This window comes from Pinus tabuliformis, chromosome 1_2 (assembly GCF_031772625.1).
Source record: "Pinus tabuliformis cultivar Carrire ecotype Pingquan chromosome 1_2, CPIR1, whole genome shotgun sequence".
NCBI lineage: Eukaryota > Viridiplantae > Streptophyta > Pinopsida > Pinales > Pinaceae > Pinus > Pinus tabuliformis.
The window spans coordinates 759,906,085-760,050,263 of record NC_142298.1 but is presented as its reverse complement, the minus strand read 5'-3'; the positions used below and the strand labels follow the sequence as shown (position 1 = coordinate 760,050,263).

Below are 144,179 nucleotides of genomic sequence, written 5' to 3'. Positions count from 1 at the left end.
GTCAAATCTACCAACAAAGTCTTGGAGTCCATCCTCACCAAGACAATTTAGCTTTACCATGGCGACTGGGTTGACAAATTACTCGAAGAATTATGGGCTTATCGGGTAACTTGGAGGAATGTGACGAGACATACTCCTTTTGAGTCATTATATTGGAAGCAGGTGCTACTCCCCATTGAGTTTCAGGTAAAAACATTCCAGACAGCTACTCAATTAGGAATGGATCTAAATGAGGGCCAAAAGAAAAGGATACTTTAGTTGAACGAGCTTGATGAGATCAGACAAGATGCATTCCAACGGACCATGTTAGCACAGGATCAGAGAGCTCAGTGGCATGATAAGTACATTAAGAAAAATGTCTTTCAACTAGGAATTGGGCATTGTTATATGATAGTAAATTTAAACATTTCAAAGGGAAATTTTCAACCAGATTGTTGGGACCCTACGAAGTGGATGAAGTTTTGATAATGGTTCATCCAGGATAAAAACCATCGATGATGATCAAACCTCATTCATGGCAAATGGACAAAGATTGAAAATCTACCACCATGCGCTCTCTCGCCAAGAATTTTTGCAGAATGTGATGCAAGATCCAGAAATGGAGTTGGTTGAAAAGGGGGACCCAACTCTTGGTGGTTCTTCAAACTTATTTTCTTCACAAATCACATAGAATAAAGAATTATGTCAAGGGTAAGTTTATTCCTTTATCTGGACTTGACAGATTATTTACGGAAAAGGATAATTTGGAGTTTTCTATAAATGTTTCAAACTCCCTAAAATTGAATGTTTTGAACAATGTATGAGCCTGAGTTAGGGATTGATGAGTACAAAATTATTCTTTTCCGAGCTCAACAAAATAAGTACATAAAAGAAAACTCCTTGGAGTCTACTTTGGGATTTCCAAACTCTCTAAAAATGAATATCCCAAGTAGTGGCCAACTCAAGCTCAATAAATTTATGAGGTAGCAATAGCTAAGTATCTGTTGAGTACAAAATTATTTTTTTCCGAGCTCAACAGAATAAGTAAGGAAAATAAACCCCCTTACAGTCTTCTTCTGTGAATTTTAGACTCTCTAAAAATGAAATGCCCCATGAAGTGATCATTCTAGGCCTAGTCAAAATCCGTGGAATGATAGCACCAAATTATTCTATGGCAACCAGAAGTCAAATTTCAATCAAAGTTTCTACAACCAATCTACATGAAATTTCAAAGAAGGTTTTTGTTCATTTTTCAGTTCAGACACATTTTTCACAATTTCCATGTTCAATGGAAAAGCTCAGGGATTCCGTAATTAATTCAATACCGTTTTGAGACTGAATTAGGTACTGAATGATTTCTCACAAATTTATATAACAAGTTCATAAGATGTATATGGCAATCAATTTTAGCCTAGCAACACCAAAATTAATGAAGATGGTAATTCACAAGTACTCTGAATTATTCATAATTATATGAATCAATTTATCATCTTGGATTTTGCAAATGAAGAGCATAATCAACCAAAGATTGAGTTGACATTGTCATCATTTTTCCCGAGATCTTGATTATTAATGTGTAGTCAAATCAAGGTATGAGTAAATTTACATTTGCTTAGACTAATTTTAAGTATATGAATGATAAGCCTAGTGATAATTTATCTCCGCTAATTGTAATGATTTGCATACCCTTCCATATTCGTACCATCTTATCCCCACTACCCTTTCCCTTCATTTCTACTCATGTGGTACAAATTTCAAGTACTGATTCATCATTGCAACAACCAATCCACACCATAATTCAAATTTCACAATTGTCATTTCAAAATAAATTTAAATTTGTGTGAGCCCGACATGAAAATCGTCTATCTCATTGATAAGTTTCAGTTGGAAGACGACCCGTGAGCCTTCAAATTCTCTGTTAACCTCCAATATTGCTTCACCTTCGACATGGGGGTCGACTGCCACGAACCCACATTCATTCAATTCTCCAAAATCCCTGAATATGCTAAGTGTAAGGCATTGTTCGAAGAAAAAGGTTGGATGGGTTTTCTTCAGAAGTTTTAGGGTTACAACGATAGAGTGGCCATGGCCTTTGCACAAAGTTTTAATGGGAAATTTGCAAGGATTCGGGGTCTAAAACTCAAAGTGACCAAGAATTATATAAGTAGGGCAATCAAGTTTCCACTAACTGGTGAGAATTTTTACAAAGGAGGGTTGCTTGAGCCAAATGATTATGCTAATTTCCTTAAGCCGACATACAAGTCCATTAACTGGTCAAAAGGGGTTCTAAGTACCTACATGGAGGAGGAATGGCACCCACTCATCACTGCATTACAAATATTTGTTACCTGTGAAGGGAGGTATGTCGTTGTCTTCCTTTATCACATTAGATTTCTCTTACACTTTTCAGATGGATGAGAAGTCAAATTTCCATTTTTATTGCATAAGAGTTTGTATAAGGTTGCTAGGGGGGTTTAGTCCGCTATCAAAAACCTTGAGACCAGTGTGTTCCATCACAGCCTTATTAAGATATTTGTTTTCCATGAGTTAAGTAGAAAAAGGAATTCATGGGAAGATTTTTTGGTGGAAATTTTTCTAGGGGAGGAAACCCAAATTAAAGGCTGACAGAGACTCATTAGCCTCCATACGAAGAAACTGAGTCATGAAATTGAGGCTCCACTTGAATCCAGTTCTAAACAAGGCCAGAGCCCTGCAATAAACCATGTGTCTACAAAGGAGGGGATTCGTTTGGCGAAACCCCAGAAGAAGTCGTTAAAACCTAGTAAATCTACAAAGAAATTGACCCTAGCATCTGAAGGAAAGAAATGTAAAAGAGGAAATGAGCATAGGAATGAACCTGTTCGCAATAAAGTAACAACCAAAGAAGAAAAGCCAAGCAAGTGGAAAAAGCGTTAGGTGGAGGTTGTGGAACCTACTGCCTAACCAATAGAACAACAGTCTAAGGGAGCTGATGTCACCCCTAAGAAGAGGAAGAGGAAACCCTTCAAGGAAGAATAGGACATGACATGAGTGGCCGTTACACCAATACATAAGGAGAAAGCATCTAAGAATACGACCTCATCACAAGGTTGACGACACACAAGAAATATGTCAAAACAAAAACTATCCACTTTTGGTACTCAAGATCGAGAGCCTGTTACTATTATGTCTTCCATAGAAAACGAGATGAAAAGACCTTCTCGGGAAGATGAGGAAGTAGGGGATTTTTTGCCTAAGGAAGATGAGCTTATAGACAATTTTCAAGATCTTTTGAGTAGTTCATCACCACAAGATCCATCAGAGAATAGTCTTGACAAGAAGAAGAAAGCATCCAAGCCTAAGAAGAGTCAAACACTTATTGGGTCAACTCATAGAGGAAGTAGTTCTCGACAATAGACAACATCGACTGAAAACACCTCAGTTTGTGGCGATGGGGACTTACATCTATTGGTGGCTAAGTTACAGGAAAAGAATGCAAAGCTGAAGGATAAGGTTCACAAGTATAAGATACTGTTTTGCTATGTGCGGACGGTTAATGAAAATATCAGAACACGAATCTATCCATAGTCTCCAAGAATGGTGCACTCATCCTGAGAAACAAGCACCTTGTTGGTTGGAAGCTAAAACAATAGATGCCTGCCAAGAAGGTTAGTGTTTAGGAGTGAGCCCTATGATTGAGAAGGCAATTAATGAAATAAAACCATGGTTTGGAAGTCTTAGTACGCGGGACATGAATTTGAAGTACGGGATGACCTAATTTTTTATGACTGGTTGAAGTTTAAGAGGGACAATTGCATGAGGGCATGCATTCCCTTTGGCATGGGGGGATGTTGGGCCCTACTTTTGTACCCATTTTTCACATCTTATTCCACTATTTTTACTGTCATTTACCCTACTTTACCCTTTTTGTACCCTAAAACCACTCCACACTAGCTAAATCGCACTACTTTACAATGGAGGTAAGATTTGTTACTAAGTGTTATTTTTTGTATGTCTTTAATTGGTTTAGGTAGATGTTAAATGAACTTATAACTCTTGAATTAATTTGACTAATATTTAAAAGGACTCGCAAACATCTAAAGTATGTGGACAGGTCAATACACAGTCCAGCACATAGTCCAATACACAGTCCAACACACAGTTCAACACCACAGCAAGCAGTTATTTTTTGAACCACTATCATGTACTTAGTTTTGCACCTCATTTAGTACTCTACTTAGCATCAGGCTACTATTCAACCTTTGGCATCCTAGAATAGTCCTTCATTCTTGAACATGGAATTAGTTTTGTCTTTTCAAGAATAATGACATGGTCGAGAAAAGTTCGGTTGCAATCATCCTAGAGATCTCAAATATTATATATTTTTACTTTACTTAGTTAATCAGTTGTAACTATTTTTCATCAGCCTGAACTCTTTAAAAGTCCCAATATTTTGTATGTAAATTTACACACACACAAACATATATTTGCATAAGGAGGTATACACTTAGGCTGAGCTTGTGATTATGGCACAACCTTTTTGATTCTATTATGTTAAGATCAAACTCCTGAACTGATGTATTGTTGAAGTTTTAATATAATTATTGTCTCAAATTTTACTCTCATTTAATTGTTTATGTTTTCTTGATTCACAAAGTATTGAATTAGCTTAGGCTTTCTCTAGGTAGTGGAAAGGGCCCACCACGAACCTAGAATCGAGTCTTGTAACAATTGTAGCGTATAACAAAGTGTGTTTTGATTCAGTAAATAGAATTGCATTTCATTTTTAAATTGATTTATTAATGGTTTTCAGAATTCCAGTACTTTATTGCATACTTAAGATTCCTCTTTGATTTCATGACTCTGGTAACAAATGTATCACCGCTAAAGTCTTTGCAAGTTGTGGAGCGTTGTTATAAACATATCATGTACATGTTTAACTTCGTGATCACACTTTTACATTCGTGAATGGTAGGAAAAGGGAAGTTTCAAATCAAAATACAATTCTGAAAGAAGCAAATGTTTGTGTTTTGAATTAAACCTCTTGTTTTGAACAGAAAGTGTTTGCATTGTTTATGAGTATACATATGTATACCAGTGAAATGGGGCTCCTGTAACTTGTGATTTGTTTGGCATACCTAACATTGATTAGAGACAAAGTATTGTTGGTTAACATAGGCTGTCTGTTAATACTTTAAGGAATTGTATGACATTTGCAACATAGTTATTTCGATTTCCTATGTAAAATTTATTTGAATCATAGTGTAATCAACATTTAAATAGATAGTTGGTTATTTGCTTCATTACGTAGAAGGTTCCAATTAGAATTATTTCTATTCATTACTACAATATATTGAAGTTGTCTATAGTGATTTAAATTAGTTTTGAATTAGAAGAGTATCAGTTCTGCCTTTTGAATGTTGAGTTGTTTGAATCAAGTAGCACATAGGGATTGGGTTGAGTTATCATTGAGTTTCCTTTGATTCATAGTACCTTGACGATTAGCTTGTGCAATGATTTTGAATCAGGTTACTGTTAGTTTGGTTTTTAAAACATCAATATTGATGTCTATCTGTTTTATTTTTGAATGAGTTCTTGAATTAAATGAGTCATAGTTAAAATATAATAGTGATTTGAGTGTTGAATGAGATAGGTTAGATTACAGTAATATAAGTTTCTTCACTTCAACTTTTGTGGATGAGATCATTAGATATATGAGTTGAGCATTTCGTACTTAATTTCATACTAGAATTGTTTAGGACTTGAATCAAACCGCAATGCAACTCAAAGTTTACTAATTCTAGATGAAAATTTAATTTAGGGAACCCAATGACATATAAAATCCCTAAAAAAATGGATTAGACATTAGCAATTTCTAAAATTGAACATTACAACTATAATTTACATTGTAATTGACACATGTTTACCATGGTATGCAAAGGTAGCATGTGCAGAGTTTTTTTTGTTCCTTGCTTCACACATGTTCTCTTCACGTACACTTTCTGGTGACCTCTAGCACACGATTGTTGTGACAATCTCCACACAAATTTTGTATGTATACCAAAACAGATTTGTGGGGAAATGGCTATGTGGAGTAAGGGACATATACTTTACCCCGCGATGCCCCATATGTCTGTGTACATTTCCCCATGTGACATATTTGGTGCCAATATTTAAACTTTGGTCTTTATACAAATTAAGTGTGGAGAAGCAAAAAATTTCACAACTAGAAAAGCTCCACATAAAATATACTAGGCCACTTAGCTCCACAGAATAAATAAAGCGTTACAAAAAGCAAAATCAAATATTTAAAATCAAATTCCTCCTCCACACATTTCTTTTTTCAAACTACAAATCGCCAACTTTTATGTTATTTGATACACATATTTGTGCTTATATTATTTTAATACTGAAATGGTTATACTTGACATTGTAATTTCCACAATGCGGATATGCAAGAATGCAGATGAAGTAGAATAAAGGCTTCGTCTGCACTCTGCATATATCATTTAGATATTTTACATTTTTCCAAAATTTAATAATACAATTCATCAAAAAATTTATTTCTTTAATTGAATAAATTGATCTAAGATTGCCAAATAAACATGTTTTTAAAACTATTTATCAATTTGTTTGTGCATTTCAACAATGGTTTCAATTGACCAAAAGGTAATGCTTTTTTCGCTCAAACTGAGTCACTCTGCAGAAGGAAAGCTCCACACAATGAAACATTCACTATGACCAAATCAAATTTAACTTTATGACCAAATCAAATTTATTTAATAATAAATTTTATCAAATTCTAAAAACAATAAGGACTTATGATACAATAAATTATTTTTTTGAGGTTGAAAGGAGGATCTCATAATACATTAAATTACGTATTTTATTTTTCAAAGTGTTCTAAAAACTCCATATTTCATTTTGCAATATTCAATGCTAAATTACTCTTTGTAATTAATTTTCGGAGAAAGGAGAAATACTGTGATGGAAGTGCAACAAAAGGGGTGTGCAGACAAATTAGGTGCGAGGTTATTTGTTAAGGAGCATGGACTATATCGAATCATGCTTTTTTCCTCCTTAGTGTGCATAGATATAAGCTACTTTTGTGAATGGCTATTTCATTATTGAGTGCTTTGACACTGTTATAACTGATATTTCTACGGGTCCCTAAGAAGCTTTCATTTTGAACTTTTTTCCATTTTAAACATTTAATCATGGTGTTGTGCAATATGATAAAAAAAAAAAAAAAATTAATGCAGCGAAGCAATTGCTAAAGATCAATAAAGTGTGAATCATAAGATATTAAAGACTAAAAATGAATTCAAGCACACAAAGATAAACGATTGTCTCATCGAATTTTAAAAAGGTATAATTTAGAAGCATTTGTAAATGAAATTAAGTGCCATTTCATGTGAAAAAAAGAGGATTACAGCGTTGATAACAACTTAACAAAAAGTCGCTTCACTTCCAAAAAAGCAAAATAAACATAGATCCAGAAAACTTTCAAGATTAGTACATACCCAAAATCTATTAACTATGAAGGGTAGTTAGGGAACATGATTTTCTATTCCTAGACCCATTGACGATAGAAGTTGAAACTCACAGTGTACATGTATCTCCATATGAGCCAATCTACCTTCAAAGAGATTTAGTTTTTTCCAGTAAACGCTCCTAACCCCTCTACAAATTTTCTAATATGTCCTATATCTTCCCCTATTTGCATTAGATATCATTTATGAATGATATAATAGTATTGCGATCATCATGTATTCTTAGGATCTATTCTAAAATCATTTTGCGATATGCAATCTCATTACCAATGTTTGCTTGATCAAATACAAAGTCGTTAAAATCAAATATGTTGGCAAGTATTGGATTTATAACCTCTCCTTGACTAATGTTCTCCAAGTGATGTCAACTTGATTCTACTTGTTCACAAACTCCCCGCTTCACTTTTCCTAGTTTGCGTGGCATCTTTTATTTTACTAGAAACAAAAAAGACTTGAATACAATAATTCTATGAACATGTAAATTAACATTAGAGAAATTTTGAGGTCTAAAATGGGTCTCCTAAGTAATATTATAAAATAATAGTGGAAATAATAAAATAAAATTAGATTGCATCATCAAATTTTAGAGGGAAAAAAGAAAAAACTACTTTTTCAACTCATATTTTCAACTTATCTTCCTATAGTTTTACTCAAATTTCTAGCAACAACACTTATTGGATGTAGAATTTAATTCTTCATCTAAGGAGTACTCATGCTACCTACTTTTTATGGACCATGTTACAAGAAAGATGAGAAATATATGAGAAAACGTTATTGCAGTCACATTTTTCATGTATTTCTCATTTTTTTTGTAGCACGATCCATCGAAAGTATGCAACATGGGCGCTCATTGGATGAGGAACTAAATTCCACATCCAATGAGTGCTCTCACTTGAAATTTGAGTAAAACCATAGGGATATAAGTTGAAAATAAGAGTTGAAAAGGTCATTTTTTTTATTTTTTATTTTTTATTTTTATTTTTATTTTTTAATCTTTTAACATTTTTACTCCAAAAATGGTGAATCATTCCCCATGGTTGACATCATCATCTTGAATATTATTGGTTCTTATAAAGTTTATTTTGGTTGTAATTTTTTTCTTGAGGTCCATTTTAGACCTCAAAATTTCTCTAATATGAAAGCATTTACATTAAACATAATAGCATGCTAATTAATAATAACAACAACCCACTTAGACTTGCATTGCAATGAACCAAGACCTAGTCCCAAAAGAAACTATTTAAATGAATAGTCACATATTGCAAAAGAAAAGTTACAAAATACCTATTAATAATAAAACAAAACATTGAAACTGAAGCATAGAAGCGTTCCACCATAGTTCGTTATTGAATTCGAAAATAAAAGAATAACATATAATCAGATTTTCCGAATAAGTACCATTTAATTTCCATGTATGACATTTATTTAAATGTTCCTCTTTAATTCGTTGGTTATACCCTACATTAATGTAGATCACCACTGATTTGGTCGTTGCTCTACTTTGGGTGTAAAATCTTATTTTCTCAATCTTTTCGCAGATCAAAAAAATATTTCCCTAATTTTAAAATATTTTTGTAATTTAACTTGCATATTTATCTATTTCCCTTTCTGGTTAACATAAGCGTTTATTCGGTAAATCAACATAGTATAATGATTATTGTTTTTTAACAAATCAACCAATTTTATAAAATAGTATTTTTGGCATTTATTCAACGAACACATGCATATTAAACATTGTTCCACAACTAGTTTTCATTATGATAGAGTGAAATGATATGTTGAAAGCAATATGTGTAGCAAAACCTTTGTTCATTCTTTTTAACACTTTTGTATACATTACTATTTGTGCATACCAAATTTTTGGAGCACGTATTAATGACTATTAAAAACTTAATTAAGAATAATAATGAAATAGTTATGCCTCACATTACAATTTGCGGAGTGTGGAGATACGAGATTAATTGATTAAAGCATTGCAATATTTGCGTTCTAATGTTAATAGAAAAATTAATAAGTGGTAACTAGAATACATGCAATGAGAATGTTGTCCATAATTCATGCAATTGGACAAATAATAATAGATGCTTTATTATATTCAATATGATTTTGCCTAGGTATGGTTACATTGTTTCGTAAAGCACATTTCATATGTAAATAACCTAACTAGAGCTATCCGATACAATTTATTCTTACTCTAAACAACGTAAAAACATGACGATTCTATAGCACAAATGAATAAGAATCAAGAAACATAAACCATTAGAAAAATTCAATAAACTTGAATTTGCATAAGCTCTAAATATATAATGATTTTACCATTACTCTACCACAAATTATTATGATCTCAATAGTACCTGCCATTATCTATGAAAATATATTTGTTAATCATAGAATTAAGTCTTAATTAGGTTTTTACAATGTCTTGAATATGTATTGATTATTCATTTTATATCATATAATCACCAAAATGTTGTCGAAAACAAGGAAATGGGCAAAAAAACTATTTTTATAATATTGATAAATGCATTTTTTTTGATATGTTTACGACCAATAATCACTATACATGTGCGGAGTGTGAAGATGTGGAGGAAGATTCCATTGTGCAAAATAAATATGCAAATAGAAGTGTACGAAGGACATCCACACATCATTTCAATTTGTTGAGGCACACTGGCTGTAGAAACCTGTGCATATTCTTGAATTGTTTACAAACAATAAATGCTATTAAGCACTCGAACGATGTGTTGATTATGTGTCAAATCACCAGATAAATGTCGAAAAGGGTATTTTATAATATCGATAGATACAATTTTATTGAATCTATGTTTGTAGTGAGTAATCATTACATGATGCATCATAGTAAATGTTATTAAGCACTTAAGCGATAACGTAATTGTGTATTGATTTTATGAATATATGTTAATAGTACTATTAAGCATTAATTAATTCTTCAATGCTAAGTGTGAACTCGTTTGTGGTGTAATCAACATCCGTTACTCCAAGTTCATGCATGTTCACAAACATTTCCGTCTCGACACAATTTTCAATTTTTCTAGTACTAAATGCTTTCAACAATTTGTACATTACCTAGTATCATTAGAATGATTATGTAATATAATATGTTATAAACACTAATGTTTACTAGTATTCCTTGGTTTCTCACTATTTCTTTGATTGATAAAGAGACACAACCTTAATAACACACTGCATGTAAGTACACTATCTAGTGTTTAGTGCATTTGATAATGTGAAGAACCTTATAGAAATGTGAAGTGAGAATATTAGAGTTCTCTACCTCAACAATCATTTCTTTGAGAGATGCGCTACTGTGTTTTGAACAAAGATGCGGTTTCGTTGGCTTCAACTGTTTAAGAACTTGTATTTTGCAAAAGGAAGGTGTGTGGGAAAACTGAGTGGAGGGAAATTACATGCTAAAGTACAAAACATTACTTCAGAACAATTCAAAATATGAAGATACATATCAAGCTTTCATTATGGAGGATGATGGCTTGCATTGTGCGAGATTGATGTGCTATGTAAGATCTAAAGTACCATGTCTATAAGGAAACCTTCACACTTCGCATGGGTCTCGAAACAAAAAAGTACAACCAAAATAAACTTTATAAGAATCAATATGATTCAAGATGATGATGTCAACCATGGGGGATGATTCACCATTTTTTGAGTAAAAAAGTAAAAAGATTAAAAAAAAAAAACTACTTTTTCAACTCATATTTTCAACCTGTCTTCCTACGGTTGTACTCAAATTTCAAACAGAAGCACTCTTTTGGATGCTGAATTTAATTCCTCATCCAAGCAGTACCCATGTTGTATTCTTTTGATGGACCTTGCTACATGAAAAATGAGAAATACATGAAAAACATGATTGCAATTATTATTATTTTTTTCTCTCTATAATTTGATGATGTAATCTAATCTTATTTTATTATTTCCATATTATTTTATGATACTCCTTAGGAGGCTCATTTCAGACCTCATAATTTCTCTAATGATTAGAGCACACTTGTATCTGTTATTGCACACACTTGTTCGGTTGCACACATCACAAATTTAGAAACAAATTTCATCTAATGTTGGAAAATAAGTGTTCAATTCATAATGCTCAAAGAAATCTAAGTTTTATGAAGCTTTCATGAATATAAATGAAAATTATCATGGAGAACCTAATGGAATTTTAACAAGTAACATATCAATAGATGCATTTTTCAACTATTTTGTTATCTAGAAAATGGATGTACTTCAAACTGCAGAAGAAAGGATGTGCGAAATATCAAGTCAAAAACTAGTATTGTGCTGCAGGAAAGTGTGCAAGAGAACTATGTGGAGGGATAATGCATGTGGATGTACGAAACATAGCAATAAAACAATTCAGAATGCAGAGATATGGATTAAGCTTTCATTATGGAGGAAGATGGATTTCATTGCGTGGGATTGAGGTGCTATGTAACAACTAGAGTACCACATCTATAAGGAAAAATCTGCACTTCGCACAATGAAAACTTGTTTCACTACCGTTTTACCTTCCTCTTTGTGTGGCAAAAAGGTGTGTAGGAGAAATGTGCAGATAAAGAATGCGTGCAGAGCATGCTTTCATTGTGGAAGAAGATGACTTTCATTGTACGAGATTGATGTGCTATGTAAGAGCTAGAGTACCATGTCTATAAGGAAACCTCCACACTTTGTACAATGAAATCTTCTTTCACTAAGGTATGTGGAAGAACTATGAAGAGATAGAATACATGTGGAACTACGAAACATCAAGGAACACTTTTATTTTTTATTGCGCACACTTGTTATGCTGAAAAAATCATGAATTAAAAAACAAATTTCATCTAATGTTGCACTATAGAAATTTCTCTACAGATCCAGCTCTGATACCATGTAGAAATCTGATTGTAGGTTAACCCGATAATACAATATAAATCAAAGAAGAATACTATTACCTACTTCTACTATCAATTTGCGGAAGCTTAAAGATCGAGCTAAAAAATATAACCAGAAGAAGAAGAATCAATGCACAATACACATAAAAATACTTTGGGGAAAGCCTCAACTAAAAACCCCACTATCTGTATTATCATACAAGGTGGAAATACATAGGAATTATACAAAGCCTTATCTCTCATAGCTAGCCAGCTCTCAGTACAATCATCACAGATTCTCACAGTAAATCTTGGCTTCTCTCAAGCCTTCTCCTCTGCCCTCCAAGCTCCTATTTCCTTGCGTTGTTGCTTTAGGATGATCTCCTTCAACCAAGTGGAAAAAATTAATTTACCAAGTGGATGATCTCTTGACATCACACACTGTCAGAACTGCGCAATCCTCAAGGAATGATTCATTCTGCATGCATGTGTTTTCTTTATAAGAAAACACATCCAACTGATAGTACATTGTCCTTGTCTTTAATCTCAACTGGGTCTTTCTCAGAATAGACATGCATGAGTTTCTGATGAGGGAATCTTCAGTTAATTGGAGTACACTAGTTGAGTGCATGCGTGCATCAATTGATCAGGTGCTCATGTCCTAAGTGTCGTAAAATGCTCAAAATTTAAAGTGCTCAGAACTGGTTCAAAGTTGAATGAATGAAAAGTGCTCGTCTTCCCGATTCTGGTGCCGCAAACGGTTCGAAAAACGGTCGCTGTATGAGGAAGTTATGGCAAAAAGAAGAATTTGTCAATAACACTGGAAATTTTAATTTTTGAAAATAAAAATAAAAAAGGAATATTCCGTAGAATATTCCTTGGAATATTCCAAGGAATAGTCCCTTCGGCAACCAATCACAGGCTGCCACATGGCAGGCCCGGAGGCTGCCACGTGGCCCCTGGATGACGTCAGCAAATGTATTTGTTTCATATTAAAATTTGTTTGAATGGATGGAGGATCAAACCCACGACCTCCTCATTACAAGCGCTATGGCTTACCGTTGGGCCAAACGGTGGAACTTGAATTATGTTTGGAACAATGTTGATTTAAATTTTAAATGGCTTGATGGGCGGGAAATGAAGGGGGCCAGCCCCTAAGCGGCCAGCCCCCATACCATATGATCACATGCCGAAAACCGTGGTCTAGATCCTAATCCCCGGCGCGGAATCCAATGCTAACAGCCAACCTGATTTTTGGTCACATGCACATTTATTGAACTGCAGTTAAGTTGGCGGAATTTTGGCAGGAGCGCCAAATTTGGCGGACCTGCCATAATTGGTGGAGCTAACTGGACATTAACTAAAGTTAGCTGGAGTTCTTTTAGGCTAAACTGGAGGGGATCATTAAATGGCCATAACTTTGGCTAGGAAAGGCGGTTTTGGACGAATTTTTTTTTGATTTTCGGTATTTTCGACCTTCTAAAGCCATTGGTGCAGGTATTACAGCCATCCGAGGTCATTTGCAGGGGTTTTTGGAGCCGTGAAAGTTCTAGGAGCCACTAGGGCCCAGTTTTGTGAAGAATGTATAGGGTTGCATGTATCCATTGGAGGTGATCCAATAGTCAATCCTGAAGGATTCAAGTGTTCTGAATCCATTTTTACCATCTATTTCACCTGTAGATGCTTCTATTCAGCTGTATTTTCAATTTTAGCATTTAATGAAAACAAGGACAAGCCCATTTGGGAGCTTTGGATCCAGCAGACGTAGCCCAGGAGGGGTGAACTGATTTATCAACTTCTTTTGCATCTGTGGTTGAGTTATTTTTCAGAACAAATTCGTTTTAGTGTGTTAAACAGTAAAAGGAAATAAATCTGCTATGCTTAAATGGGTCATGAACAGCTGAAAATTTTATTTGTTTTCTTTCTACAAGACATGGAAATCTTTTAAACATGCATAATTCTGAATTGAATACCTTGCAAACAAATTTCAAGTAGTTTCAAATTCAGATCAAGTTGGTATCAAAGCTCAGGGTTTTGTGCAAAGATCTTCTAACTGTCTTGCAAGTATTGATGCTTACCAGGTTGAAACTTAAAAGAGGGGAAGGACAGTTGACTAGAGAACAAGAGAATCCTCAGTTAAGGAAGGCCAGAGAGCCATCACCTCCACCTTCAATTTCACCCTCAAGAGTCTCAGCAGAAGCTTCCGGGATGTCTGAACATGAAGGAGAAATTCCTACAGAGACAGATCCAAGAGAAGAAGAAAGAGTCTTCAGAAAGGCTTTCTTGGACCTCACTGAAATGGTGAGGATATTGTACCAAGAAAGAAATGAGAAATTGGCTGGAGAAGGGTCCAAACATCCACATGAAGGAGAGGGATCTTCAGGAGGTAAGAAGGATGATGATCATTCCAAGAAAGGACATGGAGGAAATGGTGATCCACCACCCCCATCTTCACCTTCTTCCTCTTCATCCCCGTCTTCTTCTGTTCATAAGCATAGATCCTCTGGAAAAAGTCCTTTTTTGAAGCTTGATGTAAAATTCGAATTACCTCTGTTTAATGGTGAAGTGAATGCAGAAAAGCTTGACAACTGGATTAGGCAGTTGGAAGTTTACTTGAGGATCCAAAATATGCATGATGATGCCACAAAGATTCAGTTGGCTTCTTTGAGAATGGATGGAGCAGCTTTGGTCTGGTGGGAGGCCAAGACTAAAGAGGAGATCAAGAAATTTGGTAAGGTTACCTTAACATGGCCTGAATTTCTGTTAGCCATTAAAAAACAGTTTTATCCTCTTGCTCACATTCAGAAAGCCATTATGAATTGGCAAAATTTCAGACAACTTAAGGGTCAGAGTGTCCAAGACTACACCCAATAATTCAGGAGAAGAGCTCTCTTGTTAGGGGTAGATTTACAGACCCAAGAAACTTTGCTGAAATACATCGGTGGCTTGCATAGCTACCTTAGACACACCATCTTGATGTTTAACCCTACTAGCCTGGATGAGGTTTGTGTCCAAGCTACCCATTTAGAGGCAAGGGGAAAAAACACATTTGAAGAGGGTAGAAACAAGCCCCCCAAGGGGAAAAACAAAGAGAAAACCTCCAAGGGAAAGAACAAAAAGAATGCATCTGTCAAACAGGAGAGTGAGAAAGTGATCTGTAAACACTGTTCTAAACCAGGCCATGAGGAGAAAAACTGTTGGAAATTACATCCTGAAAAAAGACCTCAATCTAACAAATCCAAAGGGAAACAGAAAACTGCTGCTACTACATCTACACCACAAGATTTAGGGGAAGATTCAGGTGATGAAACCAAAATTGCAGCCATGGGTTTGAAAAACTTGAAGGGAAAAGAAATTGAAACTCAAGCCAGCACTAGTACCTCAAACTGCCATGTACAAGCTCCTAATGAGGAAGAAATAATTGAACTGTTTCATGTGAGGGTGATTTCAAAACATACTAAAATTGACACACTTTTTGATAGTGGGTCACAAGCAAACCTTATATCAGAGGACTTGGTCAAGCAGCTTAAACTTGAGACCGTTCCACATCCGAAGCCATATCCACTTGGATGGATTTGCAAGGATGCAAATTTACAAGTTTCAAGAAAGTGCACATTGCGCTTTGCAATTACTGCACATTTTATTGACACAGTTGAACTTGATGTGGTACCTTTTGATATAGCAGGAATTGTTTTGGGAAGTCCTTACTTGTTTGACAGGAAAGCTATCTTTCATCGCCATGAAAACAAATATCATCTTTTCAAAGATGGCAAGGAGTTCATTGTTAGAGCTCATCGCAAGAAGACAAATATAGCGATGGTGAATGCAGGACAGGTAAAAAGGCTGGTCAATTCAAGTAAGAATTTTGTTCTTCTTTTGATTAAGCCCAAGGTTGATGTGAATCATGAGTCATTTGACAATTGTGATCCAAAACTTAAATCAGATCTGTATGATGTAGTTGATGCATATCATGAGATGTTTCAGGAGCCAACAGGTTTGCCTCCTAAGAGGGAGATTCAGCATGAAATCCATTTGCATCCAGATTGTCCTCTTCCAAACATAGGCATGTATCGCATGTCTATTATGGAGAATGCTGAAATAAAGAAGCAAATCAAGGACTTGTTGGACAAGGGTTTCATAAGGCCAAGTACTTCGCCATGTGGGTCACCGATTGTATTAATTCCAAAGAAAGATGGCACTTGGCGTATGTGTGTTGATTTCAGGGCCTTGAACAAGATAACGGTAAAGAATTGTTACCCACTCCCAAGGATAGATGATTTGCTAGATCAGCTGAAAGATGCTTGATATTTCACTAAGCTAGACTTGCGCAGTGGATATCATCAAGTAAGAATTGAAGAAAGTGACATTTGGAAGACAGCCTTTAAAACCAAACAAGGACTCTTTGAGTGGCTTGTGATGTCGTTTGGTTTGTGCAATGCACCAGCAACTTTCATGCGGGTAATGGATGATGTCTTGCGTCCTTTTCTTGATGATTTCGTTATTGTCTACTTAGATGACATCTTAATTTTCAGCAAGTCTAGAGAAGATCATGTCATGCATGTTAGGAAAGTACTTGATGTTTTGAAGAAGAATTAGTTATTTCTTAAAATGTCAAAGTGTGAATTTGGAAAGACTTCTTTGGTTTATTTGGGACACATAGTAGGAGGAGGTACTTTGAGAATTGATCCTGCTAAGATTGAGGCTATTGTGAAGTGGCCTACTCCCAAATCCATAACAGAGGTAAGAAGTTTTTTGGGTGCAACTCAATATTGGAGGAAGTTTATCTCTAACTTCTCTTCTATAGCAGCTCCTATGCATGCAGTGACAAGTGTGAAGCATGCTTTCCAATGGGGAGGCAAGCAGCAAAAAGCTTTCGAATCTTTGAAAGAGAAGATTAGTTCAGCTCCAGTCCTTGCATTATCGGATTTGAGACAGCCATTTGAGATACAAACTGATGCTAGTGATTATGCTATGGGTGCAGTTCTTCTACAGCATGGTGAGCCTATTGCTTTTCATTCAGAAACTTTTAATGGTGCTGTTGTAAATTATCCTACATATGATAAGGAGTTGTATGCGTTGGTACAAAGCGTCAAAAAGTGGAAACACTATTTGATGGGCAAAGAAACTGTTATACATACCGACCATCAACCCTTACAGTACTTGCAATCACAAAGCAAGTTACAACAGTCACGACACTTCAAATGGATGGGCTTCTTGCAACAGTTCCATTTGGTAATAAGGTACAAGAAAGGTAATTTGAATAAGGTTGCTGATATGCTTTCAAGGCCTATTATTGGTGCTGTTACTTTACTTAGGAATGATTCCATTGTACATGATAGTTACATAGAACAATATGCATCTGATGATGACTTTAAAGATGTGTATGCTAACTTGAGTAAAGGGAATCATGTAGAGGAAAATGACTATCACATGCATAACAATTTGCTGTTTCATTTGGGAAAGTTGTGTATACCACAGGGGGAGAGGATAAATGTCATAAGAGAAGCTCATTCTTCTCTTATTGCTGGCCATTTTGGTGTGAGCAAAACAGTTGCACATCTGTAGAGGTATTGCTATTGGCCTCACATGGTAGATTCTGTTTCAAGGTTCATAAGAGGTTGTTTTTTATGTGCTACAAGCAAGCCTAGCAATAGGAAGCTTGGTTTGTATACTCCTTTTCCGGTACCTTCTAGACCATGGGAGAGCATCTCTATGGATTTTGTAGGAGGTTTGCCAAAATCTCGAAAGCAACATGATTATTTATATGTAGTAGTTGATCGTTTCAACAAAATGTGTATACTTATGCCTTGTAAGAAAACTATAACTGCTGAACAAACTGCTGAATTATTTTTTCATCATGTATGGATTCACTTTGGTTTGCCTACTTCCATTATTAGTGACAGGGATTCCAGATTTGTGGGGAATTTTTGGTCCAACCTATGGGAGATGATGGACAAAAAATTGAAGAAAAGTACTGCTTTCCATCCGCAAACAGATGGACAAACCGAAGTTGTGAACAGAACCATTGTGCACCTCTTGCGAGGTTATTGCAGCAAGCATCCCAAGCTTTGGGATGAACATTTGCACTACATACAACATGCTTACAAACGTGCCAAGCACTCTTCCACAAACACCTCACCGTTTGAAGCTTGTTTTGGTTACTTGCCAAAATCACCTCTTGATTTTATTCTTGAGAAAGATGTTGCCAATGAGGGACATAGTGATATTGACAAAGCTCGTTCATTCATTGAAAGAATTCAGCAAATACATCAGCAAATTCAAGAACAGCTTGAGAAGAGTCAAGGCAAGTACAAGGAAAGACACGACAAGCATAGAGTCGATCACAAGTTTCAAGAAGGAGATGAGGTATGGCTGTACATTAGTAAGGAAAGGATGCAAGGAGAAGGTAAAAAGCTGAAGCCTATTTGTTATGGTCCATTCAAAATCCCCAAGAAGGTTGGAAATAATGCTTTTCAATTAGATTTGCCTTCCTACATGCAAATGTATTTTGTTGTCAATGTGGAGAACTTACGTTTGTATGAACCTCCTTTGATTGCTGATCATGAAAGTGTTGTTCAACTGCCATCTATAGAAGATTTCTCGCCAGAATTCTTAGATGAGCTGAAAGAAGATACAATCCTTGACAGAAGGACACGCACTTCAAGAAGGGGCAGTGTAGATTATGTTCGGGTTGGTTTCAAAGGCAACAAACTGAACAAAGCAAAGTGGATGGAGGTGGACAGAGTGAGGGAGCTGTACCCTCACCTCTTTAACAGGTAGTTGAAGGCTTTTGGGGTCCAAAAGCTTCCCAATGGGGAGGCGTGATCAGGTGCTCATGTCCTAAGTGTCGTAAAATGCTCAAAATTTAAAGTTCTTAGAACTGGTTCAAAATTGAACGACTGGAAAGTGCTCATCTTCCCGATTCCGGTGCCGCAAATGGTTCGAAAAACAGTCGCCGTATGAGGAAGTTATGGCAAAAAGAAGAATTTGTCAATAACGTTGAAAATTTTAATTTTTGAAAAAAAATTAAAAAAGGAATATTCCACAAAATATTCCTTGGAATATTCCCTTTTTGGCAACCAATCACAGGCTGCCACATGGCAGGCCCGGAGGCCGCCACGTGGCCCCTGGATGACGTCAGCAAATGTATTTGTTTCATATTAAAATTTGTTTGAATGGATGGAGGATCAAACCCACGACCTCCTCATTACAAGCGCTATGGCTTACCGTTGGGCCAAACGGTGGAACTTGAATTATGTTTGGAACAATGTTAATTTAAATTTTAAATGGCTTGATGGGCGGGAAATGAAGGGGGCCAGCCCCTAAGCGGCCAGCCCCCATACCATATGATCACATGCCGAAAACCGTGGTCTAGATCCTAATCCCCGGCGCGGAATCCAATGCTAACAGCCAACCTGATTTTCAGTCACATGCACATTTATTGAACTGCAGTTAAGTTGGCAGAATTTTGGTAGGAGCGCCAAATTTGGCGGACCCGCCATAATTGGCGGAGCTAACTGGACATTAACTAAAGTTAGCTGGAGTTCTTTTAGGCTAAACTGGAGGGGATCATTAAATGGCCATAACTTTGGCTAGGAAAGGCGGTTTTGGACGATTTTTTTTGATTTTGGGTATTTTCGACCTTCTGAAGCCATTGGTGCAGGTCTTACAGCCATCTGAGGTCATTTGCAGGGGGTTTTGGAGCCATGAAAGTTCTAGGAGCCACCAGGGCCCAGTTTTGTGAAGACTGTATAGGGTTGCAGGTATCCATTAGAGGTGATCCAATAGTCAATCCTCAAGGATTCAAGTGTTTTGAATCCATTTTTACCATCTATTTCACCTGTAGATGCTTCTATTTAGCTGTATTTTCAATTTGAACATTTAATGAAAACAAGGACAAGCCCATTTGGGAGCTTTGGACCCAACAGACGTAGCCCAGGAGGGGTGAACTGCTTTATCAACTTCTTTTGCATCTGTGGTTGAGTTATTTTTCAGAACAAATTCGTTTTAGTGTGTTAAACAGTAAAAGAAAATAAATCTTCTATGCTTAAATGGGTCATGAACAGCTGAAAATTTCATTTGTTTTCTTTCTGCAAGACATGGAAATCTTTTAAACATGCATAATTCTGAATTGAATACCTTGCAAACAAATTTCAAGTAGTTTCAAATTCAGATCATCAACTAACTGTTAACTCTCTATTAGTTCCTCAAACAGTTTGGAATTAATTTAACTGGACTTAACTCAGTAAATTGAGTTAACTAATTACAACTCAAATATAACTCAATCATATCTCCTTAATTTAAGGGATAACTCTTGCATGACTTTAGAAAGACTTCTAACTTGAATTTCTCCAAGTAATTAAGTCAACATAACTTAATTAATTATTTTCAAGTAGCTGTTAAGACTAAATTCGATTTTAATTCACAATTTAATTCAAGGACAAAATAAATTGGAATATTCTTGTTGCCACATTTCAACATGCACAATAAGTGTTCAATTCACAAATGCAATGCAAATTAGTGTGGGGAACCTAACGAAGTTTTAACAAGTAACGTGTTTGTAGTTTCATTCCTCAACTATTTTGTTGTTCGGAAAATGGATGTATGGGAATTGCGAAGGAAAGGGTGTGCAAAATATCGGGTCAAAAACTAGTAAAAAACAAATTTCATCTAATGTTGGGAAGTAAGTGTTCAATTCACAAATGCAATGCAAATAAGTGTGGAGAACTGAATGAAATATATAACAAGTAACGTCTTCATCAATTATTTTGTTGTCTGAAAAATGGATGTACAGGAACTGCAGAATAAAGCGATGTGTGGAATATGGAGTCAAAAACTAGTATTGTGCGGAATGAAGGCATGTAAGAGAACTATGTGGAGGGGGAGTGCATGTGGAAGTATGAAACATAGTAGTAGAACAATTCGAAATGCAGAGATACGAATCATTCTTTCATTATGGAGGAAGATGGCTTTCATTCAGCAGGATTGAGGTGCTATGTAAGAGCTAAAGTACAATGTCTATAAGGAAATCTCCACATACCACAATGAAATATTCCTCCACTATTGCTTTACCACTTATGTGCAGGAGTATTGTGCAGATAGAGAATGCATGCAAAGCATTCTCAAATAAGGAAACCTATGCACATCACACTAGTGTGTTTTGATCTTATTTCATTTTAAACTTTTTTACCATCTTAAACATTTTCAAGTTTTTTTCTACGAGAGAACAAGTGCATGGAGTCATGAATGTGTGCAAACATAAGGGAGTGTGGAGAAGGAGAAGAGGATATAACATAAATTCAAAGCATGCTTTGCAATGTTTCATATCTCTCGATAACATAGACTAATTTTTGTGATATGTGGATGAAGGAGAAAGGGTGTGCGAGAGAAAGGGTGTGCGATGGAATCTGTTAAAGAGCAAGAACTATAATCAATTAAGATTTCTTCTTTGCACTTTGAAAACGACAAATTTAATTAATACAAGGAGCAGGGAACATAAACTTTAATTCACAAATGTTTTATTTGATATAGAGATGATTCGATGATATTTGTACCTGATATTTGTATTTGATATGTGTACATTAGTTATTCCTCAATACCGCATGTGTATACACTATTATAGTTTCGCAAATACATTAGTTACTAAAATAGGTTATTGATTAATTAATTAATGATCTATGTTTTTTTTGAGATGAGGTACTTTAATAATGTTGATTAGCATCATTTTAATACTCTATTTGGAGTGCAGAGGAAATTCATTGTGCAGAGTGCATAGGTCCTCCATACTCAACACAATGAACTTCCTCCGAAAACACTATATTCTGCATTTTTCACAACTATATCATGAGATCCATTGATCTCCATGCTCAGGGTGGAATGTATGGTATCAATCTAAGTTTCTTGCAGAGGACTTGTGTAGAGTGTTGGGGATTAACGAATCAAGTTGTGTGGAGGCAGAAGAAGTTGTGCATAAGAGAGTTTTGTTGTGTGGAGTGCGTATGTGCAAAGGAAGCATATGCTGAGGAAGGTGTTGGATGATAAAAGGTGTCTTTTAAAACTCTTAATTACCCCACATTAATCATCAACCCGGGCAAGTCTTTTTATTCCAAGAGCGTACACAATATGTGCATGCTATAAATCCAGAGAGTAATGTTTCTTAAAATGAAGTATAAACCTTTGATACAAGAGTAAACAGATGAATTTATAAATCTCAAATTGCAATTATTAAAGGAAATATGACATCTAAGACTCAATCCTGTGCTGAAATCGTAATCAAATCTCACACAAGCAATTCAATTAACAATAACATCAGCCGAGAGCATAGTAGCAATAACCAATCTCTTCTTAGCTAATTCAATCTAATTCATACTCAATCTCTACGAAGCAATCCAAATGGAAATGATGTCAATCTAAGAGTTCAATAGCGATAACCAAACTCTTGCAGCTGATTAAATCAATATGATTCACTAATTAAATAATTGAATCTGGAATAAGCGTAATCGAATCAAATGACAGTGCTGTAAAACATGTAAAGGAAATGTACTACCTAAATACAGGAAAGCTGTAAATAGCGAATAAGATAAACTCACAGAAAATGGGAAACTTAACAAACCAATCAAACTTACGAGAATCGGAAATATATAACACAAGGAAGCAGTTTAATCCACAAGAGGCCGGGCCCTTAGCCATCAACGAACACTGTTGAGCTACTTTAGAGAATGCGATGAAAAACAACGTAAATTATATATTAATCATTGAACTTAAGTAGCATTACAATACGGTCACGTTCTCCAATAGCACGAGTCTGTAAATTAAAATTACAATTTGAAATAACAAAGATCCATCCCCTTTATTCCTACAATATTTTGCTTTTATAGTCGGAAAGAGGTAAAGGATAAATGTGATCCCTCAGGATCTCCCGATCTTGAGGGATTCGCAACTAAATGCTATCTTCAGACGCTCTTCATATTTAACATTGATCCTCCTTATTCGTCCTCCGATCTGTCTGCAACCGAAGCACTCCTATTTTTCCTTTGTTGGTTTATGCTGTTTTGTTGCTAGGGAACAACAACTGTTCCTTTCGTCGTTCTTCTGCATAAAGACGAGTAAAAGTTAGTTATGATAGCTAAATCTTAACTGTGAGTAGTTCATTCGTTTCTTATCATAATCCATCAATATGTTAACATATTAAGATATGAAAGAGATAAGAAAAGAGGAAAAAGGTGATGAAATTAAGAGTAAATACATACCCATTTCATAACTCAATAGAAGGAATAATGACAAATTGCATAGACGATTATAAACAATAGAACATTCTCAAATAATGACAAAATGAGGACCCCACACTACCTTAATTGATTAATTAGGGATAAGGGTAAGGGCTATGTTTTGTTGAAATTATTCCTCTTGTATTAGGCATGGGATTGAAACTATATTATATGATGGGTGTTTTGGTTATTTGTTGGAATTTTACCAACTATCCAACTATATTATGTCTCGTTTCAACAAATGTTGTTAACTATGTTAAGTGGTTGGCGTATGTTGGACCAATGGAAATTGTGGCACATAAACCTGTTATGATATTGATACAACTGAGAGTCCATGCAAGATATGGCACATAGGAAATTTGGTTTGTGTGACGATTAATGTTGTTAGTATAACTTGCGCATAGTTCTACCATCGGGCCCAATCCATTCTCGTTAACCAATATTACAACCTTTGACTTAGGGCCAGATATGGTATAACCACTCAACCAACACCATATTGTGGTTGGCACCCTCTAATAACAAGCCAGTGTGAGCAGTAGAAGGATAACATGAGAAATAGCTAAGAAGTAAGAAAAGAAAAATGAAGAAGTTTTATAAGATGAATAAGTTATCGCTAATTCTACTAAATGACCAAGGACAAGGTATTCCTTAGCCAACGTCTCTATTTAGTAGGTGGATCAAAGTAAAAAAGAACTTGTAAACAAAATAAAAGAGATGGAAGATGAAGATGGCCATTATGATACAATTTATAAGAAACTTTATGAAACTATTTGTGAATAGCATGATACAACCTATGAATAGCATGATAAAACCTATGAAGAGAACGAGACAACCTATAAGGAACATGATGAGCATAAGGAGCAACCACCTTCTACACATGAAACCAAGGTGCAACAAGAAAACCTTGAAGAAGAGGTAAACATAATCTCAAAAGAAACTAAGGGAAAGTCTCCTATGAATGTGAATCCTCCCTTTAATAGTCCAATACAAAGGAAAAGTAGGAAAAAAAAAGGTTAAATGAGAAAGTGGAAGAAGTGGATGCCATAGAAAGATATATGAAAGATAAAAATGAACTACTCAAAAATCAAAGTAGAATAATCATTAAATGGAGTAAGAAATTGAAACAAGAGAAAAAGAAATCTCAAAAGGAAAATATCTAACCTCCAAGAAAGAAAATAGGTTGTTCCACTAGAAGAAGACTTTGAAATCCAAGAATCAAAGTTTCAAGGTGAGATTACTCATGCAGCAGGAACAAGATCAGAGACTAACTCAGTAAAATGTTGACATTCTTTCAAGAGCAGCACAAAAACTAGGGGATTTTTTAGAGTCTCAATTGCATGACATGCAACATCTCTACCTTGGGCGAGATGTTGGGCGTAGTTTTTTATGCCCATTTTCCCTTAATCTAAACCTTAATCCAACCCAATAAACCTACTTTATACTCCATTTTGTGTACTTTATCATCATTTTGGCCTAAAAATGCATCAAAAAGGTATTTAAATCATTCTCTCTTAAATTGTGAATTTTTGACAAAATTTATGCACTAGAAAATAAATCTAACTAGAAAATGATTAGAAAATGGAATTTCCTATAAATGCTCATTAATTGGGATATGTGCATGACAACTAGGAAAATTATAGAAAATGGGGTTTTTTCCTTAAGAACCATGGATGGATGAATATATACCTATTAGTTCTTTAGGACTTGAATCACACATGTCTAGTCAATGTTGGGTCAACACAACCTATTTTAGGCAAAATACCTTGTTTTAGATTAAAAACCAAAATTGTTTTGATTTTTGAGGGATTTCACTTGATTTTGTAGCACTCCCAAGGTGGAGCTCAACCCAACTAGCTATCTAAACTAGTATTGTAGTTGATGGTTAGATCTTTCATGGAATTTTCAATTCCAAAACTTTATGTATAAATATCCAAGCATGTAAATACTTTTGTAGTTTTGTAATTTCCAAATTTCAGTCTTTGAGAGTTTTGGATTTAGTTTTAGATCTCCAGAGTTGTGTTGTAGCTTTGGACATATTTATTTCATCAATACATGAATCTTATTAAGTTTTCTTAACTGGTAATCTCAAAAGTGTGCAAGCTAAGATGTGGAGGGCCTCTCAAAAGTGTGCAAGCTAAGATATGGAGGACCCCACAGTCTCAATGTATGCTCTTGTTTCCGCTTCATGTCAATAAGTATATGTGTTGGTACATATTTTCATATGTTTTCCTTTTATTTTTGTCCATACTTATGCAAGCAAACTATTACTTTCATGAGGTTTGAATGATCTTGTTTATGTTTTCAATTTCATGGATTTAAATTATCTTATTCATAATTTCAAATTTCATGCTTTTAGTTGTTCATACTTGTTATATTATGTTGTTTATTTTATCAACCTTATGATTTTAGTTTTAGCATTGTTCTTGAACATATTAAGTCTTTTTAACATAGAGTAGTTAATTCTCTTGAAGACAAGCTTATTGATGAGATATGTAAAAGACTAGGAGTGTCTATCATGAGAAAAGCCCTATTTGCATGCATAGTTTATTAACCCATTTTGCATCAAAGCATTATATCTTAATTTCATAGATTAGTAAATGTCTTGAGAAAAAAGCTTATTTATGGGTTATGTAAAATATTAGGAGTCCCCATCCATGATAAAAGGCCTTAATGCATGCAAGTCCACCAAAGTTATCTATTTGACTTTCATAGATTAGTAAATGCCTTGAGAAACAAACTTATTGATGGGTTATGTAAAATATTAAAATTTCTCATCCATGAAAAAAGGCCCTAATGCATGCAAGTCCACTAAACTAGACTTACTCAAGCATTCTTTCATTATAGATCTTGCTTTCATAGATTAGTAAATATGTTGAGAGACAAGCTTGTTAATAGGTTATGTAAAATATTGGGAGTGTCCATCCATTTGGAAAAGGCCCTAATGCATGCAAGTTCGCCAAACTAGACTTACCCAAACATTCTTTCCATTTTTTAATGTGTCCTTTAATTTCAAAAAAATGTTCTTTTATTTTCAAGAAGTGTGATTAGTTTCTTTTAGTTGATTGAGTTATTAGATTAGTTTTGTTTCATGCTTTCTTGATTTTGCCAATTTAGAGTTTTAGATTTTAAATTGCTGACTACTTAACCTAAGAAACTTAGCTCTAATGTTTAGGACAACTAATCATTTTCAATTTCTTAATGTGACAAGTCTAAAGTCTAATTCTCTACATATATTCACACACTTCTAAATTTACAAACACCCATAATGATTAAATTATCATGTCCTAAGTTATGGCCATAAATTAGCTTGACAACTCTAAAAGAAACACCATAGATCATTAGAGGGGATTTTAATATGATCACTTCTCTCATTGAGAAAAGAGGGATCATAAGGCATCTGGAAGATGTAGAGTTGATATTAATAGACATCTAGCGTAAATCACATTTGAATGCATTTGTCGACGCGTTTTGAACCAACGAGTGTGGTTCATTGTCAGGACAAGTTGAAGATTCAGATCTAGGCTGCATGTTAAATAGATAGAGCAGAACATCTAACAGCTAAATTTGACGAGGCAATGACTATATTGAATTGGTCAGCTAGGATGGCTAACGGCTATATTTGACTAGGAAACGGTTAACCAGACTTGACCAAGGGATATGGACAGGAGAATATCATGTTTAAATTTTTTAAACGCCTATTAGAATTTTTAAATCTAGATTAATTAATGGGAAATAATTATATATTGAATTGACCTGTATTTAAGTAAAATAAATAAATAACTAATTATAAATAAATTGGTTATTTATTTATTTTACTTAAATACAGGTCAATTCAATATATAATTATTTCCCATTAATTAATTTAGATTTAAAAATGATAATAGGCATTAAAAATTTTAAACATTATATTTGTTGAGTCACAAAATGGGAATGTAGTTACTATTAATCTCATCATCCTTTGCCTTTATTCTTATCTTTTCTATATATTAATGTGTTAATATATTGAGGAATTATGGTAAGAAATGAAGGAATTTTCCGCAGTTACAATTTAGCTAACTATTACCCTTCTTTATGTAGGAAAACAACAAAAGGGACAATTGTTTTTCCCTAACGAAGGAACAATGAAAATCAAAAAGCGAAGGAAGGAATGCGGCGGTTGCGGATAAGGCTAAAGACGAATCAAGAGGATCATTGCAAGAAAGGAAAGGATGTCTGAAGTTGGAAATCGGTTGCGAATCCCTCAGGATCGAGAGATCCTGAGGGATCGCATTTACCATTTATCTTTTACCATTTCTGATTATAAAAGGAGATGATTATAAGAAGAAAAAAAGAAAAGATCTCTGTTGTTATTGGAATTGTAATTTTAATTACAGACTCTCGCTGTTGAGAGAACACGGTTATATTGTAATGCTACTTACATTCGATGATTAATACATAAGTGAAGTTGTTTGTTCCCTCACGTTATCTGAAGTAACTTAGCAATGTTCGCTAGCGGCTAAGGGCCTGGCCTCTGGTGGATTTAACAGCTTTCTTTGTGTCATACATTTCCAATTCTCGCAAGTGTGATGGTTTGATAGTTTTCTTGCTTTCTGTGATTTTATCTCCTTCGCTGTTTATTGTTTTCTTTTGTTGACAGAATATATCTACGTTATATGACTTACAACATTGTCATTTGATTTAGTTCACCTTCATTTCAAATTGAGTTACTTAGAAATATTAAACTTGATTTAATCAACTGTAAAGAGTTTAACTATCGTTGTTGGACTCTCAGATTGATATCATTGATTATGTAGATTTTCTTTCGGATCCATCACATTCAATTTCTTTTTTGATCGATGTTTCAAACCAGCCACGGTGGTTCATTGATGTTTGGATTATTTACTAGAGATTGAGTTTGATTTAGATTAAATCAGTTAAGAAGAGATGAGTTATTGCTACTGTACTCTTAGCTGATGCCACTGCTAGTTGAATTGTTTGAGTAAGGATTGATTACAATTTCAGTTGAAGATCGAGTCTAGAAGTTTAGATTTTATATTCCCTTTAATGATTGCAATTGGAGTTTATTAGATGCATTCGTTTACTCTTGTATTTAAATATCTATACTGCAATTTAGGAAACATTACTCTCTGAATTAATAGCAGCCACATACTGTGTACACTCTTGAAATAAGAGGACTTTCCCGGGTTGATAATTAATGTGGGATAATTAGAAGTTTTAAAAGGCACCTTTTATCAGCCAACAATATTTTCTTGTCCATATCCCTTGGTCAAGTTTGGTTAGTCATTTCCTAGTCAAATATAGCCGTTAGCCATTCTAGCTGACCAATTCAATATAGTCGTTGCCTCATCAAATTTAACTGTTGGATCTTCTACTTTGCCTATTTAACATGCAATCTGGATCTGAATCTTCAACTTATCTTGACAATGAACCACACTTGTTGGTTCGAAACACGTCGACAAATGCATTCGAATGTGATTTACGCTGAAGAATCTTCTCAAAAAACTTGATATGGATCACAGAAGCTTAAACTCAACAATTAATAGACATTGTTACCAACAATGATTGCAATACTTGGAATAACAAAAGAGGAGGCACAAATGAGAGAACAATAAAATTAGATCTCTTCCTTGTCTTGAAATATCTTAAAGTGTGGGATCATTTATGAGAACACAAATTATTTGGAGAGTAGGATTTGATCACTTGTTATGGAACAACATAGGCCCTCCCAAACCCAAACCCTTCAAATTTGAAAATTTCTAGTCGGATCATCCTAATTTTAAAGAAAATATAGAGTAGTAGTGGAGGGAGAGATGTGAGCCAACAAAAGGAACTTTAATGTGTCCATTTCATGAAGGACTGAAGAATTTTAATATCAAACTCAACTCATGGAAAAAATAAGCTTTTGGGGATATCTTTCATGCCCCCCCAAAAAAATAGAAAAAATAAATGGAGGCTCAACTCTCAATCATTAGGAAAGGAAGGAAGAAAGAATGAATTTAGAAAGAGTAAACAATTAAGGAGTAGATATAGCTTAGAGGGAAGTAAGAAGAGATACCTTGGAAGAAAAAATGGAGAATTATATGGCTCAAATAAAATGATAGATTCTGTAGGTTATTTCCTAACTCCATGATCAATACAAGGAACACAAACATAATATCCTCTTGGGAATCTACTCAATGGAACCAATTGGAGACTTATGGGGAGACAGAGGAAGAACTAAATTATACTACCACAATATACTATTGAAATATGTCATAAAAATATAGGAAGCTATGGAGTTAGTTATGAAGCGTATACCCAAGTTAGTAACTCCAAATCAAACTATTAGTTTTATAGCAGAAATTACTAGAGACGATGTAGAGATAATAATTGTGGAGACAACTTCAAGAAATATCCAGGTTGGATGGGTTCACAACAAATTTATTTTAGAATTGTTGGTTAGTGGTGGCCACAATATTGTGGAAGGTAATGGAGAATGCTAGAGAAACACAAGGTATTATTCAAGCCCTTAACTCAATCTTCCTCGCACTTATTCTAAAGGAAGAAATATTCCTCTCTTCAAACAAATTCAATCCCATTTCGCTATGCAATGTGATCTATAAAATCATATCTAGGAACATTGATAATAGAACGAAGCCCACCATGAGCCACATTACCTCAAATGAACAAGGTGGATACACTAAGGGGCATTAGATTCTAGATGGAACCATTGTAGCACATGAGACCATGCATTCTTTGAAAATGACAAAAAAAGTCAGGTATGTTAATTCTAGATGGAACCATTGCAACACATGAGACCATGCATTCCTTGAAAATGACAAAAAAGCATGTTATGCTAATTAAGTTTGATATTTCTAAAGCTTTTTATTACCTTAACTAGGACTTTATTGTTCAAATGATTCCTATGTTTGGACTCTATCAATCCTAGATCAAATGGGTCAAGCACTTGGTCTCATTAAAGTTCTTAGTTACCTTACTCTATAAAATCGTTTCTAGTATCATTGGTAACAAATTGAATCTCTCTATGAATCACATTACTTCAAATGAACAAGGTGGATACACTGAGGGTGATTAGATTCTAGATGAGATCATTGTAGCGCATGAGACCATGCATTCCTTAAAAATGGAAAAAAGATCGATATGCTAATTAAGCTTGACATGTATACAGATTTTGATCATCTTAACTAGGGTTCTATTGTTCAATTGCTTCCTATGTTGGGATTCTATCAATACCTATATCTAATGGGTCAAACTTTTAGCCTCATTAACCTTCTTTGTTGCCTTAATAGACATATTTCACTTCGACCATTTTAAACCCTTTTTAGGCATCAAACATGGAGATCCATTAACTTCCATCTTATTTATCATGATTGTGAAATTCTTCGGTCGAAGTCTATGTCAAACAATTTTCAATGGAAATCTAATAAGCCTGCACATTCATAATCAGATGGACCGTTCTCACATCTATAATTTGTGGATGACACTATTATGATGGGCCACCCCTCTAACTCAAAAGATAATTTCCTATTTGAAGTCCAACATTGATACCTTTCTTCTCTCCTTGATCATAGTTATAAATCATGGTAAATCTCTCATATTTTTCTTCAACACCCCTCTAATTACTTAATGTAAAATTATTATAATCCTTGGCTTCCAAAAAGGATCACTTCCTTCAATATACCTAGGAGCTTCCCTCATTCTAAATTCTTCAATAAACATCTCTTGGGAATATCTTCTCTCTGGGTTCCAAACATGACCTCAGGCTTAGCTCTCTGGCCTTTTCATCCCTCAATGTTCCAAGCAAGGTTACCCTACATAATTTTTTTATGCAAGCCATGTTGTTATACTCCTAGTGTCACTACTAGTTACACTTATCAGGATTCTCAAATCCATCCAAAGTCTTCAATGCATTTTCTTGTGGGGAGGACCAAACAAATATAGGAAATGGGTCCTTGTTGCATGGAACATAGTTTGCATGTGAAAAAATGCAAGAGACTTGGAAGTCATGGATCTCCAAACACTTAGAAATGTTATAGTAGGAAAACTATGGTGGTGTTGGCTGAATAGTAAGGAAGAATTATGGAGTTAAATTTGGAGACAAAAATATGCAATAAAAGCAGAAGAAAAATACCTCATTTAGACGAATGGTCTAAGATCAAGCTCACTAATATGGAACGATATGTATAAGAATAGAAAAATTGTCCAATTCATTGTTTATGGGGAGTTCGAAATGGGAATTTCGTACTCTTCTAGGATGATTGTGTTGGAAAATCTAACTAGGTTCGGTCTTCATTAATGTATTTGAGTCATCATGTAATGTACTTGTCAAAAGAATAAATAATATAATTATTATTATTACTTATTAAAGCATGGGTTTCATGCTTGGGTCATTATGTTTTATGTCAAAGTCCTAATTGAGGACTTGTAGGATTTATTTTGATTCAATAGAGTCATTGAACATTTAAAGAGACCCTTCTTGGGATTTTGAATAATGTAAAAAGGTCAAGTATTGAGTCAAAAATGAATTATGTTACCTCCACACCAAGTCAGCCTTAAGCTGATCAAGTCAACCTCAAGGAGGGCTATTCAACCTCACCTAAAGGCAATAAATGAAGCAGTTTGAATTCCATTTTGTGCACATCAACTCAAGCAAGTTAATATCCCTTTAAAGCTGGGAAAAAGTATGAAGTAGAGGAAGAAGGAAAAAGTAGTGCGAGTTTGGTCTGGGAGAAGGAAGGAAGGAAAATTGAAGTTTTGGAACATCTCTCTCTCTCTATCTCGTGCCCTAGCTTAGAAGATCATAGTTCTCTTGTTGATGTCGCTACTAGTTGTTGCATGTTGTTGCTACTAGATCAAGTATAGGTTGAAGTTGCTATTGTTGAGTGTTGTTGACTCAGGAAGTTGTATTGGGCCAAGAACGAAGTTCCGAAGTAAAGCTCGAAGTATTTCAGTGAATATTTAAGTCTCCAAAGCAATGTCAAAGTTGTTGGGTCCAAAAAAGTGTTGCAGCTACTACTGCTATTGCCAGATCAAGTAGGATCATTTGCAAAGGAAGAAGAAGGTTAACTTGGTGTGGAGGAAAGTTTGTTTCAAGGTCTAGAGTCTTGGAATATCTCAGGAAAAACCATTGAAGGAAGAATTATTGACTAAGTTTTCCCCTAGAGAGGGGTTTTTCCCTAGCTATGTGCCTATATCTGGTGTCCGTTGATTTATGTGCTATTGCTTTAGTAATTGCTTGATGAACTAAAAGAAATAAGATATAAAGAAACCTAATAAGAAATAAAGAAAATCACAAGTAATTATCAAGTATAAGAAAATATTTTTTCCTTTCTGATTTTCTAACATGGTATTAGAGCTTCGGTGAAGAAATAAGTAAAAGGCAATCTCAAGCACTTGATTAAGGAATCATCCAAAATGATTATTTCAGGGAAGAAGTCTACTATATTCAAGGAAAATGTCTAACACAATCAAGGAAGAGAACAAACTTGAAGGAGCCTCAATCTATAGGTCTAGGAAGAAAAGGATTGACCTTGTTCTTTTCATCTATAGGTCTTGGAAGAAAAGGATTGAACTTATTCTTGAAAAGAACAAGGTACTATACTTGGTAAAAGGAAAAGTAAAGAAGCCTACAAAAGACTCTAGTGATGCTGATAAAGTAAAGTTCAGAGAATTGGAATTAGTGGCCATGAATCTAATGGTAGAAGGAATAAAGGACAACCTTGTCCCATTCATAGCCAACATTAACCATGCTTAAGAAATGTATGAGGCTTTGTCAAAGTTGTTCACTATTAAGAACATTGGTCAAGTAGCAAGCCTGAAGAATGAACTAAGGACCACAAATATGACTAAAGAAGACACAATGGCCTCCTTCTTTGTGAAGATAGAAAGAATCAGAGATGATCTTTTGGCCATTAATGAAATTGTTCCAGAAAAAGAACTTGTGATCATTGCTATATTAGGATTGCCACCTACTTGGGGTGCATTTGTTGCAGGACTTAACAATTGGAAGGAAGCTCCCACATTTGAAGAACTATGGACTACTTGCAGTAAAAAAAAATTAAGGATCTCATTAGTTGCCAATCTTGAAGGAGTTTCAAATGCCTACACTACTCATCATAAAGGAATCTTCAATAAATCAAAAGGACCAAAGAAGAAGGAGACATGTCCAAATTAGAATGCTATCAATGTCATAAGAAGGGTAACTATAGGAGTGATTGTCTTGACAATCCAAGAAATAAGAAGAGAGAAAGAGATTAAGCCAATGTTGTTGAAGAATAAGAGCTGAAGAAAGCCAAACCCAAAGAATCTGATATAAGGGACTTACACTACTAAGTCCTTTGCTTCTAGTGTTAGATATTCTATTTTTTATTTTTGATGTTTAGAATTTATAGGTTTTAACATGTTTTTGGAAAATACATTTTATTTTGTTTTTATAAGTTTGTAGGTATCCCTCAAGCTTTGGAGGGAGCCCCCAACATCTCTCAAAGATAAGTATCTCATTTCTTTTCAATTTCTGGTTTCATGCACTTATTTAAGTTTTGATTTTAAATACTATTCACCATTCTCCCTCTATTGTCTTGATTAGGAAAGCATCTGCGATATCGTCAAGGAGTATGGAAGAGGGCCTCCTAAGACAAGGTTTGTCAAGGAACAAAGGTATGCTTAAACTAAAAAAGATTGATTTCTTTAAAATAAATGTGTATTAATTTAATAATCTATTACGAACATCATTATGTCTAGCTATATTGAATCATAATGATTCTTGTTTTGGGTGATTCATCACTTGATAAATCTACCCTTCTTACATCCTTGATTGTTCATATAGAACCCTAGACATGTTCTTTGGAAAACCCTAACCTAAGGGTATGATAATGTTAATGTTTTAAACCCTATAATTGCTTAGGGTTATTGGGAAATGTTATTTGAAGTTTTTGTTGATGATGTCATGTTTGGGATTTTGATATGATCATGAAAACCCTAACTTGTTAGGGTTGAAATGATGTTGTATGAAATCCTAAACCTTTCAAGTTTTGATATAGTAGGTTGTGCTTTGCTATGTTATGAAACCCTAGATCTTTAAGGTTTGGTTGGGCCTATAAGAAAAACTTTTGATATGTATATGTATGTGTGTCCATGTGAATGAAACCTTAGATTGATTTAGGCATATGTCTAATATGTTGCCTGACATATGTTGTGCTTATGATTAATGATGATTTCCTAGATATGTGTGTTGACCTAATTATTATCGGTCATAAGTCTTAAAGGTTTAATATAAGCCCTTGTCTAAGTTTGATATTCTAGGATGACATTGTTTGGGAAATCTAGGGTTTTGCAACTAAACACTAGTAATCGTTACTATTATGTGTGATATGACAATTTGGAATCTATGAATCTATTTGGTGATTGTTGAAATAAGAAAATCTAGGGTCTGTAGCAAACCCTAGTGGATGCTAGTCATATTGTTGATTGAACCGTGACTGGTTGTTGGTTGTTAAAAGATTATATATGAAATTTAGAGCTTGTATGAAACCCTAGTAGGAAGTCTAATATACAAATTCTGAAAGTTGTTAGATACCTTGTAGATATATTTTTGTTTGAATTGTTTATATGGTTTGTTATATGTTGTAGTAGGGTATGTCATACCATTGGTAGAAACATTGAAACCCAGGTGTAATGAAAGTTCTTATATAAAGTTGAAATGCTTCAGTGATTATGATATGGCTAACTTCATGCTTCTATAGATTTGGTTGTACTTTCTATCTAAGTTGTGTAGATACATAATCTTCAAGATGGTAAAGATGTTCGTAGAATAAAATAGATGTGATAAACATGATGTGAATAATGGTGATAACTCTGATGAGATGGTTGGAAGTCACATAAGATTCTCCGATGTTGAAGAGTTAGATTAAGAGGGAGCTTGAATAGAAGAAATCTCCCTGAAATTAAGGAGGAGTATGGAGAGAGGAAATCTCCTTGGTTGAGAGGGAGAGCATATTTTTGAATGGAGAATGAATTTCGAAGGATATGTTGTTGCATGTGAAGTAGAAAAGGAAAGTATCTTTTGTCAAATATTCGATTGATAGTCCTATTGTGTTGAGAAGCAACATAAAAAAAACCTCGAAGGTTTGTGTTTATTTATGAATATGTGAAAGTATATTATTGGTTGGGATTGTGTTTGTATAGGTAAAGCTCTCGAAGGTTTTGATAGCATGTTTGTTACTGACGAGTTTGATTGGGAGAGATTTGTTGTCCTTGATCTGTTGGATCAAGGAGTGTTGAGGCTTTGTGAGTGAAGCATTGTTTGGGAGGACATATGGCCGACACTTGTGTTGATATCTAGGTCCCAAAGTTGGGAGGGTGGTGTTGGTCATAGAGCTCTAACCTCAGATACACACCTAGATCCCTGGGTTGATGGTTAGTAAGTAAGCCTGATGATACCTAGAGAGGTTGAAAGCTTGAGTCCATCTTATTCCCACTTGGATCGATTGCCCTGGTCAAGAATCTAGTCCATGGCATTGCGGTGCCTAAAAATTCTTCATGGTTCATATAGTTGAGATCTTCCTTGTAGTTGTATATGATGAATACCTCCCTAGTTAAGAGGGAGTGTTGGAAAATGTAAGTAGGTTTAGTCTTCATTAATGTATTTGAGTCATCATGTAATGTACTTGTTAAAAGAATAAAGAAAATAATTATTATTATTATTATTATGACTTATTAAAGCACGTGTTTCATGCTTGGGTCATTATGTTTTAGGTCAAAGTCCCCATTGAGGATTTCTAGGATTTATTCTGAGTCAATAAAGTCATTGTACATTTAAAGAGACCCTTCTTGGGATTTTGAATCATGTAAAAAGGTTAAGTATTGAGTCAAAAATGAATTATGTTACCTCCACACCAAGTCAACCTTAAGATGATCAAGTCAGCCTCAAGGAGGGTTATTCAACCTCACCTAAAGGCTATCAATGAAGCAATTCAAATTCCATTTGGAGCACATCAACTCAAGCGAGTTCGATATCTCTTTGAAGTTGGGAAAAAGTGCGAAGTAGAGGAAGAAGGCAAAAGGAGTGCGAGTTTGGTTTAGGAGAAGGAAGGAAAATCTCATTTTTGGTGCATCTCTCTCCCTCTATCTCGTGCCCTAGTTTGGAAGATTGAAGTTCTCTTGTTGATGTCGCTGACAGTTGTTGCATGTTGCTGTTGCTAAATAAAGTATAGGTCGAAGTTGCTATTGTTGGGTGTTGCTTCCTCGGGAAGTTGTATTGAGCCAATATCAAAGTTCTTAAGTAAAGATCAAAGTCTTTCCATGAAGATAGAAGTCTCCAAAGAAAGGTCGAAATTGCTGGGTCCAAGAAAGTGCTACTACTGTTGCTGCTGCTACCAAGTCAAGTAGGATCATCTGCAAAGGAAGAAGAAGGTTGACTTGGTGTGGAGGAAAGCTTGTGTCAAGGTCTAAAGTCTTGCAATATCTCAAGAAAAACTATTGAAGGAAGAATTACTGACTGGGTTTTCCCCCAGAGCGGGGTTATTCCCTAGTTGTGTGTCTATATTTGGTGTCCATTGATTTATGTGTTATTGCTTTGGTAATTTCTTGATGAACTAAAAGAAAGAAGATATAAATAAACCTAATAAAAGATCAATAACATCACAAGTAATTATCAAGTATAAGAAAAACTTTCTTCCTTTTTGATTTTCTAATAGATTGGAGGTAGAAATTAATCACATTAAATGGGAATCATTCTCTAAGAATTCAAGGACCATTTCCCATCCTCAAACAAGAACTTGTCCATTAGTAATGGGAGGATAAATATAGGATAAACCCGAGAGGATGGAGGGTGGGAAAGACTTTAGACAAATGACCATCCTCCACTTCTCAGAGGGCTTCAGATCTTTTGGAAAAAGAGTTAAAATGAAAATGAACAAGATTCAACAATGAGCGTGGCATCCTTAGATGGGGTCATAAAGGAAAGGGACATTTTCTATCAAGGAAGCATACACCATGACAGCAGGTCATAGCCCTTTAGAAAAAGAGAAAATCTATAAACAAGTATGGAGCCATAAGGCAAACATGTGCTTTCCTTTGGCTTATAGCCAGAAAAAAGGGACTAACATGGGACACAATTCAAAAAAGAGGGTTTATGGGACCATCAATATGCCAAATGTGTAAATTGGAATAGGAATTGTTGGAGCGTTTATTTAGTTAATGCCATCGAGCAAAGATAGAGGAAAAATGACCTTCAAGTAGTTGGATTGTAGAAGGGAATGACATCTCAAAAACCATAAATGAATGGAGGTGTTCTCCCTTTGACAACTCGATCTGGAATAAAGTTTGACATCTAGCTAATTTTGGAAAGAAAGAAACAAATGCATATTTAAAGAAGGAGGAGGAATGGAGAGGAATTATGAAAGGAAATACATGAATATATCCAATAATCAATCCAATCCTCTATCTATTTAGAAGAAAATGAAAAATGTAAACCTTGGGTGCAAAGAATTCTAGCCAAATGGCACATAGACTTAGGAAGCCTTAGAGAAATAAACCCATCTCCCTCCTCTCATTCGTGATAGCTAGAACCTTTGGTCTTTTCCATCTTATGACTTTATTGAACTCAATTTAACGAAACCTTAAAGGGCAATCCTAGATCAAAAGGAATAAGAGAAGTATTTAGAGATTATTAAGGAAAGATTCTAAGAATATATGTAAAATTCCTTCGGAATGGCACAAACTATTCAACAAAATCAACAACTTGAAAATGTGGGCTACACATTGCAACATCCCAAGAATACAAAATGTTTATTGTAAAAGGAGACCTGCTCATCCTTGTGAACACTTTTGAGAGATTGTTGAATGGCACCAATTATATAAACTCACAGGTAGTTGGAGGTTAACCTCAAAATGGAAGTCCATACTTCAAACCATCAACCAAGTACCTATGATCATAATTCTTCATGTTAAGAACAAAGCAGATAATTTCACTAGCAAACTAGCCAATGAGATGTGAACTTTGAGGTGGAGGACTTGGTCTCATGGGCTTATATGTCTCAGAGTAATTTAAGGAAAAATTGTATGAATATTTAGGCCTCAGACATGACACTCCAAATAATGTGATAGGGACACTAACACATGGTTTAAGGCAATGATGTGGCGATGCAAAGAAAGAGAAAGAGTAATATGAGTACATTCCACATTTTGCATGTGGAATGTAAAAATGTGGAAATAAAAATAAGGGAAGAACAACTTGGAAATTCGACTCTATACTCAGTGTTGCAAGAATGAGAGAACTTGGTAATGCCATGAAAATAGAGAAACACGATTCTCTCCATTCCACAATCCACTTGCAGAATATGGAAATGCAAAAATGCAGATAGGGGAAGAACAAATCAAAATCTTAGCTCCGCACTCCACACCGGATGTGGTGATGTAGGTATGTGAGAATTCGGCCATAGGGAGAAGGAGAAACAATACTATTTATATTTTGCATTCCACATACAAACATATAAAAAAGAAAAGAAACAACATCTATTATCTCCCTATTATTATATCCATCACAAAGATTAGATATATCCTAATATTATGATCAAATATGTTATTATTAAATACCAACACAACCAAAATCTTTAGAAGTTCGATAAATGGCTTACCAGGAATATACATTAGTTGGTTCGGAATATACATTAGTTGGTTCAAAACGTCGACGAAATCTTAATAATGTGATTAATCCAAAAGACATTATTATTTACAATATAGATCACAAAAGTCTAAAATCTAAAAAAATATACTTATTTATATATTAATTAACTAACTAATTAATACATGAGTAGCTAAATTACCAAAACAAAACATGCATAACATACTTATAGTTACAAGTTATAACCAGTCTTTCATCTTTTACGCTTATATTTTGGCTGTGGGAAGCCTAAGATACATCCACTATGGTTCTCTGTCGTGAGCGAGAACTACCAAAGAAAAATTAAAAGAGACTAGAAATGTAATTTTGAAAATTATCTGCACTCCATACCAAACATTTTTTTACATTGATAGCTCAACCATAATAATGTTGATACTAATCCCTTATTCAGCTTTCAGCCTGCAACACAATTTCAAATTGACTTGGGGAAGAGACAAACATTTTTAACAGCTAGCAAGCATGCATGGTCAAACAGAAGAATAAAAGGCATGCAATACGGCCATAATAAACTTGCCAACCAAGGAATAGGATGATTCCAGTAGAAGAACTTCTTTGGATCACACAGCAAACACACAGTGCTACGTGTGTGTAAGAGACATATAGAGGTGAAAATGAATCTATAAGAATCTAGAAATCTGAACATGTTGGAGTAACTCCCAACTATAATCAACAACCAATAAGCAATAACAGAGATATTTCCAAGAATAGAGAATAGATTCTAAAATTTTACAGAAATGAAGTAGATTATCCATATTCTCTCTAAATGATCAGGGTATCAATTTTGAAATAACCGAGTGGATTCAAACTAACAACAGAAAATAGTGGTGGGTTTGCATAGTCTTGCTGGTAACATTAATTTTCTATTTGTTTTGTTTTGAGATTCCATCGCAGATGGTTGGAGTTGGACATTGAAAGTAACCTTGGTATCGAACCATTAAGGAGATAATTAAAAAGTAATCAATTTAGTAGGATCTTTTGCAATTTCTTGTCTCATATATCGAAAATGTTCTTGTTCTCATCCTCTAGTCTAGTAAGGAGGGATAAACACTTTCTGATCTATTTTAGTGGAGAAGGCACTTCTAAGAAAACTTGAAACCGGTGGTTTGGAAAACCACTTTTATACGCGACTTCGTTATCTTTATTAGAAAAGGCACTTCTAAGAAAAATTTTGTACAAAACTTGAAACAGGTGGTTTGGAATTGTACACAGCTTTTCTTTTAGAATCTTGAACCGATGTCTTGAACAACTGTCCCTCCCCTCCATTTAATGCCATCAGGTTTGTAGGGTTACGTTGAAAATACTAGTGTAAAATTGATTAAACTGAAGAAAATTTATTTTAGTTTATATTACTATTTATTTGACTTGGGGAAGAGACAAACATTTTTAACAGCTAGCAAGCATGCCTGGTCAAACAGAAGAATAAAAGGCATGCAATACGGCCATAATAAACTTGCCAACCAAGGAATAGGATGATTCCAGTAGAAGAACTTCTTTGGATCACACAGCAAACACACAGTGCTACGTGTGTGTAAGAGACATATAGAGGTGAAAATGAATCTATAAGAATCTAGAAATCTGAACATGTTGGAGTAACTCCCAACTATAATCAACAACCAATAAGCAATAACAGAGATATTTCCAAGAATAGAGAATAGATTCTAAAATTTTAAAGAAATGAAGTAGATTATCCATATTCTCTCTAAATGATCAGGGTATCAATTTTGAAATAACAACAAATTGCCCATACATGAGGGCTGATTGCTAATTATTGGAAGCGGGATACCTCTGATATTAAGATGCTTTTGACTGTATTCAAGGAGGAGAAACCCAAATTGCCAGCACTAATATCCCAAAGGAAAAAAGGAAATAGTACAAGATGAAATGCAAAATATTTATTTGATAGATTAGAAGACAAATGTTCTGCTGAAATATTAATGGGGGTAAAGAGGCAAATCACCTCATAATACAACAAAGCGCAGTAAGAAAGAACTAACAGGCAAATCGGCTAAGAATATAACATAGAGTGATCTCATATGATTTTCAACGTAAAAGATCTAATAAACAATCATAGCAAAAACCTTCTTTTGGTGGAAAAACAGTTCCACCACAAATAAATAAAAACACTCTCCATATACACAATACACACAGGGGTTCTAAATAAATCCTTTGGACCTTGTACAAACGGGAATAATTTACTTTATAACAAACAAATAACTGAAACTCATAGTGGCTTCCTATTCATGGAAGGACCAATATAACAGAAAGCCATCGTCATGATGATACTTTTACATCTCTGACTTTGTTCCAGACAGATGTGAGGACAATTGATGAGAAGCTGCCATGCTGAAGAACAACAACAGCAACATAATATTTAGTAATTAGAAAGATCTATATCTAGAACTATATAGACTGAGCAGCTATTCTAAAGCCCAATTCACTCAACAACAATGGTGCTACTTTTATTTTCAAAACTTTTTTAGGGACAAAACCAGTAGATCCATGTAACCATCATCACAAATATAACCTCTACTACTGTGCACTGCAAAAATGGAGGGTGGAAAGTGCTGTTAGTGAAAATTTCCAATGGATGTTTGGCTTGTTAAATTACAAAATGGTGGGACTAGCCTGAATTCAGTATCCTGGATTTGTGGTCCACAGTTTTCTGTTATGAAATTTCCTAGCCCATTAGGATCTGGGAATCATATTCCTTGAGAGCTGATGGATTTTGATTAATTTGGAGTGGTAACACTTGCTTTGATACTGCAGCAAGAAAAGCATCTTTATAGTCTGCAGTTCATTCTCAACCATTTGATTGCATCCTTTGGTGTATCTGTGTCTTTCTATGTTCTACAGTTCCTCTACCTTCTAGTTTCTATATGAATAATATACACATCGGATCTATTAAGCTAAGTGTCATCTTTGTCTTTTAATTGGTAATGGTTTCAAGAGTAAATCTGATTCTAGGTTTGGATTAATGAGTTTCACTGGTTAATGAATCTTATCGCATTTGACAGCTTTGTCTTTATCTGTATTTTCTATAATTGATCTGAGTAGAACAATCCAATCACATATGTCAGATTAGATTCGTCCAATCTAAAAGCTGTAGGATATAAGTTAATCAAATTTTGGAAGAGAGTTAACAAAATTTCAGAAAATAGCAGTAGGTCAATGGCATAAAAAGACATCCAACTAATTTAATTCTGAAAACACTAAAGGTTAGAGTCACAGTTATTACCTTGTTTGCCAATTTCATTTCCTTCTCTTGGTATCGACTCAATCTTCTCAAACGTGGACCCGTCCTTCTCTTGAGCCATCCACATCTTTTTCAGCATGAGAATTTCGGGATTTTCGGCCAAACATCAGAAGTCTTCTGAATCCTTTGGCAGTGTTTTCTGAATTGCCCCACTTTCTACGGGAATGTGCTGAATCCAACTTTTTATTGTCAGTTACAGGGGAGACCAATGGTGGGACCTGAGCTACTCTCTGTAACTGTGGCCTTGCATTTGGAGAATTGGAGACAATGGTAAGAGGTTTGCCAAACTCAAAATTATGTAACTTTGGAGTACATATTTCTTCAGAGGGGACATCGTTTTCAGGTATTAATCTGAACTCAAAATTGTTTGAATCTGGATCATCAAGAGATGAGGCATGCACAACCGTTGCTTCAGAAGGTTCCTCAAGATCAGATCTCTGGAGTTTAAAAGATGAAGATTGAAAGCTGTTCTTGCCATCTGGCTGTACATCAAGCTGCCTAGAATTGGGAGAGTCTGACATAGCCACTTCAATTAGAGGAGTTGAGGCAGCTTCTGTGACCTCAACATTCTCAGGTCTTTCATCTACTAAACCATCCACTGTTGCGCCATGATAATCTTTAGACTGCTGAACACGGTCCAACTTCAAGATAGATAATGAATTGGTTGAATCTCGAGTAGCTAAATCCCCCGAATAGATTGAACCCTTTCCTCTCTTTCCAGAACTATAATCCAGATTAGATCCTTCTACCTGTTCTTTATCTTCTATTGTCTTCCAATAGTCTGCTTTCAATGGCTGATTATTTTCCCCATTTTGTGATTTGGATTCATTAATATGCTTATCTGTAACACATACATCTGTATGTTCCTTAGACTTGCCATTTACCACACTATTATCCAGGTTACTTTCTTCATCATTGCAAAGGGCCTGCATGGCTGAACTACCTGGGTGATTTTTCTGTCTGCCTTTCAAAACTAAGGGAACTTTTAAGGACCCACCATTTAATTTTCTTACAGGTAAAGCGATCTTGTTTGCAGCGAGTGACTGGTTTTTCTTTGAATTCGGGTTATCCAAGTCATTCGCAGTTGGCTCTGAAACAACGGCATTGACCTTTAGTGTATCACCCTGTTTCTCCATCCGCAAAACTGGAGTCTGGTTGCTGCTCTTCTTAACATTAGAGATGCTGCCATTTTCTTTGTTTAAAATATTTGACCCATTTGAATCCATGGCCTTTTCGTGGAAGACCTTTGTAACAGTCTTGGAAGAAACGGATGATTTATCATTAGCTTTTACATTACCTCCGATTTCTGTCTTGCTAGAAGTAATTTGTTTACTGCTCTTCTTAACATTAACTGTAGTTTGTTTAGCTGGAGAAACTAACCTTGACTGTCTTGAGGTATTGGAATCTTCTCTTTTGAGTCCCGACTGAGAAGAAATCGACTGACTAACAGTATCCCTCAAATGGTTTGATGTCTCTTTATGTGAACTCAATCTATATATTGCTTCATTGGAATCTTTTTTGAGAGGCTTCGGAAGAGACTGTGCACGACTTAGGAGAGGACTTGTTCGAATTTTCTGATAACTTACAGATAATTCACTTGTTGGTACAGGCTTCAGTTGTTGATGCTTTGGCAGATGGGAGTTAGTTGCCAGTTTATTTGCACTTGTAGCTGTCTTTCCTGCAATTCGTTGTCTCTGTGTCTTCGGATCTTCAATCCGTTTACTCTCCTCCTCTTCCTGAATAGAATCTCTCCACCAAAAAATCATGTTAACAATATATACTTTAGACCATAATCCAGCACAATGCAGCTAGAATAAACCAGCTCCTTCCAGATTTTGTAAAGAGAAACTTAATAAAAGTGGGAAAATTTAAAAAGAAAATATTAATACCTTGTCCTTTCTTGTCTTTTGCAGACTTGCTTTAAAGGAAAGTGATTGTTGGGCCTGTGACTGTGCTTCGGCCAATGGAGTCGGCTTCGTTGATTTTCCGCTCCTTGCAGCCTTTTCAGCCTTTTTCTTTGTTGGCACTTCTTCTACTGCTTTCAACTGCCCATCCTTGCATCCTATTTTCATTCCAGGTAGTTCCTCTACAATTTTATCATTTTGCTTCCTTGGCAGAGATCCTTGTTCATTCACTTGACCATTACAGTTTTCATCAAGATACATATCATTATCTGTCACAGGATCACATAGGGAGTCTTTTTCAGAATTTCTCTCTGGAACCATAAACAACTGAGCAGGTTCCTGGATAATAGAGGTTTCAGATTTGTTTTCTGGGACATTAGGGAAAGGATGTTCGGCCTTATCAATTGGTGTAAGCTCAGAGTCCATATTTATGTCAGACATCAATTCTCTATTGACATGCTCATGCACTGTAGATCTAGGTTGGGACTATGAAAGAATTATCCACTAAACATTGCCCATAGCATTTTTCTCTGCACAATTGATCACTGTTCTCAGTAATTGTGTTCTCAACATCAACCCTGGCATCCCATTGTGAATCTGTATGAACTAATTCCTTTTGCGTATGCTGCTTAGAAACATTAATGAACCATTTGTTTTTGTCCTCCAATGTCACCTTTATCTAGAATCCTCAACGAATGTTTTGTTACCACAATGGCCAAGTCACTGGTCTCATGCCTGTAATAAAAATGGTGTTCATATAAATCATCAATCCACCACCATCACTGTAATGATAATCACAATATCATGATCATTATAATAAGAAAATCTAGAGGGATTTATAAGTGTGAAATCCAGCAAAATCTGCTTTTTAAAATAGCAAATCATACATATTTTTGTTGAAATATTTTAATTTTTGGGATTTTTATACTATTTTAGATTTTATATATTCTGCATGAATTTTGTTGAATCTTATTAATCTTTAAAATGGCATATGAAAATTATAAAATGTTTGACCATATTTGTATTAAAATATTCAAATTTAAAATACAAATTGTTAGGATTCTATATATGCTTGATAAAACTTGAACTATTTTTATTTATATTTTCACTGAAATATATTCATCTGCTAAAATTTGAGCCAATTATTTATTTTTTAAATAGAAATCACAATTTAATTTAAAAAAAATTGCAAAATCAACCCAGTGTGAAATTATGTCCATACATTTTTCCAAAATTTCTATATATTGAACATACCTTAAAAGAAACAAGTGCTTTCTATTGATTTGAATCAGCCATTATCTTGTTGGCTGTAAAAGTCCATGCCAACCCATCAGTTAAAGAAAGACCTAAACTTCAAAACCAGATGTGCAGAAACATGAGAGGAAATAAGAGCATTATGGTATTAGCTTTTATAAAAGAAATTCAACATCCTAAGAAAAAACTAAAAACTCAAACATGCCTTAAAAGAAACAATTGCACACTTCTGGTTTGAATCAGACATTATGTTCTTCTCTGTAAAAGTCCATGGCACCTATCAGTTAAACAAAGACCTAAACTTCCAAACCAGCTGTGCAGAGACATGAGAGGAAATAAGAACATCTTGATATTAGCTCTCACAAAATAAATTCAACATCAAAGAAAAAGGCTCAAACCTAAACTCTCAGCATTAAAATGGCTTCATTTATGAGTAGCAGTTGGTAAAAGGCAGGAAGATATTAGAACCATAATCTCTGCTGCAATGTGCATTAGAAACTCTGAAATTTGGGCATGCAGCTGAAAGAATACAAGCACCAGCTGCAACAACCAACAACCTCAATTCTTACTGCAGAAGTTGAATATCATAATCATATTTGGATGTTAGCAACATGGATCCTGAACAATAGTAGGTCAAGGGATGACATGTTAACTTATCTATACCATCTTGCTTCTCGAAGGAAGATCAACCGCTAGAGAAGTGGAAGCTTTAGCCTTTGATCACACGCGATGGTTTTTGGTATATTGTCTTCAGACTTATAAATATTTACATGAAAGATGCCGCAACTGGATCTATGCTGTTGTAACTTACAATCAGAAATATCAGCTAATATGATTTTACAGGGAAGCCTATCATTTGATAATTAGTAGGTGGGTATTTTTGGCGTTCATTGATTGGGCCATTCCGAGCTAAAAAAGTTCATGTCATAAGCAATCTGACAGATGGAGGACGTAGACGGTACATCCAGAGACTAAAACTATGGAGCGTCCGTGCCATTTTTTTGGGATAAGTTAGCGACCAACATTGTTTCTGTTGGATAAGTTTCAACCTTTGACGGTTGACAAGATACCCACGGGGCAAAAATTAGACTAGCATGGACTTGTATCAATTAATTGACACGATACAGTACTCAGAATTCATAAGATTCTTTAGGCGTAGTTGTCCATCTGGTATTTGTGTATATCTTTAGAGGATTTAAAACACTGTATTGTACATTTTGTTAGTCATTATCTTGTGAGGATTTTTTTGGGTCTTGTGATACTAGAAAATTCACACTATGAGGACCCATAAAGTTCATGCTATATGTGATTGGAGTGGTGGGCATGGGTCCATTTTTTTTTAATAGCATCATAGCATCATGGAACTTATTTTCTTGTCTTTTTGGCTGTGGAGTGTAGGTATTTTGGAATCATATATGTCCAGATTGGTGGGTATGGTTTCTTTGTTTTTTTTTAATGGAATTTTTTATTTTATTTTTTTAGGTTATGCCATGCTTCTGGAGTGTAGGTATTTTGGGTTCTATGGCTTTAAAGTGAAAATATATATATATATATATATATAATTAATGATTTGGATGTTAGAGTTAGAATAAATCAACATACACTTATTATACACTAACATATAATCTATTATAAACCAATTATCTTTTTAAATATGGACCATTATTATACATTAACGTATAATGTAGTGTATAATAATTTGAATTTTCAATATTTTCTTAGTCAACTAACTTTATTCTAACTCTAACATCTAAATCATAAAAAATATCAATAATATATATAAACAAATTAATTTTTTAAATATTGTCCAAGTAGTATTTGGAGACAAATTTTTTCTTCTTAATGTATTTTAAAGTTTATTTCTTATCTTCATAGTTTCCAATCTATCAAGTATTTAGTCTCATGAAAGTCGAGTTATCTATATTTGGTTCAATGTTCTTATGGGGAGATTGCCTCCTGTAGTGTTTATGAGCAAAGGTGATGTGTATTTTAAGACCTCTCCGTACCTACATTATGTTAGTATCTTACTGATTGTTTACCCCCTTCCCCACTTTAATTACTCTTTACATGCCACTCCTTACCTTCTCTCCCCAAAAAAGGACATTAATAGGGTGATTAGGAAACATCTTTATTGGCAATTTATTTAAGTTATTTGGGTTTCTCCCTCTAAGCTTTTTATCCCCATGATAGCCTTTTAAGTAATATATTTCTTACAAATTATTAATGTTCTTATTGATTTTCCATATTATATACGATAGCATTGGTCACATGATCTTTAGAGACCTCTTGGCCAATTGAGGGCATGTTCTTACTAGTGCCAATTCAAGATAGACCACCATGTCCTTTGGTAAGATGAGAGATACAAACTATGATCCTTGCCAGATGTATGAGGTGAGGAACATTTCATTTTCAAATGTCCTAGCTATTATAAAATCCAAAGTATGTTTCATATTCTTTATAAAAAAGGGGATCCTTCTCTAATGTCATCTATTATACTAACTAGAGATACGTAACATTTTTTCATAAAGAGGTGGCTAACCTTCATTGCTCCTCTAGATGTACTAGATTGTTCACACCCTTCTTTTTGATAATCTTTTTTTCATTGAATGTTCTTGGTTAACATGAGCAAGCAATAACTATGCTACATGAGATATTCAATGGTTAGAAGAATTTCACCATGTTAAGAAAGCCAACCTTTTCCTAAGAGGCCATATATAGGAAACATCTATTCTAACAAAGTTACCAAAACTTTCCCCTAGCCCCTAGCCTCACTACTTTCACAAGCATTTGATCTTGACTTATGTAGGAACACAACAAAATACAGAAATACCCATATACACAGAGATGCAGCAGAAATAAAACTTCATTTCATTAATATCAAAGAACTGAAATATGCTTACATACAGAAATAAAAATAAACTAGCTTGGACGATGGTAGCTTATCTCTGAGAAGAGATGTGGTGGTTACATGTCTTTGAACTATGTTACAATGAGGCTCAAAGGCCTATTTATTATTGAGAAACAATGGAAAACCCTAAACATCCAAAAACCTAACCCTAGGAGATGAAGTGCCAAAATTGTGGGCCCTATTTGGGTAAATTGGTACATCAACTTCCCGGGGTCGTAACTTTGGCATACGATCTTTGTTTGACTATCATAATACCTCATTTCAAAGAACTCAAAGAGAAGTTCGAAAACAAATAAGTAAACTAATTTGGGACTTTTCCAGTCTCTCTGTTTTCCCTAAAAAACGTCTTTTATTCCCTTATAACGACTTCGGAAGTTTAGGACCCAAAAAACTGCCAAAAATAGTAAGTTGTGCTACAATTAAGGAAAATGAAAAGAAACAATGGTGGGGGTCCAAGTGGAATAGGCGGGTGGCCACCAATATCCACCTGAATCAGCATTGGCACAAACATGGGCATGAGCATAAACATTAGCATGTCATTAGAGATATGTAAATCTTGGTGGGGAAATAATAAAATCCCATTTTCATGGGCCTAACAAGCCACCCTTTACTTCTTGACACATCATGGTGTAGATTTTCTTGTAGATTCACAACTCATGTAATGTACTAAAACAAAAGACAAGAATCTACTCTACTCTTTAAACAACGAAAACCAATAGATCGATGAAAATAATAATCGACAAGAGCAAGACAATCAAAGACACATAACACAATTATTTCTCTAGGGAAAGCCACTGCTCAAAACCCCGACTATTTATTGCATTAATTAGAAATATGAGTGATAATACAAAGCTTGTTCTCACAAGAACAATTCCTGCACAAGTATGATCAACTCTCTGCGTCACAAACCTGCATTGACCAACACTTAGCCAATTTCTGCTTCCTGCCAAGCCTCTTTTTCCTTGCACAATTCATGTGAGGATCAACCCATATTTAATTGGGAAATCCTTCCTCCATAACTGTGCAATCAAAACTTAGGTCCTTCTCTGATTGCATACATGACCTATATAACTCAGGTCATTCTACAACTGATAGTACATTGTCCCTGCACTCTAGTCTCAAATGGGTCTTTCTCTGAATTGACATGCATGAGTTTCTCATGAGGGAATATTCAGTTAGCTGGAGTTGCACTGAGGATACACTAGTGCACCAACTCAGTACTAGACCTCTACTAGTTCCATCAACAATTAGAACTAGTTTAATTGTCTATGTTATGAAACCAGCTCAAGAAAAGATAGAAAAGATAGATCAACGCCTTAGAATTCAGCCTCTTCGAGGGGGCAACCTCCTTTACATTACATAAATGAACAATTCTTGGATGATTCAAATGACAAAACCTCCTTTCTATATATAGGAGTCTAAGGAGTCACAATATAATCCAGCCGACCTAACAATAATAATATAAAGCCACAAAAATAACAATAGAGGGATTCTATGGGGCACAGAAATAACAATATGGGGGTAATAGGGGCACAACAATATAAATAAGGGGTATAACTACAATAGTAATGGGGTAATCACTAGTATTATAGGGACCCAACATGCCCCTCTCCTTCAAAAAAGTGTTGTCCTCAACGCTTGAGTAGTTCTGGATACTTCTGCATAAAATTCTCATCCTCCCATGTGGAATCTTCAGCAGATAAGTTCTTCCACTTGATAAGATACTCTGAAATTGATCGATTTCGTAGCTGTCGAGTTCTTGTTTCTGTGACTGCTTCCGGTTCCAATATAATTTTTCCTTCCTCGTCAAGTTCTGGCAATATTGTTTGAATTGGGAGCTTGTCGCCTATAACCTTCTTTAAACATGAAACATGGAAAACTGGGTGCAATCGAGAAGCTGCAGGAAGCTCCAATTTGTATGCCATAGTACCAATCTTTTGCAACACCTTGTACGGACCATAATACTTTGGTGATAATTTATTATCCTTCTTAGCTTGCTTTAGGGACATTTGCTTATATGGTTGTAGCCGTAGGAATACCCAATCACCTACATCAAAACTTCTTTCACTGCGATGTTGATCTGCCTGTTGTTTCATTCTATTTTGTGCCAACACGAGGTTATCCTTTAAGAGTTGGAGGACTTGTTGTTGATGTTCGATGTGATGTTCCACTGCCTGAACCTTAGAATTTTCTCTTAAATATGATGTGATGGATGGTGGTTGATACCCATAAAGTGCCATAAATGGGGTCATTTTTGTTGCTGTATGGAAGGAAGTGTTATACCACCATTCAGCCAGAGGCAACCATTTGACCCATTGTGTCTGTTTATCAGATACAAAGCAACGAAGATATCCTTCCAAACATTTGTTTACTATCTCAGTTTGCCCATCAGATTGAGGATGATAAGATGAGCTATGAGCTAACTGAGTACCAAGACAAGAAAATAATTCTGTCCAAAAATTTCCAGTGAAAATGGGATCTCTGTCACTTACAATAATCTTTGGGTTTCCATGTAGCTTTTGAACTGTTTCCATAAATGCAGTAGAAACTGTACTGGCTTTAAATGGATGTGATAATGCACAAAAGTGTGCATACTTGGTAAGTCTGTCAACTACCACCATGATGACACTCTTTCCCTCAGACTTGGGTAAACCTGTGATAAAATCCATTGAAACCTCCTCCCAACGTTGGCTTGGAATGGATAAAGGTTGTAATAGACCTGGTGTCTTAATTGTTTCAACTTTATTTTGTTGGCAAACCAAACATTCCGCCACAAACTTTTGAATATCTGATTTAAGGCCATCCCAAAAAAATTCCTTCTTAACCCTGTGGTAAGTTTTTAAAAATCCTGAGTGCCCTCCTAAGGGAGAAGTGTGCAATTCCATAAGAATCTTTTGTTTTAGCTGGGAATTCTTACAGAGGTATAAGCGATCTTTGTACCATAACGAATCATTTTGCCAGCTAAATGTATCAGACGTACTGGAATCTTGTTGTAGCTTTCGAATAAGTGCCCACACTTCTTCGTCATTCTTCCATTCCTCCCTTGCTTCGTTTATCCAATCTGGTTGGATAATAGAAATGGCACACAACAATGCTTCCACATCCTCATCCTTTCTTGAGAGTGCATCTGCCACCACATTTTGCTTCCCTTTTTTGTAGATGATTTCAAAGTCATAACCCAACATCTTTGTGACCCACTTTTGTTGCTCTTCAGAGGATAATCTTTGTTCTAAAAAGTATTTAAGGCTATCATGATCCGTTTTTACCTTGAAGTGTCTTCCCATTAGGTAGGGTCGCCATTTCTTAAGTGCATGGAGTATTGCCAACATTTCCTTCTCATAAATAGCTTTGCTTAAAAACTTTCCCTTGATTGGACGACTTTCAAAAGCAATGGGTCTTTCATCTTGCATTAGAACAGCACCAATTCCATTTCCTGAAGCATCACATTCCACAATAAAGGTTTTTGTGAAGTCCGGTGTAGCTAAGACCGGTGCTTGGCACATTGCCTCTTTAAGATGTTCAAAGGCCTTTGTTGCTTCCGGAGTCCATGAAAATGAATCTTTCTTCAATAATGTTGTTAGAGGTGCTGCTATTCTCCCATAATTCTTAACAAACTTGCGATAATACCCTGTCAACCCAAGAAATCCTCGCAGATGCTTTATGGATGTGGGGATTTTCCATTCCTTAATGGCTTTAATTTTGCTAGGGTCTACCTTAACTCCTTCATGAGATACAATATGACCCAAATATTCCACCTCCTGGACTCCAAAGAAACATTTGGATCTTTTTGCATATAATTGTTTCTCCTCCAATAGTTGTAGCACCCTGTCAACATGTTCAACATGATCCTTCCAAGACTTGCTGTAGATTAGTATATCATCAAAAAATACTAACACAAATTTTCTAAGGAATGGTTTGAAAATTGAATTCATCAAACCTTGAAATGTTGAAGGTGCATTGGTAAGGCCAAAAGGCATGACCAAAAATTCATAATGACCCTCATGAGTTCTAAATGTCGTTTTCGGAATGTCTTCAATCTTCATTCTGATTTGATGATATCCCGAACGAAGATCCAACTTGGTGAAGTAAATTGATCCATGCAATTCATCCAGTAATTCATCAATGACAGGAATGGGGAACTTATCTTTAATAGTGAGCTTGTTGAGCTCCCTATAATCTGGACACATGCGCCATGATCCATCCTTCTTGTGCACCAATACTACTGGAGCTGAGAAAGAACTTTGACTCGGTTGAATTATACCAGCCTCTAGCATTTCTGCAACCATACGTTCAATTTCACCTTTTTGGACATAGGGATATCTGTACGGCCTGATGTTTGGAGGAACACTTCCTGGAATCAGATGAATAGCATGATCATGATCACACATAGGTGGGAGACCTTTGGGAGTCTCAAATACCTTGGAATGATTGTCCAGGACTTTTTGGAGATCTGGAGAAATAGATGATTCCAATGTGGAAACATCTAGCGAACATAATTGTGCAATTACACCTCTTTGCTCCTTTTTTAGAAGCTTTGTCATGCCATTAGAGCTGATTATCTTTCCTGGTTTCCCTGCAATACCCCTTAATTCAACTTCCTTTCCTTCCGTAGAAAATTTGATGAAAAGTTCTTGAAAATTAAAAGCTATTGTACCCAAGGATTGTAGCCATTGGACTCCTAGTACAACATCGACACCTCCCATTGGAATGGAAAGCATTGGGCTAGTCAATACATATTCTCCCATGGATAGCTTGATATTATGGCACTTTCCAGAGCAATTTATTGTTCCTCCATTTGCAATCATCACTTGACACTCTGGTGCTGGATATAGGAAGCAATTCAATTCTTTTGCTACCCTACAATGAATAAAATTGTGGGTGCTTCCTGAATCAATCAACACTATTACCTTTTTCTTCTTGATTTGTCCTTCTATCTTGATGGTTTGAGGAGTGGTAATTCCCGCCAATGCATTACAAGATATGGTCGGATTTATTTGTTCTTCATCTAGGCTTTGTTCCTGGAATATATCCTCTTCTTTTGACCTTTCTTGCTCCTTTTCTTCTTCCTCTTCACAATCTATGTAGAATAATTTCTTCTCAGCACACTTATGACCTTTTGTGTATTTGCTATCACAATTGTAACAAAGCCCTTTTGCTCTTTTTTCTTCCAATTGTTGTGGTGTCAACCTTGTAGGTTGTGGAAGACTATGGGCAACAACACTTCCGTCTTTATAGTTGTGAGTGGTATGCTTCCTAGTTGCCATAATTTTGCTTTCCATTTTTCTTGCTAACCTGAATGCCTTCTCTAATGAATCAGGTTCCCAAAGGCGAACATCATGTTGGATATTATCCTTTAAAGACCCTATGAACACATCAATCCTATGCTCCTCTGGAATATCTTTTACCCTTATGTTCAATTTTTGGAACTCCTCAATGTGCTCCATTATTGAACCCTTTTGTTTGAGACTTATCAATTGGCTAAAAAAAGTGTTGCTTTTTGTATCCTCATAATGTGCTATCAATTCTTCCGTAAAAATTGCCCAAGTGATAAATTGTTTACGAGAACAAAGCCATTGATACCATACAAACTGATTTGGTTCCAAATATACAGTTTCCATACGTACCTTTTGTGTGTTTTGCACATTATTGAGATCGAAGAATTGCTCCATCTGTAATATCCATGTGGCGGGATCCTTGCCATCAAACTTCCTCATATCGATTTTTGGAATATGGTGATTCTTCGATCCAACATTAAGTCTATGGAATCATGATTAACATTTCTTTTGTTCTCATCATGAGTTTCCTTTACTACCTTTTCACCATTAATAAGTATTTCTTGTAGAAAATTTGTCAAATCTGTCTTCAAATCCGCCATGTCTGTCTTCAAATTTGTGTTCAAATCTATCTTCAAATTGTCCATCTTAGCTTCCACGCCATTTATCTTAGCTTCCACGCCATTTATCTTAGCATCTGTTAACTTTTGTGAGCGTGACATTTGTTGCACTTGTTCTTGTAATTTTGATATATCATGTAGCATTTCTTCCTCTTCTTCATGAGTCATGCTAGAGCTTTCAGGTTCCTTACTAGGTGTTTGCATTTATTTTCCTCGGGGCATCAGTTACCGATAATAATGCTCTACTATGCCCTTTGAATTCCTTCAAAATAAATTTTCAAACCAAGCTTAAGCAAAAATTTAAAAAAAAATCTACACACCTTTTTTCACTTTGTAGGAGCTCGATATTGCCTCTGATGTATCTCTGTACTTTCCAATCATCTAGTTCTGAATTTGTGACCTGTAGTAGCTCTCTGTGTCCTCTTTCCAATGCCACCAGTCTTATCCAAATTGGATTCTCCAAGAAAGAGTTATGCACAATCTCCCAAGATGACCTGATTATAGACCTTTCCAGAAGAGTGAATTTGTATGAAGTGCCACGTGTCAATTTTTCGACCTATGGATCTGAAAAATGCATACAAGAAACTAAAGTCCGTCCTATTTCTGTACCTTCTTACGAAATTTCAATCCGATCCTCAGAGAGAAAGTTATGACGATTTTCCCTAGGTCACCTGTTTTGAATGTAATTCAGGAGTCTGCAAAAAGACCAACTTCCTCAGATCATATCTCCGAAAATATCACGCGAAAAGTTCTGAAATTCGGACCCAAGGTTCAGCGTGATTTATTCTCAAATGGGTTTTTTTTGCGACTTCTGAAACGTCACAGAAAAAAAGTTATAGTGAAAATTCCACGATGACCTGTTTGGAACAGCGAAACCCTAGAATCCAAAGCTCTAATACCAAATGTTATGAAACCAGCTCAAGAAAAGATAGATCAACGCCTTAGAATTCAGCCTCTTCGAGGGGGCAACCTCCTTTACATTACATAAATGAACAATTCTTGGATGATTCAAATGACAAAACCTCCTTTCTATATATAGGAGTCTAAGGAGTCACAATATAATCCAGCCGACCTAACAATAATAATATAAAGCCACAAAAATAACAATAGAGGGATTCTATGGGGCACATAAATAACAATATGGGGGTAATAGGGGCACAAAAATATAAATAAGGGGTATAACTATAATAGTAATGGGGTAATCACTAGTATTATAGGGACCCAACAGTCTATAACTCAGTTAAAATGAGTTATCTAATTACAACTCAAATAAACTAAATCTAGACACCTAAAACTTAGGGATCACACTTACATGACTTCAGATTGACTTCCAACTCGAAATTCCTAAGTTAACTAAGTCAACTTAACTTATTTAACTATTAAAAGTTGCTATGAGAAAAGAATTACAAGTAATTCATAATTTAATTCAAGGACAAATTATATTGGAATTTCTAGATGTTATTTTTAACATTTCTTGTTTCTATTTTCAACACTCCCTCTCAACAAGAAAGGAATTCAACTCTATCCTAATCCTGAACCTTTGGAATGTTTTGCATGAAAGACTTCTCTCTAGTTTTGTTGCTACAACAACTCCTGAAACCAAAAAAAACATCCAACCTGAATCAGTATGATGCATCTATCACCAAAGTCTCTGACTGTTACTGCCTCTATCGAATGAAAACTTTGCGCTTCTACTGACTCCGCCTTTCTACATTATTTTCAACTCTTCTCTAAACTCTTTAGTATCTGACTGCTCTAGCCTTTGTCACTCTGATATCTGACTGAATCAACCACTACTGGTTCATCCTACTACTATGTCCTTTGGGCTTCCGTATCAAGGTACGATCCATGAGATAAAACCTCTCAATGGACCCTGCCCAATTTCAGCCCTCTTGGGACTATCACTTCACATCGCCCCACCTCTCACCTGGAGGTATGGCTGCATGTGCTCCCTCTACCCACCTAGCTCAAAATTTACCCCTAATTAAGGTCTCTACATGAGTGGACACCTCCACTCAGTCTCCTCTCTGCTTCTCCAATTGTGGTTGCTCCAAAATTGTTTGAGACTACTTCTAAGGCTGCTTCTTCTCTGCTTAAGTGGATCTCTCCACTCTACCTCCTCTCTGTTCTCTAATTGTGGTTGTTCCACAATTGTTTGAGACTGCTTCTGAGGCTGCGTGTTGAGAGGTAATTCACTCTCCCTCTCAACCAACAAGTCTCTAACCTTTGCCTTGCTCCTCAAGGCTTTGCATGCATCTTGAACCTCAATAGCATATAGATTCTTGACTCGTGTACTGATTTTTTTCACCTGTCCCATAGCGATGTGTCTAAGGAAAACCTTTCCCTTACTAAAAATCACATCATAGCCATGACATTCCAATATTGCGACTGAAACAAGATATTTATTTAGTCCTGGAACATACATCACATATGTGATTCTGAGAGGGGAGCTAGACTCCCTCTGAAAGGTAACTATATCGATCACAGTAGCTCTATACCTCCCATCATCTCCAAAATTTATGCTCTGCTTGAGGTCTTTCTCCTCAAAATTACTAAAGAGATCTATGTTCCCCATCATATGGAACGCGGCACCGTTGTCAAGATACCACACACCTCCCATGATGGTATTGGCCGTGCATGCAATGACAGTGAAATCAAGTTCAAATTGTGAAGCTGGAGCTTCACCTGCTGCAACTACTACATGCTCCTTCTTACTTGCTTTCTTCTGTGGGAAATTTGTGGCATAGTGCCCGTGCTCGTGACAGTGAAAACACTTGACTTTTGACAAGTCCATCTTCTTGCCACTCACCTCGCCTTGGGACTTCTTTCCCTTGGCCTTCTTTGCCTTACTTGCTAAGGCAAAGTCCTCTTCCACTTCTTTGGAAGAGGTACCATCTTTGGTGTTCCGTCGAAACTCCTCTTGTACCAAATCCGACCATAGTCATTCCCAATTTGACAACTTCTCCCTCCCATTAACAAAGTCCTGATAATTATGCCAACTCTTGGGAAGTCCTAGAAGAGCTATGACCACCATATCTTCCTCAGAAATGGTTATTCCAACACTTCCAAGCTCATCATGATAGTGAGTGAAGTTGGTCAAGTACTTTGGAATGGTCTCGCCTTTCTCCATCTTGATTTTTCAAAGTTTTTCTTTTAGTGCCAACTTCCTATGGTCACTGCTATTCTGGAATAGGTCCATCAATTCTTTCCACATAGCATATAGAGTTTCCTTCCCATGAAGACTTGAGACAATGTGGTCTCAAACTCCCTCAAGGATTATCTGCCTCACCTTCGCCACAGACTTCTTCCATTCATCCATATTCTGTGCATTCGATGTTGCTGGATTAAGAATGTATTGATCAATGAATTCCTTGAGGCCATTATCCTCCAGCACTGCCTCCATTCTGTCATTCCAAGCTATATAATTTGAGTTGGCTTCCAAGGCATAGTTGAGCCTCAAACTGTAGAAAGTCATTTGCCAATCCTGAAGTATGTATTGCAAATTTGAATTTCACCTATAACCCCAAACTCAAAACATTGAAATCTCCTCTAGTATACTGTCTTCAACTTCGATACCATGTAGATTTTCTTATAGATTCACAACTAATGTAATTGTTGAGCCTCATAATTGCTTCTTTTTGACACCGTTTTTCACCTATATTATTCTTCTTTGACCATCATAATCACTCAATGGGCATCAAGTCACGGGATTTATGGCATGGCAGGTATATAATTGTCTTATATTTCATAAGTTGGTAATGTTCTTTATTATTAGTCTAATATTTGCTTTAGCTATCGAGTTGGGATGATTCTATAGGTAATGTCTAATTTCGCAACTAAGTCCATGGTTTGATAGGTTCCAAGGTGCCAACTGGAGAGTGAAATATATGGAAAGATGGCGATCAATGCACTCAATGATTCCCTCCTACCTTCATGAACCAGATTGATAAACGAAGCTTCCAGTTACGTGGTCAAGGATAAAGTCAACTCTGTCAGCTATAACAAGCGAGCTAGGAATGAGGTATATGCTTCATGATTTTCTTTGTTAATAGCAAATCGTGAGCGAATTTTGTTATGTTATCTTTTCATAGTTAATTTTAGCATTATGTTAGCAAGGTTAGGCATAGAGCTCTAAACATTTAATGATATAAGCTTTATAAAAAGACCTTGCAGCAGACATAAACACAATGATTTTATATATGCATAGTGAAGACTTAAAACTCTATTTTTAATTCAATTTATGAAGAACCTTTCCATATCCATGCATTTTTTATTGTTTGATTGATATCTTGATTATCTGCTTCTCGTGGAGGCCCCCCTCGAGCAGTAAGGACTTTATTTGTCTTTAGTAGATAGAGTTTCTGTGTAATTTCATAAGATTTATGTTCAATTGAGTAGATGCATTTTTCATTTCTTTTAGATTAAAATTATGATGGCTTTACTAACCTTCTATTTTGTTTATAGATGCACATGAATTAAGTTTAACAGTAGTGACAGAAATAGTGTGAGTTTGTACTTAGAGTAAGATTGTATTTCATAAAATAGAGGATTTGTTTGCAGGTTATATTTCAAGCATGAGTGATTTATAAATGAGCAAGTGTGAACATATTTAAGCAGAGATTCAGTTTATGCAAGAGTGTGTTATATTGATAAATGAGTTGATTCTTACAAAGCATATTTCAGATATATAACAAAGTGTGTGTGTTTTATGAATTGAGTTTCATTTTACAAGTGTGAGATTGATTTATAAGTCTGAGATTTTTATTGGTTGTGTGGATTTCATAATTAGTTATAATTTTTATAAGAGTGCAATTAATTTTCATTTACAATAGGTGTGGGATTGATTTACTTATATGCAGAGTTGTGATATTTTCCTTTTGAAGCAGAGTGTGAGATTTTCCATAAGTAGTCTTTGATAAAAGAGTGTGATCATTTTATTTTCTAGGAATAGTTGCTTTACTCATGTGCATTTCAATAACTTAATTTAGAATTTATATTTCGATAACTCAGCTTAATTTAGAATTGGTGTGAACAACCAAGGACTTCTAGCACATACAATGCACTTACACTTCATTAGCTTACTAGCCCTGGATGATAATTTATGCAAGTAATTTAAGGTTAATTAAATTACCAAACAATAATGTACTAAAACACAAGACAAGAATCTACTCTACTCTTTAAATAGTGGAAACCAATAGATCGATGAAAACAATAATCGAGAAGAGGAAGACAATCAAAGACACATAACACAATTTTTTCTCTAGGGAAAGCCATTGCTCAAAACCTCGACTATCTATTGCATTAATAAGAAATCTAAGTGGTAATACAAAGCTTGTTCTCACAAGAACAATTCCTGCACAAGTATGATCAACTCTCTGCCTTACAAGCCCACACTGACCAACACTTAGCCAATTTCTGCTGCCTGCCAAGCCCCTATTTCCTTGCGCAATTCCTGTGAGGATCAACCCATATTTAATTAGGAAATCCTTCCTCCATAACTGCACAATCCAAACTTAGGTCCTTCTCTGATTGCATGCATGAACTATTCAACTCAGATCATTCTACAACTCATAGTACACTATCCCTGCACTCTAGTCTCAACTGGGTCTTTCTCTGAACTGACATGCCTGAGTTTCTCATGAGGGAATCTTTAGTTAATTGCAGTAGCACTAAGGATGCACCAGTGCACCAACTCATTACTAGACCTCTACTAGTTCCACCAACAATTAGAACTAGTTTAACTGTATATAACTCAGTCAAACTGAGTTATCTAATTACAACTCAAACAAACTCAATCTGGACCCCTAAAACTTAGGGATCACACTTACATGACTTCAGATGGAATTCCAACTTGAAATTACTAAGTTAACTAATTCAACTTAATGTAGTTAACTATTACAAGTTGCTATGAGAAAATAATTACAAGTAATTCACAATTTAGTTCAAGGACAAATTAAATTGGAATTTCTAGATGATATTTTTAACATTTCTTGTTGCTATTTTCAACACATGGTTAATGGGAGTGTCACACGAATACTAGAGATATTAGCTTCTAGGATAATAAAAAATTTGGTCAAATTATTGTTGTCATGTATAAGTGTGATTTCTTCCTCCCATGCCCAACAATAATCTTCATGCACAAAGCACATTAGCCATATATGTTAAGAAATATTTTGAGCAATTTTCCTAAATGCAACACTTCTTCTTAGTTCAAGGCACTCTCATAATGACTTTATGAGGCTCAACATTGATGATGTCCCAATGGTTGATGGGAATATAAGCTTCCCCTCTAGTTCAATTAGTGACTAAAAGTCATATTTCCTTCAGTTTCCTACTCATGATCTAGTTGACTTGCTCTTTCCATTGTGACATCCCTCGTTGTCTTTGTCCTCCTCTTTGGTGTGTATGTTACTTCATTGTCTAGGTTTTACCCATTTTGGGTTTACAATTTTATTTTTAATTAGTTATTTCTTTTTTATTTTTATTTTAGGGAGTGGTTTCCATCAAAATTCTTGAATTTCCTATTATTAGAGTGGTCTTCTCTTTATCTTTTTTCTTTGCGTGTCCCCAACGAAGTGGGGGTATAAGGAGTTGGGACTCAAACTGCTTGAACTGTTACACAGGAAAATGACCTCCTCATCAGCTCAGAGGAGAAGAGCAGGATGACTTAAGGACTAAGCAAGTTCACAAACCCATTTGTCAAGCTAATGCTATCTAGGAACTATCAACCTGCTTTATAAAGCTTCCTAGCAATGCATCAGGTGCGTTAGTGCCTAGGGTAATTATGTTTGTTACCTCAGGAAGGGTGTTAGTCAACCTAAATGAGTTTCCATGGGTCAAAGGAACAAGTTGACCGAAAAATATCCGATATTCACTCCTATGTCAGCTCATAAAAGCAGGGAAACATCAAGATTCGACATGTTTGGAGGAATTACTATTCCTAATAGTCTACAAATGGGAAGGAGCACAAAAGCATGGAAACATCTATGCTTTTTCCCAAAGGAACTCATGAAGGATTTGACAAGGCTTATCCTCTCATGCTATATATGTGAGGCTAGGGCCATTGTGGAAGTGGTCAAAACATTTGAAAGGATTGTCTATTTGACTATCGAGACTAGTCTCTGACTAAGGCATTACAAGAGGTTAAGAAGGGAGAGAGAGAGGCGCTGGAGGAGTAAGGGAAGGTTGATACAACCGATGGTTGTAATCACCCTTTTCTACATTAATATAGAACTGCAATTGTGTTGTCCACTCCGTGGCATTGGTAGTGTAATTCGTTTACATATTTATACAGAGTCGTTATTATGAGTGGCTTAGATATACGTAATTATATATCTTTATATGCTAGTGCATTGATTGTCAAAGTTATATGTTGTGATATTACGCCTTGTCTTATCTATGTGTAGGTTTTGATCTGGAGCTAGCTGAGGGGTCTTCCACTCTGCTACTTTGCGCTCTCCAGCAATACCACACCAAGACTTGAGGTAATAAGTCCTTCTTCCTGCTTTGATTCTCATTTGTTTAACATAGATATGCATGCATCTCTGTGCCAGCTGCAGCTAATCTGACAGTCTACCAAGGATCTTAGGAAGATCCTTGAGGGTATCTCTATCACCAAACACCCGTGCATTAATCCCTATAGCAGAATTGGCGACTCCGCTGGGGACTACACTTAGTTCCCGGTTTTCTCCCAGAAAGTTCCTAGATCTCTCTTTCTTCTAGGCCTTCCTGTACTTCTTGATCCCCTTTTCGACCACTCAGGACTATGCAGCACCCTTCTCTCTATGCTTAGCCCTAGATCTGATCCCCACAACCTTCTTTTTAAGCCTTTTTCCTCACTAACGCTATCTGATAGTGTAAACAGTGCTTTATAAAGCACTGTGGCCTTACACACAGTGCGTTAGTGCAGCCACTAACTCTTTGTACCCTCTGTTATAGTGCGTTAGCCAGCCATTTCTTGATAAACAAACTGCTCTGTGACCTCATGGGTTGGGAAATCTGCTTGTAGACTGATCAGGGATCTACAATTGTGCATGTTTGATTGATATCTATCTCCTGAACAAATTTTTCTTTTAAAGAAATAGCTTTACTGCTTAAAGTTTTTTTTCATAAAAGAGAAAATACAATTTTTTTTACTGTTTTCTACTTGGTTAGATCTGCATTTATTTGGTTTCAAAAGTTGTTAGTGAGCATTGTTAGTTATGTCAGTTGTGCTTTTGTTTTACTGAACTGGATGCATGGTATATATATTGACGTATAAATGACTCTTCCTTTGTAGAAGCAACTTATTCATTGAAAGTGAAATTTAAAAGCATTGTTTTTGCATGATTTGAGTCAGAGTCCCACATAACTTCATATGTCAACACCCCCACCGAAGAATTTAACAAAGTACATTTAAAATTTACCTAATAAAATCAATCAGCAACTCTTTTTTGAGTAAACACACATTAGTTTAGGCTAGGATCTTGGGTTAGGCAGTTGTGAGTTAACTGCCCAAGATCATACACCGAAACTAGTGTCATTAACGAGGGAAATCCTTCTGCACTCATACTATCTGGGACCACTCCAGTAAAAGCGAAGCTAAATACGAGACAACATCAGACTGTAAATGAAGGTAGCCCACCTTCGCTTACATCTCCTTTGGGTATTCTGTGTATTGGGGATCCCTTCGGGGATATCGGAGCTGAGTCAGGGACTCAGGGATCCTGCCTGCACAACGTACTGTCTACGACCATGTCCCCTCTGGTAGTTTCTACGATTTGAGGTAATCATAGTGGCCATACTTTTAGGGGTGAACACAAGGTGATTAGGGCGGGCTGCCCTGGTACCTAACACAGACGAACCTACTCTGTCTTCGGTTTTTGGGAGGGTGCTCGTCTTCACGAGAGTACTTGGCCCCTTAATCTGAGGTTCGGGCGAAGCTCAAGAGTAATCATAACTGTACATTTGGCCAACTCTCTCTTTTATCCATTATGATACTGGGTTTCATCTCCAGCAAATGGTGGTTATTAGACAAGGTCATACCCTCTGCTTGTTGATTGATTTCTTTAGTGTATTTTTTATTTTTTAAGTGCCAACTTCTTATCACTGAGACTTTAATAAATATCACTGTAAAATATATTGATAAAATTTATCGACCACCATGGCTACATCCGACCCTCATTTTCAATCTAGACGATTGTTAGGTATTCACCCACTCATTGTGGAGGATCCACCGAGCCCCAGTGAACCAGATTACCCATCTTCGGGCAATCAGTCTCCAAGATCTAACATTGAATCAGTTTGGACATCCCACGATTCAAGCTTACTGGAAGATTTCTTTATTGAAGGTTTCATTCCTCCATACAATCCTCCAATCACGAATCCGTTGGGACCACTCTTGATTCCGGTTACATTTGTACCTCCTATGTCTTCTGTTGGACCTACACCTACCATCCCATCAACGACTAATGGGTCATGGGATTTTGTGGACACTTTTGGTCCACCGCCACCTCCCCAGTCGACAGTCAGTACCACAACTTTGATGGAAAACCTTGCTATCCCACATGTCCCAAGTTCAAACCCTATCATGACACCCAACGCAGGCGGACCCCAATACATACCAGTTTCCTCCCCTTTTGTGTCAGCTCCCAGACCTTTGTCAAGTGTTACATATAGCGCTCCTTATAACACTACATATAGCATGGTTAGCACGAGTCCCTTCAACAACCCCTTTGGTTGGAATCCATTGTTTAGTTCCAACCCCTAGGTTCAGATGCCTGGGGGCACAATTCCCAATATGCATATACCGGTCGGGAACGTTATAGTTCCCCCTTCGTTTACAGGACAATAGGGATAGTCATTGATTGACATGAACCCTCCTTATGTCAGTCAAGGACCTATAGTTAATTACGCGGCGAGAAGGATCCCTCAACAAGGTCTTGCTCAATCCATATGGGCACCCGACTCTCAACCTCAAATGAGTCAAGGGGGAATTCCTTATCCTAGGGGTACTTACATCCCCCATTCTTAAAATCCCTATGGATAGCCATAATATACGACTGTACCCCAAGGAAATTATTATTCCATGCATCCTGTGTATAATATTGGGAACAACACGATGGGGGGACTGCAAGGTCCTCAAATCATGTGTCATTGCCTTGGTCTGATTTGGGGGCATCAAACACCCTGCCTTTCTTAGAAATGTTTGATATCCCTGACTTGTACAAACTCACCAATGACTCCATCTATCACAACTTACTTTGGCCTTCACTCCCACACAAAATTCCCACAGACATCCCGAAGTTCGAAGGGAAACAAGGGGAGGATCCGGGTACACACATCACCACCTATCATTTATGGTGCATTTCTAACTCCATGGTGGATGATAGTATCCAGCTTTGGCTCTTTCCCCGCACCCTTACTGGAAATGCAACCAAGTGGTACATTGAGTTACCACACGCGTCAGTCAATACCTTTGGCACTTTAGCGATGGAATTTTTAAAGCACTTTTAGCTACCCATCCGCTATGAAATTGGGACGGAACTCCTTACTTCTTTACATCAGGACACCACCACCCACATCTCTGATCACATCCATGAATGGAGATGTAGGTGGAGGCTAGTCAAAACTCCCCTCCCAGACTATCTATTAGCAGATTGGTTCTGCAAATATCTTCTCCCTCAAATTGCTAAAGATGTCTCCTTAGGTGGTGCGGTCACGAGAGACCAATCCACTCGTCGTGCCCAACTCTTAGATTTGATATATTCGCAGTCTGGCATATTATACGATGTCATTCCAAATGCCCCTAGAAACTTCAATGCTCCCGCTAGTCAGCAACCTAGTGCACACGCCGATGGTATTATCGGTGCTATCTTTGGGGCTACTATAAAACAAGTTAGTGGTCAAATTGCCCAAATGATAGTTAACCCCGCTACCCAAATGATTGCTCTTCCTACCGTTGTGATAAACTCTATGCAGTCTACGCAAAAACCTGGCGGTAAGAACAAGAAGAATAAGAAAAAGACCGCTCCTTTTGAAGAGCAGTCAACCAAGTAGTACAACCCAAAGTAGAAATCTGTTGCGCCTCTTGACAATGGAAAGGACAAACTTGCCAAGTTCCCTTGCAAAATCTATGCGGAAGACCATATCACACATTGTTTTCCGTGTCTCCATGAATGTACAGATTTCCATGCTCAAAAGGACACTAGCCGGACCCCTGCGGTCCTAAACAACACTTTCCCTGCTCAGCAACAGCAACACCTTATTGCAAACCAACCCCAACCCCCGCAAGGGGGCAACGGTAGTTCGCATCATACTTCATCTAGAGAAGGACCATCTACCATTTACACCTTCGAAACGGTATATCTTCAAACAAGAGCCAAAACTTATGGAGCTCCAGTCACTAATGCTGAGGAAGCCTCCTCGAGTCAAAACTCACTGCCGCCTAATGATCTTCATATCAAAATGTCGGTTGCTGATCTTGTGATTCACCCCCCAAAAGGGGCACTTCGTCACAAAACGCATAATACATCTGCACATGCTGCCTAGAACTATAGTATTGTAGGAGATTTTGCGCAAGAACTGTCAATTATGTTAGCGCTCGAAGTATTGCAAACCTGTCCAACACAAAGGAAAGCCCTGCTTTCGGCAATTGATGGGCTTGACCCTCAGGATTCCATGCTTGCAATTTTCAACATGGACAAATGTAAACCTCCTCTTTCACACCAACTTGCATTTCAGGTGCAAATATGTTCGAAAGGGAGAGGAGTACATAGAATTGTCATTGACGAAGGTGCTTCAACTTGCATCATGTCGACTTCATGTTGGCTCACTTTGGGTTCTCCAACCCTATCCCCGCCATCGAATTCCCTTAAAGCTTTCGACGGCCACACTTTCATTCCAAAAGGTTACCTTGCCAGCTACCCCATCACTTTGATTAGGAAAATGGTATCGGTGGATATCGAAGTCGTGGATTGAAAAATCGACTATAATCTACTATTGGGTCGCAGTTGGACTTACGCCATGACTGCCATTGTGTCTATTGTCTTTCATATCATCCTATTTCTATTGGATGGAAGGATAGTCACAGTGGACCAACTGTCCTTTTTCCCCCAAAATTACTCCCCATTACCTAGTGGCTTCATACCCTTAGTGGGTGGTGTTCTTGACTCTTACGTCAGTATCGGTACTGGTCTATTGAAGGGCTCTTCCCTGATGGGTTGTTTTCCTCTCCTGCCACCCGCAGTTCCACAAACAGTCTCTATGGTCTCATCTATTCCTCATGAACCGACTGATCCTTGGATCCTCCTAGCCCCTTCAGACATTGACTCTTACAAAGAACAAATGTCATTGTCACCAGCTGAATTGGCCTACTAAGCCATTCAATCTACATCTGAATCTCTGGTCACTTTGGTAATGACCACCGGTACCACCTCCTCTCCCATAAATTCTCCTTCTAATGATCTCCTTAATCAAGTCCTACCTTCGGACGAAGCTATTCACGAGATCATGTGTTTAGAAGAGCGACCTTGGGAGGAATCTCACCATCGTGTTTCAATATCTGATTTAGACACGATGCCCATACAAATCCTATCTTTGAACTCGAAAGGGAACATGGGAAATATTTCAAATACATTTCTTATCGATATTTCTATCAAGACAGGCATCATGGAAAACATCTAGATTGGAACCGATTGCAATCTTGAGGAAATTGCGAGCTTCACCTACCCTTTTAAGGATTTCCGCGATGTTTTCCCTTGGTCTTATGAGGAAATGCATGGCATAGACCCTTTTATTGTCAAGCATGAGATCAAGAAGTGTCTAGCATTTGTTTTATGGTATTTTTGTTGCACATTAATCCAAAAAACCTCGAGTCTTCTTCTTTGGGCTCGTTAAAATACTACAAAGAAGATATGAGAATGTTCTTTTTGGGACTTTTTCTTGCTCTTGAACTGAAAAATCCCCGAGTTACTTCTTCAGACTCATTAAAATTTTATGAAGAAGATCTTAGCAACTCTTTTTCTCTCTTTTTCTAGCTCATTAAACTGAAAAAGATAGTATGAGCATTCTTTTTGGGGACTTTTTCTCGCTCATAAAATCGAAAAAACCCCGAGTTACTTCTTCAGGCTCGTTAAAAACTTATGAAGAAGCTCCAAGCATTCTTTTTAGGAACTTTTTCTCACTCTTAAAATTGAAAAATTCCCGAGTTTTCGTCATTAGGCTCATTAAACTTCTACGGTGTCAGTATGAGCACTTTATTTTTTGGGACTCTTTCTCACTCTTAAATTGAAAAATCCTCGAGTTTTTCCCTTCTTCAGGCTCGTTAAATCTACGAAGAAGGAATGAGCAGTTCTTTTACCTCTTTTTCCTCGCTCATTAAACTAAAAAATATACCTCGATTTTTCTTCATTTGACTCGTTAAAATTTGATGAAGATCTGTTGAGTTTGTCGTCGCATGAATCATTAAAAATTCACAACGAATATCGAGTTTAGTCTGTCTCCTCGTACTTGTAACAAAATGAGGCAAACATCTATTGAGCGTAGGTTTATCTCTATATCAGACTCAATGTATTAACTTAAGGAAAATTAACCTTTTCGAGTATTCTATTAAACCTTTGTCGCATCTGGTTAAAAACTATGACAAAGGGACCACCCTGGAGTTGCTCTTTACGATCTTTTCAGATTCTCGAAATATGAAAAGATCACCAATTTTGCCCGTCTGGACTCATTAAACTAATTAGATGAGGAATGGAGTCACTCTTTATGATATTTTCAGACTCTCGAAATATGAAAAGATCACCGAGTTTACCCGTCTGGACTCATTAAAATAATCAAATGAGGAATAGAGTCGCTCTTTATGATCTTTTTAGACTCTTAAAATATGAAAAGACCAATGAGTTTACTCGTATGGACTCACTAAAGTAATCAGATGGGGAAAGTGGAAAATACAATTGCTTTGCGTTAGTATTTTGAAAAGCATTTTTTGGCAGCAGTCCCTCCCTTGACCATGGCACTCCCTCAGCAAAACCTTCCTTGTGACGACCTCTCAATATGAACCTTACCATCCTATGAGTTTAGCCTCTATACCTTGATGTTCTTGCATCTCTGTATCCTAACACTCTTTGGTGTTCATGAGTCTAGTGTTGCACTGTTAAAAACTTTGTGTCGCGCCTTCTATTGCTCAAGGGAAAACCTTTATCTTTTGTTTCCTCCATCAAAACATCAAGCATATTCTTCCATCATGCCCTTTGTTGTTTTCCCCCAATGTTCAAACTACTCTTCAAAAAACAATCATTCTTATCCCATTTCGTGTCGATTGATGTAGGACACATTATTGCTTACATTTCGACAGGTCTCTTCCTATTGACTTCAACACTCTATATAGGAAGCAAACCCAGAAACACTTCAGTGCCTTGGAACTTGCAGACATTAGTGGCAGGTTACCTTGTGTTTTTTTAGGGGTTTTCATTATTGGCTCCTGGTTAAACGATTCTATGAGTGTTTGATGACAAAAACATTATTCACACTCGCTAGATTGTATTGTGCATATTGGAGACCATCACCATTATTGGTGGCCATCCTCGCATCTATTAACAGTCTCCATTATTGACTGGTAATCAGACGATTTCATACATGTTTGACCTCAACGTCTTTATTCACATGTATCGAACTATGATGTTACGGTGAAGCGGAAATCAAGACCTTGGGTAGAGGCTTACATCACTCAGCCTTGTTTCCTCTCCCAAGTTTCATTTATTGTTTTTTGGAGACAACTCATCAGAATGATCTTATTATGACATAGGTTCCGCATTGTGCTTATCAGCAGCCATGATCATCATATCTCTTTGTTGAGAAATCACTCTAACATAGCTACTGAGCATGGGAATTCCTGACTCAGGACATGATTTTAGTTGTTATATATATATGTGTGTGTGTGTCTCCCTAAAAGGCACTATATTGCTCACCCTTCTTAGGATGCATAAGCAGGCTCGACTTATAAGGCCGCCATCGCTTTCTCGCTCGATAAACACCCATCTATTTAGCTCTCTGCATATTAAGAACACACTTATCACCTCCTAGGAACTCACTCTTTTACTGGGCAAACAACACCAAGGAAGCTCCGTCAGCTCTCTCTAAGCTCTCTAAGAGAACACTAAGCCAAGCAAGAAGCTCTCTAAGAAACTCCTAGTAAGCCCAATCCAGTAGCATTTTCTCCATGCCCGGCATAAGCACCACTAGCAGCATACTTTCCAGGTAAAGATCCATATGATCCAGTCGATGAAGCAGTCGTTTCAGCACCGGTACCAGGAACCACCTATAGTGTAGAAAGAAGCATAGGCAAGAGCAGAGGAAGCAAGGGTTGGTGCTTCAGTAGAGTCTTTCTTCTTCGGCTTTCTTTTCATCTTTCTTCAGTAGTTGATGAAGCTGCTGATTGACCTGTTCGCATATCCATTAGTCTCACCAGATGCACCTAGGGCAAAGGAAGCATCGTATATAGAGGCATCTGTAGATTAACCCTTGATCCAGCTAAGATAGCACTAGGAGCAAAGCCAGTGAAAATCGCAGTAAAGAGAGAAAAACCCTCGACTCGACTGTTAAGGAGAGGCCCGGTAGGGTGCGTAGCACGCTTGACTAATAAGGATGCCTAAGCAGGCTCGACTGTTAAGGAGAGGACCTTTAGGTACTCGACCCCAAGGACCTTTAGGTACTCGACTGTTAAGGATGCGTAAGCAGGCTCGACTGTTAAGGAGAGGACCTTTAGGTACTCGACCATAAGGGAGAGGAGAGGGAGAGGATGCGCAAGCAGGCTCGACTGTTAAGGAGAGGACCCTTTAGGGGGCTCGACTGATAAGGAGAGGAGAGGGGCTCACCATTCCGATGGTGAGGACCAGCAGGGTGCGTAGCACGCTCGATTAATAAGGCCGCCATCGGCTCGACTGTTAAGGCTGCCATCGCCCCTACTCCTTTATAGGGGTCACTCACCATTCCGATGGTGAGGGATTTCCATTTCAATTTTGGCCAAGTATGGGGATGGATATCGAAGGCGAGTGAAACATGTTTTTCAAAGTTTTGGGTCCATATCTCGGGTGGATCTGACACATGATGTTCATATATTTGCACAAATCTTGCCACAGGCTCGAAGCATGAATGGAAGGGAATCTAGAATCATTGAGGTCCGTATGAGGTAGGAAACTCTCAAGTATGGTTTTGAGGGAAGAAAACTTTTCCAAGTTTACCTATCCCGACCGAGGAGAACAGGCCATTCGACAGGGAGATCCTGATACTGTGGAGGCTTGGTTCGATCAAGCTGCTGAGTATTGGGAACAAGCTATAGCACTTGCTCCGGGCAATTACATTGAAGCACAAAATTGGTTAAAGATTATATGACGCTTTGGAGAATGAGAGTTTCTATTAGTGGGAAATCGTTTTCATTATTGAATATCTGACACGAAATCAATGGGATTTTTCCAGAATATTCCAAAAATTAGATTCTATTTCGTCGTGTTGTATCAAGTTTCTCGTATTCCAGAAGCTCCGATCCTCTCTCTTTTTTCCAAAGAAAACGACAGTTATGTATAAAGTATTTCGACCATCATCTTTGCCTCTGATATCAAAATTTAGGGGGCATCTGTTACACAAGAAAATGACCTCCTCATCAGCTCAGAGGAGAAGAGCAGGATGACTGAAGGACTGACCAAGTTCACAGGCCCATTTGTCAAGCTAACGCTGTCTAGGAACTAGCAACCTGCTTTATAAATCTTCCTAGCAATGCATCAGGTGTGTTAGTGCCTAGGGTAACTCTGTTTGTTACCTCGGGAAGGGTGTTAGTCAACCTAAATGAGTTTCCATGGGTCAAAGGAACAAGTTGACTGAGAAATATCCCGATATTCACTCCTATGTCAGCTCATAAAAGCAGGGAAACATCAAGATTTGACCTGTTTGGAGGAATTACTATTCCTAACAGAGTCTACAAATGGGAAAGAGCACAAAAGCATGGAAACATCTATGCTTTTTCCCAAAGGAACTCATGAAATATTTGGCAAATCTTATCCTCTCATGCTATATATGTGAGGCTAGGGTCATTGATCTAGGTGGATCTTAAGATACAATGGCATGGAAAAAATCAGAAATCAAAGTGATCGGAATGAAGTCAACCCAGGACCAGAGCAGAGATCTCGTCTTTCTGATTCCAATGGCGCAAATGGTACTTCAATCTGAGTCTGAATGATGAAGTTATTACAAAAAGAAGGGTTCTTCAATCCTTAAGGAAAAGAGGAATTTCCTTTAAAAAATGGGTCTTGAAGCCTTAAAGGCAAAATCGCAAATGGAGGTCACATGAGGGCAGACTTAAGTTTTGGGCTGTAGAACCCCCGATCGTTGATCTCCGATCAGATTGGATTGGTGGATCTGAGGCCATTGCAATTGGTGGTCATATATAGATATGTGGTTATTAGTGAATGGACTGTGCAATCGGTGATTAATCAGATTGGCGGAACCTCCCACAGACACCCGGGGCAATACATGTGGGAGATGTCGACGCGATCAGTCGACGCTGATATTGACGATTGACGATCGGCGATTGGTATTTCTAGAGTACCAAGATAGGGACACATTGATATGCCAATTCACAATCTCCACGCGACCTGATACAGATTATATGCCTGATTTAATAATTTATGAAGTCTGAGTATATGGTTCTTGGGCGGATTTGCAATGTTTTCTGGGATTTTTAAGCTTTGTCGTTCAACAATAAAAAGACCATTTTGAGCGGTGGTTGCACCCGCTGATCCTTCCACTCTACCAACCTCTCTTATTAACCAGGCATGCCCCATTTTAAATGGGATTTTGTCCTAAAATACTTTATAAGAGAGGATCAATGGAAGAGCACGAGAGGAGGCAATTTCAATGGTGGCAACACGCTATTTTGCAGAGGCCGAGAGAATCTATTGAGCTGTTTTGAATAATTACACAACTCCAGCCCTCTTCTATTGCTACGAGAAGCTTTGGCACTGCACAACACTCCATCTCAGGCATTCATTTCATAGCTAACAGGCAGATTGGAGGTATAAGCCTCTTATGGACAGATTGATGATTGTAACTCTATTTATTCATGCCATTTAATAAGAAAGGCCTTCCCATTGTTGAGTTGGGCCCGAAGACGTAGTCCAAATTGGACGAACTCCATTATCAAGCCTTGGTGTCCTCTTTCGTGCCTTTTTATGTGTTTTCTTCTTCTTTTCATATGCGCACATTTATGTGTTAAGCTGCAATTTCATATGCAATTCTTTTCTATACATCTATAAGCGAAAACATCCTGGATCAAGTGGTATCAGAGCAGGGCTTTTTAGATGTGAATTACATGTTTGTATGCTAACAAGAGGCAGGATTCAAAGAGGCGAATGGAATCTAGAACCTTTCGATCCAGAGGCAAGGTGTGCACCTCGAAGAGGAAACATGGCTGAAGAGGAAGCTCGTATTGAAGAGGAGCACAATTTCAAAAAGACTTTTTATGCAATGGCACATAATATCAGTCAGCTATAAGACTGGAAAAAGCTGAAGAGAGGAATCCAAAAGGACAAGGTTTAGCACATGGGAATGATGGAGAAGAACCCCGTCCTTCTCCTTCTGGTGGTGAAGGATCTTCTTCCCCTCACCACCATAATCAGAGAAATCCAAAGGATTCATCTAAGAAACCTTTTTTTAAATTAGATGTTAAATTTGATCTTCCTGTGTTTAATGGTGAAAGTAACGCAAAAAAGCTTAACAATTGGATTAGGCAGATTAAGGTTTATTTCAGGATTCAACAAATCGTAAAGGATGAGGTGAAAATCCAGTTGGCCTCTCTATGGTTGGGCAACACAGCTCTTATTTGGTGGGAGAGTAAATTGCAGAGCAGAAAAAATGTGGGTAAGCTCTTTTCCTCATGGTCTGATTTTACTTCTACGTTAAGGGAACAGTTTTATCCCTTAGGATACAAATAGAAAGCTTTGATGAATTGGCAATATTTAAGGCAAGGCAAAGGGCAGGATGTTTAGAGTTTTACAGAAGAATTTAGGAAGCAAGCACTGAATTTGGGTATTGCACATGATACACCTAAAGTTGTAACTAAGTATATTGGCTCACTGCATAGTTATATTCGGCATTCATTATTTTTGTTTGAACCAACCACTATTGACGTAGCTAATGTGAAAGCAATTCATATTTAGAACAGGGGCAAGAATGAAAGAGAGGAACAATCCAGAAAGCCGCCATTAAAACCTCCTAATGGCAAACCCAAAGCGAAATGGAAAGGGAAGGAGAAGAAAATAGCAGTAGCCAAAGAGGGAGAGCAGCCTTATTGCAATCATTGCAAGAAAGAAGGCCACGATGATGATCACTGTTGGAAGCATCACCCAGAAAAACACCTAAAGAAGTATGGAGGAAAAGGGAAGTAGAAAATAATGGTAGTAGCACAGCAAGACCTTGGATTAGATTCAGGAGATGAAGCACTGGTCACAGTAGCGGGAACAAAAGGTACCTTTACACCTCCTGTTGATTCTAGATCACAAGGAAGCACCAGTTCTGTAGATGAGTCCATTTCAAATGATACAAAAAGGATTGAATTATTTCATATCATAGTACTAGTAAACCATACCAAAGTAGAAATTTTGTTTGATACGGGGTCCCAAGCAAATTTAATTGCAGAATTTCTGGTAAAGAAGCTAGGCTTAGAAACAAAACCGCACCCAAAGCCTTCCCCACTGGGATGGATACATGATAAAGCTAAATTGAATGTAACCCAGTAGTGCAAGGTAAAATTTGTGATTGCTTCTAAGCTAGTAGATGAAGTAGAGATAGATGTTATACTGTTGGACATCTGTGGCATGGTTTTGGGGAGCCCCTACCTATATGAAAGAAAAGCTATCTTTTTCCGCCATGAAAATAAATACCACATCACTAATGATGGGATAGAGTACATAGTACGAGCTCATCAAAACAAAATTAACGCCAACCACATAAGTGTTGGGCAGATGAAATCGCTGGTGAACTCTAGCAAGGCATGCATGCTTATGGTCGTCAGGGAAAAGGAGGCCGAATTCACAGACGTGTTCCAAGGCTATGATGGTAAGCATAAACAAGAACTGATGGATTTAATTACTGATTATAATGCATTGTTTCAGGAGCCCTAGGGACTACCTCCACAGAGGGAGATCCAACACGAGATCCACTTGTTGCATGACGCCCCTCTGCCAAATATCGGCATGTATAGAATGTTAGTAGTCGAAATGGAGGAGATCAAGCATCAAGTGTAGGAATTGCTGGACCACGGCATGATTAGGTCGAGCTCCTCTCCATGCGAATCACCGATTGTTCTAGTGCCAAAGAAAGATGGGAGCTAGAGGATGTGAGTGGACTACCGCACACTTAACAAAATATCGGTGAAAAATCACTATCCCCTCCCATGCATAGATGATTTATTGTATCAATTAAAAAGTGATGCTATCACCAGGTCCGAATTGCAGAGCAGGACGTGTGGAAAACCACTTTCAAAACCAAGCAGGGGTTGTTCGAATGGATGATAATGCCATTCAGGCTTTGCAACGCTCCAACCACCTTTATTGCGGGTTATGAATCATATATTTCAGCCTTTCATTGATGAGTTTGTTCTTGTATACTTAGATGATATATTAGTTTTCAGTAAGAGTTGTTTTGAACATGTGAGTCATGTAAAGAAAGTGCTTGATGTGCTTAAGAAAGAAAAACTCTTTGTAAAATTGTCAAAGTGTGAGTTCGGGAAAACCTCTTTGGGTTACCTAGGTTATATTGTTGGTCACGGTCAGTTAAAAATTGATCCCGCTAAAGTTGAAGCAATTGTAAATTGGCATAAGCCTACTAGTGTAACTGAGGTCCGTAGCTTTCTAGGTGCAGTCCAGTATTGGAGGAGATTTATTGCTAATTTCTCTATTATTGCAGCACCCTTGCACACATTGACAAGTGTGAAACAGGTCTTCCGATGGGGAGGAAGACAAAAGAAGTCCTTTGAAACATTGAAGGAGAAAATTAGCACTGTGCCAGTCTTAGCCTTACCCGATCTCGAACAACCATTTGAGATCGAAAATGATGCTAATGGTTATGCCATGGGAGCTGTACTGATGCAGCAAAAGAAGCCAATTTGTTACCATTCTGAGAAGTTTTCTCAAGCTATGATAAACTATCCCACCTATGACAAGGAGCTTTATGCCTTGGTGCAGAGTGTGAAAAAGTGGAAACACTACCTGATCGGCAAGGAGACCATCATCCATATAGATCATCAGCCCTTGTAGTACTTTCAGTCACAAAACAATTTTCAACAAACTCGTGATTTCAAGTGGATGGGCTTTCTTCAACAGTTTCATCTGGTAATAAAGTATAAGAAGGGCACTAGCAATAAAGTGGCCGATATGCTATCTCGCCCTCCTATTTCTGCTTTTGTTATTTTTCATAATGCTTCGTTGTCTTTTGAAAGTTATGCTGAACAATATGCTAACGATGATGACTTTAAGGAGGTTTATGCAAAACTAACCCATGGTTCATAGGTGGACAACTATCACTTGCAGGGGAAATTGTTGTATCACCTTGGTAAATTGTGTATTCCCACAGGAGAAAGAGTGCATGTAATTTGAGAGGCCCACACCTCTCTTGTGTTTGGACACTTTGGTGTTGAGAAGACTTTATATCATGTGCAAAGATTTTTCTTTTGGCCTCATATGAAAAAAATTGTGACTCGCTATGTAAAGGGTTATGTGATGTGTTCTGTTTCAAAGCCCTATAACAGAAAAATTGGGCTCTACACACCACTCCCTATTTCGAGTCGTCCATGGGAAAGTGTGTCAATTGACTTTGTAGGAGGTTTACCTTTGTCTAGGAAGGGTCACGACTATTTGTATGTCGTCGTTGACCATTTTAGCAAAATGTGTATTCTTATGCCTTGTAAAAAGTAGATTACTGCAGAGCAGACTGCTTCTCTTTTATTTCAGTATGTTTGGGTCCACTTTGGATTACCCACATTAATTGTGTTAGATTGAGACTCTCGCTTCCTTGGGGAGTTCTGGACCAGCTTGTGGAGGATGATGGACACCAAACTAAAAAGAAGCACGACATTTTACCTGTAGACTGATGGGCAGATAGAGGTTGTCAAACATACCGTGGTACACCTATTATGAGGCTATTGTGAGAAGCATCCCAAGTTGTGGGATGAACATCTCCCCTATATACAATATTCCTAGAAATGAGCAGTGCATTCATCAACACAACGTTCACCATTCGAGACATGCTTTGGTTACCTGCCAAAGGACCCTTTAGACATGGTCTTTGGAAGGGAGGATGGCTCCAGTGAACGTAATGATAAAGACAAAGCTCAACAATTCATTCAACGAATCCAAATGATTCACCAAGCAGTGCAAGAGTAGTTGGAAAAAAGTCAAGCCCGTTATAAGGCTCGACATGATAAACACCAAGTTGACCATCAATTCCAAGTGGGCGAAAAGGTGTGGTTCCACATCAGTAAAGACAGGATGAAGGGAGAAGGAAAGAAGTTGCGGCCAATCTAGTATGGACCATTCACCATATTGGAGAAGATTGGGAACAATGCCTTTCGTCTTGACTTGCCGGTATATATGCAGATGTACTCAGTAGTGAATGTGGAGAACATGAAGCTATATGAACCACCTTTGATCATGGACACTGATGAGGTGGGCACAATTCCTACCGTCAATGATTTTGCACCTGAATATCTCGATGAGTTGTCCAAAGACATCATCCTCAACAGAAGAACCAGGACTTCATGGTGAGGAGATGTAGAGTACCTTCGAGTTGGATTCAAGGGAATGCATCCCAGCAAGGCCAGATGGTTGGAGAAAAAGAAAGTGAGGGCACAATATCCTCACTTTCCAATTGACTAATGAAAAGCTTTTCGCTGTCCAAAAGCTCCTCAATGGGGAGGATTGATCTAGGTGGATCTTAAGATACAATGGCATGGAAAAACTTAGAAATCAAAGTGATCAGAATGAAGTCAACCCAGGACCAGAGCAGAGATCTCATCTTTTTGATTCCAACGGCGTAAACGGTACTTCAATCCGAGTCCGAATGATGAAGTTATTGCAAAAAGAAGGGTTCTTCAATCCTTAAGGAAAATAGGAATTTCCTTTAAAAAATGGGTCTTGAAGCCTTAAATGAAAAATCGCAATTAGAGGTCGCATGAGGGTGGACTTAAGGTTTGGGCTGTAGAATCCCTGATCGTTGATCTCCGATCAGATCGGATCGACGAATCGGAGGCCATCGCAATCGGTGGTCATATATATATATATATATATGTATATATATATATATGTATATATATATATGTATATGTATATATATATATGTATATGTATATACATATATATGTACATATATACATATATGTATGTACATATATACATATACGTATGTACATATATGTATATACATATATACATATACATATATACATATATATATGTACATATATATATATATGTACACACACACACACACACACACATATATATATATATGTATATACATATATATATATATATATATATATATATATATGTACATATATATATATATATATATCTATATGTATATATGTATATATATGTATACATATGTATATGTATACATATATCTATATATATATATATATATATATATGTATATACATATATATATATGTATACATATATATACATATACATATGTATAGATATATATATATATATATATATATATATACATATATATATATATATATATATATATATATATGTATACATATACATATATGTATACATATATATATATGTATACATATATATATATGTATATATATATATATATATATATATATACGTGGCTATCGGTGAATGGACTGTGCGATCGACGATTAATCGGATCGACGGAACCTCCCACAGACACCCGGGGCGATACATGTGGGGGATGCCGACGCGATCGACCGACGCCAATATCGACGATCGACGATTGGCGGTCGGCCTTTCCCGAGTACCAGGACAGGGACATAGTGATATGATGATTTGCAATCTCCACGTGGACCTGATACAGATTATATGCCCAATTTAATGATTTATGAAGTCTGGGAATATGGTTCTTGGGCAGATTTGCAGTGTTTTTCAGGATTTTTGAAGCTTTGTTGTTCAACGATAAAAATACCATTTTGAGCGGCGGTTGCACTCGTCGATCCTTCCACTCTACCAACCTCTCTTATTAATGAAGCATGCCCCATTTTAAATGGGATTTTGTCTGAAAATCCTTTATAAAAGAGGATCAATGGAAGAGCACGAGAGGAGGCAATTTCAATGGTGGAAAAACGCTATTTTGCAGAGGCTGAGAGCATCTACTGAGGTGTTTTGAATAGTTACACAACTCCAACCCTCTTCTATTGCTGCGGGAAGCTTTGGCGCTGCACACCACTCCATCCAAGGCATTCATTTCATAGCCAATAGGCAGATTGGAGGTATAAGACTCCTATGGACAGATTGATGATTGCAACTCTGTTTATTCATGCCATTTAATAAGAAAGGCCTCCCCATTGTTGAGTTGGGCCTGGAGACATAGTCCAAATTGGACAAACTCCATTATCAAGCCTCGGTGTCCTCTTTCGTGCCTTTTTATGTGTTTTCTTCTTCTTTTCATATGTGAAAATTTATGTGTTAAGCTGCAATTTCATATGCAATTATTTTCTATACATCTATAAGCAAAAACATCCTAGATCAGCCATTGTGTAAGTGGTCGAAACATTTGAAAGGATTTCCTATTTGACTGTCAAGACTAGTCTCTAACTAAGGCATTGAAATAGGTTAAGAAGGGAGAGAGAGATAGGAGCTAGAGGAGTAAGGGAAGGCTTTTCTACACTAATATAGAACTACAATTTTGTTGTCCACTCTGCGGAATTGGTAGTGTAATTTGTTTACATATTTATACAATGTCGTTATTATGACTGGCTTAGATACATGTAATTAGATATCTTTATATTTTAGTGCATTGATTGTTAAAGTTATATGTTGTGATGTTACGACTTGTCTTATCTATGTGAAGGTTTTGATTTGGAGCTAGCTGAGGGGTCTTCCACTCTGCTACTTTGCACTCTCCAGCAATACCACACCAAGACTTGAGGTAATAAGTCCTTCTTCCTACTTTGATTCTCATTTGTTTAACATACATATGTGTGCATCTTTGTGCCAGCTGTAGCTAATCTGACAGTCTACCAAGGATCCTAGGAAGATCCTTGAGGGTATCTCTATCACCAAACACCTGTGCATTAATCCCTATAGCATGAACCCTTGCAAGACCATCCTCACAGAACCTGACAACCTCCCATAGCAGAAGAAAAGAAAGATGAGGGAGCAAGAAATCCTATCAAATTGTTGCTCGAAGAAGTTGTCAAGCAATAAGGGAATGAGATTATGGATAATTTTTCCCATATCCTGTGGTAAATATCAATGGGAGACACATATTCATCCAACAATCACTTTAGTGGAACCACCCCCTTTAAGGTATCAGTTAATTTTTACATTTCCATATTAGACGGCCAGACAGATGCAAGTGCTCTAAATAAATGGTTAAATTTTATGGAAGGATAATTTTCAGTCCATAAATTTTTCAATAGAGAAAATATTTTTTTGCTCCTTAAGGTTGCTCCCATGTCAAGTGTTAGCACTCCTTAATTTCTCAAGGTTGTGAAAGAAATTTCAAAGGTAACCAGAAAACCACTTTTAAGTTTAGAAGCTAGCCCTTCTAAACTCAGAGAGGGATCTCTCTATCAGATTTAGCTTTGTTTGCTTTGTAGGATTTTAGGCTAGATGTGAAAGTTCAGAGTTTGGTTGGAACAACAAGGAAATCCATTGGGAAATGGAGTCAAAGGGGCTTAGAGTGATCAATTTGCAGACATATCAAGCTTAATTGTAACATGGCAAGATAGGCATGCTGCTGGATCTTTGTAGTTTATGAAATGGAGAAGGAATAATAGATTAATAATCACTTCAAATATAGAGCATTGTTACTTGAATTCTAATTCAAACTTTAGTGGAAAACATTGTTGGCTTGAAGGGGCTTGGACCCAAGTTCGGAGTTAGCTTCACTAACCAACAAAAACCTACACTACCGGCCCTTTTGGCAACAAACCGCGTAGTGTAGGTTGTATTCTCACCTGAGGCGGTATTGGGGGATGCTAAAACTAGGTTTATGCATCTAGAGGACTATGTGATGTGTTTCTGCTAGACTTAGGGCTTTATCTTGACCTTCACGAATCCTAACCCTTAAAACCTGAATTTTACAGTGATTAACAGTTACTAGATTTATGTCCTTTGTCGATTGCGCTAAACATGCATAACATCATATAAATAAATAGATTTATGTCTTCTCGAATATATTAAGTACTTTTCCTAATTAAATGCATTCAACGGATCAAAAATACTGTAAATTTAGAGAATGATACACAGATACACAGATAGTTCTTCAAAACAAGCCTTTATTAAGCTTTAGATATTGAATAATTACAACTCTTTCCAACCCTACACACATAGCTGTAGGGGCCCGCGCACTCAGCTGCAGACTTACCAATGTCTTCGTGCACACAACTGCAGGAGCCTTCCCTTTCACCCAAGTACATAATAGATAAAATCAGACCCAACTCATGCATTATTCTTACTTCCCCCTTTTTTATTACTCTTCTATGACTTCCTTTTATATTCCTTTTCATTATAATACCATGGTCCGCAAACCATGGGCGGGTCTCAAAACAACTTGAATCTAACAAACTAAGAGGCTTTGACCTTCCTAAAGCACCTTTGACTCCTATCAACTTGTGCTACTCGTTTTGTACTCCTAAAAATGCAAAGACTTTACAATATTTAACAAAACTTAACAAAATTTGACTTAGGGGACTTCGTTCCAACATGCCCGCAACAGAAAGTCGTGACTCGTCCCGAGTCACTCTACTAGTGTTGCCTCAACCTTTGCTTGCAGGCCGTTGAATTCTATCTTCAACGCTTGAAGATCTATTGTTCCCTACGCGACGGCCTGACGAACTTCCTCAACCAATTTCTTCATCATTGGACCTTCAACAACAAGCCCCATGGTTCTTTGTGTCTTCTGCAGAGCTTTTAACTTGCTCTGGGTAGTCTGTGATAGTTTTCTTGCTTCATCGGCCCATGTTTGCATCCTAAATTAAATAATAGAGGCCTTCCGATGTAGCTCATCAATCTGGGCCTGGATGAATTTCACTTCCTGAAGTCTGGTGAACCTTTGCATAGGTGCTAAGGTCCATGATGTCGCTCTGATCTTGTTATGAAACCAGCTCAAGAAAAGATAGAAAAGATAGATCAACGCCTTAGAATTCAGCCTCTTCGAGGGGGCAACCTCCTTTACATTACATAAATGAACAATTCTTCGATGATTCAAATGACAAAACCTCCTTTCTATATATAGGAGTCTAAGGAGTCACAATATAATCCAGCCGACCTAAAAATAATAATATAAAGCCACAAAAATAACAATAGAGGGATTCTATGGGGCACAGTAATAACAATATGGGGGCAATAGGGGCACAACAATATTAATAAGGGGTATAACTACAATAGTAATGGGGTAATCACTAGTATTATAGGGACCCAACATGCCCCTCTCCTTCAAAAAAGTGTTGTCCTCAACGCTTGAGTAGTTCTGGATACTTCTGCATAAAATTCTCATCCTCCCATGTGGAATCTTCAGCGGATAAGTTCTTCCACTTGATAAGATACTCTGAAATTGATCGATTTCGTAGCTGTCGAGTTCTTGTTTCTATGACTGCTTCCGGTTCCAATATAATTTTTCCTTCCTCGTCAAGTTCTGGCAATATTGTTTGAACTGGGAGCTTGTCGCCTATAACCTTCTTTAAACATGAAACATGGAAAACTGGGTGCAATCGAGAAGCTGCAGGAAGCTCCAATTTGTATGCCATAGTACCAATCTTTTGCAACACCTTGTACGGACCATAATACTTTGGTGATAATTTATTATCCTTCTTAGCTTGCTTGAGGGACATTTGCTTATATGGTTGTAGCCGTAGGAATACCCAATCACCTACATCAAAACTTCTTTCACTGCGATGTTGATCTGCCTGTTGTTTCATTCTATTCTGTGCCAACACGAGGTTATCCTTTAAGAGTTGGAGGACTTGTTGTTGATGTTCGATGTGATGTTCCACTGCCTGAACCTTAGAATTTTCTCTTAAATATGATGTGATGGATGGTGGTTGATACCCATAAAGTGCCATAAATGGGGTCATTTTTGTTGCTGTATGGAAGGAAGTGTTATACCACCATTCAGCCAGAGGCAACCATTTGACCCATTGTGTCTGTTTATCAGATACAAAGCAACGAAGATATCCTTCCAAACATTTGTTTACTATCTCAGTTTGCCCATCAGATTGAGGATGATAAGATGAGCTATGAGCTAACTGAGTACCAAGACAAGAAAATAATTCTGTCCAAAAATTTCCAGTGAAAATGGGATCTCTGTCACTTACAATAATCTTTGGGTTTCCATGTAGCTTTTGAATTGTTTCCATAAATGCAGTAGAAACTGTACTGGCTTTAAATGGATGTGATAATGCACAAAAGTGTGCATACTTGGTAAGTCTGTCAACTACCACCATGATGACACTCTTTCCCTCAGACTTGGGTAAACCTGTGATAAAATCCATTGAAACCTCCTCCCAACGTTGGCTTGGAATGGATAAAGGTTGTAATAGACCCGGTGTCTTAATTGTTTCAACTTTATTTTGTTGGCAAACCAAACATTCCGCCACAAACTTTTGAATATCTGATTTAAGGCCATCCCAAAAAAATTCCTTCTTAACCCTGTGGTAAGTTTTTAAAAATCCTGAGTGCCCTCCTAAGGGAGAAGTGTGCAATTCCATAAGAATCTTTTGTTTTAGCTGGGAATTCTTACAGAGGTATAAGCGATCTTTGTACCATAACGAATCATTTTTCCAGCTAAATGTATCAGACGTACTGGAATCTTGTTGTAGCTTTCGAATAAGTGCCCACACTTCTTCGTCATTCTTCCATTCCTCCCTTGCTTCGTTTATCCAATCTGGTTGGATAATAGAAATGGCGCACAACAATGCTTCCACATCCTCATCCTTTCTTGAGAGTGCATCTGCCACCACATTTTGCTTCCCTTTTTTGTAGATGATTTCAAAGTCATAACCCAACATCTTTGTGACCCACTTTTGTTGCTCTTCAGAGGATAATCTTTGTTCTAAAAAGTATTTAAGGCTATCATGATCCGTTTTTACCTTGAAGTGTCTTCCCATTAGGTAGGGTCGCCATTTCTTAAGTGCATGGAGTATTGCCAACATTTCCTTCTCATAAATAGCTTTGCTTAAAAACTTTCCCTTGATTGGACGACTTTCAAAAGCAATGGGTCTTTCATCTTGCATTAGAACAGCACCAATTCCATTTCCTGAAGCATCACATTCCACAATAAAGGTTTTTGTGAAGTCCGGTGTAGCTAAGACCGGTGCTTGGCACATTGCCTCTTTAAGATGTTCAAAGGCCTTTGTTGCTTCCGGAGTCCATGAAAATGCATCTTTCTTCAATAATGTTGTTAGAGGTGCTGCTATTCTCCCATAATTCTTAACAAACTTGCGATAATACCCTGTCAACCCAAGAAATCCTCGCAGATGCTTTATGGATGTGGGGATTTTCCATTCCTTAATGGCTTTAATTTTGCTAGGGTCTACCTTAACTCCTTCATGAGATACAATATGACCCAAATATTCCACCTCCTGGACTCCAAAGAAACATTTGGATCTTTTTGCATATAATTGTTTCTCCTCCAATAGTTGTAGCACCCTGTCAACATGTTCAACATGATCCTTCCAAGACTTGCTGTAGATTAGTATATCATCAAAAAATACTAACACAAATTTTCTAAGGAATGGTTTGAAAATTGAATTCATCAAACCTTGAAATGTTGAAGGTGCATTGGTAAGGCCAAAAGGCATGACCAAAAATTCATAATGACCCTCATGAGTTCTAAATGTTGTTTTCGGAATGTCTTCAATCTTCATTCTGATTTGATGATATCCTGAACGAAGATCCAACTTGGTGAAGTAAATTGATCCATGCAATTCATCCAGTAATTCATCAATGACAGGAATGGGGAACTTATCTTTAATAGTGAGCTTGTTGAGCTCCCTATAATCCGGACACATGCGCCATGATCCATCCTTCTTGTGCACCAATACTACTGGAGCAGAGAAAGAACTTTGACTCGGTTGAATTATACCAGCCTCTAGCATTTCTGCAACCATACGTTCAATTTCACTCTTTTGGACATAGGGATATCTGTACGGCCTGATGTTTGGAGGAACACTTCCTGGAATCAGATGAATAGCATGATCATGATCACGCATAGGTGGGAGACCTTTGGGAGTCTCAAATACCTTGGAATGATTGTCCAGGACTTTTTGGAGATCTGGAGAAATAGATGATTCGATGTGGAAACATCTAGCGAACATAATTGTGCAATTACACCTCTTTGCTCCTTTTTTAGAAGCTTTGTCATACCATTAGAGCTGATTATCTTTCCTGGTTTCCCTGCAATACCCCTTAATTCAACTTCCTTTCCTTCCGTAGAAAATTTCATGAAAAGTTCTTGAAAATTAAAAGCTATTGTACCCAAGGATTGTAGCCATTGGACTCCTAGTACAACATCAACACCTCCCATTGGAATGGAAAGCATTGGGCTAGTCAATACATATTCTCCCATGGATAGCTTGATATTATGGCACTTTCCAGAGCAATTTATTGTTCCTCCATTTGCAATCATCACTTGACACTCTGGTGCTGGATATAGGAAGCAATTCAATTCTTTTGCTACCCTACAATGAATAAAATTGTGGGTGCTTCCTGAATCAATCAACACTATTACCTTTTTCTTCTTGATTTGTCCTTCTATCTTGATGGTTTGAGGAGTGGTAATTCCCGCCAATGCATTACAAGATATGGTCGGATTTATTTGTTCTTCATCTAGGCTTTGTTCCTGGAGTATATCCTCTTCTTTTGACCTTTCTTGCTCCTTTTCTTCTTCCTCTTCACAATCTATGTAGAATAATTTCTTCTCAGCACACTTATGACCTTTAGTGTATTTGCTATCACAACTGTAACAAAGCCCTTTTGCTCTTTTTTCTTCCAATTGTTGTGGTGTCAACCTTATAGGTTGTGGAAGACTAGGGGCAACAACATTCCGTCTTTATAGTTGTGAGTGGTATGCTTCCTGGTTGCCATAATTTTGCTTTCCATTTTTCTTGCTAACCTGAATGCCTTCTCTAATGAATCAGGTTCCCAAAGGCGAACATCATGTTGGATATTATCCTTTAAAGACCCTATGAACACATCAATCCTATGCTCCTCTGGAATATCTTTTACCCTTATGTTCAATTTTTGGAACTCCTCAATGTGCTCCATTATTGAACCCTTTTGTTTGAGACTTATCAATTGGCTAAAAAAAGTGTTGCTTTTTGTATCCTCATAATGTGCTATCAATTCTTCCGTAAAAATTGCCCAAGTGATAAATTGTTTACGAGAGAAAAGCCATTGATACCATACAAACTGATTTGGTTCCAAATATAAAGTTGCCATACGTACCTTTTGTGTGTTTTGCACATTATTGAGATCGAAGAACTGCTCCATCTGTAATATCCATGTGGCGGGATCCTTGCCATCAAACTTCCTCATATCGATTTTTGGAATATGGTGAGTCTTCGATCCAACATTAGAGTCTATGATATCATGATTAACATTTCTTTTGTTCGCATCATGAGTTTCCTTTACTACCTTTTCACCATTAGTAAGTATTTCTTGTAGAAAATTTGTCAAATCTGTCTTCATATCTGTCATGCCTGTCTTCAAGTTTGTGTTCAAATATACATTCAATTCTTCCATATCAGTCTTCAAATTTGTCTTCCAATCATCCATCTTAGCTTCCACACCCTTTATCTTAGATTCCATGCCATTTATCTTAGCTTCTGTTAGCTTTTGTGAGCGTGACATTTGTTGCACTTGTTCTTGTAATTTTGATATATCATGTAGCATTTCTTCCTCTTCTTCATGAGTCATGCTAGAGCTTTCAGGTTCCTTACTAGGTGTTTGCATTTTCTTTCCTCGGGGCATCAGTTACCGATAATAATGCTTTACTATGCCCTTTGAATTCCTTCAAACCAAGCTTACGCAAAAAATTAAAAAAAAAAAAAAACCACACCTTTTTTCACTTTGTAGAAGCCTGATATTGAATCTGATGTATCTCTGTAATTTCATATCCTCCAGTTCTGAAATTGCGATATGCAGTAGCTTTCTGTGTCCTCTTTCCAATGCCACAAGTCTGACCGAATTTGGATTCTCCAAAGAAGATTTATGTGAAATCTCCCACAGTGACTTGATTATAGACTAGTTCAGTAGAGCGAACTTGTACGACGTGCCACGAGTCACTGTTTCGACCTTTGGATCTAAAAAATACATACAAGAAACTACAGTCCGTCCTCTTTCTGTACCTTCTTACGAAATTTCAATCCGATCCCAGAGAGAAAGTTATGACGATTTTCCCTAGGTCACCTGTTTGGAATGTAATTCAGGAGTCTGCAAAAAGACCAACTTCCTCAGATCATATCTCCACAAATATAGCACAAAAAGCTCTGAAATTCGGACCCAAGGTTCAGCGCGATTTCTTCTCAAATGGGTTTTTTTTTCAACTTCTGAAACGTTGCAGAAAAAAAGTTATAGCGAAAATGCCACGATGACCTGTTTGGAGCAGCGAAACCCTAGAATCCAAAGCTCTGATACCAAATGTTATGAAACCAGCTCAAGAAAAGATAGAAAAGATAGATCAACGCCTTAGAATTCAGCCTCTTCGAGGGGGAAACCTCCTTTACATTACATAAATGAACAATTCTTCGATGATTCAAATGACAAAACCTCCTTTCTATATATAGGAGTCTAAGGAGTCACAATATAATCCAGCCGACCTAACAATAATAATATAAAGCCACAAAAATAACAATAGAGGGATTCTATGGGGCACAGTAATAACAATATGGGGGAAATAGGGGCACAACAATATTAATAAGGGGTATAACTACAATAGTAATGGGGTAATCACTAGTATTATAGGGACCCAACAGATCTCATCAAATGACACATGATTTTCGTGGATGTCTGCTTTGATCATCTTCAAGTGTGGATTCTCCTGTAGTGAGGTCCACATCTCCATTGTATGCTCAAACAATTGGTTGCAGTCCTTGACTGCGGCTTCCAAAGTGGTCACATCTACTTTAATAATAGACTTGCGCTTCTCTTAGAATTTCGGCAAAGTGGTTGGATGCAACCTCAGTTGAAGCTCTGAAATCAACAACTGTAGCTCAAACCATACCTTTCCAATTTCTTCCTTGGATTCCTTCACCATAGTAGCTAACTTGTAAATTTTCTCCGCTAAGGTCACGTTCGCTGGAATTTGGAGCTCAGGGAGCTCACTGCACACTTGGGTAAGGGATGCCTCTAGCTGTTGATTTCACTGCATCACCTTGTCGCTAGCCTACAAGGCCTGTGCTTTCTTGGCAAAAATGCGTTGATTGTTAGTTTTTACCTCGTTGATAATCAACAATGCTCATTTCTCCTCGATGCAGAGCTCATCTAAAACTCCTTGGTGTAGCTCATGCAAGGTCTGGATAGGCAGTGCTACAAGGTTGATACTTAGATTCTTCTAATACTGTTCACGCTCCTAGTCTTTGACTGTCTCAAATTGGAGAGAGCTCCCTAGTAGTTACACTACTTGGAGCTCGGATGTGATTTCTACAATGGTACTAAATTCAAGCACGCTTGCTTGATCCCCTCTCACTTGTCCCACGCTCACCTGGATCACCCCTTCCTAGACCTGCAATTCCTTTAGGCCCTATTGTACTTTATCCAATACCTGGTGGTACTAGACTCTAGTCCTCGATGTGTCCCCATATAGTTTCAATGGCGGAGCAAACAACATCACCTATCTCATCAAGGTCTCCCTTCATGAGGACCAATGGTGTCATACTCGTAGACTTATCGCACTTCTGCTTCTGCGAGGTCCCGTGGAACTACACTTTTGCCTTTTCTTGATCCTAAAGGGGGAGTTTAAGTACTCTAATTTGAGATAGGGGTCTGCGCCCCCTTCCTCTTCATATGTGGTTTCAACCTCAACATTGGTGTGATCTATCTCAGGTTCCTGGAGGTCAATCGTGACCTATGATGTTGCTTCTTTCGCAAATTTTTCCTTTTGTGCTTCTTTCTCTTTTGTAGAAGCCCTTTCCTTCTGCGCTTCCTTCTCTTTTATAGAATCCTTTTCCTTCTCTGCTTCCTTTTTTTTTTAGAAGCCTTTTGTGCTTCTTTTTCTTTCGTAGAAGCCTTTTGTGCTTCTTTTCCTTTATCTTTCTTGGCCATTGTTGGAGCTGCCATTTTCCCTGTATCTCCTTCTACAACCTTACTTGTTCCTGTAGCTTCGCCAGATGGGATGAGCCAATCACTCGTCCATTTGGTGATGGCCCCCATAATTTCATCCTCTATGACCAAATATGGCAACTTGTGCCATGTTCCTGTGGCATCCTTCTTCATGCGTATGGACAGATTGTGAAAATCTGCTTTGAAATCTGCGATATTTGCGTACTGCGCATGTAGGCTTAGTGAAAACCGTGATCTTTGGTTGATCACCATTAACAAATCTGACTCAAACAATACCCATAACATTTTGGTTTCAATAATATGTTCGAGATCCTTCATCACCCAATGAGGCAAATTTTGCAGCCTCACACAAGTCTGGATCCGACATTAGGAATTGGCTATCCTTAGGTGTCCTCCAGACTACCAACGTGATCAATAGAAGTAACCACATGTAGTGGAACACCTTTCCATCCTCTTGGGCTTCACGAAATCCCTCCAGGAAATCGTGACAAAGGTACTTTTCCCGATTGAATTGGACCCCTTGGCTGCACTACGTAGCTAATGATACCACTGGTGTTGACACTTCATTGGAACGACACTTCCTTATTATCTTTCCTACCAAATATGTGCAAAAAACTGCATAACTCCATCTGATATGGAGCTAATGGCGTAGCCGCATCACTTCTTCACCAACCCGAAGTTGCTCATCTGATCCGTGAGCTTCTTCTCCTATGACTTCCCCACAAAATCGTCTGTGGGGTTCACAACCTAATAAGGTAACAAGGTGATTATGTGGACGAGTATATTGCCAATTGGAATGGGCCCTCCTACCCAGAGGCACCCATCATGAACCAGTCCCAATAATTGACGCGCACAGATAGTATTAATTATGTTGTGGCTAAAGTGTGGGACCCACAACATATTGAGTAATCCTGTGTGCTCAATTTTGGCTCCCCACTTCATTGGCTCAAGCCTCGTGACACCCGCCTCCTCGTAGTAAACCGATTTCAAGTATTTTTGGGGTTCTGACTTCGGAAACGTCGCATGATCACCTAGATCCTAGTCCTCCATCTTCAGAAATGGTACCCGGGCCAACAACTCACCTTCAACAGGTACTTCCTCCGAAAACAATGGCATGAATACCCTATATTTCAATGAGTCAGGGTCCTTAGTGACCTTGGGAGTGGATTTTCTAGGGGGTACATAAGGTGGTAGCCGAGTAATTGGCACTGCTTCCTCTGCGTCGATATCTTCAACCCCCATAGTCAATTCTTCTTTGTCTAGGTCCACAGGTTCCGTCGATAGCTTGCTTTTATCCATTTGACCCTTCTATCTAACCTCAGTTGGATTTTTGCATGACGATTGCCGAACCAAAGCTTGTTGTGGCTTCTTTTGCTTCTTCTCCCTCCCGCAGAGGCAATAGGTTTTGGCCTCGACAACCTAGGCGTTGTGGTAGGGACTGGTGGTGTTGCAGTCATTTTGTCAATGCTCTCCCATAATAGTTTCTTCTGACACTTAGACAAATCTTCCTTAAACCCAAGCCCCTTCTGCAGAAACTCCTCTACTTGCCAATATCGTCCAAACATGCAACAATCATCTTGGCTCAATTAAGGTGTAAAATCTCAAGGCAATCTCTTTGGAAGTAAAGTGTTCGAATGTGGAGTGAGATGTTGTATTTATAGCCCTTTTTGAATTCAAATCCATTGATTCCCTCCAAATATCCTTCATTAATGCTCTTTTGGTGGCAGATTTCCAAAGATATGCTCCTTAAATGCTTCCTCCCCGCTCCCTTTAACAGAAAAATAGCCATCCAATCACCTACAGTGTTTTCAATGACCACTTTCTGGGGAGGTTGCATGGGACCCACCTTGCTAACACAGCTCCTTCGTCGTAGCTCCCGTCTGTGCCTTTCTCCTAACCATTGTGCAACCCAATCTCTTTGCCAATCTTTCCTCCCGGTAGCATAGTTTATAGTCCTACCCTTTCTTGCAATTTCCTGAAGTACTAAGACTGTCCTACATCCATGTAGTCATTGCGCAGGTGTGGGATCGCTCTAGTACAACTTGAACTAGCTCCCCATTCAGCTTCGCGAGCTAAACTACACCCTCATCCATAATCTCTTTGACGATGTATGGTACCAACCAATGCGTCTGAAACTTTCCTCGAAACATAGTAAACTTGCTATCATACATCAGCACTAAATATCCATTTTTAAAGGTGCACTGCTTAATGTGGCAATTATGCCATGCCTTTTCTCGACCCTTCTACACCTGATGATGAAAGCCTGCCAAGAAGAAATCTTCTTCTATCTCAAGTATCTATGCAAGGCATTCTTCCATTATATCCCGATATTCCATCTCTGTGACTACAATAATCCTCAAACTAGGCACTATGTACTCCATTGGCATCACCGCTTCTTGTCCATAAACTAGTCAAAATGGTGTCTATCCAGTCAACTTCTTATAGGTAGTTCTATATGCCCAATTAATAACTAGTATGCGCACATCCCAATCGTTCCTATTCGCATTGCAGATCTTTGTCAAAGCATTCTCCAAGATATTATTGAAAGCTTCAACTGTTCCATTTGCTTGAGGATGATAGGGTGTGATTTTCTGATGATACATATGGAATTCTTTAAGCAAAGAAGTAATCATTTCAATCAATAAATGCAAACCCTTGTCGCTCATCAAAATATTAGGACAACCAAACCTAGACAAAATATATTCAAATATAAACTTCGTAGTTGTAGCTGCACTGCAATCCTTCGCAGGTTGTGCCTCAGCCCACCTAGTCAAGTATTCTATTGCTGTGATGATGTAGCTTGCTCCTGTCTTCTTTCTTGGTGGATGAATAGGTACTACAAAATCTATTTCCCATTTGTCAAATGCTTGTAATGAGACTTGTGGGTTCAAAGTCAATCCATCCCTCTGCGATAGCTTCTCGATCATTTAACATACATCACATGCTGTACAATACTCCTTGGAATATTTTTGCACAGTTTTCCACCACAACCCAGGGCGCAGGATCTTCTGCACAGTCGCTCTTCTAGCATAATGTCCTCCATCAACTCCTCCATCTGCGTCAGCGAGGATACTTTTTCTTTCATAATCTGGTACATACCTATGTAGAACTTCATCTGAGTCCATTTTATACAAGTTCCCTGCAATTACGGAGAAGTCTGCGGCCCTGACCACCAATTCCTTCTTCTGCTGCGTCGTATATCCTTCAGGGGCTACACATGTAAACAATAATTGGATGATATCCACAAAATTTTTATCTGCAATGCGCATAACAAAGAGCTGCACATCAGGCAATCCTTCATCAAGACTTGTAGGTTCTTCTCCATTCTCAATCCACGAAAGTTGATCGAGTCCAACATTTAATCTCCCTGGCTTCACAATTAATTTGAAGTTGTGCTCCTGAAATAGTAGTAACCACCTACAAATCCCCCCCCCCACAACACAGGCTTGTTGACCAGGTACTTCAAAGTTGAATGATCTTTATACATTTTGAAGTGCGCACCCAATAGATAATGTCTAAACTTCTGGAGCGCATATACCATCGCCAATATTTCGCGTTCCATGGTTGAGTAATTCTTCTCAGCATTAGATAGTTTTCTACTTGCAAATGCAATCGGGTGGTCGATATCACCTGCACCTGGTTGGGTTAAAAATTCTCCTAATGCTATGTACGACGCATCCACATGGACATGGAATTATTTCTTCCAATCAGGGAATACTGGAATAGTTGTTGTAACCATCTTTTCCTTCAAAACATCTAAGTTTTTCTGGAAATCATCATCCCAACAAAATGTCGCATCTTTCTTCAATAATTTCTCCATGGGTGTAGTGATCTGTACATATGCCTTAATGAACTTTCTGTATTATCCTGTATGGCCCAATGTTGCGTGCAACTATTTGACATTTCGCGGAGGCTCCAAATTGATAATCACTGCAATTTTAGCAGGGTCCACCATCAACCCTTTCTTACAATCAATGTGGCCTAAAAGTATCCCATATGGTACACAAAATGTGCACTTGTTGAGATTTAGGGAGATCTGATACTTTCTACAAGTATCCAACTATAGGCAAATACTTGAAACATGCTTTTTAACTAACCCAAACACCATCCAATCATTAAAGAAGACCTCCAAATTTTTTTGAATAAATTCCTTAAAGGCTATGACTACCACCCTAGAAAAAATCACAAGGGCATTCTTAAGTCCAAAGATAATAACTATATACTAAAAAGAGCCCCATTCTATGGCAAAGGTAGTCTTACTTCAATCTACTGGTGTGATCTTGATCTAGTGATATCCTGAGAATCCATCTGTGAAATAGTATGCTTCTTGACCACCAACGTTTTCCAAAACTTCATCTGTGAATGACGTAGGGAATGGATCATGTACACAAGCATCGTTCAACTTCCTTAGATATATGCAGATCCAGATTTCACCCTTTGTCTTCTTCTCCTGAACCACCATAGGACTAACCCAGTTTGATTCTTCTATAGGCTCAATAATTCCTGCTGTGAGCATCTTATCCAATTCTTCATGCAATTTTCTTTGTATTTATGATTAAATCGATGTGGGTGCTGCTTTACTGGCTTCACATATGGCTTAAGATTGATATTCATAATGCCTATATCACCTAATATCCCTTTTAAATTAGAGAACTTTGTTGGAAACAAGCCTTGATATTCCTGCAATAAATCCATGACCTTGTCAACTATGTCCTCATCCTAGTAATTGCCTATATTCGAAAACTTTCGCTGTGCTTCCAACCCAATGTTCACTTGCTTGGTCTTCAATGGTTTTGAAATTTCAGGAACCCTTATCTTAGGCCGAACAACTTTGCACCGTCCCTCTATGGTGAGCTCCAATATTGTAGCAATAACGCTGCAACTCTTGGGGCTTCCTTCTTTACTTTTATCAATCTGGTAGTTCGTAACAAACTTGGAAGCGACGGTGCTGTATGCACAAGTACTAGCTCGTACTGCAAGCTGTCACTTGATCCGCTGGCGCAAGTTCACTAGGAGCTTAAGCCAACTTCTATGAGTTCTCAGAAGAAGCTTTAACTGTGATGAAAGGAAACTAACTCTACCGGGGCTATTCTATTGGCAGAAAGAGAAAGAAAACTGAAATGAAACGCAAACCCTAACAAACCCTAGCAAACCCTAGTTGTGTAAGAAAAGAGATGGAAACTACTGAAATGGGTGCCATTGATTACTGAAAAGGAAAATTTCATTTATTCAAGCTACTTCTGAAGAGAAATGAGAAGAAATCATCTTTTTGTAATTTTGAGTATTTTTATGTGGAATTATTATGCTTATGATTTGACTGGTTGTGACTGTGCAAAGGTTTGGTGGCAAAGGAAGATGGAGTTGGCTTTTGCAGATGGTGAGGAAGGTGTGGAGAGGTCCTAAGAAGCCCCTAGTACCCTTCTGAAGACTTCCATTGCAATCAGACTTCGAAAAATCACTCACAGGAACTTCTATAGGAGGTTGCAGGGGATCTACAGGAGGTTCTACAGGAGGATATACAGGAGGAGGCCAAAAGTGGCTTTTGGAGATTTGAAGGTGGAAAAATGATGGGAAAGGGGAAATGAAGGCTGGATGAAGGTGTTGAGGGGTCTATAACTTGTCAAGGAATATCAAGGCTGAAGGAGATGGTTGGATTTGTTCAAAGGGCAAAAGAGCAACTTTATGGAAAAACGCAGAAATTAGGGCAGATTGGCGAAATGTGGTGAATGAGTGGGGAAATCTTGAGAGATGAACTGGTACAGGTTGTTTTATGGAGGAATGATAAGCTAGAATGTTCTACAAGAGAGTTGCACTTACTTCTCAAAACTGACCAAAGCGAAAACCGAAAAATAGAGTTTTGTCTATCTTAACCTAATTCTGACCTAAAACCAGAAAAATGCTGAACAATACTTTATGAAAAAAAAATTATGCGAGAAAACCATGGTAAATGAATAGCAAATGATCTAAGCATGTGAATCCAAACTAATATCAACTTCTCCAACTCGAAATCATACACTAGTAGTTGCATTGGAAGAGCAAAAACTGTGTTTTTAGTGGCAGCAATAGTGCCTTGACCTCAAATCATGGTCCCAAGGAGGGAGAAAGGAGATCAAGACCTACTGGTGGCCTTTTTGGATCTTTTTCTGTTACTGCAGCAAACTACTTAAGCAACTTGAAGCAAAAAAAACTATTCTAACCATCAAAAGCAAACTAATCCAATGAAGTAAAATGAGTATATGCAATAGAAATTAACTCATGAATGGAAACAGAGCATATAAGTACACAAAGGAGGTGCTGGGAAACTTGGGTTGGGCCCTGACCCAAGAGCTTCAGCCCTCTGGAAGAAAAATCAGTGCTGGCTCAAAAATTCATTCATCTTCATTATAAAAAATAACAGTTACATCACTAAAAAATTGTCTCAAAAAGAGCTTGAAAATGAGCTGAGTACAATGCTGCACCAAAGTGCGAAAATAGAATAAGAAATGGATAACCTACTGAGGCTTGAAGCTTTCTTATTTATACAAATAGGGACTCCCAGTAGTACTCCTAAACTTAAGGAGCTCGACTGCCTAGAACTGAAGAAAATAGCAGCCCTACTTGACTTGCTCGGCTGCCCCTTGGAATCATCAATGTGGGCCTGTGTACTCTGAGCTGCTGATGGAGAATTTGAGGAAGGGGTAATTAATGAAGAAGACACCCCTCCTACAAGTCCTCCTCCTTGTTTCCTTGAGTTTGGCTGCTATATGATCATGATTTCCTCGTCTTTGTCCAAAATTGTCCCAAAAAATTTGCAATAAACATTCATTAGACTATATGGCAAAGTGACTATCCCCATTCACTCTATTGACATAAATATATTAAAAAACATGCACAAAACTATTGAGAATAGTGGATTAAATGAAAATAATAGGCAGAATGAGCCCATATAGTTACCCATTTCTGGGGCTCATCATCACCCCCTGCTGAATGGGTTGCTCATCCTCTGAGAAACTAATCCATCTCTTCATCTTTAATAGCTCTAACAGATTCCTTGACATCCCAAGCCTCTGATGTGATGTCTTCCTCTCTATCATGGAAGCCTGCTTTCCTGTCCACTTCCTCCCATTGTTTCTGATCTTCCTCCTCCTTAACTCCTTCCAACAGTCCTAATTGTAGTGGAGGACTGAACTTAAGACCAATCCAGTTGGCTTTCAAGCTTTGCATTGAGTGTTTGTATAGGGGTACTCTCCTCATGGCCTCCCTCATCCTGTTTGGGGAGTGGTACTCCCTGATCTTAAGCTATGTGGCAATGTATTCCACCTTCTCATGCATGCATGAAGGCAGTCATTGCCAAACAATCTCTCCATATGTTCAAAATGAGCAATAGCTTGTGCTTGCCTATCAACATAATCAGGGAGAACTTGGGGATTGGCTGCAAGGTGTTCATCGGCATAGATGAGAGCTAATGGTTCTGTTGGTTCTGCCCTTATCATCAGGGGCTCACTTAGCTCTTTTGCCATTATCTTCTAAATTTCCACTGCTCTCTTTTCCTCATGGCTCATCCAAGAAGCCATAGCCATTAGCTGTAAGTCTTCCAATGTCACATTTGGATCCCACAAATTCATGTCAGGAAGTGCCATGTTGTGTAGGTAGAATTCTGCTAGCCTTGCTTTTTCCTCGGCTGAACTATGATCACATAACCCATAAACTGACCATAATCTTGAAATGGGATTGTGCCCCTCTGGGCCAATGTTTTAATCTAGAATTGGAGCCACTAGTCTTTGAGATATAGTGCATAGGATTTAGTTGGTTGTCTACACTACAGGGCCTCCATTGCCCAGCTGGCCATGCAGGCTAGCTGGGCTTCCTTTTCCTGCAACTTCTTTTTCAAAAGCAGCACTTCAGTTGCTACCTGAGATTCTCTTTCTTGCTGCTATTTCATTAGCGTTTCAATATTTGTTTGTGGTTCTTCTTCTTGTTGCTATTTCTCTGCTGCCTCACTATCTGCCTGGGGTCCCTCTTGTTGTTGCTGTCCTTCCAAGATTGGCAGCTTACCTCCCCCTTGAGGTTCCCGTTCCTGTAACTGCTTTTTTAATAGTTCATTTTCTTCCTGTAGTTGAGCTCTTCTGATGCTCTGTGTGTGCCTTACCATGCTCAACTCCTTGCTCATCTCTCTCAACTTGTTTTCCATGTGCCCTATATCTTTGACTCCTTTGGATTTAGCAATTTGCATCCAGGTGTGGGTCCTAACCCTTTATTTTTCTAGTTCGAAGAAAAGAGGCATAGTGAAATTTTGTGGGATGATCTACCCACTCTCCAGAAGATTGTAATAGGAGCCTAAGTTAGGTTGAGGTCTAGTTCTGGTATTTCTTTTGCCTTACCTTCCTCTTGGGATTGTTCCTCTGCCTTCTTTTCTAGTTTTTCAGTTTCTTTGAGCTTGGCCAGTGTCTCCTGTAGAGAGGTTTGTGCCTCCTGTAGGACTGCCTTAGAGTCCATCAATTTGATCCTTTCCTTCCAGGTGGAGGTCTTGGGACTCCCTCTCTTGTAGGTGATGGAGATTTTGGAGGGGGATTCCTCCTTTGTCACAGTAGGTGCATCCTCAATGATAATGGGTTTCTTTGTTTATGGCTGGGGCTTGCCCACCTTGATTCTGGTGCTCCTCCTGGCTTTGAAATACATTGATTTCTGTCTTTTTCTTTTTCCCTTTTGCTTAGCTGGAGTGCTTAATGCAGCAAGCATAGCTGCTGCTTCCCTTGCCAGTGTTTCAGGGGATATTTCTTCCTACTGTTTTTCTTCTTCACCCTCGGCAGTTTTACCTGTGTCTGCTATTTCTGTTTTGGTTTCTGCTATCTCAGGTATTGTTTTCTCCTTTTCCTGCTGAGTTTCTGCCTTTCCAGTGGCAGTCTTATTTTGAGCTGTCTTGGTCTTCTTTTTCTCAGCTTTTGTCCTCTTTCTCTTTTCTGCTCTTGATGTTGTTTCCTTCTCTGCCTTAGGTTTGACTGTGGTTGTGTCCTTTTTCTCTTCTTCTCTCTGTTTTTCCTCTGTTTCTTCTTCTACTTGAATATCTTGTGCTTCCTCATGGATTTCCTTTTCAAGCTCCTCTGTCTGCTCCTCCTCTTCACTGTCGGATGGACTAAGTTCATTTGTGAGAGTTTTTATGTCGTCCTCCCTAGTCATATTCCGGAAAATTTCCCAGGCTATAGGGATGGTGTATGTGTGGAGGGAATCCTCTACCAATAATTTAATGAGGCCATGGTGGGCCAGCTGGTCTGGGACCCCTGCATTCAGTTTGGTGCCACACTCTATGTCACACGGAATCTGTCAAGGGTGCGGACACGACTGACCTTCCTAGAAGTCTAAGACATTCTAATGACAAACAAGACAAAATGGAGTGATCTTTCTCTAAATACACCTTTTACAACATGAAAACTACAAGTGTTTAGGCTTACCTTATTCCAAAACGCTGTTGTTGAAGTCCGTTCTTGACGATCCGGATGAGCTCCTCCTTCAAGTCAATTCCTGCAACCACAAACAATCAAACAATTACCAAGCACTTGCATTTCATATAATAAAACATATATTCAACATGCAGACCAAGGAACACATGAAATAACTCATTAACACAAGCTATTGAGAAAAATAAACCAGTTTGTATTAATAACGAAACAAAGAAACTCTTACAACCTGGCCTTGGTGTTGTGCAAGTTCCTCCCAGGGTCCATCAAGGGTTTTCCTCTACTTTGACAAAGCTCACCCTCTCCCAAGTAGAATCAAGTGAAGACAATCTCTCCTCACAAAGGCTCTAATGGAAGACCTAAATCCTGCAGCATTTACCCAAAGAAAATGTATAGCTCCAACCTCTTCTCCTTCTGGCTCAATGCCTTTATTTATAGTGCTGTAAAGAGGTTATTCAGGTCCACTATCAATGGGATCATCCCCCTCTTTGGGTGGGATAGCTCCCTTATTGATGGGATAAGTTCCCCCTTAATAGAGATACATGAACCAACTGGAGGCGCATCCATTTCATCAAACCGACCTCTAGAATGTTCTAGAAGTAACCACAAGTAACTTTTTCAAGATAAAACTCGTGCATTTTGCCTTTTACAGAGGGACGCACCTGTCCCTTAACATACAGAGCGTCCATGGACGCAGATTTTGTGAACATGGTCAGCGTCCCCACAGGTAAGGCTAGAGAGAACCTGCGACCCCAGAGATAAACATGATTTTTACAAGACTTTCTCTCTTCTTTGAGTTTGAGATGGATAACAGAGGCATGAGACTTGCCTAAGAGGGTAGCATGACTGTTGATTTGAGCCATACTAACTGTAAGTAGTCAAGGTGACATTTTTTAGTGTAACAGATTGCCCCCTAAAGTGCGAAGCCTGGAATAGAATAGGGTTTTGTAATTCTAGGAAGGGTGAAGCGCTTTATCATTTCAAGGATTGCCTTGTGGATGGCCTGGTTGGAACCTGCAATTTTCAACACAAAATACATGGATAAGATTATATCATCACTGAGGTAGGCATTCCCATACTCAGATTCAAAACTTTAACTAATGGACTAACTATTCTGATACAGGAATGATCTTGCAGTACATCATTTTTATAGACTTTTGTAGATACAGTATGGACGCAGCCATCTGTTTATGATAAGTCTACATAGACAATGAATACAAAACTCCTCGCAGCCTGGATGGTAGAAACTAGATCCAGGGTCTTCACTTCTACTTCCCGAATTGGTACGATTCTAGCCATGTGATTAAATGATTCGATGTCGAACATGGTAGAAACCACTTGATTACCAGTCAATGATGTAAACTGTTAACAAGCGTGAGAGAAACCACCAGTAATGTCAATGGTCCTCAAAGTACCAAGCACAACCCGTGAAATGTGAATAGATGTTTTGATGTCGAACACTTCACGGAATCCTCTGATCGAAAGTCAATGATGTAAACTGACGTCAAAGGCGAGAAACCTGCCATTGATGCATGCAGACTTCAAGGTACTGTCGATTCCTAAGTCATCTTTCTAGATAATGTGTCGATGTCGATAGAAAGCGACCCGTTGCAGGCAAGCCCGCAACATGAAATCATTGTTCAAGTTGAAGAAATGTTGCTGTAAGGACTGACTCAGGGATGGTCAAATGGATGACAAGTATTTTGCAGATGAAAGTTTTGCTTGTAGACCTCTTGAACACATAACGACACAACAGATGGTTTGGTGACGAATAACTCAAAGTTGATCCCTGAACCCGGTTAAAGATTTTCAAAGTGATTTAGTCAACTGTGAGGTAAAAGATTTCCCAACCCAGGTGAAATGAAAAAGTGTCGTGCTCAAGAGTGGTAATAAAGTTTCGTTTGAGACAAAAGGTGACAAATAGGTTCATTCTTCTCTCTTTTCCCCCACCATTTCTGGCAAGTACCTCTTTATTTTTAACAAGCTTGAGGAGGATAACATATGCTTGGTTATAAGCTCATCCTTCGGACGAGTCCAACCTAGTTTAAATTCGAACCCTAGGAAGGAGTGGTTAGTTCCTGTTTGTAATTGAACAGGTCCTTTACTGTAAAAGTTTAATGAGCCCAGTATAGGAGAAAGTCGGCGTTTTTCATTTTTAGAGAGTCTGAAAAACTTAAGGAAACTCCACGTTGAACTTTTTCGTAAGTTTGTGTCCCTCAAGCCCGAAAAAGTATAAAATAATACCTGGGGGAACCGCTTGATCTTGCGACCAAGGAGTACTTTCATAATAGTGTCGTTGACCTGAAAAGTAAAAAGTGATCAAAGACACGTCGTTTTAGTTCCTTATCGAGTTTGAAACGACAAAAACCCGGCAATCTTTTCCTGATTTTGCGGTCAGAAAAGAGCTAAAAGGGGACCGTCTTTTAATTCCGTTTTAACGAGTGAAAAAGAAACACTCGGCGATCTTTTCATGTTTTAGGAGTCAGAAAAGGGCTTAAAAGATGACTCTGAAATTTTGTTTGTGAAAAATTACAATTTCCCTCGAAATCCCTTTGTCCTGCACAAAAGCGACACATTACTCATACCTGTTTAAAATAGGCAAAAATACATTTGAAAACATCTTTTCATGGTAAAAAATGAATTAATCCATCCAAAAAACCTATAAAAAGACCTTTTACCATGTCATTTTTACCGTTTCACTGTTGAGGTTGAAAAAGGAGCTTTTGACAAGAAACTTCCCGTGGTTGCTGCGGAAAATCTGACCGTCGGAATCGAACGCCGCTTCACCGAGGTATTTTACACATCCCACTCTTCATTTTTATCCGTTTAGTTTTTTGTTTTTGGTCTCTGTTTCATTTTTTGGGGGGGTTTTGGGTTCAAAATGCGCCCCTCGGCGGACGCAGGTGCCCTTCGGGTGACCCGCGTCCCCCGACTTTTTCTCACACGGGAAAAAGGTCGGGGGACGCAGTCCACCTTCAGGCGAGCTGCGTCCGGACGCCCTGTGCTACAAAGCCGGGGTGCGTCTTCCGCAAAGGGCGCATTTCAAAACCCTAACTCTCTCAAAAAACCACCAAATTTACTCAAATTAATTTCTAATTGACTCTTTTGATGTGCAGGACCTAAAACATGTTAGACTGGAGAGAGAGAGAGCACGTAGAGGACGATGAAGCTGCGATTAACCACCAACCCTCTCTGGATGCCTTAAGAACATGTGGATTGTACAAATATTGGACCATACCGGGCATGAGGGGCCAGGTAAGATTTTTGGAATGGCTGGTTGAGCGATGGAACGTTCAAGATCAATGTTTTTACATTGGAGGGCACCAGCTCGAGATAGAGCCCTCGGATGTATACTTTCTCACTGGCTTGCCAAACAGAGGTGAGCAACTCAACCTTGCGGGGACCAGGCCGGGTGGCCAATCCTTGATGATCTCCGCGAGGAGTGGTGCAGACCAGGGACTCGCCATAAAAAAGGCGTGGAGATAAAGCACATCGCTCTGGCGGAACTTAGAGTTATTGCATTTACGGTCACTAGGATTTGTGGCGCGGCCGCCTTGCACATTGCCTCCGGATCCCAAATGCGGATGGCAGTTGACTGTTACCAAGGCACCATCTTCAACTGGTGCGAAGCTGTGTCGGCTCATATGAAGAGCCAACTAACCAAGGCAAAGAACGGACGACTAAAAACTTTTGGATATGGGCCTATAGTCGTGAGCTTTGCCTTGGAGAGAGTTCCTATGCTGATCCCTCAGCAACTCACTGTTGATGACTTGGGTCCTCGGGAGCCAAAGCTTGTTCGATGGGTTGCGGTGATGGCCCGGCATCCTGACGAGGGTGCTGCAGTGGTTCGATTCTCAGACAGTTACTTCGACTGGCTAGAGGGCCAGCTTTTTGTGATACAAGACTTTCCATATGCCGGAATGGATTTCAGAGGTGATCCGGACATGGTTCTTCCACAGGGAGAACAATGGGATGACAGAGGTACTTTCATTTTCACAAGTTTTCTAATTATGTATTTTTTTATTTTTCATATATATCGTCTCAAAGTAACAGTAAAATTTTAAAAATGCAGATGTTGGACCACAGCGTCCAGCCAATCTCCGGCCTTACGACAGACGACATCCAACTGCACCGGCACCGGCCCCACAGGACGCGGCTGCGGAAGTACTAGCTGATTTGGAGCATGATCTAGAGCGTCTCACGGCAGATATACCTGAGACTGCTATGGATGATATTCCTATGAGGCTTCAGCGCTTCGTAGTTGCGGTCCCTGGACCGTTTAGGAGATTTCTGCGCAAGGTAGCCCGCGCAGTGGTGTCGTACAGAGAGCACCACCAGTGATTGACTAGTCACTTTTGTAGTCACATGTGACATTTTTGACTTTTTGTACTATCATTTTGCCGATCATAAGGTGTGTTAAACCTATGATCGAAGACGATGTATATATTTTTGGACACACTTCTATCTATATCTATATATCACTATTACCGGCTTATCTTGTTTAACATGTATGATGAAATGTCTTTAAATTTACTTGCATGATTATTATAAATGTCTGTCCAACACTCGAGAAGCAATTGCATCTGCTAATGTATTCAAAGACCTTGGAATATGTTGATATTCAATGTAATCAAATTCACGTTCCAAGAGACGCACTCTCAAAAACAACCTTAATAACACAGGATTTCTAATGGCATAAATTCTATTAAGCTGTAATACAACAAGTTCAGAATCTAACCTCACTATCAAACGTCGAATTCCAAATGAAATAGATTCGGATAATAATTCAACCACTGCACTGTATTCTGCAATGTTATTCGTTGTCTGACCGAGGCTTACCCCATGCATAGAAACTAACTCGTCAGAGGGTGAATAGATAACCCAAGCTGCGGAAGAGATATTCCGTGTACTACGACAAGCACCATCAGCAAATCCAATGTATGTTTGGAGAGGCGTCGACATCTACAATATCAAGAGTAAAACCAAGATGAGCCAAAATAATGACGAAAAACCACACTTGCTAAGCTAAGCACACTGACTAAACTAACACACTTGCTAGCTAGAAAGGAAATCTAACCTATCTAAAAATTTCTCCATCCATCATTTTAAGCATAATACCTCTTTAGGTAAAGTCCATTTCTGGGTTTGCCCAAAGAGTCCCCATCAAAATCAACTAACTCATAAGCCCCTTTTGCTAGCTTTCGCTTTACAATGTAGGGCCCATGCCACATGGGAACGAATTTTCCAGCACCTAGTTTATCGTTAGCTTGATCATATAATAATACTAGGTCTCCTTCCGAAAAACTTCGAGGGGTTACGTTTTTATCGTACTGAGCTTTCATTCGTTTCGTGTGAGTCTCGATAGCTAAAGTAGCGTCACGTCGAGTCTCATCTAATTTAGCTAAGTATAACAACCGTTTCTCCTCTTCGGAAGTAGCTGGAAGTAATTCGACAGCCATTTGAAGTGATGGGATTTCGCACTCAATAGGTAACACAGCTTCTAAGCCATAAACTAGCTGAAAAGGGGTAAAACGTGTTGAATTTTTCACTGAAGTTCGATATGCCCATAGCGCCGAAAATAACATGTTATGCCAATTCGTTCGATGGATACCAATGATCCGTCGAATCATGACGACTAGAACTTTGTTGATTGACTCAACCAAACCGTTGGCTTGCGGATAATAAGGTGTAGAGCTATCGTGGCGCAAACCAAGCTGGCTTGTAAGCTCAGTCATCATGACATTTCGAAAATGGCTTCCATGGTCCGTAATGATGGCTTGTGGGACACCAAACCTAGTTATGATATGATTGAATACGAAAAGTGCAGCTGTCTTGCCGCTTGCGTCGAATGTAGGCATCGCCTCGGCCCACTTAGTAAAATAATCAACCGCAAGGATGATATACGCATGCCCCCCGGCCGAGTGAGGGTTACAAGTAATAAAGTCAATGCCCCATTTGGCGAATGGACCAGCGGCAATTATAGGGTGGAGAGGAGCAGGTGGAGCGCGCATCTTGCGATCAAACACTTGACAGTTGTGGCATTTTCTGACGGCAAGGATACAATCTTTAAACATAGACGGCCAGAAATAGCCAGCGCGCAACACCTTCTGAGCTGTGGCATACCCAGACATATGACCGCCACATGCTCCAGAGTGACAATCATTCAAAACTCTCTCAGCCTCATCGTGAGTTAAACAACGTCGAAAAACTAAGTCTGCCCCCAGGCGATAAAGTGTATCTCCAATAATTCTGTATTGCTGGGATTGAAACCGAATTTTTCGACGGTTTTCCTTGGAAGCTTCAGGCTGAAAGGTTTGGGTTTGGAGATAGATGATTATATCTCCATACCACGGATCTACAGTGCTAATAAGAAACAAAGATTCGTCCACAATGGACTCCTCTGCCACAGTCTCTGTGTCAGCACTCGGGAAATCACACATCAATTCCGCAAGAACTAAAGATTTCTTAGACTTGGAATCGCACATCAATTCCCCAGCGGAGTCGCCAATTTGTCACACGGAATCTGTCAAGGGTGCGGACACGACTGACCTTCCTAGAAGTCTAAGACATTCTAATGACAAACAAGACAAAATGGAGTGATCTTTCTCTAAATACACCTTTTACAACATGAAAACTACAAGTGTTTAGGCTTACCTTATTCCAAAACGCTGTTGTTGAAGTCCGTTCTTGACGATCCGGATGAGCTCCTCCTTCAAGTCAATTCCTGCAACCACAAACAATCAAACAATTACCAAGCACTTGCATTTCATATAATAAAACATATATTCAACATGCAGACCAAGGAACACATGAAATAACTCATTAACACAAGCTATTGAGAAAAATAAACCAGTTTGTATTAATAACGAAACAAAGAAACTCTTACAACCTGGCCTTGGTGTTGTGCAAGTTCCTCCCAGGGTCCATCAAGGGTTTTCCTCTACTTTGACAAAGCTCACCCTCTCCCAAGTAGAATCAAGTGAAGACAATCTCTCCTCACAAAGGCTCTAATGGAAGACCTAAATTCTGCAGCATTTACCCAAAGAAAATGTATAGCTCCAACCTCTTCTCCTTCTGGCTCAATGCCTTTATTTATAGTGCTGTAAAGAGGTTATTCAGGTCCACTATCAATGGGATCATCCCCCTCTTTGGGTGGGATAGCTCCCTTATTGATGGGATAAGTTCCCCCTTAATAGAGATACATGAACCAACTGGAGGCGCATCCATTTCATCAAACCGACCTCTAGAATGTTCTAGAAGTAACCACAAGTAACTTTTTCAAGATAAAACTCGCGCATTTTGCCTTTTACAGAGGGACGCACCTGTCCCTTAACATACAGAGCGTCCATGGACGCAGATTTTGTGAACATGGTCAGCGTCCCCGCAGGTAAGGCTAGAGAGAACCTGCGACCCCAGAGATAAACATGATTTTTACAAGACTTTCTCTCTTCTTTGAGTTTGAGATGGATAACAGAGGCATGAGACTTGCCTAAGAGGGTAGCATGACTGTTGATTTGAGCCATACTAACTGTAAGTAGTCAAGGTGACATTTTTTAGTGTAACACTCTATCAAAGACTGGAGGAGAAAATATGGCAGACTGAGTTTTCTAGCTGCACGTAAGTCCATTACATATCTTAATTCATGCAATAATCTGAAGTGATAACCATAAAATATACTGAATCTTCCCTCACATGAGATATATTTCATGATCTGGTAGCTGACCTCACCCCATGGATGAGGTAGACTTATCCTTTTGATCCCATTCTTATCCTCTACAGGATGTTCATCAGGTTGAAAAATGTCTTTTTAGCAACCTGTCCGAGTGGTTTTTCTTCTTTGCTCCAAGGAAGCCCAAGTGGAAGACCTATGATTCTGCTGATAAAATTTGGTGTAAGCTCTAGGGTCAGACCCCTGAAACTAACTGTAGCATGTGTTTTGGAATGGGGTCTTAAGGACATTAAAAATTCCTCAGTCACCTCTTCATCATATCCATGAATTCTCTCAAATAAATACATCTAGTTTGCCTTGGTGAAGAGGGCCACCACTTCGGGGTGCTCATGCAATTTGTTGGAGTTCAAAGGCTCCTTTCTCATAAAACCTCCTGGCATGGTGTTTAGTGACTTTTGAAAATGCTCAGGTGAGGAAGAAGGCAACAATTTTCAAAACCAGAAACAAAGGAATGGCTGATGTTGGTCTTTCTGAAACCAGAGAGGGGATTTCTCATGTTCTTCATTTTTCACAACATCAATTTGCAATTTTTCCCTCTCTTCAAACTGTTTTCAAAACAATGTAAACTTTGAAATGGGAACTGATACTGTTACCCGTTTCGTAGAGATAGCAAAAAAATGACCCGATTTTCAAAAGTGGTGATGCAGAATACACATGTTTTTTTTAGAACATGGTTTTTGGAACTTTAATTTTTTTTCATGTTCAAGGATGAAATCAAGTTTTAGAATGGTAGTGATTTTCATGTTGATTTTAAAAAGTGAGTATTCTGCATCACACCCTTTTTTTAAAAGACCTATTTTTTGACTTTTAATTTTCTAGTGTGTGAAATGTAAAAAAATATTTTCTAAATTTGATAGTTTTTGAAGTCGTCATTTTATTCATATTTTCTTGTTCTCTATCTTAATTTTTTTTTTTTAGGGGGGTTTTTATTGTTTTGCGTTTTTAAATTAGAAAGTCGATAGTTTGAATTTTAGATAATCTACATATTTATACATCCTTAATTAATTTTTCAATCCACATGAAATAATTGTTTCTAAAAAACAACATTTTTTAACAATGGACATAAAAATAACCATTTTTAACATAAATATAACAAAAAAAACTAAACGTTTTGATAATTTTTTGCTAGAATTAACATGTCAAAATCACAATTTTTATACAAAAATATTAACTAAAAATGGTCAAATAATAGTTTTTTTTTATGAATTTCATGTCAAAAAAAGAATAATAACAACTTTTTTTTTCAAAAAATAATAATTAACTTAAAAATCAATGCGAAAATCACAGTTGTGCTCTCTCTTTCTTTCACATACCAGACTCTTGATGGAAATTTCACCTCTTTTGAACTTTTCCAATCTGAGATTAGCTTCTTATCACTTAAAGCACTTGAAATATTTGTAGGCATGAGCTCAGGTGGAGTTCATTCACCAATGTTTTTTGAAGATACACCTTTAAGACTCTTTGGTCCAGAAAGATTCACAGAAATTTTCCTTGATGCCATTTTCCTAAAAAAAACACATAAATTAGTAAATAAAAAAACATATTAACTTAAATTAACAACAAAAATATACCATAAATTTTTTATTTGTATAATCAGAATTGCCCAGCCACCTCTAACGAGCAGGCGGGTCGATGGGCGAGCGAGAGGTTAGGTGAGGGATAATGAGACTAAGTGCACAATTAGGCAAGTATGGGCAAGCCCCTACCCATGCGCCCCCCACAACCCCCTGACGACTACATTGAAGCCCCGACCCCATTAACTTATTCCTCTCACGAGAGATCTCTTGTCTGTATTCACTACACATTAATAATTAAAGTAACACGCCTGATCCAATCTTCGAAAATGATGATGATGACAAATCCCTCGATATGATTACCAAGTTATTGTACTCCCTGCATCCATCAAATCTGTGTTTTCTCTTTGTTTCGCTCGCCAACTCTGCATTTCTTCGTGGTCCATCTTTTGCATGCCACGCTAGATGTTTGTTTTCAGCTGAATTTTCTGTTTGAACGAAGCTTCCCCCCCTCCCCGACCCCCCCTCCCCTTCCCTCACCCTACCCCTACCGTCCCCCCACACTCCCGCGCCCCATCCCCCCTCGCCCCCCGCCCCTGCCCCCCTCCATCCCCCCAACCCTCCCCGAGGGAGTAAACTTGTTTGAATAACAATAGAAAAGGTGTTTGGTTTTTTCAATGCATGGATAGAGAGTGATTTGTTGTTGATATTTAAGTAATGATATTTTGTTTATGATTGAATTTCAACTTAATCTTTAGGTCTTCCGTTGTGATAAGAACACACATGTTTGACATCATATTCTAGTGTAAAAATGTTGTTTCTACATTGATACATAGCTTAATCTCAAGTCTTTTACAAGTAGTTAAAGTGCCAAAAGGCACATGCAAGGGAGGTTGTGGGCTATTAGCTATAGAGCAATGAATACTACCATAGAGGGACACAACAATCACAAAAGGAGTCATTTGTGAGGAGATAATTGAGACTTAAATAAATATGGATAAGTAGGTGGCAATCTAAAACAACTTAACATATCTTCCTTATTGTGTAGAAATCAATTTTAGTAATGTGATTGCGTGCATAAAATGAGTAAATATTTCCTTCAAACTTAAATCATTTAAACATCAAGCTTTGCATAGATGGTTTGTTTATTGAGTTATCAACATGAATAGTGCATGGTTTATTACCTTTGCAAAGATTGGCCTTTGAAGAAATTTTGTATGAAATGTTTTGACAACATTTATCCTTCTATTAAAAATGTAAATATTAGAAGATATACTTCCATTATTTTGGAGTTCCACCTAGGTTTCCATTGTGTCTTTTCTAAACCATTTTTCCTTCAGTGTAAGCATGTGTACAAATTTATTTATTTATTTATTAGAAAAAGTCAGAACAACAATTAGAAGCCCCGCTTCACTCTAACAGTGATAATCGTAATAATTAGAAAATATGATGGTATTCAACCTTGATTGAGGAATCCCCATGTATGGTCCATGTATTAGATATAGAATATGGATATGCAAGCATTGAGAAACATTTCTTGGAATTTGAATTGCTCAACTTTTCATTCCTTTTGAGCATGACCTTTTTTTTTAAATTTTTTCAAATGCACTCAGGAATGCTAAAGTAACAGTGTTTTCTCAAATTTCAAATATAAAATGTTATCCTTTGCTAGACATTCATATGCATACATCAAATTCACATACTAACAAATAAATGCATTTTTTCCAACACATAAATGTAAAGACCTTATTTTTAAACATGTGTTTTATTTAATATTATCCTCACATTGATGAGTAGGGAGCCATGTAACATTAATTCCGATGTGATTATTCAACAAGAGTAAACACATCATTTGCTTTATAAATCGTTATTAAAAGAAAAATGGCATAATGTCACTACTTTTGGGATTGTGTTAATCGATGAGACACAACTCTATAGTATTGTTTCAAGGTTTCAGATAGAGTATATAAATAATTGCTTCTCCAATCCACTAATAAGTATGCCTTTCTTATTTATGTAATGCTATGATTTTTATATATGAATGTTCAACTATGTTGCCATTATTATTTGGGTTAAATCAATTACATATAGCCAAACATTATTTCCATTGATACCAGTAACCATTTTAAAATGCTAAAATCTCAAGTTTTTGTAGTTATAATTTAAGCCCATTGTGAAATCTCATATATTTTTCCACAAACAATACTGATCATTCTCCAAAGTTAGTTCTCTCAACTCCATCGGCAAACTTTTGGTGATAGGCTTGCTGCCTTACCTTTTCCTCTCATTCCCTATGTTTTAAAACAAATTCTATGACTGTCAGTGTTCCACATTCAACTTGCTTTCCTAAAAATGCCCATTAAAATTAGTTGGATATGCCTAAAATAAGAGTTAAGAGTAAAGGATTGGTAGATTAATGGATGAAACAATATGTATTAGCTCATGTAATAGGAAGGAAAATCCTTTAAACTTCTGTGAAAATGTCCATAATGAGACAAATAACTCTATAACATCGTTTCAAGGTTTCAGATTAAGTATATAAATTAATTTGATTATCCAATCCACTAAGAAGTACACCTTTCTTAATTTATGTAATGCTTTGATTTTCATATGTGAATATTCAATTGTGTTTCCATCATTACTTTAAACAAATCAATTACATATAACCAGAGATTATTGTAATTGATATCCATATGAACATTATATAATGCTAAAATCTCAACTTTTTGTAGTTATAATTTAAGCTCATTGTGAAATATCTTAATAATTTGCCACAAATGATACCTATCATTCTCCAAAGTTAGTTCTCTCAACTCTATTGGCAAGCTTGGGTGATATGCTTTCTGCTTGACCTTTTCCTTTATGCTTGACCTTTTCGTCTCGTTCACCTTTCACATGCTTTCCTAAAAATGCAAATGCCCATTAAAATTAGCTGGATATGCCTAACATGTTGAAAATATTGAGAGGGGGTTGGGGAATCAATATTTTTTTCAATTGTTATATTATGCCAATTAAGATTTTTGAACACTTGCTTTCCTAAAAATGCAATTTCCCATTAAAATTAGCTGGATATGCCTAACATGTTGAAAATATTGAGAGGGGGTTGGGGGTGGTGAATCAATATTTCTTTCAATTGTTATGTTATGCCAATTAATATTTTTGAACACTAGAAATAGAGCAAAAAAATATAATTATTAATAAAGACACTGAGCACTCTAATCCTCTTTTACCCTAACTATACAACAAAATCTCTAACTTTTTCAAGGTTGCAACCTTTAATGAGAACTCTAATCCTCAAATATAAATCTAAGCTCCAACATGTTTTCTCGCAAAGCTCCAAAGCTCCAATCTTGTATGACGACTCCAAACCTCAAATATAAATCCACGCTCCAACCTCATCTCTCACAAGGCTCCAACCTTGTATAAAGACTCTTAAAGATCTCACAAGGCTCCAACCTTGTATAAAGACTCTTAAAGATCTGTTCAACAAGTGTCTTCAAGTCTCCGAAATCAGCTTCAACAATTGCTCCAGGAAGTTTTCAAGAATCTGCTCAAGATGGGTTTACAACTATCTACAACAATGTTTCCAAGTTTGCTTGTTTCAGATCTGCTTCAAATATGAATTTAAGAGTTCCTCCAAAAAGGTCTCAAAAATCTCAAAATGTATTCAATTATGTTCCAAACACTCCCCGGCCACCCCTGGGCCGCCCCGCCCCGCCCGACCGGCGGTGGGTCGATTCCCGGAATCGACCCGCCAGAAGTCATACAGTTTTATATGGTTTTCGATGCTTGACAAGAGAATAGACGGTCAGTCATGGGCTCCACAGCCTCCACTTAATTCCTTTCTGGCGGGTCGATTCTGGTAGGGAGTTGGGGGGGGGGGGGGGTAGGGGGTAGAGTAGGGGGTTGGGGGGGGGGGTAGGGTAGGGGGTGGCAGGGGGTTGGTGGGGGGATAAGTGTAGGGGGCAGGGGGGTGGGGGGGGTTGGGGGGGGTAAGGATAGGGGGTGGGAGGGGGGCAGGGGGGAGGGGGGGTGCGGCCGGCGGGGCAGGGGGGTAGTGGGGGGTAGGGGGTGGGGGGTAAGGTAAGGGTGGGGGGTGGGGGAAGGTAGGGGTAGGGGTAAGGGTAGGGTGGAGGGGGGTAGGGCACGAGGCCCATGGGGCCGGCGTTAAGGAAGGGGGGGAGGAGTTGAGATTGGAGGGGAATGGGAGTTAGGGGGTGGGCTTATGGGGAGGAGAGTTGTGGGGTAGGGAAGGAAGAGTTGGGGAAATGGTGCATGGGTGGGTGAGTTGGGGGTAGCAAGGGCTGGTGCATGGGTAGGGCAGAAGGGGGAAGAGGGCATGGGTGAATGGGAAAGATCGGTAATGGGTTGGGGGAAGGGGGCACGACGACGGCCTACCCACGGTTATTGGGTGATTGAGTTTGAATAATTGTTTAAGACAGTTTATATAACTGATGTATGCATCGTATCTTCAAATAAAATTAATGTTTTCCATATTTTGTTAAATGAGAAGTTATGAAGCATTTTTATGTTGTTGGATTATGTCTTAAGTATGATAAATTTTATTGTTTAAATATCTACAATGCAATATCAAATTAGAGATATAATGTCTGTTTTATTCAGTATACAAATAAAGACTTTTGAATTCATTCAGTGATATAATTTGTTCATAATGTCATGTTTTTTTAGTTTTATAGTTGAAAAAATTTCAATTTCTTTTGTATCTAGCATGTTGTGGTTGAAAACATGTTAAATTTATACTTAGGAAAGAAAAATGTTATTCTACCAGAAACATTAATGTGTTTTTTCCTTAAAATTTAACTTTGTTTGAGACATAAAAAATTGGTTTTATTAGCATTTTTTAAAAAGTTTGAAAATTGACCCTAAAAAAAAAATCATTATTCCAGTATCAACACTTTCGTTTTGAAGCTATATTTTGCACGAAAATTTCGTAGTCATTGCCATTTTTAAAACACGTTCAAAATTGACACCTAAAAAAAAAACATCCAGTATACACACTTTTCGTTTTTAGCACTGTTTTTGATGTTTTTTTGGCGTTTTTTGGCGAGAGTTCCTGTTTTGAGTTTATAGTTCCCGTTTCAAAGTTTACATTGTTTCAACCTGAATTGACTTCTTGGGCTTTTGGAGGAACTTAATATTTTGACAGAACAGAGAATATATAAAACAATGTTTTTTTTCACATAGAGTAAACAGACTTGCAGATTCGTTTCTTTCCCAAGCTTGATTTTCTATGGTTGCATCTCTTTTTTATAGAAGAATACGAGGAAGAAAAGACAGATTTTGAATGCAGAGAAGAAAATGGAGAGACTGCATAGAACTCAGAAAATCACAGGCAGACTTTTGTGCTCACGTTCCTTTCCTTTTTCAACCCAATACCGTGCTTCTAATTCTAGCACCTTGTATAGATATATCACATGCAGAGTGGGTTTTTGAGCCTACCTCTTTTCAAGCTCGAATTTGGCAAAAATTTCGAATTTTTCCTCTGCAGAGCTGCTCTCTAGCCTTCCTGTAGAAAGCATCCTATAGACAGTGTTCTTGCTCCTGTAGAATGCAATAATGCTCCTGTAGAGCCCAATAAGCAGGAGGGTTTTGAAAAACTGGCAGAGAACGACTGGTTCGCTGTTTTGAAGGTGGTAGGTGAGTGCTGCAGTCGAGAACTCGTCGACTCAAATGAAAGCAAAAGGTGGTGGAGGCTTCGACTGCAGTGTACTTAAGCTGATGGCGTGATCTACGGTGATGAAGTGAGGTGGCAGGATGGGTACGTTATCCCCATCCGGACCGTTGGTCCTACTCCAGTTCCATAATGGTATTTCATGTCGCCTACCCGCCATCACTTCCATTATTCCCATTATATGCCGCCACCACTACTGGTTCTGAGTTTTTTCTTCTCGAGTTGACGGGCCACACGTGCTAACTACGTATTTGAACTACTGTTTGAATGGAACAAAGCTGGTTTGAACTCAACGAGGGTGATTTGAATTGAACGAGGGTATCCAATTAGCTAGCCACCAATTTCATTTGATCGCGACCATCTCAATTTTCTTGAAGTTCCTAAATAATATTCATGCAACATAGGAATAGGTTTAGCCACTTACCTGTTAGTTTCTCTCGTGCTCTGCATGCTCGGACTCGGCACTCTGGTTTTTTTATTTTTTATTTTATTTTTATTGCTTCTGCTGCTAGTGCTTGTGGTCTCTGAACTGGTGGCCTCTACAGGTGATTTTTGATCAAGCACTTCTCCTCGTACTTTGTATATATATTTCCTGCACTGACCCTGCCTCTGGAGCTTGTTTTTTAAAGGGATCAGTTGTTACAGGAATCCTGCAGGATTTCCTGTAGCTGCTTCTCCCTCTAAAATTCCTGGCTGATGCTTGAGCAGGGACTGAAGAGACAACTGCACAAGGTTCTGAATAAAAGTAGTAATGATGGGAATACATCAGGTAAGAAACAAGTGAAGAATGTTGTTGTTTTATTCATCATCATTTTTTTGTTTAAAGAATGAAAGAAACAGAATTTCTGTATTTTTCTGTGCAAGGAAGGAAAAACAAGCGGAAGTGTGGGTGTGTAGGGATGGAATGGAGAATTAGGTGGATGGATGGTGGTAGGGAGGTCCACAGGCCTTCTGGGCAAATTTCCAGCCCTCAGATTCTTCTCTGAACTTGATTTTGGGCTCTCTGTAGTTTCTACAGGAGCCTCTTGTAGAATGCACAGAGTTTCTTGTAGGATGCAAAATTTTTAGAACAAACGAGACCAAGGCTTAGGAAAAGACAATGATGATGGAGGAATGAGTTATCAAGGGTGTATGCAGCCTGGCCAAGTTTTCTCTTGTGTGACCCTCCTGCAACCTGCAATGCATTCAAAAACAAGTTAGGTTTTTTTTTTTTTCTGTTTTTTTCTTTCCATCCTTTTCTTTTTCTCTTTCTCTTTTTTAAAATTTTTTTTATGAGATAGCTGGGGCACCTCTAGGAGGTTTTCACCCTCACTACCTACCCTGGGCACCTCCAAGAGGTTTTCACCCAAGGATCTTTTATTCTTTTTTCTGTTTTTTCTTTTTTCTTCCTTTTTTTTTGTTTTTTGTTTCTTTTTCTTCTTTTTTTTTTTTTTTTTTTTTTTTTTTTTTTTTTATAGCTCAAGGTGTGGGTGGAGTGGAGGCAGAGACCTGCTCCACTACCAACACGGTTTTACTTAGACTCTCAATGAATTCCTGCTTGTAAAGGGGCTTCCTGTAGATCTTCAACCAATGCCCATTGACGAGCATGGGGATGGCTTCATTGATGGTCCAGATCAGGACTGAAACATTGGCATTGCATTTTTCTATTGTGTATGGTCCCAACCATCTTGCCCTAAGTTTTCCCTTGAAATATTTATATCTTGAATCATACAGCAACACCCAATCTCCTTCTTGGAATTGTTTTTCTTTGAGGTGTCTGTCATGCCATATTTTTCTTTGGAGTTGGACTACCTCTGAGTGGAAAAGGGCTTGCAATCTCTGCTCATCCAATCCATTTAGCTTAAGTAACCTTTCCTTTTGTGCATGGCTGAGATCTAGGTCCAGCTGAGATACCATCCTCAATGTGTTATATTCAAATTCTATTGACAACAAAGCATTCTTCCCATAGACAACTCATAGGGTGTGAACCCTGTGGTGTTATAGGCCCAGGTGGCCTCAACCAATCGATCTGCCCAATATTTTATGCTACTGCTCACTGCCTTAGTCAAAATCCCTTCCAAAGCTCTGTTAGTGACTTCCACCTAGCCATTTTCTTGCAGATGATAAGGGGTGGAAGTTTTGTGCTTAATCTTGTGATGTGTGAGCAGGTCTTCAATCAGATTGGAGGTAAACTGACTCCCTTGATCTGTAACTAATTCTCTTGGATAGCCAAACTTGTAAAAGATATTTTCCCTCAAAAACTCAGCTACTTTTTCTTCTGTTGTTGCCTTGATCACCTTTGTTTTTACCCATTTTGTCAAATAATCAGTACACACAATGATGTAATATTTCTGTTTTGAAGGAGGGTTGATGGGACCCACAAAGTCCATGCCCCACTTCTCAAATGGCTCGAAAGTCACTTGAGGTTGCAGGGGCATCTCATCCCTTGGAGTAGGTTTCCCCATCCTTTGACATCGGTCACATTGGCTGATATATTTTCTGACATCTTGATGAAGAGTGGGCCAATAGTAACTTGCTTGCAGAATTTTGAAGGTAGTCCTTTTTGCTACAAAATGGCCCCCACAGGGCCCATCATGATAGGTTAGGAGAATGTCAAAAAATTCCTCCTCCCTGACACATCACCTCAAAATCTGATCTGGGCCAAGTTTAAAAAGGTTGCCCCCAATCCAGGTGAATGGGGCACTTTTCCTCACGATCTTGCTCTTCTCTTTTGAGGACAGGTGTGGCAGAAATTGTGTTGAAACCAAGTAATTTGCTATATCAGCAAACCATGAGAGAGTACTGAAATAGAGAATAGGTGTTCATCTGGCATTTGATCATCCACCATTCCTTCTTCACCTACATGCAGATCTAATCTAGACAAAAAATCAGCAACAACATTTTCCTTACCTGGTTTATCAACAATGGTCAAATCAAATTGCTGCAATAAAAGTAACCATCTAATGATACTAGCATTTACATATGGTTTATTCATCAAATACCTAATTGTAGCATGATTGGTGTGTACAAATGTTTGATAGCTGGTGATGTAGTGTCTGAACTTATTTAGGAAATGGACTACATCTAGGAGCTCCTTTTCGGTTACAGTGTAGTTTAATTTTGCCTTGGACAGGATTTTACTGACAAAATATATGGCATAAGGTAGCTTCTCATCAACTTGCCCTAAGGCTGCTCCTATTACTTTGTTCGAGGCATCTGTGTGAATATGGAAAGGTAGGGCCCAGTTTGGACCTCTCAAAATTGGGGCAGTTACCAGTTTACCTTTCAAGGTATCCAGAGCCTCTTGACAGTTGTCAGTCCATATGAACTCAACATCTTTTCTCAAAAGGCCAAACAATGGAGAGGCTGGCTTACTAAAATCTTTGATGAATCTTCTATAATACCTTGCTAAGCCTAGGAAGCTCTGAACATCTCTTACCTTTTGAGGAGGTGGGACCCTTTGGATGATAGCAATCTTGTTGGGATCCACTTGTAACCCTTGCTGAGAAATTGTATGACCTAGCACAGTCCCTTCAGTCATCAGGAATTCGCATTTTTCAGGGCTGAGGGACAGGTTCATTTCGATGCATTTGGCTAAAACTTTTCCCAAGTTAGTTAGAGCTTCCTAGAAGTTAGAACCATAAGGGGTAAAGTCATCCATATAGATTTCCACTAAATCATGCACTAGTTCAGCAAATATGCTTGGTACTGCTCTCTGGAAAGTGGCGGGAGCATTGCACAACCAAAAAGGAAGGACTCGATATGAAAAAGTACCCTAAGGACAAGTGAAAGTGGTCTTATCTTGGTCTTCCGGGCTGATTTGGATCTGGTTGTACCCGCTAGACCCATCTAGGAAGGAGAAGAACTTCTTCCCTGCCAGGCCATCTAACACTTGGTCTATGAAAGGCAAAGGAAAATGGTCCTTCTTGGTGGCCTTGTTCAGTTCCCGATAGTCTACACAAATTCTCCACTTCCCATTTTTCTTTGGCACTAGCACCAAAGGAGAGACCCATTCGCAGTCAGAGATGGGGTAGATGAATCCTGCATCCAACAACTTTTGCAGTTCTTCTTTGACAATGCCCTTAAGGGCTGGATTCATCCTCTTTTGAGGCTGCCTAACTGGTTTACAATCTTCTTTAATGTAAATGTGATGAGTACAAACTGAAGGGTGCACTCCCTTCATCTCCTTATAGCTCCAAGCAAAAGCATCCAAGTGGTTTTCCAATAAGTTACACAGTTCTTTTTCCCGAGAGGTGGATAGGGATGAGTTGATCCTCAAGGTTCTTTCTGGGCCAAATTCCAGATTCTTGACTCAGAGAGAGGTCAGATTAGCCACACAGAGATCAACTACAGGATTTGCCTGGTTTTCTTCCACCAACTCTTCTAATGGCAACACACTGGGGGGTGGATTCTGAATCAAGTTTTCAATAAGGTCATCCTCGGTTTGTGGGCCCCCCATGGTAGCCTCTACTGTACACAATGGTGTGGAATAGACTTCATCCTCATCTTCCTCCTCCAACCAAAGGGTTAAATCATGTTCTAACAGTGGTTGGGAAGGAGGATATAGGACTAGCTGTTTGGACATATGCCCATTCTTGATTGTCATGTTCCCAGCTCGACAACTGATGTAGGCATCTGCAGTAGCCAACCAAGGTCTTCCCAGGATGAGAGGATACCCGGTGAGCTTTGCTTTCGACTAGAGAACCAGGAAATCAGCACGATACTCCCGGGAGTCAATAGAGACCATTAGATCTTCCACAATCCCCTCAGGGGTCACGGTGGAGCGGTCTGCTAACTGCAAGACTATTGTGGTCTTTCTTAGGGAACCATGAAGGTTGAGTTTGAGCATAGTGTCCCTGGTCATCACATTAATGGCAGCCCCTAGATCAATCAAGGTATGGGGGATTACGGTGCCATTGATGTGGACATCGGCTACATGACTCCTAGGGTCTAGATATTTCAGACAGATTACCTGCCCCAACATTAGGTCAGACAGTTGTCCTATGAAATTGATAGTTGGAGCATCTCTCTTGTGCCTGCCTGCGTGCTTGAAGCACTTATCCTTGATCATCTTGTTGTATATGGGCACATCTTTTATGGCTTGGAGAAGTGGTATCTTTACACATAACTGTTTTAATTCTCCCAGAAGTTCAATTTCTTCTCGGGTCAGTTGTGCGGTTCCAGTTAGTCTCTCAGGAAAGGGTGGAATGACTTTTGGTTCACTTTCCCATTTCTCTTCCTCATCCTCCTTAAGAGGAGGTTGGCTATCTGGAAGAACCTTCCCAGACCGTAGGTTAATCCCCTGAATCTCCATAGCATAGGTCGGACATGATGTTTCTCCACTATATACCTGCTGGACCTGTTTATTGTTGGGGTTCGGGTTCGATTGAGCAGGTATTTGGGGTTGTCTTGGTGGAGCAGGAGGTAATGGTTGTGGTTGAGCAGGTGGTGGAGGCAAAAGAGAAAGAGGACAATTGTACTGGGGCCTCCAACCCTAGTGAGGTGCATTCCATTGAGGTTGTGGCTGAGCATAAGAGTGAAACGAATGAGCAACTGGCGGAGCCTAGTATTGAGGAGGATATGACCAAGGAGGGGGTGTGGACCAGGAAGGATGAGTAGGGGGACCCCAAGAAGGCATGGAAGTGGCTTGATTGGGGTTGTAATAAGTCTAGGATGTCCCTTGCATTCCCTGTTAGTAAGGTCTGGGTCCATGTGGCCTCCTTTGGTTCATGAAATAGAGTGGTTCAGTGGCTCCTTCGGCCCCCTGATATGCAGCTTTAATTTCGGGTAAGGAAGGGCACTGATTCGTAGGATGGTCTTCTTCACAGACTAAACACACTTCTATAGAGTGCAATGGAAATTCGTTCCTAGGATGCTTTCTAGTGCACCTGGGACAAAAGATGGCCAAAGCCCTCTCGGCTTCCTCTTACTTCCTTTTGATATGCAAGGTATCCATTTGCATGGCAAGAGTCTGTCTCATCTCGATCTTCAAAACTTCCAACCAATTCTCAAGTTCGTTTCTAAGTGATGAATTGGATGAGGATGTACTAGCTAAAGGTTGACTTCCCCTACTTTTCTTTCTAGCTGACCATGAATGGTTTCTAAATACAATCTTTATGTCATCATAAGGCAGTTGGTAGATGTCTCCCCTAGCCAGCAAATGGAGGGTATCTAGAAGGTCTTCACGGACTCCTCTGACCAGAACCAACTTTAAAGACTCGCGGTCAAGTGTGCACCTGGCCCTTTTATAACTGAGTTGCAACCTTTCTTCATAGTCTTCTAAAGATTCATCACTTCCCATGGTCATTCAGAAGATTTCTTCCTTGGTATCTTTTGACCTACAGTGGTCTCGGTATTTGTTGTTAAAGGCTTGTTGCATCTAAGCCCAAGTTGTGATACTGTTTCCAGGTAACACCATGAACCAGCGCAATGTTGCATCTTTGAGGGTAGAAGGAAAGTTTCAACTTCTGCTCATCCTCTGCATAGTCATAGGTTCGACAGAGAACAACAAATTCAAACAAGAAGGTATCAGGATCTTCGGTAGTCAGTCCATGGAAGTGAGGTAAGGCTGAAGGACTTACGTTTTTCATTTTTGTGTCCCCATTGGTCTCTCAGATAGGAAAGGCACCTTCTATTCTTTCCCCATTTCCTCTAACGTTTCTGTTTTCAGCCATGGTCTCAGGAGGGATGGTTTCTTGTTTTTCTTCTATTATAGGATCTTCATATATCTCTGGAGGTTCACCTATAGGTTCTTCTGGATCACTGCCACTAAAGAAGAGAGAAGGGTGACTTAGTGATGTGGTGGGGGTGTTGGGTAGGAATTTTCCTGAATTGTCTCTGTTCCTATGAGGCATGAAAGGAAATCTCTTTTTTTGAGTGATTTTTGTGTTTTTTTCTGCTTGTATGTGAAAAACTGAAATGGATTGAACAACAAATTGCAACTAACTGAAAAGAATCTTGCTAAAATGGAAATTGCAGAATTGAAATGAAAGCAGGAGATGACTAATCTACTTTGCTGAAATGGAAATTGCAGAATTGAAATGAAAGCAGGAAATGTCTAATCTACGCTTGCTGAACTGAAATTGCAGAATTGAAATGAAAGCAAGAAATGTCTAATCTACGCTTGCTGAAATGAAATTGTAGAATTGAAATGAAAGTAGGAAATTTCTAATCTACGCTTGCTGAAATGAAATTGCAGAATTGAAATGAAAGCATGAAATGTCTAATCTACTTTTGCAGAATTCAAATTACAGAATTGAAATGAAACAACTACTCTACTTTTGCTGAAATAAACTACGTAGCAGAATGTTGCAGTAGAGAATAGAGGAAAAGTAGTAATCACAAATACTCTGACGCTTCCCCAGCAACGATGCCAAATGTTGGGTATACGACTAAAGTCCCACATTGACTAGAAGTGGGGAGGATCATGGGTATATAAGGATGGACAAATATCTCCATTGGTATGAGGCCTTTTGGGGGTAAAGCCCAAAAACAAATCCATGAGGGCTTAGGTCCAAAGTGGACAATATCATACCATTGTGGAGATATGTGGTGTCCAGAGTCCTTACAAGTGGTATCAGAGCCAGGTTCGAAGTTAGCCAAGTGGATGAATCCTCGGAATTCCGAACGGAGGTGGTGGGCCCCAGTAATATCACGATGGGATCCGTGGATGAGCTCGGTTAGATAGGCGGGTGTGCTCCGGATTCTTCATGGACATGTCCTGGTCCCAAAACAGTGAAGAGGAGTTGACCTGGATAGAGCAAAGCTCTCGAGGTAGGTGGTGCTCCATGTAAGGCGTGTGCTTCCAACGCATTGGAGCAGAGAATCCTGGTTGGTAGAGAGTGGACGGATGGATAATCATTTGAGGGGAGGCTGGATGGTCCTTTGTTCGAGGGGAGGATTGTTGGGTATATGACCAAAGTCCCACATTGACTAGAAGTGGGGAGGATCATGGGTATATAAGGATGGACAAATATCTCCATTGGTATGAGGCCTTTTGGGGGTAAAGCCCCAAAAAAAATCCATGAGGGCTTAGGTCCAAAGTGGACAATATCATACCATTGTGGAGATATGTGGTGTCTAGAGTCCTTACAAGGTCATGTTGCCCTTGTCTTGTAGTTTTTCACCTCTTCTGCGAAATTGTATTGTTTATCATCTCTACTTGAGAATCGCATGTGAAATCCTCTAAAAAAGGTAGGTCTTGTTCCTCTTCTTGATATAGCATGGAAGGCTCATATAATTTTAGATTATCTACATTCACCATTGATCAAATGTGCATGTATGGTGGTAGACTTAGTCTATAGGCATTATCTCCCACCTTTTCTAGTATCTCAAAGGAACCATATCACAGATCATTGATATTTTTATCAGGACCTTATAGCCTCTCCTTGTTCAATTGTAACCATACTCTATCTCCCACCTTGAAGGACTTCTTTCTTCTATGTTGATCATGCCTAGGCCTATATTTCTCTTGTGACTTATACATTGTATATTGTAACTATATATGGATTTTATTTATATTCTAAACAAATTTTTATGCCCTCAAGGAATCCCCTATAAGATCCTCCCTCACACCTCCTTGCTACCCATATGTAATATCCAAAGGTGAAGGTGGAGATTATCCAAAACAAGTTTCAAATGGGGACTTTCCAACAAAGATATGGACTACTCAATTATGAGAGTGTTGTATATGCACCATATTTTTATCCCATATCTATGGATGCTTCTAATTGTAACCCCTCAAATGCTGCAACAAAGTCTTGTTGACTACTTTTGTCTACCCATTTGTTTGTGGATGGAATGTTGTAGATCTATTCAACTTCATGTCCATCTTCTCCCATAATGTAATCCAAAATGCACTAAGAAATCTTTTGTCCCTATTTAAAATGATTCTCCTTGGTATCCCAAAGTGCACCCAAACCTATCTAAAGAACAAGTTCATTGCTTCTTTCCCACTTATGGTCTTTCTACAAGGCATTAGAACACACATCTTGTTGAACTTGTAAACTACCACGAACAGGTAGTAGTTTCCCTTCTTGTTTGTTGGTAAACCTCCCACAAAGTCCATGGAATTTCTTTCCCAAGGATGAGTCGGTACAAGTAGGAGATGACATAGACCCTGTTTCATGTTATTGGGCTTGCTAGTACAACAAATCATGCATCCTTTTATGAACCTAGAGACATGTTCTTACATCTTGGGCAAATACATATACCTTTGCAAGTTGGCCACAGCCTTCCCTACACCAAAGTTCCCTGCAACCTTAGAGGTGTGAGCCTTTCTAATTAGTTGTAGTCGCTCACCTTTAAGAACACATAACTTATCCAACTTGTACAGTAATATATTCTGGAAATGGTATTCACTTGTGTTGTCACCATCATACACATGAATCTTCCTCTACAACTATTGAAATACCTCCTTAAAGTCCTCATCCTTTGAATATGTCACTCTTTATGCATCATGCTTGAATTGCTTCATGTGTATTTGAGTTCCCAAAGTTGTGATATTTGATGTGGGTGTCCTTGAAAAGATGTCGACCAAATTCTTTGTGCTTCCCTTATTATGATTGATAACTAAATTAATTTTTTGTAGAAACCCCATCCATTTCTAATGTATGGTCTGTTATAACTTACTTTGGGCCTGTAGGTACTATAGTGGTTGGGGATCTATGTGGATTACTATCTCATTTCCCATCAAATAGTGTTTCCACTTCTTCATAGATTTCACTCGAAAATATAGCTCGTTATCATAGGTAGGGTAGTTGAGAACCACTCCATGAAATAGTTCATAATGGTAGCATACAGGTCATCCACCCTGCATCAAGACCGCTCCCATAGCATACCCACTTGCATCTACCTCCACTTCAAAGGGTTGTTGCAATCAGTTTGGTAATTCTACAATTAATGCTTGAATTGTATTTTTTTTTAACTCCTCAAAGGCTCTTTTTTGACCCTTTACCCTTTGGAAACTCTTACCACTTGTTGTTATGGCATGGAGTGGTGTTTCTACTGCTGAAAATGAGGCTATAAATTTCCTTAAGTATTGTGTTTCCCCAACGAAAATCCTGACCTCGAAAACATTAGTAGGCACTAGCCGCTTCATGATGACCTCCATATTGGAAGGATCTATCTTCAATTCTCCTCCACCTATCACATACCCTAGATACACCAAATATTTTTGTGGAAACTCATGCTTCTTGAGATTTTCTAGCAGTAGGTGCTTCTTTAAAGTCCCTAACACCCATTTTAATGTGATATGTGCTCCTCCAGTAGTATATCATCCAAACAGACAATAACAAATTAATCTATAAAAGGGCACAATATATCATCCATTAACCTCATATATATATATGGTGCATTGCATATGCCAAACGACATAACTAACCACTCATAAAAACCTTTCCTAGTTTTGAAGGTAGCCTTCTAGGAATATTCTTCTTTAACATGAAGTTGTAGATATCCTGACCTTAAATGTAGTTTGGTGAAGTATTTGGCTTGTTGCAATTGATCCAACATATCATCTATCTTAGGCAAGGGGTACCTCTTCTTGAGCATAATTTTATTTAAGGCCCTATAATCAATACACATCTTCCAGTTCCCATCCTTATTTATCGAAATTATGATGGGTAACCCATATGGTGATGTACTTCGCCAAATGACACCATGTTCCAATAGTTGCTGTAACTAGTTCTTCACCTCACTTGATTCTATAATAGGATACATGTACATCCCAATGTTTGAAAAAAGGAAGTCTGGAAATAGCTAGATGTCGTGCTCCACTTCCCTATTGAACAATAGCCCTTTAGGCCCTTGAAACACATCCTTGTATGCTTATAGAAACTCTTATGGTTGTTTTTGTCTCTTAGTACAACCCTCCAAGGATGATGTTTCTCTTTCTAACTCTTCTACAGACTGATTTTCTCTTAAAAATAGTAAAACGTACTTGTTACTAGAACTAATCAGTATCATAGACTTGGTTGTCACTTACCAATGAAATTTTCGACTTGCCCTTGTGTGTGTTGATGGTGAAGTATTTTCCATCCTTGATGAGGTGGTACTAGTTAGCTCTTTACATGAATATTGTATCTCACATGTACATATATATAGGGACATCCAAACACCACTCCACATACATCAAGGGTAACTACATCTAGTTTTAATTCATTAATAAAATCAACTCTAATAGAAAATATAATTTTTCTTTGTTTAGTTACCTTTATTTCTACATCATTATTTACCCATCCCAATGGATATTAGCTTGAATGATCATGAACTTAAAATCCCAATTTGTTCAATAGCTTTGTGGAAATGAGTTCCGCAAGTGATCCTAAGTTGAATAGAGCATCAATCTTTCTATTCTTGACATGTATTTTTATGTGGAAGGGTATGGTATTTTCATTCTCTTCTTGTTACTGAAGGCTACTCAGATTCACCTCCTTCTTCACTAATGTACAAATAATCTTCTCATCCATATCTGAGCTTCTTTCATGGTTGCTTGAATCAGTGGCCATGAGATTCTTCTTCTTATTTCCTTTCTTTTTGTTCTTTGGTTCAAGCTCTAGATGTGATTTACAACATTTCTTCTCTATATGACCATCAATGTTACAGTGGTTGCAGTGGTTGCTGCGATCTTTGCATTGGTGTTCTATGGATTCCATATTTTTACCTTGTCCACTTTCCACTTCTTCTTCCCCTCCTTAGAATTGTATCAGTTCTCCTTCTACTTCGACCTACTTGATTTCTCTTTATTTTGGCTATGCTATCTAGGTAAACAAGCCTTGTCCGTTGATTTTGACTTGAACAACATAAATTTCTTTCGTATTTGGTTGTGTATACCCCGTAGATACTTGAGGAGTACATATAGGTTCTTTGGGGGAGATTCTTGGTATCAAATTATGATTGTCCATTTCACTTAAAAATCCTCTTTTGATTATCATTTTTGACCATCTAACCTTCATATTCCAGCTATAATCCTTAGAAACTAAATGATATGATGTCATTATCATTATTTTTAGCTTGAAATTAATTTTTGAAATTATTGTGTTAAAAATGACATTTTCCAGAAAATTACAAGAAGTTGTAACTTCCTGTAATTGCTCCATGGTTTGACATGTTGCATAACAGGTTGGTGAATTTGAAGATTGTGGGCATGAAGCTAAATGTACATGGATGGTGGATTACCTATCCACTTTCGAATTTGAAGAAAATAGGTGTCCGGTCAACACTGGTCAAACCCAGCCACTTCAACAGAATTTCCAGATTTTGTGAACAAAATAATTTCTATTTTGAGAATTTTTGCATAAATGAAGGAACTGATCCAATTTCGACCTTCTTGGATGTAATTAATAGAATTATGTTAGGATAATATGGAGCAATAATAGCTTCTTTTGTTATAGGATTTGTGATAAATAACCTAGGAGGAAAAACTATGTTTCTGCTAGATTTTGGACATATGAAAGTACAGTTTATGCATTTTTAATTCCAAACTTAATACAGAATTCACTATCGAGTTTATGCCTTCAGATCCAATAGTCATATTCTTTTCAATCGTTTTACAATGTGCTTGTGAAGTGTTGAAGGGCCCTCATCACTATGCTGGTACACTCTGTCTTAAATTTTCTTTACTAGTTGCATAGATAGATATAAAATTCAAAGGTTATTTTATGTGCTGTAAGAAAGGTTATGTGATTGAAGTTGTTAATTGGAAAGGATTTGCATTTGTTGTGAAAGAGCCTTGTAAAAGGACTCAACCAATACTAATCTTGAAGATTGATATATATGCTTGTTGTTGCATAATTTCAATATTTGCTTATTGGCTTTAATTTCAAAGATAGTTCATGGTTTGATTTCCAAGTGATTCAGATTTGTAATTGTTAAATTCAATTTGCAGTTAGATAAGTGATTCTTGTAAGGGATTCAACTGTCATTGGTTTGCAACGTTACTTATCTTATTTGTTGCTTGGATTAGTTAGGTGTTGAAATTGCTTTGAATTGTTATGATCCAAAGATTGGAAAGGATTCTATTGAGCAATATTCTTGTAAGGGAATGATAGGATTTTTAACCAATCATTAATACTCTATTTTTGTTACCTAGGCAATCAAAATTTCATTAGATTTGTTTTCATCTAAATTGATGCTTAAGTGTTTGAAAAGACAAGAAAGGACCTCTTGTAAGAGAGCATTGTTAATTTCATTTCACTAGGCTATCATTAGAACCTTAGATCCTTATAGATATATATACATTAGATGAGTGCCTCTAAGTGTACTTTCCCGGGTTGATAAAGGAATTAATAGCTTAACTTACCTTTGTAAGTAAAGACCAAACATTTTTGTGTCGTTGTCAGGGAGGTGCAACTAGAAGGATTTAAAAAAACAAAAAAAACAAAAACAAAAACAAAAAACCTTAAAATCAACAAAACAACAAAAACATAGAATTAAATTCAATTTTTAGTCATGTTTATTTATGTCTAGATTTAGGGATGAGAAAGGAAGATTCACAAAAACCCCCCAACCAACAACTAACCCACCATTAGGAGCAGAACCATTAGAAAGGATTGAGTACACAACACCAACTGGAAAAGTTATTGTGGAAAAACTTGAGGAAAAACAAATATCAGGACAAAGACTTACTCTCATTGAAAGACAAATCCTACTAGCTCATGAGGCAAAGAAAAGATATATACCTGAGACTTCTATAGTAGGGAAACTAAAAGAGAGTAGTACAAGAATCCAACAACCTATCTTTGAACAGATTGTCCCTCAAGAACTAAAACAAGAAGAAGAGATAGAAACCTTAGACAAGTCACAAATCACAATGGCTGAAGACAGAGGATCTAGAGGACCTACTACAGAACAGCTAAGAGAATATGAGAGACAAATGGAAGAAAGGAGAAGAAAGAGAGAAAATGAAGAAAAACAAGGAAATGATACTCTATTTGGAGGAGATCAAAATCCACTAGAGGTAGAGGAATCCACATTTAAATTTCCAATTCAAGATAGAGGAGAGTATATGGATGAAGAAATTAAAATGAAAAATATATCACCATCTGTATTACCAAACTTTTATGGTATGGCATCTGAAGACCCTAATTCGTTTTTGTTCGAATTTGACATAGTATGCCAAACCTATGGATATACCGATGATGCACATAGACTTCGACTTTTTCCTGCTACATTAAAAGCAGCAGCACTTAGGTGGTTCATGGGATTAGGTGAACATTCAGTCACTGATTGGGATGACATGAGAAAAATCTTTTTGAAGAAGTATCAACCTTATTGTCGATCAAAAGATTCTAAAGATGACATCTTTAGAATGAATCAACAAGAAGATGAGACCTTAGAGGAATACTTGGAAAGATTCTCATATAATCTACAAAAATCAAAACATAGAACCATGTTTGTTGATCTTATTCGAACAATATTTCTTAAGGGCATCCGAATGAGTATCTAGATGACCTCAATCTCATGGGTAAAGGGGACATTTCTAATTTACCTTTTGATGAGATTGTTGACTTGTGTCAAAAGTACTCCAGAAGTAGGGCAAGAAATGGAAAAAGAGCTATGACATCTAAGATCACTAAATCTGCCACAGGAAATATTACTAGAGCTGAACTAGGCAATCTATTTGAAGATTTCAAAACAGACCTTTTAAGCACCTTGGGGAATCAAATAGACACTTTAAAAACAAAGAAAAGACAAGATGAACAAAAACAAGAGTTATCTATATACTGTCCCAAATGCAGACGAAAACATGCTTTGAAAGAATGTCCTTTAGAGAATGTGCAGATTTGTGGGTTTTGTATAGAAAATCATGACACTAAGGATTGCACAAAGATGAAAATTTTGCAGAATTATAATTTGGAAGCCAATGCAGAAATGGAGAACATGTATTTCATGGGAGCTAGAAGGCCATGGCAGCCAAGACCTCTAGGTATGTATCAAAATCCAAATCCAGCAAATTATAACATGTTTGTTCAAAATTCTTGGAATGTTCCTATGCCTTGGCAAAATTGGTTTAATCAACAACAGCAAACTTATCCACAACAAGGATGGAAAGGATATTCTTATCCTCAGCAGTTTACTCAACAACAACCTCAACAATATCAGCAACCATTTGCTCAGCCATATCCCCAACACTATCAGCAACAATATTCTCAGCCATATCCACAACAATACCCTCAACAACCAGTTTCTTATCAACAACAAAATCCTCAACAAATCTTACTTGCTCCTCCACAAATAAATTCACCACAGCTACAATTACCATCCAACCAACCTCCTAAACCCACACAGCTACTAGCTCAACCCATAGCTAACCCAAACAACTGAATAGATAGACCAGCTTACAACGTGGATGAGGGACCATTGTACCCAACTCTGCCATTGCAAAACATTGAACTAAGGTCAGGCCAAACGCTGGAAAAAGAACCTCCACCTATTCCAATGTAGTCACAAAAAGAGAGTCAAATTGATGAACAAGAAAAAACAACACACAACAAACAAAATGACCCAACACAAAAAAATCTAGAACAAGGTCAACAAATTAAAACACTACAAACACCTCAATTTCGAGAACAATTACTTCAACCAAAATTACCCACACCATTGCCACAATTCGATGTTCTTGATGAATTTAGAAATGTGTATGTCAAAATTCCATTACTCCAGGCAATCAAGGATATTCCAATTTATACCAAAGCCATTAAAGAGCTTTGTCTCAAAAAGCCTGCAAAGAAAAGATTTGATCCACAAAAAATACATGTTATTGGCAATTTAGTTGGCTTGATGTCAAATATCATTTCCATGGAAAAATATGTTGACCTAGGCATACCTAGAGTCACAACAATTATCAACAAAATTTCAATTCCAAACACTCTGATTGATTTAGGAGCTACAATAAATGTAATGACATTGGACACAATGAAAATTTTGCAGCTAACAAATTTACAGTCAACCCTGATTGTTTTGGAATTAGCAGATCGCTCTAAAGTCATTCCTGAAGGGATACTGGAAGATATAATTGTTTCACTGGACTCTTGGGAGTATCCAATTGATTTCTTAGTACTCCAGCCAAAATCAAATTTAGGAGGACACCCACTCATACTTGGCAGACCATGGTTGGCAATTGCTGATGCATTCATTGGGTGTAGATCTGGTAACATGATCATTTCTAGAGGCATGGAGAGAAAACAACTTACCTTGTACCCATCAGCACAAGCTCCAATAGTAACACAAAACCTATGGCTTGATGACAAATACAATGATAAGGAAGAAATATACTCTGTTTTAAGCATCAATCAAATGTATGATTTCGGGGAGGACAACAATGAAGATTTAGTGGAAATGTTTATCTCTCAACCTGATGTTTCAGAGGAGTTGAGAAATGAACAATACACTGCTGCAGATCAAATATTGGCACAAAGCTTTCAGGAACTTGTACCATGTACTCTCTAAAAAAATTATTTGAAGAGATCTTTCCAATCGACTCCATTACAAACACACAAAGAAAGACTATAGAAATCAGCCCAGGAAAAACATTGAACATTGGGGCATTTCTAGAAACATCTCAGGAATGGAAATTGCTTGATTTTCTCACCAAATACCAAAAGGCATTCACTTGGGACTACACTGACATGCAGGAAATTCACCCGGAAACTTGCACTCACCATATCTATACAGACACTAGTATTCAACCAGTGAGGCAGCCACAAAGACGGATGAACCCCATGCTCAAAGAGATTGTAAGAGACGAATTGCAGAAGTTACTACAAATAAAGTTCATTTACCCCATTTTCGACAGCCAATGGGTATCTCCACTACTAATAGTCCCCAAGAAAAATGGTAAGTGGCGAGTTTGTGTTGACTATAGAGAACTGAATAAAGCCACCCTTAAAGACTATTTTCCACTGCCATTTATTGACCAAGTTTTGGATACATTAGCTAGAAAAATGTCATTTTCCTTCCTGGATGGTTTTAGTGGCTACAATCAGATCAGCATAGCCTCAGAAGACCAAGACAAAACAACATTTACCTATCCTTGGGGCACGTATGCTTACAATGTACTACCATTTGGCTTGTGCAATGCTCTAGCAACATTTCAGAGAGTAGTATTAGCAATTTTTGTTGATCTGGTCCATGAATGTGTTGAGGTATATATGGATGATTTTTCAGTATATGGTGATTCCTTTGACAATTCTTTGCAAAATCTTGAGAAAGTTTTACAACGATGTATAGAAACCAACTTGTCTTTAAGCAATGAAAAATGTTATATGATGATGAATGAGGGAATAGTCTTAGGACATCATATTTCTCCCGAGGGAATCAAGGTAGATCAAACCAAAATACAAATTATTGTCAAATTGCCAATTCCAACAAATCAAAAAGATGTAAGAAGCTTTCTTGGTTATGCAAGCTATTATAGGAGATTTATTGAAAACTTTAGTAGGATAGCTTTGCCTTTGTTTAAACTTCTTGCAAAAGATGTATCCTTCAATTGGAATGAGGCTTGTCAAAATGCTTTTGAGAAACTAAAAGAGAAACTAAGCACTGCTCTAGTTTTAAGGGGACCCAATTGGACTTTACCTTTTCACATCTCAACTGATGCATCTGATACAGCAGTAGGGGCTTCATTAGGGCAGAAAGAAGATGCTTTAACTTATGCCATTTACTTTATCAGTAAAAATTTGACACCTGCTGAACTCAACTACATAGTAACAGAAAAGGAAATGCTTGCAATTATACATGCGGTGAACAAATTTTGTCACTACATAATTGGATATGAAGTCCTCATTCACACCAATGACTCCACCATTAGATACTTAATGAACAAACTGATTACTAATGGTAGGATCACCAGATGTTTACTCTTATTGCAAGAATTTAATCTCACCATACTGGATAGACCAGAGAAAGAGAACCAGGTAGCAGATTACTTTTCTAGACTACAAAATCCAGGTGAAGTTGTCCAAGTTGAAGATTAATTTCCTGATGAACACTTGTTTTCAATTTCAGTGTTAACTCCATGGTATGCTGATTTAGCTAATTACTTGTCCACAGGAAAAGTACCTCCATCTTTTAGTTTGAAGGAGAAGAAAAGACTCATCAAACAAAGTGCAAGATATTCATGGGTTAATGGTAATTTGTTTTACACTAGTTATGATATGATCATTAGAAGATGCATTAGAGAGGATGAAATTATTGACATACTAACATCATGCCATGATCAACCTTGTGGTGGCCATTTTGCAGCTAAGAGGACAACACACAAAATTCTTAGCCTTGGTTACTATTGGCCATCAATTTTCAAAGATTCAAAGAAGTATGTAAGAAGTTGTGACAATTGCCAATGCATGGGAAGACCAACCACCTCCAATGAGATGCCACTACAGCCACAAGTACATCTAGAGCCATTTGAAAAATGGGCTCTCGACTTTGTTGGACCCATCAATCCACCATCCAAAGGTAAGAAGTACATTCTTGTATGTACCGATTATGTGACTAAATGGGCTGAAGCAAAGGAACTTGTAAGGGAAACTGAACAAACAGTAGTCAATTTCCTTTTTGAAGAAATATTTGTTAGATATGGAGTGCCCAGAGAGATAGTAACCGACCAAGGGACTCAATTCACTTCTAGACTGGTTCAAGAAATTACTGACAAGTACAAAATCAAGCACAGAAGGAGTACACCCTACCATCCACAGGCCAATGGCCAAGTGGAATCTACAAACAAGACACTAGAAGGGATCATGACAAAAACAGTGGCAACAAATAGGAAGGATTGGGCAGATAATCTCAATGAAGCACTTTGGGCATATAGAATCACCTGGAAAAACACAACAAGGTTTACACCTTATTAGCTAGTGTATGGCAAAGAAGTCATGCTGCCAATAGAATTTCAAATACATACTTACAAACTGGCTGCAGACTTAGGAATAGATCTCTCTAAAGCTCGCAAGAAAGAATCATGCAATTAAATCAGCTAGATGAGATGAGACTGCAAGCAATGGAAAGGACAATAATGATACAACAGCAAACGAGACAATGGCATGATAAGTTAATTAAGAAGAAATAATTTCAAGTTGGTGACTGGGCATTACTCTTTGACTCAAAATTCAAAGACTACAAAGCCAAATTTACAACCCATTGGATGGGCCCTGTTAGCTCTGCTGTATAGTGTTGACTTCTTAAGGTCAGTAAGGATCATGGTCTGATTGGTTAAGTTCAAAGAGGGGCTCACATTAGCCACCTTCTCCTTTCTTCCTTTACCCTGTTTATTCTCCTCCATCTTCGTTTCCCCTATTTGCCTCCTAAACCATGCAAAATAACCTCTTTTGGCCTAAACCTCGAGCGCAAACCCCAATCCCATCATAGAACCGCACCCATATGACCTCGCACGCTCATAAACCCATCGTGCCTCTTTCCTATCGTTGATTAACCCCTACCGATCTAACAGCCCACATTGCGCCCGATAAAGCAACTTGTCCAACCACTCTCCACCGTTCGATCCATCTCCACCCGATCCGATGCTTTTCACTCTTCCCGCACTCGCGACCCGATCGAATACCGTTACAGCCCATCCAAACTGCCTGCGCCTGTTAAAAGACCGCGCATCTCTATAGCCCAATCACCATCCGATCTGCCTGCCGAAGATCTAACGACCCCAACTAACCCTACTTCCACCTCGGCCTGTAGCCTCCATCGAGCCATCTCCGCCGTCCGTTTCCTCGATCCGATGGTCATCCTTCCTTCTCATCCCGATTGAATGTTTGCCCATGCATTCCATGTCCTTGACCACTCTATTGCCCGAGAAAGGAGATAACCAGTTTTCTAGTACCAGTCACAGTAAGTTCCCAACAACCATATTAAACAGCAAGCATGACCAAGAGGGAAAAGGACGCAGCACAACCCTGTAACTGAATTTATCAGTTATGGACTTCACTGGTACGAGCACTCAAACAGCCAAAAAGGGATCGCACAGCAGCTGAGCAGATCAGATTCATCCACTGAAGCAAGCAAGCATGTTCAGAGACTCCATCAAGCAGTTAAATGTGGTTGTTGGTCAATTATGACCCCTCCATACCTAAATGGCCAAGTTCCCCTGTAATGTAAATCTATAAATACCCAGAAGCAAGATGTAATCAAGGTTGGTATTTGATGTAAAGTTCAACTTGTGGGGACTGTAGATATTTTGTCACTTGCACCGTCTCGTCTTCATTTTCAGCTAATACAAGCTTCTTTTGTTGTTAACTGTTCACTTCCCATTTTCCTTTATTCTAAGCTGTGCCTGATATGTTATGTTCTTAATCTTTGAGGTTTAACAATAGATAGCTGTCATCCTATCTCTGTGTTATAATCTTGTATGCATCATTGAATAGGTGGTCCAGGTTTCTGTCTATCTAATGCAAGAGAGTTGTCATCCTGTCTTTGCATTAATAGATTAGATTTATAGACTTCTTTACTAGTTGCAGTTGGCCATCACATGGTCTTGTGCATCTGCTGGTGTGGTTAGTATTCTCCATATTCACCTAATACCTCAAACTGTGAGCAATTGGTGGTCTAAAGCCTTGTAGTCTGGGGGTGTTCACGCATGTTTGGAGTGAAACAAAGTAGAAGTGGTTATCTGGCTTGAACTAAACCATCAGTCCTTCCATTAAACCTGCAACAATAGTTGAATTTATATGTTACCAGGCATCTCCGAGCTACAACCTAGGAGAGTTTCTTGGAATCCTAACATAATTCACGTCATTGCCGGGGAGAGGAGATCAAAGCTCAGCTTCCCTGGGAGAACGACACAGATCCAACTTTGATGATAAACAAATTATGGACACATTTTTGGTTGTAATCATCTATCTGGAAACTCTATTGGAGGACCAACCTTTTGGTGACTCCACATCATAGTTCAGGCTCAATTTGTGAGGCATACCCAGATAAATCCTCAGAAATCACCAACTGACCCAGTGCCTGGCCCTGAGAAGATTGTTAAGAAGAATAAGATCATTCAGAAAGGAGCATCAGGATCAGGTAAGCCTAAACAATCTTATGTATATCTACAAGAGAGGCTTGTAACTTAGCATGTTCATTTTGAAAATATAGAGCCTAGCATTACCAGTGAAGAAATAATCCCAGAGATTCATATAGATCCTTGTTCAATAAGTTCCCCTTTGGATCTCAATACAAAGAAAACCTCCCCTATATTCCATCATATTCCTTTATCCTTGTCAGTTATTTCTCATCTCCCTACCTTTCAAACTGTCAGTACCTTTCCATATACCCTAGTCATGGCAGGCTCGCAAGCACCCACTAAAATGGAAAGAATCATAGCTGCTAGGTATGGACCCCTGGTTCTGCCTATTCCTTTGAATGCCATGCCTACAAGAGAATACCAGAAATATATGCCTAAGTTCACTGATACAAAGGGAGTAACAGCTGAAGAGCACCTTGAGTCTTTTTATAGCTATGCTGATAACCTAGATATCAGTGAAGATGATGTGCGGATGAGATTTTTTGTCCAAAGCCTTGATGGAGAGGCTAGAAAGTGGTTCAGAGAACTGACCCCCAGGTCTATAGCAGACATTGAAGCATTATATGATGTGTTTTTAAAGCATTGGGGAGATAAGAAAGACCTGCTATACTACCATACTGAGTTTGGAAACCTCAAAAGGGAAAATGGGGAATCATTGTATGACTTTAATAAAATATCCAATCGGATGTATAGCAAAATACCAGCTGAAGTGAAGCCTACCCCCACCTCTGCAAAACTCACCTATGCTAATCCCTTTTATTCTGATTTATGTTTGTCGTTAAGAGAAAGAAGATGTGCTACTCTAGCTGAAATGCAAGATGCGGCCTTATAGGTGGAATCTAATATCATGGTTGCAGAGAAACTCAAGGGCCATGCTGACAGAAGGAGGCAGAGAGGTGAGGCTTCCTCCTCTTCTTCATCTTCAGAGCCTAAATAGACAAAATGACTAAAATGATAGAGTCATTGGCTGCTGAGATATCCAAGCTGAAGGTTGAGCAAAGTTCTGGGAAGGCAAGGCTGCCTAGCACATTTTCTCCTAGAAATCCGAATCCATTCAGAAGAGCAAATGAACAATTGCAAATCATTCAAAGAGGCAAAGAGGCCAATGAAGAACAAAGGGTTAAAGCTCCTTTCCAAAACGTAGTCATGGAGGAGGAGTAGTTTGATGAAGAGGATGAAATTCATTACATGGAGGACAAGGGCAGTGCTGCCTTGTTGACATTGGCTACCTATGAAGAGTCATTACTCAAGGAACATACCAGTCAGGAGTGGGATAGAGAAGTTGTTCTACAGACTAAAAACCAGCAAAGATACAACTTGAGGTCAAGAATGATTAATGTCAAGGAGAATCTTGCTCAAAGAGTTGTTGTCTCCATAGAGAAATAGATCAGAAAACATAAGATACCAGTAGCTAATCCCATCATCCTCAAAGCACCAACTCAAGAGGTAAGAGGCCCTGACAAGCTCCCTTCCCCTTTCAATTTCGAATCAGAAGTCCAGAAGTTAAAAATATTTGTACCTCTGATAGAACTTGCAAAGAGTGAGGTCTTTAGAAAGCCTATCCTTGATGCCCTTGAGCTCAAAGCCACACAAGCCTCTAATGACTATGTGAATTTACAAGATGATAAACCTGCAGTTGTGCTTAGCCCAATGATTGAACCCTCTGATAATAGCTCCCCATCATTTTATGTCTCCTTGACCATTCATGACAAAACCCTCCACAACTGTCTGCTGGACACAGGTGCCAGCCATAATCTGATGCCCAAAGCTGTCATGGAAGAGTTAGGCCTTGACATTACCAGACCTTATCATGATTTATTCTCCTTTGATTCAAGGAAGGTGAAGTGTTTGGGATTAATAAAAGACTTGGCTATCACCCTGACTCAGCTACCCATGAAGAGCATGATGATGGATATTGTGGTAGCAGATGTTCCCCCCAAGTTTGGTATGCTACTTTCTAGAGGGTGGATTAAGAGGTTGGGTGGGACATTACAAAATGACTTATCTTATGCCACTGTCCTAGTTTTTGGAGGAGAAAGCAGAAGACTATATAGGGAAGCTCAGCTGGCCTATATTATCAGTGATGAGAAGAACCCCACTAATCATCCCATTTACGCTGTGGACACTGATTTTGGGGCATGTATTCTCCAAATTGAAGAATCACATAAGGCCTTTGTTCAACTCAAGAAACCAGTAGACCAGACCATGGAAGAAGAAGGGACACAGGTCTGGGATATGTTATTTGATGGAGCCTGTTCAAGGGAAACTGCAGGGGCAGGAGTGGTGCTAGTGTCTCCAAAACAAGAAAGCACCCATCTGTCTTTTAAACTGACTTTTCAAGTCACCAACAACATAGCAGAGTATGAAGCTCTAATATTGGGCTTAAACGCTGCCAAAGACAGAGGGATCAGAGACATAAAGGTGTTTGGAGATGCTAATCTCATCACTCAGCAAGTGAACAAAACGTTCCAAGCAAGGCACCCAAGACTGAAAGCATACAGAGACGAGGTATGGAGACTCAAAGATTCTTTTGATAGTTTTTGTATCTCATATATTCCTAGAGTCAAAAATCAGCTTGTTGATTCCCTTGCTGTGTCTGCTAGCATGTTTATCCCTCCCATGCCCCCTAGGTTGGTTTACGAGGTCCAGATAAAATATAGACCATCCTTGCCTGATAATGTCCAGCACTGGAAAGTTTTTGAGGATGATGATGAAGTGAATAGGTTTTTGCAAGTCATTGATGAATTCTCTGAAATGCAAATTGATCAAGAGAATGAAACCTTGGAGGAAAGTCCCCAACCCCAGCTAAAGAACAGAATTGGCCAAGATAACATTGTTCAGCTACCTAGCAATCATATCCCTAAAGGGCTGGTGCCTTTAGAGAAGTTGTTTGACCATAATGATGTGCCTCATAAGATTTCTCAAAAATAAGATCAGTCTGTAGTCCATAGGCATAACATAGGGAGTCCAGATCACCCAAATTATATAAATTGTCCACCCATTTTTCTGCTGCCCAAAGTTTTGAATACTGCACCTTAATGAAGCAATTTGCTGATGTTTTTTGCCTGGGAAAACAGTGACCTCAAAACTTATGACAAAAATATCATCCAGCATAAGATCCCCTTGGAGAAAGACACCATTCCTTTCAAGTAGAAGCTGAGACCCATAAACCCTTTGCTCCTTCCTCTGATTGAAAAAGAGATCAAGAAGTTGTTGGCTGCCAAAATCATAGTTCCTCTGAGATATTCAAAATGGGTAGCCAAATTGGTAGTGGTGAGGAGGAAAAGTGGAGAAATCAGGATGTGCGTTGATTTCATAAACTTAAACAAATGCTCTAAGAAAGACAACTATCCTCTGCCCAAGATGGAGCATTTGCTGCAGAAAGTCTCAAGAGCCAAAGTCATGTCTTTCCTGGATGGATTTTCAGGATATAACCAGGTTGCTGTGCATCTAGACGACCAAGAAAAGATGGCTTTCACCACTCCTTGGGGCACTTTCATGTACTCTAAGATGCCTTTTGGGCTGATGAATGCTGGAGCCACCTTTCAGAGAGCTATGGATATAGCATATGTAGGAGAGAAGGATAAATTTGTTCTTGTCTACCTGTATGATATAACAGTATACTCTAGCAGCTATCAAGATCATTTGCAGAATTTGAAGAAGGTGTTCCTGAAGTGCAGAAGGTTTGGAATATCAGTGAACCCTAAGAAGTCACAGTTTTCTTTAAAAGAGGGCAAGTTGTTAGGACACATTGTCTCTGCTGCATGTGTCAAAATTGACCCAGAAAGAGTGAAAGCAATACGAACCTTGTCTGTCCCAAGATCAAAAAAGGACATACAATCCTTTATGGGAAAAATAAATTTTGTAAGGAGGTTCATCCATAATTTTGCAGAGTTGGTAAAACACATCACCTCCATGCTAAAAAAGGGATCAGAAATCAAATGGACTGATTCAGCGAGAAGATCTTTTGAAGCCATCAAAAGAGCTATTATGGAAGCTCCCACTTTGATAAGCCCAGACCATGGCAAGGAGTTCCATATTTTCTCCTTTGCTTCCGATGAAACCCTTGCAACAGTTTTATTGTAGGAAGACGATGAGGGTTCAGAGCATCCTATGGCATTTTTCAGCAAAACATTAAGGAATGCAGAACTGAGGTATGACATCATAGAAAAACAGGCTTATGCTCTTATCAAATCCTTGAAAGCTTGTAGAATTTATATTCTGCACTCCAAGGTAATTGCATATGTGCCCTCTGCTTCAGTAAAGGATGTCCTAACACAGCTAGACGATGATGGAATAAGGGAAAAATGGATTGCAAAGATTATTGAATTCAACATAGAATTAAAGCCCACCAAGCTTGTCAGAGGTCAAGGCCTTGCCAAACTAATGGCTGAAGAAAATTGCAAAATGTTGGACATGAATTGGATAGGCACAAGCTCAGATGATAGACAGACAGGGGAAGAAACAGTTGAACCAGGACAGAACCAGTCATTGGCAGAAAATCTAGCTTCTTGTGAATGGTATTCTACAATAGTTCAATTTTTGCTGAAGCTAGAAGTCCCTCCAGGCCTAAGTTCGAGCCAAGCCAGAACTATTAAGCTTAGGGCAGCCAAGTTCTATGTTCATGAAAACCTGCTCTATTGGAGGGATCCATCTGGAATCCTTTTAAGATGCCTGGACAAAGAACAATCCATGGAGGTCATGCATCAGTTTCATTCCAGCATCTGTGGAGGACATCACTATTGGAAGACCACAGCCCACAAAGTCCTCAGAGCTGGGTATTATTGGCCCACTTTGTTTTCTGATGTCTTTTCATTTGTAAAATCTTGTGACAAGTGCCAGAGGTTTGAAGGAAAACAACAGTTGAAATCTTTTCCCTTGAAGCCAATACATGCCAGTGGCCCTTTTCAACAGTGGGGTTTGGATTTCATAGGAGAAATCAATCCACATTCCAGTGGCTAGCACAAATGGATCTTAGTAGCCACCGACTACTTCACTAAATGGATTGAGGCCATTCCTACCAGGAAAGTTGACCACCATGTGGTCATGAAGTTCTTAACAGAAAATATTTTCACCAGGTTTGGCTGTCCACACAAATTGGTTACAGACAATGCAGCAGCCTTCAGGGAAAAGAGTTGGTGGATATGTGTGACTCAATGGGCATTAAACTAGTTCATTCCACCTCATATTACCCTCAAGGTAATGGTCTAGCAGAATCATCCAATAAGAGCCTGATAAGGATAATCAAAAAGCTGCTGGAGGACAACAAGAGGAACTGGGATTCCAAGCTGAAATATGCATTGTGGGCTGACAGAGTGACCACCAAGAAATCCATAGGGAATTCTCCATTCAAGCTGGTATATGGCACTGAGGCCATATTCCCAATTCAGTTGACCCTCCCTGTGGCTAAATTCTTGCAGGAAGAGCAGAGTGAGGAAAATGACATGACAAAGAGGATTACTGACTTGGCAGAAGTGCACCAGATCAGGGATCAGCTGATTGAAAAGTCTACAGCACATCAAAAGAGAATCAAGGAAGCCTTTGACAGAAAGGCAAAGATGGACAATTTTCAGATTGGAGACTTGGTGCTTAAATGGGATGCACTGAAGGAAAAGAAAGGCAATCATGGGAAGTTCGATGCTCTGTGGACTGGACCCTTTGTCATTTCTCAGATCCAGGGGAACAACACTTTCATACTGCAAAGTGTGGAAGGAGAAACAGTTTTTGATGGCCTAGTCAATGGGTGGTTTTTGAAGATTTATGTTGTTTAAGGCCTTTAGGCCTCAGCATTGTAAATATGTTCTTTTTACTAGTTTTAGTGTAGGCTTAATTAGACTCCATGCCCAATGGAACACTAGGAATTCTTGCTGATCTATTTTGTAGGAAAGGTAGTGGTCTACAGTTCTTGAGACCTCACAGGGAGGATCTCATCCCCAGAAGGAGCCAGTGTTAGCTCTGTTGTACAGTGCTGACTTCCTAAGGTCAGAAAGGATCATGGTCTGATTGGTTATGTTCAAAGAGGGGCTCACATTAGCCACCTTCTCCTTTCTTCCTTTACCCCGTTTATTCTCCTCCATCTCTGTTTCCCCTATTTGCCTCCTAAACCCTGCAAAATAGCCCCTTTTGGCCTAAACCCCGAGCGCAAACCCCAATCCCATCATAGAACTGCACCCATATGACCTCACGTGCTCATAAACCCATCGCGCCTCATTCCCGCTATTGATTAACCCCCGCTGATCTAACAGCCCACATCGTGCCCGATAAAGCAACCTGTCCGACCACTCTCCACCATCCGATCCATCTCCACCCAATCCGACACTTTTCACTCTTCTCGCACCCGTGACCCGATCGAACGTTAGCGCGCTATGAGAGCGTTTTTTCTCTCTCATCTGCTGCTACGTGTCGATCGCTGAGTGGAATCGCGCGACTCTTGGATTTTACCGCTTCATGCCCAAAAGCGGTGCGATGAATACCATTACCGCCCATCCAAACTGCCCATGCCCGTTAAATGACCGCGCAACTCCATAGCCTGATCACCGTCTGATCTGTCCGCCGAAGATCTGACGGCCCCAATTCACCCCGCTCCCACCTTGGCCTGTAGCCTCTGTTGAGCCATCTCCGCCGTCCGTTTCCTCGATCCGACGATCATCCTTCCTTCTCATCCCGATTGACTATTTGCCCATGCATTCCACGTCCTTGACCACTCTGTTGCCCGAGGAAGGAGATAACCAGTTTTCCAGTACCAGTCACAGTCAGTTCCCAACAACCATATTAAACAGCAAGCATGAACAAGAGGGAAAAGGACACATCATGACCCTGTAACTAAATTTATCATTTATGGACTTCACTAGTACGAGCACTTCAACAGCCAAAAAGGGACCGCACAGCACCTGAGCAAATCAGATTCATCCACTAAAGCAAGCAAACATGTTTAGAGACTCCATCAGGTAGTTAAATGTGGTTGTTCGTCAATTATGACCCCTCCATACCTAAATGGCCAAGTTCCCTTGTAATGTAAATCTATAAATACCCAGAAGCAAGATGTAATCAGGGTTGGTATTTGATGTAAAGTTCAACTTCTAGAGACTATAGATATTTTGTCACTTGCACCATCTCGTCTTCATTTTTAGCTAATACAAGCTTCTTTTGTTGTTAACTGTTCACTTCCCATTTTCCTCTATTCTAAGTTGTGCCTGATATGCTATGCTCTTGATCGTTGAGGTTTAACAATAAATAGCTGTCATCCTATCTCTGTGTTAGAATCTTGTATGCATCATTGAATAGGTGGTCTAGGTTTCTGTCTATCTAATGCAAGAGAGCTGGCATCCTGTCTTTGCATTAATATATTAGATTTACAGACTTCTTTACTAGTTGCATCCGACCATCACATGGTCTTGTGCATCTGCTGGTGTGATTAGTATTCTCCATATTCACCTAATACCTCAAACTGTGAGCAATTGGTGGTCTAAAGCCTTGTAGTTTGGGGGTGTTCACACGTGTCTAGAGTGAAACAAAGTAGAAGTGGTTATCTGGCTTGAACTAAACCATCAGTCCTTCCATTAAACCTGCAACAATAGTTGAATTTATATGTTACTATGCATCTTCGAGCTACAAGCTAGGAGAGTTTCTTGGAATCCTAACAGGCCCTTATGAAATCATTAAAGTCTTTGAGAATGGATCATTCAAACTCACCACAATTGACCAGAAAGGACAAACATATCTAGTAAATAGACACAGGCTAAAGATCTATCATAAGCTTGTCAACAAAGAAGATTTCATGGAGACAGTATCACAACAAAAAGAGGTACATATAGTACAACAGTCAGCTGTAATATCTAAGCCTTAATCATTTTTTTTCTCTTCTTTAAAGTTAAAAAAAAAAAAAATAAAAAAAAAAACTAAAAAAAAACATAATAATGTTTAGATATGAAAACCAGATATGGCATACTCTAAACATGAATTCTTACGAGAAAACCAAGCAATTGGCTTGTAAGAATTCCTTTTTCTTTAGTTTGAATTTCAAAATAAAAGCATTCTCAAAGAAACATGACTTGAGGACAAGTCAAATCATCAGTAGGGGAGAAGAAAGTCTGAACCTGTTCATGCTTTTCCATCTCCCTAATTTCATCTCCAGCAGAGGAAGAGATTTGTCTTTACATTTTCTAATGGATTCTCAACAAAAAAATGATTGTTGTTCAATATTTTTTTTCAAAGGATTTGATCAAATTTTAAACTCAGAACATATCTCAGAAAGGGACCTGTTATATACAATTTCTCAGAAAGGGACCTGTTATATACAAATTCTCATTCTCAGAAAAGGGACCTGTTCTATGCACATTATCAAAATGGGATCTGTTAAGAAGAAGACTACACCTAAGAAGAAGAAGATTGCAAAGAAGAAGACTGGACTGCACCTAAGAAGAAAGAGACTACACTTAAGAGAGAAATGGACACCATCACATTCTGCTATGCTTGAACATATCAAACAACAAAAGCTAGCTTCCAAACAAAGAAATATCAGAGGGCTGTAAGAATTTTCATTTTAATACTTTTAATTTCTTTTATTAATTCCAATTTTTAAATAGTGGTTTATGATGATTATTGATTTTAGTTTCTAATATCCAGCCTATCCTATATCATACATGCCCATTTTTATATCCTGTAGGAGTCATTCCTACTCTTAAAAACTAGATTTTCTATCCTATACATACATTTCTAATTACATTAGTCCTATTTTCTATCCTGTACATATCCCTAAACCTGATCCTTAAAGCCTATCTTTTATCCTGTACATACATTTCTAATTCAACATTCAACCTACAGTCATAAGTACCAACAGACCTACTAAAACTAAGCATGCATACTCAGAACTAATTAAGTCAACAACTACAGATTAGAAGCCATCAATTAGTAGCTACAGATCCGAATTTTGAAGAATGGGATCAAGTCACGAAGATGAAGGATTTATAAATTTTTATGGTTTTCAACCTAAATTTTTTTAAATCTAGAACATAAATATTTGATAGACAAAGGGTATGTTATCATAATAAGGATTAACGGCTAGTTCAGAGAAATCATAATGACCCAATGCCCTCATGATCTGAAGACGCCATAATGATCCGTAGCCCTCACGATTTTAGCAAAGGGCTTGCACCATACCCAATTTCATCATTCAAAGACTGCTGCCAGGACTGCTCAGGACATCATTAAAAATCCCTGTGTAAGGAACTGAAGGATTATCATTGAAGTATATGCTGCGTGAAGGGACCGAGGGTTCATTGCATAATCAAGTGATGTATGGAGGTAGTAAGGTTCATTATGAATGAAACCATTGTGTTGAAAAAGGGAAGTAAACGTTGTATTTATCACAGAGTATAGGTAGAAGTCCGAACCTATAGAGAATGCTGCGAATTTCTCTTAGTGACTGGTAAGAGCTGTTTAACATTCTGAAGATTAAAACGAAATCCTCTCTGAAATACGTATGGGTATAGCGTTACGAGTATGTTGACAATAACAATGTCAACATACGAGTAAGAGGGCCACGACACAGGGGAGATTCTACAGAACCGGTTGAAGGGCATTCCAATTTAATTGACAGCGTCCTCCACTAAAATAGAGACACACATAGCACTCAGGCTCAGGTAGTTTTCTTATCGCAATTATGGTAAAATTATTTTTACAACATAAGGAAAATGCAATAATTTTTTTACAACCGTAAATTCTTCTTACAGCACAGGGTAACCAAAGGT

At 38.0% G+C, this 144,179-nt stretch overlaps 1 protein-coding gene across 1 annotated transcript; it reads right to left on the bottom strand.

Annotated features, from left to right (window-relative positions):
- Positions 1 to 41,349: 41,349 nt before the first annotated feature.
- LOC149208017 (uncharacterized) lies at positions 41,350 to 98,222 on the bottom strand. Its single transcript, XM_089398218.1, is given in 6 exon segments — positions 41,350 to 41,686; positions 42,579 to 44,332; positions 44,486 to 44,977; positions 44,979 to 45,179; positions 92,003 to 92,433; positions 97,862 to 98,222. Coding segments are annotated over 5 exon segments (3,192 nt in total). The 3' UTR covers positions 41,350 to 41,686; positions 42,579 to 42,625.
- Positions 98,223 to 144,179: the final 45,957 nt, after the last annotated feature.